The following is a 113515-nucleotide window of genomic DNA, read 5'->3' on the forward strand; positions in this document are numbered from 1 at the left end:
TTTGGGAGATATTTGCATTGTCATCTTCCCAGCCCAGCTGGCAGGGAACTGAGAGGAACTGGGCACCAACATGCAGAAATAGGCTAAAAATCACACACTTATTTGGGATGCAGAAAGGAGCTTCAGACTGTCCTAAAGGCTCCTTTGTCATTTTGATTCTCCAGGTTTCCTAACAAATTTCACTGCAGGGTGAAACGTGTGAGGAAAACCTAAACCCACCCGTTTTTATCACGTATTTATCTTCTCCTGGCCAGCAACAATCCTGGACTCCAAATGCTCCACCCCACCCCTGCTCTGGGCTATTTTAGGGAATAATTTAGTTTAAAGAGAAGGAAAATTAATGGGATTTCTCTGTAACAAAGGGAGTTCTTGCTTGATACAACAGGGAAAGCAGTGACAGAATCTGTAAAACAAGGTTTCCTATGATTTCACAGTACCCAATACAACTCAAACCACCTTCATTTTCATTTCTATCACTGTTTGCCTGGGAGTTGGTGACAAATCATCCCAGGCCATAGCAGAGAGGTCCATAGGGTTTGAAGGTCTCAGGTGTCAGGGATATTCAGTGTAGAAGGTTGCTTACCTCATATTTATTTGCACTAGAGAACGAGCCATTGGGCTCCTTTCCAAGCCTCTTAAAGAGACAAGAAAGGAGACCTTATGTATGACTTGGGAATTGACCCACTGTGGCAAGAGACTGTATTTCATCATTAACATTATAAATTCCATTTACAATACAAGAGTCATTTCATCCATCATTTATTCATGGAGGATAGAGAGACATCTTGGGGTTTTAGGACTGTGGTTCTTACCCTTGGTTCTGCTACAGGCTGTGAAGGAGCAGCCACCTCCAGCTCCACCTCCAGCAAACCCCAGCACCTCACCACACTTCAGTAACTGCAACAAAAAGTCTCCACTTTGCCAGCACTGGGGTTCCAGGTTACATTTTGGATCTCAGCTAGGACTGGGAATTTTCATCCTCACTGCTTGGTGCTTCTCCAGCACCAGTTGTACTGGGAGCTGCCTCCCAGAGCCCTGCACACCCTGCAGGCTCCCAGCTCCTCTGCTCCCTCCTTTGCCCCAGCAGCTCAGTTCCTGCACTCAGCTTACCAAGGAGCCACTTCCCTACAAACCCCCTGCAAGGGAAGGGGGAGCACAGACAAGGGACTGCCTGCAGAGCTGATGCTTTCCACACCCCTCCCCAAAGCTCCCCTGGCTCCCAGCCACACCCCAGAGGCACCACCAGCTCTCAGCATCCCTCAGCCCCATCCTCTGCCACCCTGAGTGAGGAGCAAGGTCCCTGCTGCAGGTCCAGGGGGGAGCTGATGCTCCTGCACAGGGCTGGGGTTTCCTCTGGGTGCTGAGCTGACCCCCACAGGGACAACTGCCAAAGCCCCTGTTCCTCAGCCAACAAACACCCCACAGCACAGTGCATGTGCCATGAAACAGGCAGGAAGAAAACCAGGCAGGTACCTGCTTGGATATCAGCACTGTTGATATGGCTCTGATTTGTTCTCATAGCCCCATAATTTAGAGTAATAACATGGAAAAGGAAACCTTAAAGGAAACACCAGAATTACACCCCACCTTCACTGGAAAGCCTATTTCATCCACAAAGAATTATTAAAAAAAAAACAAAACAACCCCAAAACCACAACAGAAGCAAGCAAACTTCAAAAAAAAAACATAGTCCAGCACTTAAAATGAGATTTTCCTTTCTTGATGACATCCAAGCCTGATAGCATCACTGAGGGAACCTGCACTGCACTGAGAATTAAGCTGCCAGTCTTGAAGGAAGCCCAGAAGCCTCTGTATAAAAACCTGAACACCATTTCAAGCTTCTTGGCACAGCCTCCAGTTCAAGTGTTTTACATAAAGTTGTGTTGAATGTTTCTTTCCCAATTTTTCTGACTTCAACACTTAGCAGATGAGAACAATCACTGAACAACCTCCCAGCTGTCACTGGTTCTGAGATGATATTTAATGAATACAGCAAGTCTGTGCTCAGCTTACCAACCCTGACTGTCCATCACTGCTGTTTTATAACACACCAAACTACAAAGAAGTTATGAAAATTATACTTAATCTGTTTTTTTCCCCAATGCAGATACTTTTTGTATTTGTGAGAAATGTGGCAGGTTGGTTTTCTAAGCTATTGGTGTAAAAGAGAGGGGGAAAAAGTGAATTAAAACTACAAACCTACTCTGAGTGATATGGCAAGAGAGAAAAGAATTCTACGTGCAGCAACCCAAAGATTTTATTATTAAAGAAGACACCATTAACAATACAGACTGATAGAGTAGCAATAAGCTACCACTGCAAAGACTGACTTCAGTCAGATAAATCTAGTATTGATAAGCAAAAAACTCTGAGCCACTGACCATGCCTCAAAGCTGATATATGGAAAAATACAGGTGTTCTACAGCACGACTTAGTGTACAAAATACAGTAAAATGAAACATTGGAACAAAATTCCTTCCTGCATGTGCTAAGTATAAACTCCCACTTCTGAAATGCAGATTCAGGGGAAAGAAAACTACAAGCTTCAGAGGAATGTTCTTTGGACAAAATTTGGATTTAATGGCCAGGAAAGCATTTTCTCATTCACACTGGTGCCACCTTCGTTGTATTTACATAAAGACACCTAAATGGCTTCCACAGCTGTAGGATCCTTCAGCCCTTTGCAGAGCAGCAGCCTTTTTAATGTGCTAAGTAGGAACAGCAGGCAGGTGAGCACAGCCCTGCCAAGAGGAGCCCAGAGGTTTGAAAAATGACAGTAGTTTTAAGTATTCCTATTAACATAAAAGGAGGTAACACCCAGGGCACGGACTCATGTGGGAGTGACCAACATGTTCAGTTTGTGACAGTCAAACTCATTCAAGCAGCTTTCTTTCCCACACAGGGGACACAACATCAAGGAAGAGTCACAGCAGTTTTAGGAGAGCACACACTGCTGACAAGAGGTGTTCAGGGTTCACTGAAGCAATTTAGACTGCAAAGTAACAAGGAACTTCAGCTGAACAATGCACACAGCCTGATTGCACCTCACAGCTACCTCAGATTCTGCCCTATCACCTCAAAATGCTCAGTACTACACAGCACAATGAGCTGGGCAGTCACAGACAGCAACTGAAAGCCTCCCAACACATCAGCAATGCAATGGGTACCAGTTAAAAAGCACCAGTAGAAGTTTGATCTAAGCTTGTATGAACTGGAGATGGAGGTTTTAGTGGCAGTTACAGTTTGAACCACTACCTGACATTTTATACTGTAAGGCACCTGTATTTCTTGCAATCAATGTGTCAGGACAGAAAACACAGCTCAAGATGATGGCTGAATTCTGACCAGAGAACTCTGGCAGTTCATTTGCCTCAGGAAAACCACTCCCCTCATGTTGGTGAAGCATCAGTCAGGTTAGCAAGGGACAGCAGGACACTGCCTGCTTCCCAGCAGGCTGCATTTTAAGGCAGATGCACGGAGAGCAACCTGGCCCACCCACAAGGTGCTGCACCCTCAGGCAGAACCATGCCAGACTTCTCTCCATGCAAAACTCTGCCCAGGAAATGTTGCTCTTCACCTCCTTGAGACAGACACACACTCCAGAAAAAGGAAGTGATACTGCAGAGAGACCCTTGGGGTCTTAGGAGAAATAACTTCACTTTCATTGTGAAATGCTCCCATCAGAGAAAGGCTTTCTTAAAAACTGTTTTTCCCCCCACCCCATGTTAAGTGGTTATATATTTTTCATCAACATTTCCTGTAATAACACCTAGAATGAACTACTTGCCCTTTTTATCACTGGAGGGCTCCAAAAGCTCTAGACAAAGAAATTCAGGTGTCATTATCAATAAGTGTTAACTAGATCTTTGATGAAGATTCCATTGCTATTGATCACTCCTCACATGGACTCACTGGGACCAAACAGACCTCATAGGCTTTAATCTGCAGTTTGTGTTGCCACTGCAACAAGAAAAGGATTCCATCTGATAAAGCAGCAGCTAGAGCTAAACTCAAGGCACATTTGTATAAACAAAAGTTCTTCTGTTCCTATAAAAACAGGGAGTAAAATATGCAAATTAAGTAGAACTCTCTCCATTCAACAAATGTGTATCTGCCTTCAGTCTTTCCTGAGGCACAAGTGGAGCGTGAGGGAAAGTCACTGCTACCTCATTTTCAACAATCACTCTTTCCTATCAAATAAATTAAGACTTACTAGTGCAAAGGCAAAAAGTTTCTGGACTTCTGGGAGGTTTTTGTTTCTTGTTTGGGGTTTGAGGTTGTTTGGTTTTTGCTTTGCCGTGGGTCATTAAAAAATTACATGCCTAAGAAATGAGCATTTGCAGAAGGAAACAAGAAGCTATATATTTGCCAAATTAAATCTTAAAATAATTATGTATGCTGTACAAATATACAATGTTAAACATTTACAACCTTAAACTTCCTAGATTACAAAATTCACTGCTCTTCCAAGCAATGCAGTTACCCAGCTTTTCCTTTTCAAAGCTACCAACTCTCAGGTATGAAGTTCCCTTCACAATTAGGGACAGGATGGGAAAAAGATGGATCTACTGATAGTGGTAGTATCAATACAAGGGAGTTCCAGGCATCCTAAATAATTTAAAATACAATCCCTAGCAGACAGAAAACTGGGAACAGATTTTTGGTATCGAGGTAATGCCAAAGTCAGGTCTTCCTTCTCTTGAACCCGGTTGATTCTGTGTTCTCTGGAGATTCATCTGATGTTCTCTTTGGTAGAACACGAGAGTCTTTGTTCCACACACTGCTGGTACTTTGACCTCCTTCACTGAGGGGTTTTTGGCTGCTTTCCAGCACAGGAGCTCTACAGTCACCCTCGGGCCAAGCTGCTTGAGGTGATGTGGAAGGCACCTCGCATTGTCCCATCGCCTGCTGGGGCTTCTTGAAAGTTTCTGTTCCAGAACTCTGATCCCTGGCAGCTGAGGCCCCAGCGAGGCCCCTCTGGGATGCAGATCCTGGATTGCTCTGGGCCGACTGCTCACCATCTTTTGACACCTGCTCCTTCCCTTTTGGGTCAGTCCTGCTGGCCAGCCTCGGGTCACGGAGTTTCTCTTGGGTGGGAAGTGCTGTAACCCCCCCGGGTGTGGGGGCACTGCCCCTCCTGGAGTCCACAGCCTGAGCCCCCTGTGCCTGGGGGGTCCCTCTGCTCCCCTGGGGCACTGCCTGGCCAGGGCCTGCAGCCACATCCCGGGGGCTGCTGGCCAAGCTTGGATTTGCAAGCTCAACCCTCTTGCTACTGGAAGAACCCTGCAGAACGGGACGTGGCTTTGGCCCTGCTTTGGTTGGAGGCTGCACTGTTGGCTTGAGCTTCAAAATCTTAAAAGCATCATTTCTGTAGCTTTTCTCTGATGTTCTGATAATGGCACCTCTTTTCTGAGCATCCTGAATCAATGCATTCCAGTCTTTGTTTTCCTTTAAAATAAAACAGACACACACAAAAAATAAGTTACCAGAAAGAAATCAACACAAAGGGACAGAGGTGTCAGAGGGAACAGAACCCCTTTAATCAAGATACCTGACACAACTGTCATGGAGATCACTGTTAAGTTCCTTCTGGAATGTAAGAATCTTATGTTTCACTAGTAAAACAGTAATAGGCACTCTGGCTGCTCTAACACAGGGAAGGCACTTTCAACCATCAGTGAGCTACTACTTTAAATGACAATTTCTCTATCTATGAAGACCAGAAGAGTTCTCTTAAACAGAGTGAAACAGGAACATGGATTTAATGCCCTCTAGTGTTGTAGCCAACATCCTCACCCTTGGAAGGAGAATAAAATTCAAGTACTTTCAGAGCACTACCTACACATAGAGTGGGCCTTTATACACCCCCAAACATGCAGTTCTGTTTCAAACACTCATATCAAAGAGTACAGGCAAAGAAAACACAGAACTACACAAAGCAGTGTCAAAACCAAGAATCTTGTTTGATTCTTGAAGATCAAGGGAAAGTTTTTGGGTAGTTTCTTTTGTTGGGGTTTTTCCTTGTTCAAGTATCCACTGACAACTGGAACAGTATGGATCAAGCAGGAACTGTTGTTAACATCATCCTCTCCCTACCAGTAGGGAGAAGACTTCATGCAAATTCCAAACTTGAATTGTAAAGTACTGTGTTATGATTTAGTTGCAGTGGGAGAGTCACTTCTCACTTTCCTTTTTGGAAGCAAGGCAAACAGGTTTTTTGTTTTTTAGAAAGTTTTTGTGACAGCTATAGCCAAAGCTTTCAAAGAAAGCCTGGATTGTACTAGTTTAATACACAAGAAAAGAGTCCCTTTGCACAGACTGGAGCAGTCTGAGAATGGTTTTCACCTCTCCAGCCCTGAATCGACCTAAACCAGTGGATCACAGCAGATGATTTAATTGTCACTGTACCTACCATGAGTGTTTTCAGCTTTCCAAGGATGAAGAGGCTGAATCTGGCTCGGGTAATTGTAACATTCAGACGCTGGAGACTTGCCAGAAACCTGGGTGACAAGACAAAACTCTGCTCTTAAACTTCTTCTTTGAGAAGGCTTAAGCATTACAAGAAAGAGAATTTTCAATTGCAACAAAACAAAGGTAATGGAAGAAGTTCCAAAGGAGACAGCAGTTCATGACCCATTCCCAGACCCCACTGCAGCAGCCCTGCCTTACATGAAGGGCTTTGCATGATGTGTGTTTCCCTCCTTCCCTTGCAGGGAATTCCAGTTCTTTCCAGCTCTTGCTGCTGAGGTTTCCTTTCTTAGAGCAAATCCTCTCGTAATGCCAAGCACTGCTTCCTTAAGTGCTCCTCAAAGTACAGAAGACATCAACCTCACTTCACCTATCAAGACTTTAAGCTTCTTTTTTACTTGAACTGAAATAGTTTAATAATATTTGGCATGATTAATGGGAAAAATTTCTACTGAAATACTAAATGCTGGACATGAATATTTTATTTTAAAGGTTACCTGCACTGGAGGCACAAGAAGGGAGACTTTTGCTTTGTCATGCTTCAAGAGAGAGAAGTATATTCTTGCAGAAGAAAATGTTTGTAGTGCAAGTAGCAGACTGTCCAGGCTGGTTTTGTGGGATCACAAACCAAGGTACTGAAGCCAAACACTTAGTGTGTTCCTAAAGGCTGATTTTTAGTGGGGCTTGTTAACCAAAACTAAAAAAAAAACCCCAACATTTGTGAAACATCTCTAATGAAAAAGCTCTCAAAATGCACAGCTTACTCTGTGCTAGCAAAGGTGGCAATATAAAGCCTCTGTAAAACTTAGTTTGAACAGATCCAACATCACCACCTGGAACTGTGGCCATGGCACTGACCTGCTCTGCAGCACCTACAACCCCTGCAGTAAGGCTGCAAAAGCCCCAGGAGCAACCCAGAAAAATTGGGCAGTGCAGGAAAAGCACAGAGGCAGGAAACAGACCAGGGAAATGGATCCAGCAGCACAGATATTGCAGCTCTCTATATTGTGGGGGGAAAAAAAGAAATCTTGAAAGACTACTAAATATTCCTAATAGCTTTTAGAATTCAAAACCAACAAGATTCTTTTCTCAGGAAAAAAAAAAATCTGCTGCCATTTCCCAGACAGTTTTACTCCTCCAAGTTACTTTTGAAGTAAATTTAATGCTGGACTAGAAACCTTGGAGACCAAAATACTTTGCTCAGCTGCAAGATCATAGGTAAGGGTGATGCAGACTTTCTCATCACACCTTGGCAACGAAACCTGACCCTGAAGCAGAGACATCCAAGTCATCATTTATGTACAGCTTCTAAAGCATTGCACTGCCAAACTTTTTATGCATTAACCTGGGAAGTTTTCTTCCAAAAGAACAGAGAGAGGTTATGTCTAGTGTCAGCCAAAAGCACTGGCAGGTTCTACCTGCCTTCAGCTTCCAAACTCAATCAACTCAATTAAGAAATCTCCAAAAAGCATCACTGCTGTTTACTATAGGATTTAGATTCTCTCTCTTTCCAAAGTAGCATGGATCAGCACAACAAAGGGTCCTTTCTCAAGCACTTAGAAAATTAGCAAAAGAGAAACATAGCAGCTTAGGGAAAGCTGGTATGAGGAAACCCAGATTTTTATTTCTGTGAACAGACAGAACAGTTTCCCTTAAAAGCCAATCAACTATAGGAAGGCAAATTTCCACTACCATGTTTTCAGCTGCAATGATCCATAAGTCACAGAAACAAATCAACACCTGCTGCAGCAGCCCAGGGATAAAGAGCACACCCAGTATTTAGTTCTTCTTGTTTCAGATAAGTAAAAAGCCACATGAAATCATCTGCATCCTGGAATCAAGACTTCCTGCAAATCTCTGCCCAATTCAAAAGATAAATACATTCATCCACAAATCAAAGCTCCAGCTCATCTGCATCCCACTCCCAGTGACACATATAGGCAAGGATACTTTTATACACAGAATGCTACATCGACAGGAATGCAATTGTCACAGAAAATAATTTAATTTTAAGAGCAGCATTCAGAAAGTTACAATATAGATCAAAAACCAGAAGGAAAATGATTGCTGCAGTACTGATGCAAAGAGCTAAGTTCCCAAGATCAATCCTGCCAAACAGGAACGGTGATAGGCTATGGAAATTCATCAGCATGCAATGCTGAACACACTTGGTATTTCCATGGCCTTTTTTGTTCAGAGATCTCCCAACAGTAACATTAACACATGCAGTAAGACCCCTTCAGATCCCCAAAGGGAAACGTACCCAATAGAGCCCCGGGTGCTGTTTGCCCGGACACAGGTCACTATGATGCAGTCCTTCTCCCTGCCCTGGAAGGCATCCACTGTGTCCACTTCCCCTGGGCTGCTGAAGAAAGAATGAGCAAGCTGTAAAACTGTATTAATTGAAGGAACACACTAATACAAACAGCCTAAACACTGTCCTTAATGATCAGCTGCCAAAATAACCCACGTTAAATGTCTCCTATTTCTCGCTCCTTGCAGCCTATAAAACGATTCATTAAGCTAATTGTGCTTTTCTGAGGCCAGCATCATTGTTGAAGAGTTGTTCAAGTCACATACCTTGAAATTTCAGGGTTTAATCAGCTTTACTCAGAAGAGTGATTTGATCAAAGTGTATATACAAGTGATAACTAAGAAATGGTACAAGGAGACCATGCCTATTTTAAGCAAAAAGTCTGAATACTGCCCTTGAAGGTATAACCACATAGAGATTTTGGTAGTGCAAAATGAAATTTGAGAGTTTTTGCCATCAGGAGGACAAACAAAGGACTAATATGCAAAGGCCAAGTCCCTCGTGAAACCTTGGTGCTTCTTTACCTGTTATTCTTAAACAATTTGTCCATTTGTTCTTGAATTTTCTTTTTCTGTGCACTGTAAGGGGTGATAATTCCAATACGACGCAGTCCCAGATCCTTCCTTTTTTCTTTAATTGTTCTAATTAATTCCATCACCAGCTTCACTTCCTGAGGATTACTAAAAGAGCTGAGGGAGACAGAACAGAAACATGACAAATTCATTTGACAGCTCGTTCAAATCCAACACTTTGGTCCAATTTGTAGAGGAACTGTGAGTCAGAGCTTGTCTTGAACTTTTGCTGCCTCCCTCACACAGAGACTAAAAGAGCTCCTCAGGGGTTAACAACAAGAAGGGTGCAGAGAACGACTGCACTTCCAGTTCCCTTTAAACTATGCAGCTTTGCTTTCCTTTCAGAATAGCCAAAAGGGGGGACTGAGCCTGCCACCTTCTGGCATTACCTCAGCATGCAGCTGTGAAAGGAAAACATCACAGATAAAAATTAATCAGGAAGTCAGAAACTGTTTGCTACACTTAAACTTTATGTTTAAATCCAGTTTCACATAAAATAACCAAAAATATTTAAACACATGTTTTAGTAAACTATTTTTTTGTAAAACCAAATCAAGTTGAAAATGCAGCTCTGGCTACTTAATGCACATTGGGAACCAAGAGGACAGCAGACAACTCTTCTCCAGATAATTATTAGTCTGCAAATCTAAAATCTGAGTAGAATGCAGGACTTACTCATGGTCTCGCTCCTCCTGACCATCTCCTACATCAAAAATAAGATAGGGCTGGAATGGCCAGTCTGAAGAACATCTGTTCTCTTCTGTTGCTCTGTAAAGAACATTTTATCACTAGGTAACCATACAGAAATTCTCATAACTGATACTTCATTTATTAAAACCATGGTTATCAAATACAAACAACTTTCAGCTTTTTTCCCTCCCCAGAGTCCTTAAATTCCACTAGTACCAGAAGCCTGAAAATTAACCCTCAGCACTAATTATGCTGAAGCAGTCACAGCACCAAGCCTGCCCGAGTTCAAGAGTTTGCATGGTGCTCTCAGGCTCCTGGTGTGATTCTTGGCGTGCCCTACACTGAGACAGGAGTTGGACCTGATGATCCTGATGAGTCCCTTCCAACTCAGAATATTCTATGATCTGGTTAATTTACACAGGATAACCAGCTCAAACAAGAGATGGAATTGAAGTTTTCTCCCATTAACCATTTCCTCCCTCATCCAACCTCAAGAACTTTTAGACTGAAAACCTAAATAACTTTTGTCCTGATACAAAAAGGTTTCTTGGAAACGACCCCTGCTTGGAAAGAAGAGAGAGCTACTCACTTGTCAGTCTTGAGAGCCCTGCCATAAACATAATTGGATGGGAAGAGGCAGATGTCAGGGTGCATCCTGTACTGCACAGTCAGCTGCACGACGGGCAGGCTGCGGAGAAGACTCTTCCTCACTTGCTCCTCCAGGTGCCTGTGCAGCCTGGCCATCAGGGACTGATCATAGCCATATTCCTGAGCTTTCTGCCAGGGAGAAAAGAGGACATTGACTTCTGGCAGACTCAGGTCCCAAATTAACTACAGGGATTTGGTTTTTTGGATTTCAAACTATTTGGCGTTTTCTTTTCATCTTCTGAATTGCTGATTAAATGACAACTACTTGCACTTAAGTTTTCCATGTCTTACTCATCTTATTTTACCAGAGGTCACCTGTGTAAATCTGAATTTTGTCAGTGTAGCCTTTAGCAAGACAACTTTCCCTTTGTGAGTCACAATAAAGTTTTAACATCTTCACAATAACCAAAAGCAAGATCTTCCATGTGGGAATCTGTTAAACAAGCACACAGCCTCCAGACAATTTACCCTTCTGGAGAAGCCAGTCTGTTTTTTCTTCTTTCTTTATCAGATGTTTACAACAATTCTCCTTATGGCTCTATAAAAGAAATGCTCCTACATGTTCACCCTTAGAACACATCCATAGGGTGAGGAAGTCCACACAAACAGGCAGTCATCCTCCATATTCCTCAGGGAATGTGACACTTCTATCCATCATATTCTATAGATACTGTTCTAATACTACATCCAGCATACAGCATGAAGAAACAGTCTGAGCACTTACTAGTGATTTTACAGTAGGAGGAAGCTGTTTGTGATCTCCAACAAGGACAAGTTTGCTACAGCGATGGATCAGTGGAATCAGTGTTTCAACTTCACAGGACTGCCCTGCCTTTTGTACATACAAACAGGACAAAAAGTAGAAGATTAAGAAATGGAGTGGAGGGAAGTATATTAAATTTCCTGCAACAGACCCAGAGTAACTCAGAAAGGCATTTAAAAAAAATATTTTTTTTTTTTTTTAACCCTAATTGAAACCCCAAAAGTCCAAACAGATTTTTCTTTCATTTTTAAATACACAGAGGCCTCTCCAAACAAATACAAATATAACCCAGCCATCTAGAAACCTCTGTAAGAAACAACACACTTTAGCCATGATATTTAAGTAAAAGCATTAAAAAACCATTAAAACACCAAACAAGTCAGGAAAAGAAGCAATGAGATGCTGTTTTCTCTCCTACATGGCAGGACAGGCTGGGTATCAGTTAAAAGGTTGGGTTGGAGGCATCAGCCCACAATACATTACACCAGCAGCCAAACCATCACAAGTAGCTTAAGCAGAGAAGAGGGCAGAACGTGCTGAAGTTCTAAGCAGCTTTACTGACCTCATCCACAATGACACAGCAGAAGGGACCAAATCTTTGCCGGCCTTGCCGCCCGAAAGCTGATTCCAGCAGCCCCCCTCCACTGGTGCTCAGTGTGCAGCAGATGATGTCAGACTCCAAGATGATGTCATCCTGTACCTTCTGAGCACGCCCCCGAACCTTCAAGTACAACACAACACCCTGTCTCCTCTTTCTGTTCTCTTGAACCACCTTAGAGCAATTGCTAACTGCCTGGACAGTTCTAACAAGTCACATAAAACCCAAGCATTCACCACAACTGAAGGATATTAAGTGTATAACTACATTATAAACATTTTATTGGTTTTGCTGAAGAGCTGCCCTAGAGATAAATTCCCACCTCCTTCAGCTGAGACGCGAGCTGTTGTCTCTCCTTGGAAATTCTGGCAATTTCATCATCTAACATTTGACTCTGGATTTGGGGTGGAAAAAGAAACAACACAAATACCAGGAACAATTAACACACATTTCATATATATCCTCCCTTACCCTAATTAATTTCCTTAATATTTAGACTGCCTTTTAATATCAAACATCTGAAAAAGATGATCAGTTTCTCAGACAATGGTCAATATATTTAGACTTTCCATACACAACACTACACTTCACATTTCTGTGCAACTGGGTGTTTTATCTTCAGAAATCTGTAATTTGAGCACAGGTGCCAATTTTTTAGACAAAAAGATTTAGAACCTCAAGCAAAACATATCCCAAAATCTCAGATATGGTAACTGTCTTTTTCCAGTTAAACTGAGTTTTGAACTACAAAAGTTAAATTCTTGTTTTCTCCAAATCGTTACACTGGTGATTTAACACAAATAAGGATACTGAACACTAGAGCATGAAGTGGCCTGACTGATCTGCTGAAAATTCTAGTATAAATAGACCCCAAAAATCCTGATGTAAAGTTCCTCCTTCCCTCATGTCATGCTAACCAATATTTCCATTACTTGAAAAAGCATTTGAAGAGAGTTGCTGTTCAGAAATGGCATCAAAACGATGAGTTCTCTGCTCTTTGGATGAGGTTATGAATTAAAAATAAAAAAAACACAACACATGAACAAGATTAAAAATACTATTATCTTACCACCTCCCTCTTCTGACATCTGTGCATGGCACGCTGACGAGACAGCAGGTCCAGCTGCTGATCCAGGGCTGCTTTTTTCTTCTGCATATCCTGATCACAGTCAGTTGGCTTTCTTTCTGTAATAAAACAAAGGAAAACACACAGGAGGAATTTTAAAAACTGTGTGACAACACCACTTGCTCTCAGTCACGCATCTTAAGTTTTTAAGAACAACCAAAAAAACCTCTTTTTGATGCATTTTGCCTTTTTCCATTGAGGTCTGTAAAATAAAGATCATGAGACTTGGTTCCAACTGTCATTCTCAGATGCTGTAGAGCCATATTGCTTAAAAATAACAGTTTTAACATGCATTTATTGTAATTTCTTTTACAAAAATCAAGCAACAAGTCCTTTTGGTGACTTCTTTGGTTTGGCTTGGATTTTAAGCCTTATCTAAGCTGACACTTTTCCCACTAAGACTGACAAAAACAATGCTTATGAAGCACAGTTGCAGATCTTCCAGATCTTCCTTCTTACAGGACACTTAGACCCAAGTATAAATCATCACCAAGCTCTTAAAGAAGATTGAAGAAAAGCCTGATTTCTGTGTAACTTACTCATTCTATGTTCAACTTGCTTATCCAGGCCAAATCCCCGGACTTCACTGTTGATAGTTTTTTCAGCACCAAGTCGCACTAATTTGATATCACCACAATTTCCTGTTGACAAAATTGAAATCAAAACACTTTCAGATTGCTCCAATCGTCTCTGCATTTTGGTACAAGAGGAAAAAAAAATAAATTTAAATATCATGGATATCAAAAAAAGCTTTTAGTTTTCTGCTTTTCAGGAGTTTGCAACAATTCACTTGTAATGCTCTAAATGCAGGTACAAAGAAATTCAGTAATCTCAAACTATGTGGAAAAAAAAAAGTTGCCTATGTTTCACTGGTGGCTAATAGTTAAGAAATAAGAGGATCACCTCTTATTTTCAGTCTTCTAAAACTTAGAGAGTTCCTATGCTGAGTACCAGTCATGTTCTGCAAGAGGAACTAAGAAAACAAAGTCTTACTACAGTAGCAAAAAAGTTTTACATGTAATCAACTGTTCCAGTTTCTCCTTCAGCTTTTGTCTCTCTAACATATAAACAGAAGTTTAAAATAAACCATACCCAAAGGCTCCTGTCTGTTTTGGCATTTTCCCTTAAATGAAACGATGATCTTTTTCATTAGTTCATCAACAGCAGCATTTGATGGTGCACAAACTAGAAAACGGTTTGGCTTGGTCTTGAAATTTGGTTTTTGTGTTGCTTTCTCATTTCTAGTGTTCTGTAGATTAAATAACAAAACAGGCTCTTTAGATTTTTTTAATTTGTGACTTAAAAGCCAGACTCTACACTCATCTTAACTGCACTTGGATCTCATTCTTATAATACGTCTTACATTGAGTAATAATAAGTAAAATGTATTAATACTTTTTGCATTAATTCCCTTCAACAATGAGGTATTTGATAAATCTACTGTATGCTAATATGAAAACCATTAAATGGGACAGGCCAAGGAACATTCTTTAGTACATCAAAATAATAAGGAAACAAACTTTTAATGTAACAAGTGTTTTTATTGCCAATTGTGCATGTTTTCTTTATTTTAAGTTCTGTAAAATAAGTGTAAAATCAAGATGCACAAAGTTTCCACCTTACACTCTATATAGTGTAGGTTTAATTAAGTTAGCTTAATAAATTACACTCCAAGTAATTACCAATACTACACTCCCATTTAGTTTAAACTAAATTGACTTCCATTAGGAAACCAAGGACGTGACAATCACATCATGCTCACTTACTTCTCCCAGAACACGAGACAGAAGTCCAACAATAGTTTTTGATTTCCCTGTTCCAGGTGGTCCATGGATGAGGCAGATCTTGGGAAGCTCTGGGTGTTCCTTTACCATGGCATAAGCTGTGTCAATGGCCCTCTTCTGACCTTCATTGTATCCATTCATAGCAAATGCCTTAAGGGACAGGAGGAAAATAATGCATTTCTTCAAGTTGATCAGATTTTGTATCATTTTAGGTATTTTCAGAACATTCTCAGCTTCTCTGGCTATGACTCACAAACTTAAAGGCCATGGAAGTTTTTGATTCTAGGTTTGCTCTAGATGCACACACAGCCCTGACCCAAAAACTGTAATGTAAACACCTTTATCTTGTATTATCTTTTCTGTATCTCATTTCCTGAACAGACACCCCACTTGTGTCAACAGAGCAGAAAAAAATGAGTGAATTCAGACTCCTCTCTATCCACCCAATCCATCAACTCTGAGAAACACAGCACCTCAGTGCTTCAGAAACTTGTCTGTTTGTACATGGGCATCTCAAAAAAACCCAAAACAAAAACAAGTGCATGCAAAACCAGTTTTACAAAACCCATGAGATCCAAACATCCACTCTGTCACCACCAACTCTGACTTCTAGCTGTAGGACTCACAGCACTTTCTGAAGCTGCAGGTAAACTTCTGGGACAGAAGTAGTCATAACTTGGATTTAGGATGGGTCTGATCAGGCAACTCTTGTGCAGCAGGAGCAGAGCTTTGAATGTTCGGCGTGTGGTCACCAGGGAGCCAACCACCACACACTTCACTTGCTTATTCATGCAGAAAGACAAATTGCCTCGAGTTTGCACAGAAAGATGGCAGACAGTATGCTGCTCATTTTGTCCTGTTAAAAAAGAATATCCAAATTGATAGCTGAAAGATATTCAATCAGGTCACTCGAAGTATTCACCAGGAATCAGGTGCTGCCTTTCACCAGAGAGCCAGCAACTAATTACTGCAAAAAAACCCAAGCCTCTTCTCCCACACCCAAAACCCCCTCAAAACCACGTGTTCTGTGAAACAGCTCAGAGCACTGATTTATTCAGGCAGTGTTAAAGCTGATAATTGGTAATCCTGATAATTCACAACTTCAGTTCTGGAAGGTGGTGAAAATTTTAGCCAGCAAAACCACTGATGTTCATGGCACTTCATGTATTTTAGCAACACAGTCCTGAAAATGTACACAGAGCACTTATTGTTAATTTCCATTCTTACACAGAGCATCTGTGTTGAAGGAAGTCACTAGAAAATTGCAGAGAAAGCAGGTCTGCAGCTTCAGGTCCTTGTTTTTAACCAAGATTCTAGCAACAAACAGACATGCTACAGTGCAAAACCAATCCTATTTCCTCTGGGGTAATTGGTATACTAATTACAACTATCAGCAGGCAGCTATGAAACAGCATTTCACAGTACCACAAAGAAGCCCACTTTTATTTCAGCCCTGTTTACTCACTAGCTGCACACCCAGACGCACGAGTGAATCGTTTCACAAGCCCAACGTGACGCTCTGGCTGGGGCTCCATCTCACTTTCCTCCCTGAAGGAATCTTTTTTCTTTTGGACCACCAAAAAGATTAAGTCATCCTCCTTTGGGTGAAGTTGCTTTGCCAAATCACTTTCTTTAAAATGAGCTAGGCAAAAGACATTTTCAAATTAAAATATTAGAAGGAAAATGGTTGCAATGACTCCATGACTACAGAAGTGCTATTATTAACATATTGGAGTAATACCCATCTGATAACTCTTAAAGCCATTTATTAAAAGCTATAGCAAAGGATTATGAAGAGTTCTAACTCTGTCCTGCATTCTTGAGACTGAAAATAGCACGGTATATAAATACAGCAAGTCAAGGGCTATTTTATATCCTCAAAAAAGCTGAACCAAAATCCCAAATGAGATGGAATATATTCCAGCAGCAATCAAATAACTTTTGTACTATACACCTAACACACAGATTTCTTGCAAAACACACATTTCTGTTATAAACATTCTGTAAAGTACCAAATTCAAGACCTTTTCTATATTTAAAGTGAATTTAAAAATATTTCTGCCTGTAAGTGTTAATTCATTAAAAGGCATTGTCTGCTGGAAAACTGTAAGAGGGCTTTATAAAAACAAAGAAAGAAACAAAGCAGTAACAAAACCCTCTTACCTGTAAAATTGGCTGTAAAATTTGCTGTATTCAAGTCAGAAGAGAAGTTCTCTAAGTTGAAGTAGTAACTCTTCTCTCTTACTCTCTGGTTTTCTATCCATTCTTTTGCCAGCTACATGTTGGAAAGTAAAATGTGAAAAATACAAATATATTTTGAAGTGTTCAGTGTAGTAGAGAAGGCTACAACTAAACTTGAAAGCACACAAACTGTAACTGAAGGATTGGTGCATTTAGCCACTATAAAAACTTTAAAAGAACGAAGTGGGAAAATTATTTTTGGATCAACCCACCCTCTCATGTAAGTTCTCAACACAAATTATAACTTCACATTCTTATCCTCTTTTTGCTGGTACTCTAATTGAAAAACCTCACCTTTTAAACAGAGATTTCTATTGTAAGCTTTATATGCTATGAAGAAAGAGGAACCACCTCCTTGTTGATGCTAGTGGAGAAGTGTGCCCATAAAAACAAAGCAACACTGACAGTCCCCAGTCTTATACCTGTCTAGATTGATCCCCCCCAAAACATTCCTCTATTCATATGAGTACCTAAACAGTTTCAGGAAGCAAAGAGAGGACATAAACCAGTTTTTAATCTCTTGGTAAAATTTACTGGGGTTGATGAGAACAAATTAGGAGGCATAGAGTTACTTACTGTTTCAAAGGCATTTAGCATCATCAAGGGGAATAATGTATCAAAGTAGTGTTTCTCCCCCTGAAACTGGACTGGAACAGAGCCTACTACAGACTGCAGGAGGTCACTTGGAGGTCCAAGCTCATTGGACTTGGCAAACATTTGGTAAGTCCACTTGAGGACTTCATTAACAAAAATAGTGTGGTCCCTCTGCTTGGAGTCAAGGAAGGGAGGAGGTTGCTGGGCAGCCCTCCGGGCAATGTTTGTGGTGTTGTCACTCTGCCTGTTCAGGGACTGGAGCACAGTGTTACAACTCCAGAGCTGAGGTACATTCGAGGAACTTGGGGGCTTGGATGTCTGATTTCCTGCTGGCACAGCCTTTGCACTTGCTGGCTTTGCTGTATTCTCTTTGTTTCTTGAAGCTGGTGGTGGCTTTTTAACATCCTCTAAATCCTTGCTGAAGGCTGCGTTCCGTGAAGAACTTGCTGAGCTGAAAATTTTGGTGGTGGAAGGCTTTCTTGTTTTAGAAGGTGGCAGGAGAGAGGGCTTGGCAAACAAGTTATCTGAATGTTTACTACAGTACTCCCTTGTTTTTTCCACTTTTTCCATACAGTCTTTGTGCTTACATAACATAACAGTAGAGGATTCCCTCTGCTGAAGGCTTTCAGCAGCACCCATCTCCTCAGGTTTTTTACTAGTTATAGCAGTATCTACAATACTTTCTTCCTCAGAACATATATCCATATCCACAGGATCTGACTGCGTTAAAAACAGATTATCATCATCCTCATCACTGTTTTCATTTGGTTTATATCCATTTTCTTTTGAAGCTGTTTTCCTGCACTCAGGCTGGACATTGCAACCTTTTCCAGAAGGTTCATCTTTATCATCTTGAACAAGAGCAGCAGCAGAGAGACTTGAATCCACAGGTACATGGGAAACCATCACACCATTATCCTCTGATTTTCTGTTTGAGTCTGAAGAAACAGGCATTTTAGAGAAACGTTTCTCCTCCTCCACAGGGAGGCTTTCAAATTTTCTCTCAGTGGCAAAGGCAAAAACAGTCTCCTCCCTTTTCTTCTGTCTTTGATTTTCAGCAGAAATCCCTGAATTTGCATCCCCCTTTCTAACTTTCCTGCCTCTGCTCTCAGAACCTCCTGCAGGATTTTTCCCACCTTTCTGGGGCCTCGTCTGCCTGTAATGGAGCCGGTCCTGGCAGGCTAGCAATTTTTTATTATATTTTACAGACAAATTCTGAGGAGCAATCAGTTTACTCTTCCGTTTCTGTGCCACTGCCACTCTCCCCGCAGCTCTCCCGTGGCTGCGCAGCTGCGCCACGCTCTCCAGGGAGCGCTGGGACAACTCGAAAGCTTTGCGAGGTCCCTTCTTCAGACCCAACTTTTCTGCAGTTGATTCTGGTGCAGGGCACTGCCGAACCTTCCTTGGAGGAACCACAGCAGGCACTGACCTGCCAGGTTGGGAATTTTGAAGGAGCAGGTGCTTTTTATTCTGTGCTGCTTTAAGAACAGGTCTTTTAGGACTTCTTTGAATAGTTCTTGCTACTTTGGATTTTGCTGCATTCTTCCGTGGGCTCATGATGTTTTTCTTAAGGGCCAGCTTTGAAGCTAATGACATGCTAGATGTAGATGCTCTGGGTTCAGTTGATTTGGAGTCCAGGGGAAAGTCTTCAGTAACAGGACCTTTGTCTGCACAGTACTCCAGTTGATCTCTTGCATTTCCCTTACTAACAGATTCTTGCAACACTGACTCTGCTGCTCCCTTTGTGTTATCAGCTTCTTTCAGACTAGAAGTATTGTCTATCTGCTTTTCTACCAAGTTTGCTGCTTCTTCCATGACATCATCACTTACATAATCCACATCATAACCCCATTCATTTGTGTGATCACCCAATAAGCCATCTGAATTATTACCATCAACCATTGGTGAAACATGACCTTGTTTATACTCCTGAGTTGCTTCTGTAGTATAGTCTTGAGTATCTTGCCAAACTGAAAAGACATCACCCTCTGTTTCAAATTCAAAGTACTGAGAATCACAGTCTTCAAGTGAGAAGGGAGAGTTTGGTGTCTTTGATTCAGAAAAGCCACTGGAAGTTAAAGGCTGCTTTTCAGGATGCACATTTTCATTCATCTTTTCTGCTTCCTCTTTGTAAACCACAACATTGTCTTCATCAGAAGAGTCTGAAATTACTATTATTTGATTATTATGGTCATCACAGGAGGATTTAGTCCTTTGGCCATCACTGGAAGATCTTACAGCACCTTTCACTTTCCTTTTAATATCACCTATGCTGTGCTGTACTGAGGCCTCTTGGCTGGAATCAAAGGGAAAATTGACACCTTTGGCATATGCAGCTAAAGATAATTTACTGAGGTCTCTATCAACCTGGGAGTCTGTTAGAGGATTATCTTCAGCCACTGTTTTCACAAAATTCTCCTCTTTCTTCCCCACATTGTTTTCTCTCTTGAAATATTCTGAAAATTTTAACAAACTGTCACTTGATTCACTCTTCACTGACAGTGGCCTGATCTGAGAAGTAGGGTTGGATACACCCCTCTTTCTTTCAGAGGTAGATGGGCAAAGATAATTTGCTGAAGTTTTCTCCACACAGAGTGTCTTTGAAATTTGACCTTTAGAGTAATGTTTTTTAAAAGAGGTGCTTAAATTAGGCTGTTCCTGGTCTGAAATTTCCATGTCAGGGTCTTTCTTAAATACAGACTTCAACAACGGACTTGATTTTATTTCAGTGGATTCTATTTTCAGTATGGTGTCAGTAACCTCTGAAGCAGCATCTTCATCTTTCTGTACACCAGGTTCATTTTTACAGGAGGCAGAGCAGCTTTTAAAGTCAGATGGATTTGTTGACTGTGATATTTTTGATGCTAATCCTGCTTTCTGGACCAGTTTTTTCAAATTCATAAGTCCATGTGCATCTACTTTAAACTTTGAAGAGGAACTGGAAGACACATTGCTTATGGGTCCTGCTTCACATTTGTTCCCCAGCTCCCTGCCTCTTCTCAAATCTGACAGCTGTGCACTTGGGTTTAAGCACTGATTATCTGTATTGCATTTCCCTGACACAAGATCACTGTTCCTATGTTCCTGAGCTTTCCCACATACTTTTGTTGCCAAAGAGTTCTGCGGGCAGACATATTCCTGAGTTGCCAATTCATTATGTTCCTTTTTAATATTCATCAAAATGCCTTCTGTGGACATCCAAGATGTTGAACTTTTAGATGCATCTCTACATCCCTCTTCCCAGGCACACTTGCTTCTAGAGAAGGGGTTCTCTGGACAGTCTTTATCTCTGCCTTCCTTTGGTGTGACAGCAAGTGATGAACACAAGTCATTTCTGCCATGTACATCACCACATCCACTCTTCTCCTGCTTTGAGATGTTGGGCAAAGCTGCAGAGCTTGCATTGTTCCCCATGGCCACAGAGGTATTCAATGCTCTGTCCTTTATATATCTTATGACTTGCTTTAAACACAGCTGCAATTCCTGGGTTTCCTGGATGTTCAGCTGCCAACCTAAAGATAAGTTTCCTCGCAGAAGAAGATTGAGTTTGTTCAGGTATTGCTTGCAAAGAGTCTGCTGCCCCAGCTGACAGCCCTCTTTCAGAAGGCTGCGTATCAGCTGCACACAGGCATGCTGCACAGAGTTAGAAGCTTGTGAAGATCCTCCTGAGGAACCCCTCGTGGAGTGCCCAGGGGATTTTTCAGTGCACCGGGTGAATGCTATAGCTGGCAGCTTAGCACATCTCACCACCACTTCCACCCATTCTTGAGAGCTAATCCACAGCAAATGCAGACACTTCTTGTTTCTGTGGAGTTCAATGATTGACACCAAGATCAGAAGAAAAAATTCAGAGATTTTGTCACATTGCTGGATTCTTTCATTGAGTACATCTTTGATTTCTGAGTAGAGGTAGTGAATAACCTCCACGATATAAGCTACACCCAAGTCCTTCAGATCCATAAGAGACTGAACAAAAGGGATGAACCACAGAAATGTGCTGTTATGGACACGCATATCTCTGCCAATATCAGACTGAAGCACGTTAGCCAGTGTTTGCATATCTTCATACATGTTGGGGCAGTAGTCTGGACAAATGGCAGTCTTCCAGCCAGTATCCTGAAAAATAAATTTGCCACACATTGCCCTCATTACAGAAATCTGGAGTTTAGTCTGTGCATAAAGGTTACTTTCTTTCAAATGTCTACTCCACTTTAAAACAGCAATGGTGCCATGCTGGAGCACAGTAACATTTGAAAGCATAAAGCATTATTCCATACCCAATCCATTAGTTTAGAATACCATAAAACAAAAATTAAAATACAAGAACAACTTTTTGAAAAAAAAACCAACCCAAAACTTAATGCAGAGTTTATGTTTCTTTAAATCTTGATACAAACTCTTGAGCTTTAACACCACTTCTGCTTAATTCACAAAGACATTCTTCTTTCCTTTTACAGCCTTACCAGGTAAGCAAAAAGTGACCAGACTGGCTGCTATTTAGGGCACATTATAGTGACATACATTATTTAATATTTTTTCTTTAAAATGTTACCAGTAAAAACAGAGGATTTCTCCCTCCATATTTTATAGATGGCTTAAATTAACAGTGTTATTCAGTGATCAGAGTTTGAAGAATAGAGAAATGAAATATTTGTAGTACCTTCTGAAGCTTTTCTGTGTTATAATTATATACAATCTGACTGCAAGTAATCATGTCATTGTTGTAATCCGACTCTGGTTCAGATTTTGTCCTAAAAGGAAACACAAATCCTTACAGACCCCACACAGCTAACAGCCTACAAGAAGGACAACTGGCCAAGACACAGATTTCACTTCTTAGATACTATCTGAGAACAACTACAATAAACTCACAAACTATGTCACCCATGGAGAATTCTGGCATTAACATAATTTTACCAAGAGTTTCAGATGTGACAATCTTCATCAAACTGAAGTGCAAGCTGCTTATAGTACTAAATAAGCCCTAAAAATTTAGTAGCCCTCCTGAGTCAGGAAGCTCCTGAAAAGTGTTACAGACATCACTGTAGTCAAAAAGAAGTAAGAATATAATTTTTGAAAGCAACCCAGTTTTAGGGGACCTACTTCATCTTTTTATTGCCTGAAGTTTGCAACATCTGATTTTTTGTTTTTTCCTTGCCATCTCCCTCCCCCAACACAAATTAAAGCAGCACTGACAAGAAAACCAAGACAAAGCTACTCTGCTGTTATCAAAACCCCCAAACTGTCCTAGTCTCTTAATAAAACTCACCTCTTAAAGCTACTGCGTATATTTTTTATTTCATTGTTGTAGCTCACACTGTTGATAATGGTTTGAAAGGCTTGGACAGGATCAATCAGCTGACCCCAGACTTTAGATCCGAGCTGATCCAAAATAACCATGAAGCAATGCAGTGCTGGCCAGAAGGGGTCAGTGGAATCATCTGAAACATAGCAGTAATATTGGGGAGAGTTGAAATGCAAGAGTCCTGGACATTCTTAGATTAATCTGAAGTTGAAAGTAGTTGGTTTTCATTAATTTTTCTTAAATACTAATATTTCAGTATTGTCCAAATATTGTATAATATTGGCCATCTTCCAGAAGCTACATAAACTTCAGTTAAGATCACCTCAGCTTTACACTACTACTTAAATTAAAACTTAATCTACTCAATTAAACAAAGAAGTTTGATAAAAATGAAGAAGAGGCTATGGACTATCTTAATCTCAGTGTCAAAATTAGTTACCAGCTGCTTCTTTTTCCATGGTGTGAAGTATAGACTGCATGAAATCATTTTGTTTCTCTGGTCCCAGTAACAAGGAGTCCATAGCTTGTTCCTCCAGCACTGTTAGCAGCATACAAATCCCTACACACAGAGAAAAAAAAAAAAAGAAATAAGCAACCAGTCTATATATTGGCAAAAATTTGTTCTAATTTTCACCAAATCAGGGATCATTTTCCAAATGCCATCAACACTTAACACCTGACAATAGAGATCAGCAGCAATGTGAAACTAAATCAAACACTGCCTTACTAGAGCAGTTGTGCAACATCCTATTTTCCCATTTGACATGCCCAAAATAAAACAAACAGCACTTACAAAACAGTCAAGCTCTGACTTAAAAGCAGTGTTTACAAGATGAGAGGCTAAACATACAAATTCAGTTCTGATCAAGACTCACCTAGCCAATAGTTCTTGTAGTTTGTAGTGTCATATAAATGAGATGGCAGAAGGATGAGTTTACCCTTTTCAAACATTGAAGAGTTGTAAATATCTGGACTCTCAAAAAGCCCCAACTCAATAACTTTGAACAAGCAAGTCAGCACTTCCTGCAAGTCATAGTAATCATCCCTATCAACCTTCCCTAAATTCCTTGCTGTTAGGATGGCCCATCGGCGAATCTAAGGATTAAAACAAAAGAATTTAAACCAATAAAAAGAACAAGTTAAATTAGAGCTGTAAGATTAGGAATCAGTGCTACCACAAATGGGACAAAAGTGCATTTTTACTAACGTAAGATCTAATAATCACAAGAGTTTTTCAAAAATAACCTTAGAAACAGGATTTCTATACCTACAAGATGTTGGTGACAAAATTAAAACTCAGAATATATACAAATAAAATTCCTAGGGATTCATGTGACAAAGGGATCACATTTGAGTTTGTACTTGCTTTATATTGTTTAAACAGTTCTGACTCATTTACAACCTAGATGTTTGTACACTGTAACAACAGGTGTGAACCGGGTGGACGTTGGTCTCTTTCGCCAGACGACTTTCAACAAGACAAGAGGGCAGGGTCTTAAGTTGTGCCAGGGGAAATTTAGGTTAGATATTAGAAAGAATTTCTTTCTGGAGAGGGTGATCAGGCATTGGAATGGGCTGCCCAGGGAAGTAGTGGATTCTCTGTGTCTGGAGATATTTCCAAAGAGCCTGGATGTGGCACTGAGTGCCATGGGCTGGGAACCACGGGGGGAGTGGATCAAGGGTTGGACTTGATGAGCTCTGAGGTCCCTTCCAACCCAGCCAGTTCTATGATTCTATGAAGTTGTGCTGTCAACACAGGACACTTGGCATTTCTTGCCTTGGTGGAACCATTCTTATGATTCTAAGGAAACTTCAGAATTTCAGGAAAAGGACAATAGTATATAATCTTTTATAGTTTCTTTGGATAACTCCAACACCAGTACTCCACACTGGTGTTTCATTAAACCAGCTTGGAAAAGGTGTGGTAATGACAAAAGTCAGTGGCAGTTACAGGGCATTTCAGAAGAACACTGCTTGCATCTAACTACACTGTTTATACTTTTTCAGTCTTCAGGGTTGTGAACATCACTAAAATGTGAGAGCTGGTAAGGATCAAGAAAAAACAGAGAAGGAGAAGGGGATTAATACATTAAATTACAAATCCTGTCAGACTTGAGAAGAATTCCATTTGGGAGTATAGCATACAAACATCTGTAAGTTACATCTGAACATCTGTACCTTCTGCTGACTAAATGCAAGTGATTCTAGTAGTTACTGAAAAAGAAGAATCTTCTCTCCTTCAGCAAGAGTAACTGTATTTCTACTGGAATTTTTTTTATAGATATATTAAGAAAAATGCAGAAAATCGAAGACTTATATTTCTAAACATTACTATTTTCAAATTCTTGTCATTAGAAATCAGAACCTGTTCTGATATTGTTTTAAACTAAGTTTAAAGTAACTTACCACTTCATTTGGGTGTACCAAAAAGAGATAAATTCCTGGATATTTCTCAAAGACCTGAAAGGAACTGTGATTTTGCTCCATTCTACAGAGCACTTCTACACACAGTTCACCTAGAAAAACAAACACAGTTATAGTAAGGACTAATTTATTTGCTGCCAAAACAATGAACCATTTAGTGTCAAAATAAATACATATATACACACACACACAGGTGCTTTGGTTTAACCAGGTGATATTTGCAGCTTCTTCAGCAGAAACAAATTCCCTTCCAGCTGTATACAGTAAGATACTTACTGACTTTCTTGTGCAGCAGCAGATATGGATATTTCAGTATCTCTAGAAGAGGCACTCTCAGGTTATTCTCAAAATCTGGCCCCACATCATCAGACAGCTGTGTCTCTCCATTCTCATTCACTATAAACAACTCATCATCTTCTCCAGAGTCTTCTTGGATGGATTTCTCAATGTGGGCAACAAGACGGGAGGTTTCCAACTCCCACAAGATCTACTCAGCAGGGAACAAAAAAACTACTCAAATCTGTGAAGGGAGTTATTAAGGCTGTTTTATCATCACGTCCATAAACCTTAACTTGCAATTCAAAAACTTGCAATTTCATGTTTAACAAGTTTCTTTCCAAATGCTGTGTGATGCAACGTTTTGGCATGGCATTCAGACTGTGCAAAACTCTCACTTCAGAGTTAAGATTGTCAAGGAGCATTAAGAATGGCATTTGAAGCAGAAACATTTTTATAATTCTGTTAAATATTAGCAAACTCCTTTAATAGTTTAGGCTTTAGGTCAGTCATGAAACTTTGTTCTGCATAAAGAAGTGCAAAATATGAGGAAAAAAAAATCTTGCTTTCTCATGTATTTTGCCAGACTGATCAACTTGCTGAATATTTGTAGATTTGGTCCACTTAACATTACACATCTAAAGTGACTGCTCCAAACCTCTATTAGAAAGCAAGGTTATTCCATAGAGTAAAGAGACAGAACACACCTTTCAGCAGCCCTGTTGCTCCATTTATCTCCAATCTATATTTGGATGGGATTGCCCTCCAGAGCAATCCAACTGACTGTGGTGGTGCAATCACCCCCCCCCCAGTTCTTGGGCAACCTTGCACTTGGTGCAAGTCGCCCTCCCTGGGCCACTGACCAACCTGAAAAAAGTCAGGTATGGATGATGAAAGGCAGAGTCCAGGGTTAAGGCTCCTCCTTCATGCACCTGGCTCCTGATTCCCCTGTTCTTTGCAGACAAGTGACACTCAGTCACCTCCTGACAACCTAACACACCTAAAACCAGACTGTAAGCAATGGACCAAAGCCCCCTCCATGCACCTGGTTCCTGCCACCCCCTTTCATTGCCTGGGAACAGTTTTGCCAATCAGTCACCTCCTGACAGCCCAATACACCTGCACTTGGGGCAAGGCCACAGGTGGGCAATGCTAGAACTTACCAGAACCCCAAAACCCAGCAAATTCTGGGCCTGCACACCTGGCAGAAAATACAATATTACACAGTCTGAGTTGGGCCAAAACAGAAAAGTACCTGACAAAACTCTACTATTAGAGGCTCCAGTGGACCTTACAAGTAACAATTCTAAGTGAGACCTTTTGAGCCCTTCTGCAAGGCAGAAAGCCATGGCCAGAATCTCCTCCTGGCTTGGATGTTCCTCAGGCACAAAGCCCTCAAGGACCAAGCTGACAAGGGCCAGAGCAAGTCACCCTCCTCCAGTCTCAATTACTGCCCCTGAGGAATACCAGGGCATTGTGTTTTCTCCCTGTTCAAAGAGGAGCATTTTAACTACAGGCTAACCTCCTCCATCCACCTCTCTACATATCTCTGTGTTTAAATACACACATCTGCATTCACCAGAGAGGGTGTCTGTATGTATTTCACTGAGCTGAAATATCTGTATTTGTGTCTGTGTGTGTGCAGGATTTATAAATATATAAAGCATTGCAAAAACCAAACCTTTTGTTCCACCTCAAAACCATTAATAAGTTTTGCACTGCTGCTAAGTCATAACCATGTCAGAACATTTCAACCACAGAACTAACTGTTAGAGAAGCCTTTTAGCCATCTGTACTATGACCTATTAGCTACAGATATTCACTTTACAAGCACGTCCACATAAGGGAAAATAAGCTTTCCAAAAATACAAAATTGGATACTAATGAGGGATAATTGTAAGAGGCTTATATTAGAACTAAGAGGTTTTAAACATTTTTTACTGTTTTTAATCAGTCTCACAAGATCAGATCTCCAAAATTGAAGCATAGGAAAAAACTATAAATGAGAAATGAAAGCAAAAGAAGAACAAACCCAAACCTGAAGTGAAGCCAGAAGGAGGAAGAACATACATTAAAGAAAGAGCTGTTAGTCTGTTTCACAGGTGTTATTTTTTTCATGTGTCAAACCATCCCAGCATGACTTACATCCAGGCTATAACACTCAGGCAGCAACTTCCCTCTACTGTTTTAGTTCTCACTAATTTGAACACATGCAAAACATGAGGGTCCTCTTGCTTTACAGTTGGCTCTTTACAACTCAGTACAAAAAAAGCAGCTAAAAAGCAACATATCCTACTCCCAAAACCCAACCAAACACAAATACTCCACAAAATTCTCCCTTGCTCTGAGGCTGACCACAGAAGCCTCTTCTGAAGTTTCCCTTCAGTCTGAGTCCTCCTCAAAGCCAAATCTCTTGATTACCTCATGCAACTTTGGCAGCTCTTCCCGTGCTTTGTGGTATTCAACCACACACTCCAGGCAGTAACAGAGATCTTCATTGGATCCCTTAAGATCTTCCAAGGACAACTCTTTAACAGCATAGCTTTTCAGGAACTCAGTGGTGTCAGAACCACTTGGTGTACACCATCGACATGTGCTCATTCTTTGGATGGAGAAAAGGAGGAATTAACACAAGTTCAAAGACTGCAAGGAGCAAAATATTTCTTTTCAGTGACAAAAGTACTTAGTTTTCAAGGGTGAAGAGTTTTCAGATTTATATCACTCACTTGCAGCAGACATACATATTTTTGGGTGTTCTTTTAGCAAACAGGCACTTGCAATTAAGCAAAAAAATACAGATTAAAGGATTAAATTAACATTGCAGAAAATGAGTGCTGACTAACCAACATTAAAAGCAAAGTACTGCAAGGGAGACAAGCTACATACTTTGCAAACTGTGAAACAACATGTGAAAATTCACTGTATGTACAATCAACCTTCACACTTTAGACACACCTCCCAGAACTACAATGCTAAAGCTCATTACAGTTTTTTTTACTGGTACCTGTGGAATCTAGGTCTAACACACACAAAAATTAATTTGCTTTTTTTCTTAAAGGCTTGCTTAAAATTGTAGGTCAACAAGTCCCCACTGTCAGAAGTAAAAGATATTCAAGCAGAACTTCCCTGTCTTATTACTCCTATTTAGCAAGCATCATAAAATTCTCACCACACATCGCAGCCTCTAAAAAAAAACAAAAGCTCTTCACTAAACAACAGAACAGTCACCTCAGAGCCTGCTGGCCCGCAAAGCTCCACTGAACACTGGGAAAACAGGAACACTGTTCCTGTTCCTAAGGAAAGGCTGTAACAGTTTCGGGAAGGAAAGTGAAACTCCTGGTGGCAGGCAGGGCCGGTGCTCACCTTCGGGGAGGTGTTGGCCGTGCGGGTGTCTGCGGTCACATGGCGGGAAGGGGCCCGGAGCTGCCCCGCAGCATGGGGAGGGGGCTGGGACCCCCTGCCCTCCCTCTTCACAGCCCTGCGCTCAGCGATCCATCCCCTGGGGAGCGGGCCTGGAGAGGCTGCTGGAGATCTGGGACAAGGACAAGCGAGGGCTCAGTGAGGAGAACTGCTCTGATATCCCGATGAACGCCCAGGCACCAGGGAACGCGTGTTTACTGAAGTGATGAACGCGACTCAGCGACCCCTTTCACGCAAACACAACACTTACCTCACCTTTTCCTGAAAAAAGAAATAAAAATAAAAGGTGCAAAACTTTACCTACGCGCAACCAAGCACTGAAACCGCTCCAACAAGCGCCCAGGGACCCACAAACCTCAGCTGCAGCAGCACCCCAGCCCCGGCAGCTTTAACGATGGGCTGAGCAGCACCAACACCCGCGCCCGATCTGCCCGGGCCGACACCGCCGCTCTCCTCCGGATGGAAGCCGCCCCCCGCTCACCCGCTCCCCATTTTCCCCCGCAGAACCCCGGGCACCCACCCGCAGCTCCGCCGGGAGAGCCCCGGGCAGCCGCCCCAAAGCCCAGCGGCTCCGCTCGAGCCTTTCCCGCTCAGCCGCCCCGGCCCCGCGGGACAGCGCCTGCCCTGAGGCGGCCCTGAGGGAGCGGAACCGAAACAAAAGGACCGGGAAAGGCGAGAAGGGCCTGGGCGGGCCGGGGGGGTTGGCGGGAGGACCCAGCGCGGCCCCGTTCCCTCTCCACTCACCTCCCGCCGCCGCTCTCGGTCACCAGCCTCACGGTCCGGTCCGGTCCGCCCGTCTCTCGCTCTCTCTCTCCCGCCCTTCCGGTCGCTCGGCGGAAGGCTGGGAAGGATCCGACCCCCGCCTGTTACCGGGCCCCGCCTCTTAAAGGGCCGGAGGGGAGGGGGCGGCCGCCCGGGAAACTGAGGCACGGAGAGATGGGGGAGCGGGAATAGCACAAACGTACCAAGTGTCAGAACCCTCAGGACACAGCTACTTAAGTCCTGAAAGAATAAAAACCCTCCCCAGCCCCGGCATCAAGCCCAGCGCTGGGTGACCCGCACCACTCACGACCTCCCCGGGGATGCAGCCCCCTCCCGCAACCCCTCCCGCACCCCCGCACCCCCGCAGAAGGTTTCGAGGCTCCTCCTCAGGCGAGCTCTGAAACCACTTGACTGGAGGCTTCTGTCCCTGCTTCAACATCTGCTCCCCAGGTGACAAGGACGATGCTGTCCCCGGGGCTGGGGGACTCTGAGGAAGCACTCGGGGACTCTTTGCCTTTCTTCAGTCCCCCCCACACCCACGTCCCTTATTCAGGACTTCATGGGAGAAGAGGGTGAAAAAGGCAAATCACACTTTGATCTGCAGCTGCTGCCACAGTAACACGCCTCAGCTTTGAAACGTTCTCTGCTGCTAACACAGCTCTTGTAACCCAGCTGCCTCCACCTTTGATAACGCCACACAGCCGAGAATCTCTCCCCAGAACCCCAGCCAGGCCATTACCACGCCAGGAAAAACGCTTGAAGCGACAAATCTGTTTTAATCACCGAAGTTTTTAGGGGGCTTGCAGTGCTTTGAGACTTGAAGTGATCTGTCATGCTCTTCTTTATGATGCAGCCTGATGCACAAAGCTTTGTCAATGTTACTTCCCTCATCGTTCTGCAGAGCCTGTTAGGTTTTTTAAAAGGCCTGCACAGTTTTCTCTGCTTTCAGTAATATTCAAATACCCACATGAAACAACTGCCTCCCCCACCTGCACTCCCAAGAGCCTTTTTAAGATGATGCCAAAGGGAGCACCTGCTTCCTTATGCCCTCTGAAGTGCCATTATTCAGCAGATAGGAAATGATCTACAAGCACTCTCCTTCTCCAAACTATAATTTGTTGATTTGCAGAGAGATTGCAAACACCAAATTACCAAAGGAGATCCAGGTAAGGATTTTTTTCTCAGGACAAGAGGAGGATGGACACTGTCTCCCATTTCACCAGTGAGGTGGAGGTCAGGCTTAGAGTTCCTGCTCTGTCTTATGAGTAAGAGGTTTCTCTGTAAAATTAATGTATCAGTATACGTCCTCCTTTAGAAATCTCCTCTTGAAGTATAAAATAAATCCTGTTACACAGGCAGAAGTTTATTTCCATGAAATCCAGTCTTCAAAACTCTACAATGACACAATTGTTTGTGCTCTGGCCTGCAGAAACTCAGAGGATCTCATTTTTCCAGGAAAAAAAAAAACCCAACAAAACTTGAAAACCACAAACCACTTAAAAAACTCAAGTTCTTCAGCTTTTAACCTTCAAATCCATGCAGCAACAGAAGCAAGTCAAGGACCTAAGTGCAAGAGAGCTGGAATGTTTCCCCCCCCTTGCCTCTATTTCAACCTCTTGGCTGGAAAACTTACCCTTGTACCAGTCCTGATCCCATGGGGTGCCCTGCCTGCCCCACTGCTTTCTGTCTTCAGAGAGAATAAACCAGACTACAGTTATAGAAGGAAAATTCTCATTTTACATCCTTTTCTACAAGTCACAATCCAGAGGAACCTCCAAAGAAGGCCTTTATTTCACGCCACTGAAAAGTTTGCATTTTCAATGACAGTTATTACAAATAAAGAAGGAAATGCTCACTTATCAAAATGTCCATCAAAAAGCAGTATGTCAGAGACCAAGTCTTCTTGCATCCTTTTCTCTCACAGCATATAGGAAATATAAACAAGCCATACAAATACTTTACATGCACAGTATCCTTTCTTTTTACATTCACTTGGTCAATTTACAAATAATCCCTGTAGGCAGATAGTTAAAAATATCATACAACCACATGAGTACAAGCTTCACTTTATCCCTCAACTTTCTTATGGAGATGTAGAAATTCTCCATGGCACAATAGAAATGTATATATGTCTATAATCACACTGTCCAGTTCATCTAAATATAATAAAAGCATTTAAATGCACTGTTCTGGTTAGAATAAAATGACAATTTATGAATCACGAGGGACAAAAAGTTGGATAAAAGTAAAACTGTACATAAAAATTACAATCAGATTTTAAGAAGATTCATTAAACAAACCCCAACCCAATGTTGTGCTCTTTCCATCATGAAATGTTTTTAGATTTATTACAGAGATTTCAGAGTAAATTGAAAATGTTTTTCCAGTTCCATGAATTTGTTCTTTTAAAATAAAAAAATCATTTTTAAAAACTTCTAAAAATCAAGTTCAAACACAAAGGGTAAAAAGCAGCTTTCAGAGCAAAGCAGTGGAGAAAATACTGGTTTTGAGACATTCAGAAAGCAACCTGGGTGCTTGAAAAGACTTTTAAAACTACTGCAAAATTAAGATAACAAAAGGTGGGACAAAAAATGTATTTACCTCATTCTTCAATATGAAACCATAAAAATCAGATATGCATATCTTTAGTTTTCCCATTCTTATCCTGTGTACCTGCAGTTGTTGATGTGAGCTCACTTTCAACCAGGTCCATTTTGCAGTTAAATTTGAAGACCACAAATTGTTTTTAAGGCAGTCAATTAATCACTCTCCTCACTGGAGTCAAAAATGTCACTGAGATGGAAAGCTTTTTTCTGCTTCTTGGCTGTTGAACTGTCAGAGCTAAGCTTTTTCTGTTTCCTTTTTTTTAAGTCTTCTTCAAATTCTGGCAGTTTCTTTTCAAAAAGATAATCAATAATTTCTTTGAAAAAAAGAGAGAAAAAAAAAAAAGAGGAGTCTTAATTGGATCTGTAGGAGAACTGGATGCCATGGGGAATTGGGATCTCCCAGACAGCAATTATTTTGTTAGTGTTAGCTAAAAAAAAAAAAATAAAATCTCACTATTTTGTAGTAATCACAGTGCCTGCAGGGTAGATCAGACACATGTACAAGCAAAGATTAACTCCAACAGCATAGCCAGAAAGAAAACTTATTTAAGAGGATGATAGAATCATAGAATCATAGAATCCTAGGGGTTGGAAGGGACCTCGAAAGATCATCTAGTCCAACCCCCCCTGCCAGAGCAGGGCCACCTAGAGTACATCACATAGGAACGTGTCCAAGCGGGTTTTGAATGTCTCCAGTGAAGGAGACTCCACGACCCCCCTGGGCAGCCTGTTCCAGGGCTCTGTCACCCTTACAGGAAAAAAATGTTTCTGGATATTCAACTTGAACCTCCTGTGCTCCAATTTACACCCATTACCCCTTGTCCTATCACTGGTCACCACTGAGAAAAGCCTAACTCCATCTCCCTGACACTCACCCCTTACATATTTGAAAACATTGATGAGGTCACCCCTCAGTCTCCTTTTCTCCAAACTAAAGAGACCCAGCTCCCTCAGCCTTTCCTCATAAGGGAGATGTTCCACTCCCTTCATCATCTTAGTAGCTCTGCGCTGGACTCTTTCAAGCACTTCCCTGTCCTTCTTGAACTGAGGGGCCCAGAACTGGACACAATACTCCAGGTGCGGCCTCACCAATGCAGAATAGAGGGGGAGGAGAACCTCTCTTGACCTACTAACCACACCCTTTCTAATGCACCCCAGGATGCCATTGGCCTTCTTGGCCACAAGGGCACATTGCTGGCTCATGGTCATCCTCTTGTCTACCAGGACCCCCAGGTCTCTTTCACCTACACTGCTCCCCAGCAGGTCAGCCCCCAACCTATACTGGGACATTGTGTTGTTCTTCCCCAAATGCAAGACTCTACACTTCCCCTTGTTGAACTTCATCATGTTTCTCCCTGCCCAACTCTCCAGCCTGTCTAAGTCTCTCTGAATGGCAGCACGGCCTTCCGGTGTGTCAGCCACTCCTCCCAGCTTAGTGTCATCAGCAAACTTGCTGAGGGTACTGCATGAGGATGCCATTGAAAGTAAACTTATTTTAAAAAGCATTTAGTAAAATAAGTGTAAGTCTTGATATTTTAGCCAACTTACTTCTGGGAAAGCTAACTAAGAAAGCATTGAACTGGAATATATATCCTCTTACATTCAAACAAAACCCTTCAGAAGTATATGGGATACTGACCAGAAAAAGTCTTTTTCTGCCAAAAAGGAACACAGGTGACTTTCAGCTTGTAAAATTTTGCTTGAACATACTCCCTGGGGACATCTCTGAAAAGAGAACAGTTCACAGAATTAGTAGTGCAAGGAACCACTACAAGTTTAGTCACTGCTGAGTTATCCATTCATGAGAGTGCCAAACAATGTCAAAGCTTTAGGTAGAAAGGGTGGATTCAAATCCTAATCAGAAGTTTTCTCTACGTGTTGATTAACACTTGAAAAAGCCTTTTACCTAAGGATGTAGCACAGGCTACATAACAGGGTTAGTACCCAAAGTGTGCTGGGAATACAACAAGAGTTTCCTGCAGCAGTTAAAATCAAATTTCAGAGATTTTAGGCATGGTTTATTGCTCAGTGCTATGCAGGGTTATAAAACTCTACATTACCAAACTAAATGGCTTTATCTGCAGAAATCCAAGAACTCTGATGCCTTTCTTGAGTTCTTAAGACTCCGCTTCAAATATCATTTGAAGATAAAAAGATGAAGGAAAAAAAAAGTTTACCCAATAGTGTTACTGAGTTCTTCCCAGTTTACTTCATTAGCATCCTCCACTCCCATTTCATACAATCTGTGAATACAATACAGAAGCAGTTTGCAGGCAGAATCCACGAAATCATTCAGTAATGCTCAGAGCTCTCCCTCAGCCAAAACTCACAGGACATTTTATCCCAAGAACAAGTGGTTGCAAAATCTGTAGGAAACCACAGGCATGTTCTTACCCACAGACTTTTATAAACACAACTCAGAAGAGAAAGAGATACAAGAGCATTCCAGTACCTCTGAACTTTACCTTTTAATAAGATTGATCTTGGCTTGTAGTGCTTTTGTCCCCCTGTATAACTGCTGCCCTTTGGTCATCTTGTTTCTCAAAATTGTATTCCTTTGGAAATACCAAAAAAGAGATTTCTATCATTCCAAGCATCAAAAAGAAGAGTCTTCCAGGTGCTACTTCTGCCACAGAGAAGCAGCAATAAGGTCTCACTGTCACAGCAAGAAGATGACTTAATACAGTGAGCAAAGAGTTATTTATTTGTCTCAGACACATCTGAAACACCTGATGAGTACTCTGCAATCCACTTGTTACCTCTTTCACCAAACAATCATTGTGGCACAAACACTTCTGCAAACTGGAGTTAAATACTCCCCAGAACATGTTTTACCATCTCAATTTAGTGCAGCTCAGCATAGGAACCTTACCATTTCTGTTTACATTGCCTCCAGTATCGAGTTCCCACTTTAGCTTCAATCTCAGTCCATGGAAACTTCTGGAACAGCTTCTCACGGTCAATCAAGAGATCTCTGCTGGATTTTCCTGATGATGTAAGGGGATTTGTATCTTCCAGTCTTTTCCTGATCACCTCCTCCATTGCATTCATTAACTTCTGAATCTCCTCCTTTGACCAAGGACCATAATTAATGGCTGCAATTAAAAAATAAGGTTAAGTATAGTATATACATGGGTATATATATATATAAGTATAATGTAAAGTGTAATTATATGTATAATGTATCATTAAAGATTAGGGGGAAAAGAGGAAAAGGGAAAATTGCACTGTTGTTATTTACAGGCCCAGCTTTTAACATGCTTCTCAAAAACTCTTCCACATGCCAGATTGGAGAGAAGAGTTCAGGCTTATACCTAAAGGACAGCACTGACTCCTGGGTTCCATCTTCTAAAACCTGGTTGCCAAATTCCTCCTGCCCTCCCCCCAAAACATCTATTTAGATGCCAGTTCCATTTAATAAAGACTTGCATTGGTTCCACTTCTTGTCCCTTTTCTACCAAGGACTGTTCTTACCTCTTCCATGTGAAAATGCAATCAGTGGTCTGGAAAAAAGAACCTCCACCACAAGTTAGTTTTGCAAAAAAAGAAAAAAAATCCACTCCAAGGATTTTTTCCTACAGTTTAGGGCACACACAACACACAGATAAAGTAACTTGCATTCCACAGAATGAATTGTTTTCCTGAAGATTACATACCTGACTTGATTTCAGAGTATTTCATAGCAACTGAGAGGTTAGAACGGGACATCATCCCAGCAATCTTCTTCCAATCATTGCCATACAGAGCATGATACTTCTTTAACTTTTCTTTTTCTTCCCTACTGTACCTGGTTGAGTAAATGGGCAGAGCTGTGAAGTCCAACCATTCCAGTATTTGTAATCTTTACACTCCATGTCACTCAGCAGTACCATTTCAAGCAATGTTTTAGAGCAGAGGTATTGATAAAGCCCCTCAGAAAAATGAGCTGTCTGATCAGTCACAGCAACAGGCACAAATGGGAGAGATTGTACCAACTGAAATCCATTTCTCACATACAAACAAACACCAGAGACTGGCATTAGCATTCAGAAACTCTTTCATATTATTTCCTTACCTCCCTTTATAATTATTTGGGTCAAACATCTTCCTTGCTCTATAATATATCAGCCTCCAGGGTCGTGGTATCCCCTCAGCTAGGAGGAAAATGATTCATTATTTAGAAACATTTCTTCCACTGGTGAGGCCACTTTAAAAAAGGCCAAAACAAACCCAAAACCCAACAGCATACATTTTTACAACCATGCTGTCAATGATACACTCTCTCCATTCATAAAATGTACTCTACAACATCACAGTAACTGCACAGGAATTAATCTGAACAGAAACCTCTCAGGATCTTAAAAAAATGGAATTATTATCACTGTGGTAAGACTGTGAATGCTGACAGCTGGTAAATAACTGTGTGGGACATTGGATCAAGATGATATTTTAGTCTCTAAATGCTTCATACCCAAGATAATAAAAAGGTTGTGCCGTACAGGTTATCAGCTACATGCTCTCAGTGTGTCCTGTCCTGTCCCTTCCATGTCCTTCCATGTCCTTCCATGTCCTTCCATGTCCCCACAACGTTAGTGCTTCTCAGTAAAAAAATATTCTAGAAAATACACTGTGATACCAACAGGTTGTGGAACACAACACTCAACTTGAAAGAGAACTTAAGAACTTACAAATTTTTTCACAGAACAGATGCTCTGCTTTCAAGCGACTGATGGTTCCTTTTTCTTCAGGATACCTCGAGGTGAAGAGGAGTTTTTCAGCACTGTCTATCCCAGTAATTGCCAAGAACTCCTCAACATTTTTCCGGATTTGATTGTTTTCCTTCTGGGAAAATCTGCCAAACTTGACAGCAATACCTAAAATATACAGAAGTTTTATTAAAACAAACAAAAAAAAGAAGGCAGTCTCTGGACTGTGACACTTCAGCTTTCAGCAGAAGTTTAAGGTAAGATCAGTTGAGTCTAAAGGCAAAAAAAGAAAACTGAAATAAGTCAAAACAAGAGCTGGGAGCAAGGAATTTGTGCATAAGCTTTGGGCTGCAAACGCTCTGGGAAGCAGATGCTACAAAGCAGAGAAACAGAAAATTACAGGCACTGGAATGGAGTGAGCCCCACACGACAGAGAACCAAACACCAGCACAGCCACAGACTCTTTCCTCACTGCAACAACAGTTTGAGAGCTCACCTTGTCTTTTGAATTGTTTAAACCTTGTTAAGTCTCTTCCAGCCATCTTCCTGATTGAACTGTCTGCTATATTCCTCACATGAGGAATAAACTCTTCCAACTCTTGTTTTGCAGTGTCCAAATCCACAGCTGAAGACACAGTGGAGTTCAGGGTCTCTTCATTATCCAGATTAAGCTCATCAGAGGCTGCCATTTCAGTAAAGGAATTATTCCTGTCCTTCTTTCTTGATGCCTTCTTTCTTGATGCCCAGGGGCCTGGTGTCCTGATATTAGAAAAAAGATTAAGATAAAATACACTGCTAGAGCTCCAAAGCAGAGACTTTATCAGTATCTCTACCATTAAGGGAACAAACATGGTCACTGAATAAAGAATAAGGAATGTTTTGCAAATCCACCTCCTCCTATTTTTATAAAATAACACACAAACCAGACTGAAATAAAGACTGGGACCCAAATAATGTGACTGAAACACATCTGGTGGTGGAAAAAAAAATAAACAAAAGCTCAACTTACATTGTCTCAGACTCTGAAGAGCTTTCTTCTATGACAAAAACCCTGCTTTTCTTTTTTTTTCTGGCACACCCTGGAGCTTTCCTTTGGGATGCTTTAGTGCCCTTGGAAAAATGTGCAGACAAATCCCTGGGATCTTCCCTCCAGCCAGGAGAGGAGTCACTGGCAGCATCTTCATCCAGTGGCTGCAGCATGGACACAGCTCCCTCCCTGGTAGGTGATGGCAAGGGGGTGTCTGCCTCCTGCCTGTGCTGCTCTGGGGGTGTCAGGGGCTCCTCCTGCACAGCTGGGGTCCTGCTGCCTCTTTTCTTCTTTGCCTTCTTTTTTGGCCTTTTACACTCATTTTTATCCCCTGTGTCTGAGGCTGCCAGCTCACCCTCCTCATCCTCTCCTGATACCTTATGTTTTCTTTTCTTCTTACTGGTTTGTTTTGGCTCTGGGTGAGCAGCAGTGCTCTCTGGGCAGCTGTCAGAGCTTTGCTGCTTCCATGGGTCACCACTCCTCTCCCTCTCATCCTCTGGGCTCTCGCTGTGCTTCAGCTTCTTTTTTTTCTTTTTTTTCTTTTTCTTCTGGGAAGCAGCTCCTTCAGTGACCTCACTGCTATTGTTTTCCCCTCCTAGACAGGAATTATCTAACAAGAAGTGCTGCTCCTGCCTCTGGCTTTTGTGTTTTTTCTTCTTTTTACGTCTTTCACCTCTCTGTGCTGCTTCAAACAGCAGTGGAGAAGCTGGGCCCAGCTCTGTGGTTTCTGCCCTTCCCCTTTCACCATTTTCACATTCCTGGTTGTATTCTCTTTGCTTTCTCTTCTTCCTTTTCTTGAGGAAATGGAAACCTTGAGCTTGTAAATCATCTGCAGTTGATTCTCCTTTCATGTTTTTTCTTACCTTAAACGAAACACAGGAGTTTTATTCAAGTGCTGCAATCCAGGTACCATTACACAGAAAAGAAATAAATAAACCCCCCACAAAAACCACAGCATCAGAGAATGGCAGGGGCAGGAAGGGACCTCTGGGGCTCATCTAGTCCAACCCCAACTACACAACTACTCAGTATTTCATTAGAGCAGACAATAACAGCACTTACTTTTTAATACAGCTAATGTTGGAAGGTGACTGTGAAAGAGTGGCCCCCTCTTCATCAAACAGATGTGCATCCCAGCTGTGTTCAGCCTTTCAGTTGCCTTCCTGTAACAAAGATAACACTTCAGTAATCACACCTTTACCTGGCTTTTGAACACCCGTGCAATGGCAGACTGCTGGATTCAACTCCATCTTCTGCAGGAAAAAGCAACAAGACAAAAGTAATTAAGAAATATTCAACTATCCCATGCTAAAGACAAGTTTTCTAATTAGAAACTTCTGATTGGCTTTGCCCAGGCCCAGCCAGGACCTGCCAGCTCCCATGAACTCTGTAACCTGAATTAATCTGTTCCTCAGGGATAGTTACAGCAGGAAGGACTTTTTTTTTTTTTTTAAGCACATTTTCTACAGCCAGCACATGAAAACCACCTGAGAAACAACATCCTGTCACCTCAAAAGCACAAGACCTTGAATGTCCCATGCCCAACACTCTCTGGCACCCACCTCTACCAGGCAGCACCTGGGGACAGTCCCGAACCGCCCAGCACCCACAGCCAGCCCGAGGGCCACAAACCCCAGAGCAGGCCATGGGGCAGAGCCCCGCGGCTCCCTCTCCCCCGCAGCTCATCCCCGCCCCCCGTTACCCTCCGCCTCCCTCCCAGGGCGGCACCCAGAGCAACCCCGAGGCCTCTGGGGAGCAGCGGGCTGGGCCGAGCCGGGGGAAACCGCAGCCCCCTCGGCAACCTGGGGCCGTCCCCGCCGGGTTCTCCCCGGCCCACCTCCGACCGGGCCCCCCCAGGCTGCCGGGGTCCCCCCAGGGTTCCGCCGCTCCCTGAGGGACCCGCAGCCCCGCACCTCCTCCCGCACCTCCACGCCGCGCTGCGCTCCTCCGGCGGCAACACTGTCCCCCCCGGCAACCCGCTACCGGCCTCTGCGTTCCTCCTCAGCGGAAGCGGCTCCAGCCGGAGCCACCAACGCGGCGGACCAACGGCGTGAGGGGCGGTTGCTAGGAGACGGGGCGCCGCCATCACCCCCACCCCTGCCCAAAGCGGATCCGCAGCCCCCCGGACCGACCCTCCCGGTCCCCTCGGCGGCACAGCGAGCACACGGGCAGAGCGACGCCGCCCCCTCACCCCCAAGCGCCGGCTCTTCCCTCGTGGTGCAGCCAGGACGGCGACATGGCGGGCGACAGCACGGCCCCCCCGCGGCGGCCGCTGTGCTTGGCCGAGGTGGAGCCGGGCACCGAGAACGAGCGGCTGGGGGTGGCCCGGGACAGCATGTTGCGCAACCCGCTCATCCTCAAGGTGAGCCCCGGCGACACCGGTCCGTTCCTGCCCTCCCCCCGCTCCCCATCCCAGGGCCCCCCGAGGGACGGGGCCGTCCCGGTCCCCCCGGGCAGCACCCGCAGTCACACAGGGGATGAATTCCCCGTTAAAACGCCTGGAGAGCCACAGCGGTTGAAAAACAAGTTGCTCTCCCCCGCCCCGTTAGTTGTTGTAAAAAGAAGGGGAAAAAACGTTTCCTCGCTACTCCTTTGTGTTTTATCACCGTTCCATGCCCGGTGCCCCGGCACGGCGAGGGGCTGCTCGGGGATGTCCTGGGGCTGCTCTCTGCCACCCCTACAGCAAGAGAGGTCCTGGGGGGTGACAAACTGCCCGCTTAAAGGAGGATTTTAGATGGGCTGCGAAGGTTCCGATCACTTCACAGAACTCCTGACACTTCTCACTTTGCCAATCCCATTTGTGTTCCCGTCCTGCGAAGAAGCTGAGCTCCGGGGGGAGGTGGGGGGCGGCTCTGGAAAGCTTCAGGCTTCAGGCCCCCTGCCAAACAACATCCCCAAACACAGAAAGTGAAGCTTTAGACCCCCAACTTCCCTGGAGTCCCCCGGGGCAGCACCCGAAGTGCAGCTCCCGTCCCCTGGGTGGCACTCACAGAGCAGCTCCCTCTCCCAACCTTCCCTGTCCCCATCCCAGGGGGACACACACAGACCCCCCCTCCCCGGGATCGTTGTTCTGAGGGTGCAGAGGGAGAGGAACAGCGGGTCCCTCCCCGCCCTGGGCCGGCTGCACTTTTCCTCTTCTCCTGGTGAGGGCAGCCGGTTCTGCTCAAAACTCTGGGGTTCCATTCAGACAGCAGCAGCAGGCTCGGGAGTCAGCCCTAAATTTTTTTTTTTAATTTGGAATACGACCGAAAATTTGAGTCTTGCAACACTGTACAGATGTGTATATGTGTGCGTATGTCAAAACTTTATGAATCGATTTGGGAATTACATTAGGAAGGCAAAGGGGAAAAGTTGATATTTGTGCCATCACTCAAAAGCAGCTTTACTTTTTCAAATCCTAAACTTCTGCTTGGTTTCTTTTCTCTGGATCCGGTAAGTTTGGTAGGAGTGGAGGTATTTTTGCTTAGAAGTGGAATCTGAGTGAGGTTTCCTCTCCACCTGCCTCTCACCAGTATGGGCAGAGGCAGACAGGGTAAATCCCCCTGGGATGGAAGCAGCCTTCCCCCATCCCTCCAAATTGTTTCTGCCTTTCTTTAAAAAAAAATGTTATAGAAAATAGATTTTTTAGGGGATGCATAAATATGAGTCTGAAGAACAGGCAGTTCTGTGGTGACTGAAGTATCATTTCAGGCATTGGATTGATCCTACTTATTTTCACATTGCATTTACACTCCTTAAATTAAAATAAGTATAAACCACCTGTCAGCACCATAAATCCCAGGTCTGTGATGGTAACACAGGGGTGATCCTACAAAGAGCAGCTCCTCTCCTGCAGCGTGTATATTGCAGGTAAATCATGGGTGGTCATTAGGATTATGTTGATTTAAGTGGCAGTTTTTGCCTCTCTGGATGGGGGATTTGGCCAAGAGCTCACTTGATGTCTTCCCCCCTCTTGGGTCCAACAGTTTACTCAGCCTCAGCATTTGAGTTTGAGTTTTTTCCTTATCTTAACTCTTGCAGTTATCCTGGCAGTGGGATTTTTGAGCATTTCTGAGTCATGGGATATTTTAATAAGACTTAAACTGGATTTTGGCTGTCTCACTTAGTGAAACTAAAATTTGAGCAAGTTTTCAGGAAAGTAGTGTTCAGTCTTAGTGTTCTGGATAATTATTCTCTCAGGGCTTGCTTGCAGGAGGTTTCTCCCTCACTGCCAGCCAGCTGGTAGGGATGTAAAGAGATCTGCACCCACCTGATGCAATCTTTAGCATGATGTAACTGAGCTACAGGATGCTTTTACTCTTGGAGTAAGCAGTAATTTTACCCCATGGTAATTTGTTGTCAAGTGTCTTCAGTAAACTGCTGACCCCCTGCCAACCACCTCCCCACATTTTCCTGGTGCCCATGGAATGCTGAATGTTCCAGGGTGTCCTTGGCTTCCAGGAGGTGACAGGGACAGGTGGCACTTGGCCAGTCCCACTCACAGCAGCAGCAGCCCTCAGCCACATCTCCCCTCCATGCTTCCAGCTGCAGCCTGGGATCTCTTCCCCTCCAGGAGAGCCTTGGGGACCTGGAATTTTGGGGAGATCTGCTGCAGGGGATGCCCAGCAGCCCCCACCTCCCGTGCTGTGCAGTGCCACCTGAAAACACCAGAATAGTTCAGAGGAAAGGGACAAAAGGGTTTGAGGTACAAGTGCTGCTGGGACAAGTGCTTCTTGCAGCCGTGGGAGGGCACCAAGGAATGCTCAGCTCCAACAGGGACAGCAAAGAACCAGGAACCTGAGGCCCAGTACTGAGGGATGGGGCTCTTAGTCCTTGGTAGTCCTCCAAGTAGCTCTCAGTCCCCAAAAAGCACAGACCTACTGTGACAGACCTGCTCACACAGGACAGACCTAACAAGAGGAGCCCCTGCTTTCTCTCTTCTAAAAAAAGGCATCTCACATCCAAAAGGAAAGCACTGCACAGGCAGCTGCTGTGTTTCTGACTCCATCTCCTGTCTCAGCTCTGCCCAGCCTCATCCTGCTCCCAGGATGTGTCTGCACACTCTGGCTGTTGCAGAGTAAAAGCATCACCTTTTCATATAAAGATTTCCAGGGGATGAATGCTGCAGTTTTTGCTGGTAGAATGCATGATGAGCTTTAATGAATCAAAGAATTAATTTAGTTTATCAATAGATATTTGCTGGCAGCATAAAACTGAGGAAAGTATTTAATCTACTGATGCCAGGAAAAAATCTGAGCAAAGCATTTTTGGTTTGTTTGTTTTTACCAGTAAAAGCCTGAGCCAAGCACTTTCCTCAGCAGAAACTTACTGAGAACAACTGTGTTACAAAAATCAGCCAGCTCAGAGCAGGAACCAAGACTTCTCCACACTTAACCCCCAGCACGCCTGAAGAAGTGGCTCACACCAGTTGGGTTACAGTTAGATGAACATCTTCTGGATAATAGGCCATAATTAACTCAACATATCACTGCCAAAATCTTTGTGTCACCAGCCTGGCATGGGACATATCCCTGGTGTGCAAAGGTAAAGAGAAACTCACAGCTGCCTGACCCCCATGCCAAAGCAGCCCCTTACCTGGCCAAGTGAGGCCAAGGGACATGGAATAAGTGGGGAACCTCTCTCTAATAAATTCCTTCAGATCCCAGAGGACTCCACCTCATCCACAGAGCCCCAGCCACTGCTCCCAGCATTAAAAATTGTTTCAGAATCAGTGGTTTGGAGGAGAATGGTGCCGGTGCTGTGGAGGATGGGACAGGCTGATGCCAGTTCTCAATCCCAGTTCACCAGGCTGCTGAAGAGACAGATTTAGCAGAAGTTTTCAGCACTACTTGAATGTGCAACATTTGTTTTAAGAGCTTCTTATTTACATGACAACTGCTTCCAGGCTCTTTTTAGTGCTCTGAATGCCTGGCCTTTTAGGGTTTATTTTCCTAAGCTTTTCTCTCCAGCCCAAAGGGCTGGATTTTTATTTTTTTTTTTTTTTCCCTAAATCAGACTGAATACAAAAGCTACAGGACTTGGGCAGTAAAATTTCAGCAGCCACAGTCTACAGGTGAAAAATACATCATCAAAAACCTCATAAAGCCACAGGAACTGGCACACTGATCACTTCAGTTTTAGCAGACCCAGCAGGGGAAGGATGAACCGGGCCAGGGGGGCTGAGCTGCCCTTTTCCCTGGAGGAAGGGGACACGGGTGGGCTCAGCCAGGAGCCCTCTCCATGCCCAGGGGAGCAGCTGGGTGCAGGGGATGGCAGGGCACAAGCCTTGGGACTCAACTCATTTTGTAAATACCAAGACAGAAATCACTCACCACATTTTCCTTTTTCCTTTCGTGCCCATGGAACCTTACTCACTGGGAAGTCTTTCTGAGCAGTCTGACTTGTCACAGACCAAACTTTTTTTTTTTTTTTTTTCCACTTGTTGCAAACTCCTTTTGGTTTGGGGAGCAACCCATGGGAAAAACCAGAAAGCTAAGAGAAGGAACAACGGACATTGTATCAAATTAGAATTGTGTCACATGAAATAAAAGTAAAAGCTCTCATCATGCAAGAGACAAAGATGGACAAACATGGCGTGAGAGAGGATATTGCAGCTTTGAGTTGTAACTGCTTCGAAAACATCTCTTGAGCAGTAATTACCAAACGAGCAGCTTTTCCATCACTCCCGAGGTGAAGCTTTTGTAACTAGACCTGCATTGTGGCCACAGCAGAGCTTTTACACCTGAATGTAGTGCTCAGCTTGTGAGCCTTTAACCCTCACCTTCCGATTTGGGGGGGATTTTGTTTGTTTCACCTCTACAAATCCACTCATCTTTACCTGTCCTGGCTCCTGCACAGCGAGGAGCCAAGGTGAACCTGGAGGATGCTCCCAGCTCACCGAGCCCTTTCTCAGGGACTCTTTTCTTTCAGAGCCAGGAAGCATCGCTCACCTTTGCAATCCTTGTCCCCCTTAGCGCCAGGACCGCCAACCTGCGCGGAACGGAAATCACGGCTTAAAACCACACCTGGGAGCGGCTGCGGGAGCCAGCAGGAACCGTGCGTTAGGAGCAGAAGCTGCATTAGGGCTGGGGCTGGCAGAGCAAAACCATTCCCTGTCCCCAGAGCAGCTCCCGGGAGCCTGGGGAGGCAGCGCAGATCCCGCGGTGCCCCGCGCACCTCTGCGCTCCCCGGCGCTTCCTCCGCAGCCGCCTCCGCGTTCACCGGGAGCTCCGGAGGTGGCGGGGGCTGCGGGCACCATCACGGCCCCTCTGAGCATCTCCTGCCCGGGCACCTTCCTTCCCTCAGGGCTCGGCTGCTTTAAATACCTCTGCCTCTCCTCATTCCTGCTCCCGGCTGATCGGGATCCATTGAAAATCAGTTCGGAGTCTGCTGAAAACTTTGTCGGGGAGCAGGTTTTGGGTTTCCTGTCCCAGTGAGTGACCCCGGGAAGGCAGCAGAGGAGGCAGAAGTGCTGGGAGCCGTGGCTGCAATAAGGTGGCCTTTTATTTGCTGTTAATTACACTCCTTACCTCCGACCACTCCATGTGCTGAGGATCCCTGCCTTCTGTGCTTGCTGCTTGGGGACGCTGCGGATTAATTAGTGTTTATGCAGCATTTTGTGTGCTTATTACTATTATTATTATATCACTACCACTATTATATTTTTGCAATCCAGTGTTGTGCTTTTAAAAATGCATTCTGCAGGATCCACACAGTGCAGCTCAATAATTCATTAGAGAAATAAGCTAATGAAGGGCTGGTTAGTCAAATAATCATTAGGTTTGGTTCCGAGCTTTTGTCTTTCCAATGCTCCGATTTCCAAGGGTTTTCTTCTCAGCATGAACCCATTTAAGATTTTAAATGAATTATTTGGTACACTAAAAATTAAACTCCTCGTGAGCTTTAGTACCCCCCTCCCCCCGTATTTTGCACAGACACCACTGAAATAAATAAGGCATTTCCAAGAGGCAAGCAAACATTCTGCATGAATGAGGGTAGTGGGGTTTTCTCCTGGTTATTTGAAGACAGGACTTGGGCAGCAAAGTGCCAGCTGTGATTCAGTGGGCAGAGGGATGGGAGCAGCAGCACCGGGCAGTGGAAGCTGCTCCCTCCCGGGAGCTGCAGGCAGGATGTCAAAGCAAGCAAAAGGGCATTTTGATCCTTGATGTGAACAAAACAATGCAAATTGGTGAGACTAATAAGCCCAGAAACATTACAAGGTGAATGCCTTTTATGTTCCTGGAAATCTCCTATGTTTATTTGTCTAATACAATGGAAATAGAGCTTCAAAGGCCCTTTGATTTAGAAGTGCATTACTGAAGTCAGCCAGCACAATAATAACCATTAGACCGAATTGTTGCATTATGACCCTAAAACAGTGTTGTCATAGCAGAGAATATCTGAACAGCCTCTTGCCTGAGTTGTTGGGGATGTAAAAGCAGAAGTTGAGCTAAAAGGAAGAAAATTGTAGGCAGAAGACAAAAAAAAAACGTACGAAGTCACAAATGGTTCCACACACTTGCAGTCCACGCAGAGCTGCAGCAGGCTATAGGTTTTTATGCTGAACTTGAAACTCAGGCTTTATCATCTAAAAGATTTAAGAAATCTTTTTATCATCTTAAAAAAGATTTAAGAATCTTTTTATCATCTAAAAGATTTAAGAAACTTCATGCCAGTTCATGGCACTGGTCCCAAACCACATTAAGCCAAGAGATGATTTTCAGGCTAATTCAAGTCCAAGACACCATGCAGAAATTGAAGGATATTCCAGATCCCAATTCCAAAATCCTAGCTCAAAATTGTGCCCTTACTCACAAACCCCTCTCTGAGGACACAGGACCCAGCAGCAGCACCAGAGTTTGTAGGAGCACAGGAACATCCAAGCCCTCACCACCCTCAGCTTCCCACCCTACCAACAATAAATATCCCTCCTTCTCTTGGAAGAGACACAGGGAAATCTACAGAGCACAGAGGAAAAGCTGGCCAAGGCTCTGCAAGGACCATCCTGGACAGGAGGGCACTGGGCAGGCAAGCAGTGGGCAGCTGCCCAAATCAAAGGTGAAAAGCTCTTAATTTTTCAACCTTTGCCACAATGATTTCCCCCTCTTTTTGAGGGCTGCTTGGCAGAATACAGAGCAAACAAAGCACGTTCGTGGCTATCACAGGGACCAATATTTTCAGTTCTACATTTTTGCAAGTTTTTAGCCACACTTTCCCCAAGGATGGATTGCTTTCCATGCAAATTCTTAGAGATGCTCTTATGCTTAATTATTGAATTTGAAAAGCCTCTGTCATCTTGCAGGGAATGTTTTGTTCTTGCTTGGCTGCTCACATTGTACAGATTAGACAGAACCTGCATTTTGAGGATATTTTTTTTTTTAACCGTTTGTTATTTATAAACCAAATTACATTGGCTTTTCTACTCACATTTATTTGAACTAACATAGATAAATGAAAGTGGGACCCAATTACTAGTTTTGCAGCACCAGCCTTTAAGAAAACTTCAGTATCAGGGGAAACATCTCAAGTTTGATTATTTATTTTTTTTTTTAAGCAAACAAATGTGCTTTTTTTTTTTTATTTTTAATGCCTGAAAATCTTACAAGTGAAATTTGATTAAAAAGCATCATGCAATTCCCAGGCTGGAGAGGATGGGCGAATCAGAACAGCAAACACAGCAACCCGGGTATTGCTTGGTGAGTAGCAAACTGGCTGGCAAAATAAAGAGGGGTTTTAATCACCAGCTTCGGGTCCCTCCCCCAGGTAGAGATCCCCTTTGTTTGCCACACGCTTTCCAACTTCTCTTTACATTTCCTCTCTCCATCACCCTCCTGCTCGCTGCCCAGCCCCTACAGTGGTTCCCGGGGGATCCCAATCAGCTGGGCAGAAGGACTGTAACTACACTAATTACCGTGTATTACAGTAACTACACTAATTACCCTGTATTACAGTGTGTTAAAGCTCTAACAGACAGGGAAACCGAGTTCTGCCCCCGGGCAGGGCTGCAGCCATGGGGGTGCTCAGCCCCCTGAGCTGTGCCCTGGATCCAGGGAGCTGCACTGGGATCCCATTATTCCCAGCACTGAAAAGCACAGTCCCAGCTCACACTCCCAGTTAGTTAGCATTTAGATAGGCTGGGACGGGGGGCTGTACAATAGGCATCAAAGCTGAACTCTTGGTGCAGTGAGAGGGATTAATTTCTTTAACCAACATGCCTGCTCTGGCCTATCTCATTACCCTGCCTTGTCAGTGGCCATGTTAGATTTGATTGAAGATTATACCATTTAGGCCTTTCCCCTGTTTGCCACAGAAATCGGGTCCATTGAATTGCACATTCTTCCATGGGCCCCTGTCAATACTCAGTGGCCTGAGCCTCTAATTCTGCTTCATTTAAACTTCATCAACTTTTCCAATCAAGTGGAAGGATCTGAAATAGGCTCCGTAAGCAGAAAGGGCCTTTTTTCCTTTTGTCAGATAATTTATTCCGTTTTCTCTTTCTCTCCCCCTCGCTTCCCCACCTCTTTCTCTTCTTCTTCTTTTCGCTCCCTTTCCCTGATGCTGAAAATGAGATTACAGTATTTAAATGACTATGATAATCAATCGGGGGACCTTGAGCCGAGATTGAGGTTAATTTTTCTTAGCAGAACAAAGAAGCGTGATGCCATCAGGGATTTGAAGGTGCAATCTGTGTTTCATGCTTGTATTCCTTTCCCCCCCCAACCAGAAACTGTGGTTTTAGGAGTCTTTTCTTGTTCCTAACTAGGCAGTTGTTGTGATTTTTAACAGAAGCAACTCCTAGGAGATAAGAAATGTAATTTTGGGCTGATAAATAGCTAACTGCCTTCAATCAACAATTTTAATAGGGAAAAAAATATTCAGTTCCACAGTGTGACTGCAGATCTAATGAAAGTACTATCCTTACCTTATTTATTTTTAAATATACTTGGAATCATTTTCATTAGAGCAATTTCAGTGCTCAAAGTAGTCCTTACAACCTGCACAGGAGAGTTGTGAACTTTTAACTGAATAGCCCTTTAATCCACCCACTCTCTCTGCTTACCAGCTTTCTTGGCTGCCTGGAAGAAAGTCAAAACTTCTGCCATGATTTTACTAATCTGAAATGGAATCACTTATGTTTGTCTTAAAGCCTGCATTGAAGTAGCTTGTTAAGTCTTTAGATGATGTATTTTTGGCTGTAACATGCCAGCATTCACTCACCTGGATCTTTCCCTTACCCTCCTCAGAAAGGCAGAAAGAGAAAAATATGCATTTCTTTGCTTCCATCCTAGCTGTCTTGTCAGTGCTGTTTTACATGCTGCCACCCAATGTTATCTTTTATTTGTGTCAGGAGAGAGGATTTGACAAGTTCAGTATACAATGTTCATTTGGCAAGGCAAATTTTTCATACCAATTTTGAGTAGAAAATGAAACCATCTTTCAACACAACGAGCAACATCATTTTTGGACAGACTTATTATGAGAAGAAGAATTGCAAAACTTTATTTCCCTGCACTATCCAAAAAAAACCCAAACCAAAACAAAAAAACAAAACCCAAAACAACCCTGGAAATGAGACATTTAAACACAAAAAGAAATGCACGTATGAATGTTTGAGGCCATCAGTTTGTTTTAGAAATAAAAAATAACCACCAGCTGCTGTCAGGTAGCTGTGGCCTCCTTTTTGTTAATCAGATGCTGCTGAAATTGGTTGCATCATAATGCAGCTTTGTTTCAAATCTTTTAAGCTGTCAGAAGCTGGGGATAGGCAGACTGACTTCAGAAGTTTGTCAGCATTTGCCAAGCAAAACATCCATTAGCCAACCACAGGCAGGCTGAGGTTTGTACAGATGCCCCAGGCCTGAGCAAGAGAGGGATGGGGGGGATTTGAAAGAGCTCTGGGTGCCTCCCCTGCCTCCAGAATCCCAAATGTAACTCCTGGCATTGCTAAATACTCTGAACAATCCAATTAATGAGGGAAAAAAAATAAATCTTGTTGCAAATTCTGCTGCCCTGTGGGTGTATGAGTTACATGGGTACAGCAGATTCCTCAGGGATGAGATTTTGGGGTTTGGCAGCCCCACACCACAACGGGCTGCTGGGCCACAAGGTGCAGCTGCTTAGTGAGGACCCAGCACAGTTAAATAACCACTGTCTAACAGGCACTGGGAAAAGGCCAAACCTCCACTGGGTGACAAGTTCATTGGAGCACCCAGGACCCCTGGAATGTTTGGGAAGTGCAGCCTGAGAGCCATGTAGGACTGCACATCCTCTGTGTTCTGCAAGGCATCAGGAAACCCCAGCCAGCAGTGGGATTTGGGATGCTCTTTGATGCCCCAGCTATGACCTTCTGTGGGTTTTACCCCCAAGAAGAGAAGCCCCCACGTGCCTGTTCAGCCCCACAGACTTGTAAAAAGCTGTGTGTGTGTCTCAGGCAGTGGTTTGCCCTGATAAACTTTTCTCTTTAAGCAAATGTTGACTCACCATGGGGAAATTAAAACTCCATTAGACATTGGCACATTGTAGAGCAGACCCCATTACGGCAGTCGAGTTGCAATTAATTGGTTCCCTCAGATATTACTTAATTCTGGGAAGGTACAGATAGATGGGAAGGACAAGGCTGATCTAAACAATAATTTCCTAAAATAATCTAAATAAACTAATGAAGTGATTACATAGTTATTAATCTAAATATAAAGAACAGTCAAAAAGAAAATATTGGGTATATAATAACTTAGAAAAAAAGAGCAGAGTTAATACCATTCTGGTCAGACTCATCACAAGGCAATCAGCATTTTGTGTTTAAAGATGGGTGCTGGTTTAGCAGCTTCATTATATTTCATGCAAATACTTGTCATTTCAAAATCTCCTGCTTTCTTTTGGTCTGTTGTTCACACTACTTTACTTTTCAGCACACAGGTGGATGGGGCTACTGAAGGTTTGGAGGTGGTTTGGGTTTTTTTAACTAAAGTTGATGTTGGGTCAGGAAATACAGAGCGAAACAACCAGAAAAAGAAACTCCCTTGCCTACAGCTGGAATAATTAATAACTTGGAAACATTCTAGCCCAGGGAGGGACCTCCACAAGCAAGTCCCTCTGCAGAGAGGCAGCAGGGATTGGGGCACCCACTGCATCAGTTCCTTGGGTGCTCTGGGGAGCTGTGCAGCCTCCCCACAGCCTCCTGCCCAGGCAGGGAGCAGATCCAACATCTCCCATGTAGCTTTTCAGTGCAAAGCTCATTTGTTTGCATTATCAGGGCAAGAAAATATTTGGCTTCAGGAGAATAAATAACTAGGCCTTATAAGTCATTAAAAATGTATTATAAGAAAAATACAGTGCAGCTATAAATAGAAAACAGAACAAATCCTATATAAACTTTCACAATTACTGTTACTCAGACTATTCCTCACTCTCTGGCTTTAAGGGAGTTCAGAATCCCTGATCTCCAGGGACTGATACCCCTTGGAGCTGCAGCTTTCCTTCTCAGGCACTGGCACTGCAGTGACCCCTGTTTGGAAGATGAACATTTAAGGACAGTAACTGCAGTCTGTGACCAGAAAGGAGCTGAGAGGGGGTCCAGCAAACTCGAACTTTGCTGGTTCCCACACACACACACCTTTTTTTTTTTTTTTTTAAGTGGAAATATTTTACTTATTTCCAATTCACTTCTATTTGTTGCTGTTGCTTCCATAAAAGACATCCCTTTTCCCTGCAAACCTCCATGGATACAGATCTTGACTTAACATGAGATGGACTCTGTGTAGCAATACATTAATCTTTCAGTAATATATCATTACAATCCTCCTTTCTGTTATTACTTAAGCAGTAGTTCATACTTACACCTACTCATTTTTAAAGCTTTCTTGAAGAACATGCACATCTTTTGAAGAAGCCAATATTATCTCCACCTTCTGCTCAGTGCTCCAGCTGAAGCCAGGGTGAGTTTGCTCCACCAGCCTCTCCCAGTTGGGGTCTCATTGCTCACCTCCCTCCTGCAAGGCTCCTTGGTGTGCAGCAGTCCCTTTAATTTGGGAATTTAACAAGTAATTCTAAATTGGGATGCTGGAAAATCTGTGATCCTATCTACCATGTCTATCCGATCAGCTGTGGTTCTGTGCTTTCACTGCCTTGAAAACAAAAGGGAAAAGTTGAACACATGGTATCCTCAGCTAGAAAGGGCTTTGCTGTAAGAGGATATTGAGTTGTTTTATAAAGCCCAATATTACGCTTGAATTATGCCTGAATAAGGAGAAAGGACATTGTTAAAGAGCCCTAAACATTGACTGTAGTGGATCTTCTTTCTTCCAAACCTTTCAGGGGTGTTGTTTTTGGCTCTTAATGATTTGGTATTGTATTTATAAGCCAGCAGGGTAATCCAGAGAGCAGCAGGAGGGGCAGTTGCCTTAAATAAAGCTTTACAATGCTGCTAATTAAAATGATCCTTCCTCTCCCTGTGATGACTAATGAGACAGAAAGGAGAGTCGGGGAGGGTTAATGAAAATGCTGCCACGAGATTGCCTACTTTTAATTGGTCTTTTTAATGTTTTAATCTCCTTTAGGGTGTGGGGATGGAGATGGAGAAATTGTCTTTCAACCTTTCTTCTACCATGCCAAATAGGCTTGTAATGCATGGCATGTGAAACATGCATTTCCAGCTATATAACAAGGGTCTGGAACTGAAAATCAGAGACCAAGCACAGCCACGAGATGGAAGAAGCAATTTTGGACTTAACTGAGAAGGGAAACAAGAAATGCAAAACCTATTTTTTAAACTCAAGCTTCCAAAACTCCAAGGGAGCATCCACACCCCAAGGACTGAGGCTAAGATCTATTGTGAAGGATTGGCACTGATGGTCAATAGTATTTAGAGCTTTAGGTCATGATGCTCTGTTAAATGCAATATTTATCCCCTGAGCATGTCACAGTTCGCCTCAGATGTCAAGAATTCAATTAATATTCTGTTTAATAGAACACACCATGACCTAACCTTTTAATACTCTTAGTACATCTCAGACTTCCTTATTAGTGTCACTCTCTAACTTTCCTTCTCAGCTGATGCATCTAACCAACTGGGATGGGCAAATTGGGAGCAAGGACAGAGGGAAAGAGATTTAAATTACTTTTGGACCTCACTGTGAGGATTCAGCAGCTTTATCCTCTGTAAAACCTGGTTCACGGGGGGTTAGCACACCTCACTTTTCCCATTTTTATGGAGTTGACATCTTGCAAGTTTCAAATTTCTATTGTCTCAAAACCACCAAAGACACCATCAACATTCTCATGGTTGGAGCCCTGCCCCACACCACGTTACCAAACCGAGGGGCAGGGGAAACAAGTCAGTGGGTAACATCTGCAGGGTGGAATCTTTGCCTTGAAATGTTGTCTGTTGACTGTGATGGTGTTTAAAGTACTCAGAGATTTTGGAACTGGCACTGCAGACGTTTCCCTGCATTGCAGCTGAAAATTGGCTCTGAAAGAGAGATCCCTCGACTGCATCAGGGATTTTTCAGATCAGACTAGAAAATCCCAGGTCTCCTCCTGGCCTCAAGTCTATGAGCACACAGGGCTGGCAGCCTTCTGTCCCCTGTCACAGGCAGCAATGCCACAGCAGCCCAGCTACACCAGTTTGCTGCTGAAATCAGAGGTGCAGAGCCAGGCTTTGCCATCTTTGTGTCGCCTCTACTGGGCTAGGGGGACAAAGCCATAGAAAACACCCTGAACTGTGCAATTTGGGTCATATGAAGCACGACACAGGCTTAGGAATCTGACAGTTTGGATATCTAGCTTTTTTTAAAGAGCAGAATTAATTTTTCAAACTCCTAATTGGGATCTGCTTCAGCCCCAGTACCTTCCCCTGTGCAAGAGCACGTTAGAAATGGGAAGCAATGGAAAATGAGTGTTTTAAATTATTCCCTATCATGTGGCCTTTAGAGCTGGAGAAGTACTAAATAGCAAAAGGGGTGGTTTTTTTGTTGGTTTCTTTGTTTGGTTGGGTTTTGGTTTTTTGTTTTGGTTTGGTTTTTGGAGGCAGCATTTGCCTGAGCTGAGGCAGGATGGGGTTAGCAGAGCTGAGAGCACCTGCCTGGGGCTGGCAGGAGGCCACCCTGTTACCACACCTCTGATTCCTGCAAGATTTGTTGGGAAGATCAACCAATAAATACAGAGGCTATACTGCAGCTCCTTAGAGTGAGAGGAAGAACAAATGTCGTGCCAGGTATTTTCATGCAACTATATTCATTATTTATGCAGAAGAAGAGATATTTCAGGAAAACAGAGCTGAACCATGAGTGACAAGGTATCTTTCCAGAGCGTAGGGTGCAGGAAAATTGCACTGAGGTTGACAGCTTTTTAATGTAGAGTCTCTATTTCACTGAATTACTGCATGTTGGCATTTCGAAAGTACAAGATGACCTATTTATTAGCTGTGAATCAAACAGAAATTACATGCTAGAAAAATAAAAAAGTTGTATGTTTCTTCCAGCTGGTACAATGCTTATCCTACAGAAATAATATATACACAAAAGCAAACCTGCAAACAAAGGATCATCAATCACAAGGCACTAAATTTAATGTCAGAGGACCTATATTAATCTTGTAATATTGTGATCATATGTGCTTGCTCCCTTACATGTGATGTAATATTAAATGTATGTGTGCCATAATACTTTTAAATTTCACTATCCTTGTTCCACTTAGGCTCCTATCATCCTCTTCCCTTTTGAAGAGGAAATACTGGCTTGGAAACAGCTTCAAGAGGAACATATGTCTTGTTCCTCTTTGGTTTGAGTCACTGAGCTCAACCTTTCCCCATTCCCAGCTGACCTCTTCAGCCCTCCCCATCCATAGCCAAGGGTCAGAGATGTCCCCAGTTTGGGGGTGCCAGGCTGTCATGTCCTGCCTCTCAGTACACAGAGCACTTCTTTTAGCTCTCAAAAATCCTAGCCAAGCTTGGACAAGAGCTCCCCAACATCACCTCTCATGCAGAAAGCAGCAAGGAGTGAAAATATAATTGCTGTGACCAGCACCAACAGACAATATATATATATATATATGTGTGTGTATTATACACAAGATAAAGTATCTATCTTTTTATGCCACACCCAGAGGAAATACTCTTACAAAGCACAGCTTGTAGAATTTGGAGAGTGAAAATTCAGCTTTCCCTGGGAGCTTTGGTGTCTAACATCTGAACAAAGGCACAGAAAGAAAACACTAAAATTGCTGGATTTGGCACGTGACATTCAAATGAAGGTGGAACAAGTTCTTGCCTTCCTTTCCCTCATGTCCTTACATAAACAATTTCAGAGATACACTGGAGGAGCAAATGTCCAAGGCTAAACCTGAAGCAATGTTAAATGCAGCTTTATGAGTGTACTTCCCATACCTATTAGCCCAGAAAGTAAATAATTTTATTTACTTTCCATTTTCTCACTCCAAATACCACAACCATCAACATGAAGTTAATCCACACACACTAAAAGACCAAGACATGGAATAAAAAAAGGGTGCAGAGAATCATTCCAGAGAGAATACAGAGACACACACACAGAGTTGCCACATGTATGCAGGAGTGTGGAAGTAAAAATCAGATGTGGAGACTGAGTCAGGCCCCCAGCAGCCTGCAGAGGGGAAAATGTGCAGTGTGACAGTGAGGAGGTGGCCTCATTTCCTCCCTTTCACAATCTCTCTGCTTCCCCCACCCTCTGCAGCATGAGCACAAAGTCTCAGTGTCTCACAGCATGGCCTGGATCTTGTTTTCCCAACCAGAGCAGCAGCTTTGTGGAAAAGATGAAATGATTGCTGACTCTTTTCTTCTCATTAAGTTTGTTTGCTTTGTGGACCGTTGAGGTTTCCCTGGCTTTGTGTCTCATGTACTCTGCTTTGAGCAGCCCCAGCATTCATAAAAGTGAAGCCAACTAAACCTCCACAACTCTTACATTGCTCAGAGAAGTCCAGTATGAACTTTTACCACATATGCATCCTTTTTTAAAAAAAAAAAGTAAAGCTAAACCCCCCAAATTGGTAGCGTAGAAAGAAGATTGCTGCTAGGTTTATCCTTAGAGCTGGGAGTTATTGTACCCAAACTCATTTTGGTCCAGCATCCTTCAGAATCAGGGCTCCATTACAGCCCAGTCACCATGGCCAAGAGCACCAAACTCATCCTGACTTTGCAATAACCAAACAAGCAGTAACACCCCAGTACAATTATCATTTCTGCTAATCCATCCATGTGGAAGAGAAGGGCAGGGCAGCATTCAAAACTGCTGGTCTAGCTAAGCACCCCAGAAGGAAAAGAGGAGGAAAAATACTACAAAATTCCTGTTTACTTCCCTGAAACCCATTAGCAGAGGCATGTGGGTGAAACTTTATAACTGCACTTCTGGCTCTGCCAACTTTGCCCTTCTGGGACTGCAGAGCAGTGTCTGTCACCAACCTGAAATTCAGATCAGCTTTGCAATTAATCAGCACCACTTGGGGATGTATGGCTATATATATATATATATTCTATCAGTATAATTTTCAGGCTTCACAGTATCGTGCTTACCTCCTCCCAACAGCTGGGTAAAGAGTATTTTTAAATAGATGCAGATCCAAAAGCATTTACAATAGAAGCAAAGCAGTTATTTCAGTATCACATATTCATTCCAAGTTAACAGATAGGATCTTCAGGGGAGGAAAAAGATCTATACATTAGAAATATTTAATTGACCACTTGCTATTATGCCAGTCCCTCTGTGTTGGATCCTGAATGGTAAAACTTAACACGACTTTTTTTGCTTGAATTATCCTCCTGCTCTTGCATATATACAAGCTACGTGCTGTAATGCAAGACTCATACATTTGTCTTAGTAATTTATCTCATTTCCTTTGGAATGGTGTCCCTCAGTGGCTCAGAGAAAGTGGAGCGGTTGTTTTAATAGATTTGAGTTTTATCTGCCTCTCTATTTGCAGCAGGGCATAATAATAATAAATTATGATACTAATAAGTAGGTTGTGCAGAACGGACTACAGTGGTACCACTTCCCTCCCCCTCCAAAAAAGTAATTTATGGGTACATTCTTGTGACTTTAGGGGTGTAATAAATTATCAGGGTTCATTTTTCCATCCAATTTGAGGCAGTGCAGCTGTGTTTTGCAAGCAATAAACTCTCTTGTTGTATTTCTTAGCTAAGCACTGAAAAACACACTGTGATTTTTTTTTCCCTCCCTTCCCAATTATTGTTGCAATGCCTGGTAGCTTCTCTGTAGTTAAGGGTTTGCCAGTGTTCCTATTATAATCCTCAAGTTTCAGGGGCCTATAACTTCCCTCTTTTAAACCATAGAGGGCTAGAACTTGATGTAGATTTCTGTCAGTCAAGATGCTTTTTTAACTGAGAAAAAAAAAACACAGTTTTTTTTAAGGAGTCCAAAGCTCCCAAATGGGAGCCTTGTGTGGAAGTCAGACACATGGATGCAGGCAGCTGGTAATGCTTGCATACCTCTCCAGCTCCTGGAAAGCCTACAAGTCCCTCTTACTTTGGACACATCTGGGGGCAGTCTTTGGATCTTAATTATATTTTTGACACCGTGGGCAGGAAGGGCAGCACCATGTCCCACTTTACTGCTGGAGGTTTGGGGATCAAGCCTGAGCCAGCCCTTTGCAGGTGCTCCCTCCATCCAGGTGATGCATCCAGAGTGCTCAAAACACAGAAGGAACAGGCAGCAATTCCCCTTCCCAAGCTCCAGCTTCCAGCTTCAGTCAACCCCATGGACCAAAATACTGTCACAGGGTCTCTGAACCCAAGGAGAGGTTGAGAGCTTCAGGAGAAGCTTTTCTTTTTCCCATTTCCAACCCCTGCCCTCTCTTCATTCAGCCTGACACGAGCAAGGGTCAGAGAAGGAAGGAAAGAAGGAAAAGGAGAAGGTAGAATAACAACACTAGAATTGCACAATCTCTACAGCAACCTTGGAGACCTCAGGATGAGCAGCACAGGAGATATTCAGCTCAGAAAGTGGTGTGTTCCTTCCCATCTGCAAAACTTATTGAACAGGGGAAAAAAAAAATCCACCTGGTTTTCTAATACTCCCTGGTGCAGCACAGTTACCTCCTGCTTGTACTGCACAGGAACCTCTCTGCAGAGGGCACCAAATACTTCCCAGCACAAGGGAGGAAACCAGGAGTGGGGTAAAAATGACTCTGGGTTTCCAGGGTTCTCTTGGGGGGAGCATCAGGGCAGGGAAGGAGCAGGTCCCAGCCCCTCTGTGCAGGCAGCTATTCCAGCAGCTAAAGCTAAAGCAGCTTTCTACCTGAACAGCAATTAAGCTGTGAAGTCAGCCCCTTAATATTATGTTAACATAGTTCAGTATATTAAATGTAAAACAAGTCATAATTTTTAAAGGTACCTCGGCTTACCGAGTTTAAATGAAGGCAGCAGTAGGACTATCACAGCCATATGCAAATCACCTGCATTTTAAAGCTAACAATAGATTTTGCTTTATTGTTTTGGCATTTAACAAGTGGGAAAATAATAAATTAAGCCACATGGGGAATCCCTAGTGCTTTTACAAACTGAAGCAGTGCCCATTTGGAGCAAGAACATTCCCCATTTTTCTTCCTAGCTGCATTTCTCTTAACCCACCACCTTATTAAAGCTTATAGGACAAAATTCTCCTCTCATATTCCTCTGGCAACTCTTAGTCCACATTCAGCTCTCCCTGCCTTCCTAGCTGTCTTTCATCCTGTGAGCTCTCTCTACAGATGGGAAACAGAGGAAGAGTTAAGACTGCCTGGGCCACAGGGAGTCAGAAGAAAGATGTTGTCATAGTTTTAGGAGGGTTAAAATAGCTATTAGAGCATGGACAGCTTTTTCTGCCTGTTTTAATAAGGGATGCAGTCAGCAGCTACCAATGCAAGGGGTGTGCAAGAAGCACCTGCTTGTGGTCAGCAGAATCCATGCAGGGGAAATCACAGGAGCTCTGTGACAGCTGCCTGGAGTGCCACTGGGCCAGGAACCAGCCTTGACACCAGCTCCAGATTCATGACTCACAGAGCTGTGTTTGCTCAGGGAGGGATGAAGATCACCTGCAAGATCACCTCTGGCATGAAGCATTTCCAAAGAGGGTGTTAGACTGCATCACATAGGCCACAGGCAAAATAAAATGGTATTTTCATTTTAACTCACTCAGCTCCTACCAGGCAGAGCCCTGAGCTTTAAACCAGGCTGGGCTGGGAGGATGTTGGTGAGCTCAGGCTGAATGGGCAGGTGTTGATCTTGCAAATGGCAACGTTTAGCTCACTTATCAGTGGTTATGAAACATAATTGAAAGCAGATCACATTAGGGATGTTCCCTCCTGAAAGCCAACCCAGACACATCTTGTCCAGGCCATGTTGTATGCAAGGCACCAAAAGAAAAATTCCCTGCTCCAGTGCCCAGCCTGCTCCTGGCCATGGACAAGCACAGACATTCCTTGTGCAGAGCAGGTACAGGAAGAGCACATCCAACACATGCTCCCTTCCTGCATTATCTGTGAGAAGTATCAATTATACATGGCCATGAATATCTCCCTGCACCTGCATTCCCTCAGGAACACTCTTTTACCAACACCAAAGGATGCAACAGGAATCAGGAACCAAGGTAAAGCAGCCAGCCTGAAGTTAACACGATGCTGCAGCGTTCACTGGCAGCAGAGAGAGTGAAAATCTAAACAAGACAAACAACAGGAATGTAGGGAGAATACTTTGAATGGAAACCTGCAAACCTCAGACAAGTTTGGAACATGCCTAGGGATAATTCATCAGCTTCCATCTCATGGCTCTGTACAGTCTCTTAGAAAAGCCCCCGCAGTCTTGCCACAGATGACTGTTTTCCACCAAATCTGCTGTTTGTCCTGTTTGATGCATTTAATCTGTTGTGTGTAACGTTTGCACTCACATCTGCACCGGGTGGGGAAATTGTAGATAGAGGGAAGGTTTGTGCAGCCTGCTGAATATAAGAAGTACTGCAAGAGGATTATGGTTATTTTCCTAATAATTCTCCTACGCTTGAAGTCAGGGATGTCTGGTGGCTGAAGCAGACAAGCAGAACACACGCAAGAGCCCAATTAGCTGCTTGTCTCCAAAGCTCTTACAAACACTAATGCATTAATCAGCGTAAAACTAAGAGATGAGCATTCGTCTCTGCTCCCGGCTCACTTCTGTCAGGGGGTAACTTGACTGACACTGAGCTTTATGTGACAAATCTTGTCCACTCATCCTCGCCGGGCAGGAAAGGAAACAGAAACAAAGGCAGAGCACCTCAGTGGCCACCTCCAAGCACCTCGGTGGCCACCCTGAGCACCTTGGTGGCCACTCTGAGCATGTCAGTGGCCACCCTGAGTACCTCAGTGGCCATTCTGAGCACCTTGGTGGCTACTCTGAGCACCTCAGTGGCCACTCTGAGCACCTCAGTGGCCACTCCAAGCACGTCAGTGGCCATTCTGAGCACCTTGGTGGCCACCCTGAGCACCTCAGTGGCCACTCTGCTCTCAGCCCAAGATGTCCCTTTGTAAAACGTGACCAAGTCCCAGCACAGGAGCAAGCACATTCCAGGCTCAGGTCCAGCTGAGCATCAATCCTCCATGTGGTGCTTTCTGCTGCTCTGTTAGAAAATCCAGATGCTGCTTAAAACATGGAAAGCCTAAATGTGACACAGGAATAGACAGGAAAGGACTAAACAGCAAAATAAGTGTTTGTTTCTCTAAGAGTTCCACAAACACACAAAAGCAAGCTAGCTCTGGGAAGAGCTTCTCAGATTACTCGAATGTTGCTTTAAAAAAAAATGGATTAAAATACAGATTCCCCTTATTATTTTTCAGTAACAGAAGTGCAGCACAGAACAACTCACTAGTGCCACAAAACTACTTTTTCATTTCTGTTTTTTCTTTCATGCTTCAATATCTTCTTCCAGCTGCTCATGTCTCCTTTCCCTTCTCTTCCCTTTGATCTATTAGTTTTCCCCAGAAATGGGGTTTATAAATCATTGTAATGCAGCCCTGGGAAAGACGGTGCTTAGTGCAGGGAGAAATACATTGCAGCTAACAGCCACGGCAGGGAGGAAAACTCTCACCTCCTCGCAGGGCTTTGGGACAGGTTACTGATGGGGCTGGGTTATTTTATGTCTGCATCGGTGCCATCGGGGGCAGGGCCTTGGGGAGCGCTGCCTCTACCCCCTCTGCAATATTTCAACCTTCCTTCTGCCGGCAAAAAACCCCAACTGCTCGGGGGGCTGGCAAGGGAAAGCAAGGGGGAGGAAAAATTGCTGTAAGAAGGGGAGGGGAGGCGGTGGGGATGGATCACTTAGCGCCTTGCTTTGGCACCATCGCGATCTTCTGCTAAAGAGGAGTTCGGCTCTGCCGCACCCTGAAAAAATGCAAATTTCACTCGGGCACCACCCATTGGCAGCACCCGGCTCCATTTCCACCCCTTTGTGCCGGAGCTTTTGTGTTCCCGTTTTGCACTGGGGTGACTTAGCTGAATGCTGGGGGTCAGGGCTGACCCCGGGGTATCAGCTCGTTTGCCCCCCCCCCCCCCCCCCAGCCCTCGGGGAGATCCATTAATGAATTAATCAGCATAACACTGAGAGATGGGCATTTGTCTCTCCTCCTGGCTCAGGTCTGTCAGAGCTTAGCTGACACAGAAGTTTGATATTTGAAATCTAATGGTTTGGCTCAATTTTCCTTTGAAAGTTTCAAAAGTTGGCTACGGCTAATTAAAAATATTCCCTAAAATACAGAGGTGGGAGCAGGGTAAGGTTGGTCACCAGGTCACCAGGCACTCTCAAAGGAGCCTTTCCAGGCCAGGCTGGTGGAGGGGTTACTGCTGTGGCATCCGTGGCACCACACCGTGGCCACAACAGGGAAACCTATTGCCAACCCTATTTAATTAGGGAGGAAATCTTCATAACTTCCTAAGAGCAGCAAAACTCTACATGAGCTACAGGCTCCTTTAAGCACTTGCAGTGGGTTTAGGATCACCAGCTCCTAATAAGCCCACCCCAGGCAGACACACCATCCTTTAGTTTGGAAAGCACACAAAAGAGACACCATGCTGGAATCTTACCTCTATCTTTAACAAAGCATTACCCCCTCCTCACCCTCTTCCCCATAATTGCCTTGTTATTGTCATTGGTGCCATTGTTCATTGGCTGGGCCTTAGAGAGGCCCTAGGGAGCAGTTCTGCCTTAGCTAAACCAATATCTCCTGCAATAACCCCCTGCAGTTTCCCCTTTGCTATCCCATGTTGAATAAATCCTCCATCTCTGTTTGCTGAATGATCATAAAGATATGATTGAAGTTTCAGATTTATGGTTTCCTTCAAATCGAGGAGCAACTCCAATAATGCCAGTGCCTGTTTGCTGACTGCTTCTGACAGGATATATGTAAAGGGAGATTTGTAAGAGCAGGAACAGGACTGCAAAGATTAAAGTAAGGCATTTTCTAGACAGGCAGTGCACACACGTGCATGCACAGGTAGGGCTCAGTTCACACACACACACACTTGCAGAGCATCCTCTGTGCAAGGAGGGCTCCCAAACACCCTGCCAGGCAGGGCTGGTGCACAGTATTTTATTCTAACAGTGCATCTGTCTTGAGTAACCACTCAAGGGACCCACAAGAATTGGTTGCCTAGTAAAGGAGGATCCTAACTACAGATCTCACACAGCTGTACTGAAAGTTACCCTACAGACACTGCTCTGCAGACACCATGAGTTCCCTCTGGACTGTGTTAGCGCAGTCTCTGGGTGACCAGGGTACTCTTGGGGAGTGCAGAGAAACCTCCTGCAGGAGAGCATCCCAGTGCTTCCTCTGATGAAGCACCAACACCCAAAAAACCCACCAAAGGGGCATTATTCTCTCAGGCTAAATCAGGTGTCTCCTGAGGACACCCAGCATCACATCTTCAAGGCAACAGCCTCCAGTATCAGCCCCAGGGGATCTGGTGCATGGTTGGGAACTTCAAGCAGGGGGTGGTCACCACCTTCCCCAGTGCTGTTCTCTTGGCCTGGGTGTCACAGCTCCCCTTTCCCATACCCCATCCCAGCAGGATTCAGTGAGGCATCTCCATCACACAGCTGCACATCATGGGCAACACTGATGTTCAGCTTCAGGTCAATATTATGAATAAACCACCACAAAGCTGCAGAGAAATCAAAGTTCATTACTTTGGTGCCAAAACCAGAACAAAGTATCTGAAATACATTCTCTCCAGCCCCATGGCCACAGCACATTTGCTTTTCCCCTATTCACAGGCATTTATGCTCATTCTCATTTCAACAAAACCCTATAAAACTCTTCCAGCACGATGCAGTCCTAAATTAAATGCACTTTAACATCCCCATATAACAAGGGAGTCTTTGCTCTTTTAAATTAATGCAGATAGCTGAGAAGGGGACCTTTCTTGAAAAATTTATTCCACTTTATTTGGAGACAGAAAAATCCCACCTTGTTCCACCTTCTCTGAGAGCAAAGATTATTTTGTGTGTTATAATGAGGAATTTGTAATAACGAGAGATTGTGTGTGAGACCAGCTATGAAGAACAACAGAAATGAAGATTTCTGTGAACTGCAGTGTGTGTGTGATGTATGGTAATATTTTTCCTCAGTGCATTACAAAAGAAAAAGCAAGATAAAAATATCTTCCATTTTCTCCCTAATTTGTAGTTTTCTGGTGTTAGCAAGGCTTATAAGACACATGCTCCCAATTAGCTGCTCCTCTTAATTTAAATGCTTCATAAATTATCTCCTGCGCTTGTGGATTATCACTTCATAATGCGAGTTAGCATTTAAATAAATAGCTGTGATGTAGGAAATTAGAGAGGTTTACAGTCTGAGGCAGCAGCATAATGAAGGAAAATACCACAGCAGCTGAACAGGGGTTGGGAGAGATGTGATGAGACAGAGTTTTTTTGGGGTTTGTTTTTTTTTTGCCTTTACCTTTTAGCATCCAAATTTGGACTGCAGCAGGGAAAATATGGGTCAGAAACTCCAGCAGAGTAGGAGCCTTTTGTAATGGCTGAGCACCAAGGGAACATAGAGAATTCTTAAGCGTGCAAAACATCTGATTTAGCAAATTTGATGCAATTATGAAGTGACTTTTCCAAGCCAACTCTTGCTTGCCTCACAAGGTTGCCCCTTTGAAAGCAATTGGGCTGCTTGTGTATGTCACCTGAGCAGTGTTGGACCCCTTGTGTTCCAGCCTTTCAAAAAAATACAGGACTGGAGAGAAAAACAATGGAACAAAGCAGAGGCAAAATTGTATCCAGAAGATTTGGTGGCAAAAGCAGCGAGAGAGTCAGACACAGGTTTATGGGGAATTTAAGAAATATATATATATATATACATCTTGCAAAGATAATGAGCATTAATTTATAAGCCAGGTAACTTTTGCCATGTTTTTAGCACCATTAATACAACCAGCCCATAGGCAATGATCATTTTTAGCCATTGGCAGTGACTTCCCAGTGCTTTTTCCATCCAGTTCCACAATTATGGTCATAAATAGAAAACCAGGCAGGAAGGGCAGGGAAAAACCTCATGACAGCTCCTTGTGGGACCAAGGCTCTCTCCAGTGTCTTAGCTGTGGTGTCACTGCTTTTCCTGCCACAGGAGAAAACTCTGGGCAAGGTCCTGCCAGGACTCAATCACATTTGGCTACTGCTGAGTTCATGTGGGCTCAGGATCCTTTGGTGTTTGCTGAGCAGAGAGCTCAGGGTTGAGCACTGCAGCTCAGGAGGAGGTTCAGCTATTAGAGCTCCCTGCTCACAAGTCCCAACGTGTCAAAATCATGGATATTTTTTTTTCAAAAGCACATGAAAATCATAGAAGCCTTGACAGCCTTGACCAAAGTCCAGCCCTAGGCAGGAGTAAAGTTATTAGTTCCCTGATTTCCCAGGTAAGTCTGACACATTAGGATTTCACAGTAAGTGGCTGTGAGTGTAATGGGCAGGGTGTGATTTTGCTCACTGGGTTTTGCAGTTAAATTTCACCATGTTGAATACATTTTGCTGTAGGACAGAGCAAATGATTCAGGCAGATTCTTCCATTAGCACAAGAACCTCTGTGCTTAATGGGAGTTCTGTCTAACTGACAGCACAATTTGGGTCTTCACTGTATTTAATCTACTAAAGGAGAGGGGGTCAATTTGTCTCATCATTTACATCCCTACAACCCTGCTAATCCCAGGAGAACTGCAGAATGGAGGCTCAGGACAACTTGTAACTGACTCAGTTTTCTCTGCTCAGCACCTTCCAGTTAATTTTTCTAGCAGTGTGCCCTAAAATGCTCTTGGTTACAATCCCAGGTCAGTAGGACTGAACATGTCAGATGTTGGGAGGAAATTCCTGCCTGGAGCCCTCAGAACACTGTGGTAGAGTCTGAAGCTGTTTCTTGGCTTCACTCCAGAGAGCAGGAAGAGGAGCCCCATTTCATCCTAGTTTTCTGTTCCAATAAGTAATGTTTAGAAAGTGAAAAAGAGGTTCACCTCACTCCAACCAACTTCTGAAAGGTTACAGGAGCTCTGCATCCCTCCCAATTTCCAAGCAGTAAAAGAAAGGTTCTGTGGGTCAAACCCTGGCTGTGCTCACAGCTCTGATGGCTCTGCCCCCTCTGCCATCTCTGTTACCATCACTGTGTCTTCTGCTTCAAGCAAGGAACAGACACCAGTGCTGCTGGGCTGCTTCTGTCAGACCCTGCTCAACCCCTGTTTTCCTGGAGTATGGGGACACCAAACCCAACTCCTCTGTCCCAGGACTCTTCATATCTAAGGAGAACCTGGTGTTGGGTGCTGGATGCAGGAGCTCTGGTGCAGGGAACCCTGGGACTAGATTCCTTCAGGAGATGGTGCCACTTCTACAGAATTACCTTTTCTTCTAAAAGGGCATTTTAAATAATAAAATTGGAAGCTGCAGCATATATCTTTCCAACTGATCTACTAATCATATTTCTTCAAATTTTATATCCCTGACCCTTGTAAAAGGATTGCAAGGAAGGCGTTTTTTAAGCTGCATTTTAATAAGTCAATATGAAAGCTCAAAATTATTTAAAGCTTCTTAAATAGGATTATATTTGATTTCTTGTGGGAATAGTGGGGGATAGTCTAGTAAAGACATTCTGTCCTGCTGAGGTTTTATTACATTAAAGAAACAGCATCCTTTTTTAAAAGCAAAAACTTTTATCTGTTCTCTAATGAAAATGGAGATTACTCTGTACATGAGGTGACTGAAGTTGGTAGGTTCTTTCATCTCTGCTCAGAGATTATTTTTCCTTGAATAAAAGCCAAGAGATTCCTGAACCAGAGGTGTGCCCAAATTTAACGAGTTGCCTGTTAGTCTGAAATACTTGAATATTTTGTTCTAGTAGGTACCACAGGGGTACTGACTTCAGGCAAATTCTGCTCTGAAGCAGCAAGACAGCCAAGCCAGCATCTCATTTGCAGCCAGGGACTGAGTCTGACCCTAGGATACCAGAGGTCTGTGCCACCAGGGAACTATGGTGCTATTCAGGGAATGTGGTCATATCCAGTCTGCTCAAAAAGGCCCAGAGTCAAATTCTCACTTGCATTCAACTCCTTTGGTGCCATTGTGGATGCTTGGCTGGCAGCATTTAGTCCAGGATGTTCTGCAGAACAACACATACTATAACACCCAAAGAACTTCAGGAGAAAACCATGAAAATAACCTCTATGGAGCTGAAGGGCCAGCAGCAAGTTACATGGTGTAAACAGCAGCTTTGCTAGGTTGAGTTGTGCTGGACATAATCTGGGACAACATCTGGCTTTAGGAACATAAGGGGATTTTTCTTGGAGTAGCAGATGGGGAGGTTTATGGAACAGATATTACTAAGGACGAAGCACAGAGAAAAGGTCATAACTGCTGGAAGGGGACAAACTCTTTCAAAAAAAACAACCATTACCTCATCTTTTTAACATTCAAATAGCATTCTCTCCCAGTCATCAAGTTACCCACATCCTGCTCTCAGCTCAGCCTCAGTGCTCCCACTGCAGCCAGCAGACGCTGAGCAAAAGCATCCCCTGGCAGAATAGGACCTTAAGGGCTGCAACCTAGCACGTGTCTCCAAGGCTGGGATTCTCTGGGAAATGAGACCACCACTACACTTTCTCCAGCCCCTTTCTGAAGGTCCCACATCTCTCTGGAGGGTCAAATGCAAAGATGGTTAAATGTTGGGCATTTTTTTGCTAATGTGTTACACACTATTCTGCCCTCATTCTCCCCCAAAATCCCAGAACTGCTGCTACATTGCAGATAGAATTATTCCACTGATTTTTCCACCCTGATCTGTCCACACACCCCTCCATTTTCCCTCTGATGTTGCTTATAGGGAGAGCAAGAACTCAGAGTTGTCTCTCCATTCAGCTGCTCCAGGGCTACCACGGGCTGCTCCCAACCTTTCTGTCCTCAAATCTCTCCCAGGTTTGTTCCACCTTCTAGAGATGTGTGATCCTTGCAGCTCAAGTAAGAACTCAGTCTAGTGGTAGCAGTGAACTGCATCCATCTCCATTTAGCCCAAATAACCCATCCTTTCTGCCAGAGACTTTGGCTTATGCCTCCAGACCATGCTGCTCCTCCAGGGCTTGTGAGCAAGCAGAGGCTGCTCTGAACTTCACAAGCTGTGACACCAACCCCAGGAACACGGAGGCTTCTTTGACCTTCAATGCTGGCACGAAACCTTACACAGACACAAATTTATCTTCAAGTCAGGGACAGATTTAATAGAGCAGGAGAAGATTGTTTTCAATATTTCCATCTCAATTACAGTCAAACACCTCGGTGAGTTTCAGCCTTTGGGGCTGTACCTGGGCTGCCTGCTCCCAGCCCTGAGACTGTCAGCAGAATCAGCAGAAATAGCACAACTGGGCAAGGTGTTGGTGATTTATCAATGCTGAAGTAATTCATACTGACACAGAGGCACTGAGGAGGAGCTCAGCTGCCCCCAAAGACCCAGGAGTTATATGGTGCCACACACCAAAAGCAGCAGACCTGGGATCTGGCTCTCTAGCAAGGAGCAATTTTTTTCCCCAAAAACCATTTTCAAACAGCAGAAAGAAGCTGCCCTGTTATGGAGAAAGACAATTTTAACTGTTGCAATACCCTACTGCTAAAATGGTCCCTCTAATTGTACCTCAGTAAAGAGCAACTAGTATCCAGAGCCCTAGAATTTGGGGGAGAACAGGATTTTTCAACAGAAAACTAGAAGGTGAAAATAGCCTTGCAGCCAAATCAAAGTATTGTGTACGCAAATACTTTCATATCTATCTAGCCCTTTAAAACCAAAATGATAGAGTTCATTTGCATTTAGATCTCTTTGGCTCCCTCTTTTCATCTAAAGACAAATCCTCACAAAGGCTGCTTAATTAGACCAAATTAGATTTCCACCTAGTGGCTTGTCATTCATTAGAAAATGCTGTTCTTTTTTTCTGTTTTGGTAATTATAGGCTGGTCTCACAGTGTTCACTTCAGGCTCAAAGTATGACTTGCATTCATGATTTTGTGCAGATGAGAGGAAAATTATTCAGTCACATCAAGCTTACCCATTTTACAAGTTGGATAAAGATCATTGCTGGAGTCTTTTATGTAATGGGGTATACTCTTCCTTAAGTCCTTTAATGATTAATTGTAATAGCATATCTCATGGCAATTTTCAAGACTAAAAGCTGAGTACAAACAGTTTGTACATGAAGCTACTGTACCAGGTGGCTTTCCTTAGAAATGGGGACCCTCCTGCCTCACCCTTGGTTGTTGGTGTTCTGAGCAGAGAAGATGGGAAGGGGCAGGCTGGGCCCTGGAGTGGGCAAATCCCTCATCTAAGTGAGGGGAACAGCCATGTCCCACCCATCCCCTTATGCAAAATGTGGCTTCCAGAGGGGAAAATCTTTCTGATTTAGACCTAACACTCAAAGGTTTCGAGTTAGTAAGCCCAAAGCTCCAGCATGGGTCAGTCAGGAGCTCAGGTCAGTGCAGACCACCAGGCAATGCTGGGTCAATGTCTTCAGGGCCCTGTCTGAAGGATTTGTAATGAAAGGAGGTAAATAAATCATAGAATCATAGAATCATAGAATTGGCTGGGTTGGAAGGGACCTCAGAGATCATCAAGTCCAACCCTTTTACCACCGTTGCGGTTGCTAGACCATGGCACTGAGTGCCACATCCAGTCTCTTTTTAAATATCTCCAGACACAGAGAATCCACTACTTCCCTGGGCAGCCCATTCCAATGCCTGATCACCCTCTCCAGAAAGAAATTCTTTCTAATCTCCAACCTAAACCTCCCCTGGCACAACTTGAGACCCTGCCCTCTTGTCTTGCTGAGAGTTGCCTGGGAAAAGAGCCCAACCCCCCCCTGGCTCCAACCTCCTTCCAGGGAGTTGTAGAGAGTGATGAGGTATCCTCTGAGCCTCCTCTTCTCCAGGCTGAACACCCCCAGCTCCCTCAGCCTCTCCTCATAGGGTCTGTGCTCGAGTCCCTTCACCAGCCTGGTTGCCCTCCTTTGGACCTGCTCCAGGACCTCGATATCCTTCCTGAACTGAGGTCGTGAGACCCCTGAGTTTTGCTGATTCCTGGAGTTCCTGACTCCAAGAGCAGCAGTTCACCCAACCATCACCCTTTTCCCTGGGAGACTCTGGCACTGCTCTGGGTCACTCTCAGAATTTGGTCCCCCACCCCGAACACAGAGTACCAGGAACAGTCCCCAACCCAAACTCCATTCCTTTTGCTGTCCTGCATGAGCACAGAAGCTCCCTGCCTCAGTTTCCCCACTACTGCAGCAGGATTAAAGGTCAGTGGTATGTTTTGAAGCTTAAAAAATCAGGGAGAGATTTTGTAGTCCTTCATCACACAACACTTCCTTTGACCTTTCATGTTTATGAAAATCTTTGAAGATAACTGCCAGCTTATTAATCATAATCTTGGGAGTGGGAGTTACAAGCAGGTAGTGGCAGGCAGCCCAGAAGCCACCAGCATCTGCAAGGATTTCTGCTACAGTCCTGATTTCTTCTGCAATCCAGATTTCCAGGTGTGTTTTTCTATCAACATTCTTGCTTTCCTAACCATTTTTTTTTTGTGTGTGAGAAAAAAGTAAGTTGTTGTGGGGTTTTTTTTTTCCCTTCCACCTTTAAAACAAAAATCTGATCAAATTTGCCTCTCAAAACACTGAGCATTCCCTTTCTCATCTACCTAAACCTGATGTTGAGTTACTGTCCCCCAGAGGCTCTCAGTAGCTCAGTTCTGATGTATCCCTGCACTTTGTAGCTCACTGCCTTCTTAGAGTGTAATCAAACATCAAGCTAAGTAGCAAATAAATCTCCCGATCTCATAAGCTGCACAGCAAGATCATGTAAATGCAAATGAAGGGCTTGATTTCAAGCTGTCGCGGGGGGAAGGAGGGAAAAATGCTGGGGCTTGTCACTGCAATCACTTCACTCTGCAAGTGCAGTAAATCTGCAATAATAATAGTAATGGCAGTGTGACAGGAGGCTTTACTGTACAAGGGGGTGTAATGAAAAGGGGAACAGAAGGTAGGGAAGGAAGCAGGGTTTGCAGGCTGGGAATGCAGGGGAACAGGGTTTGCAGGCATCCAGGGAGGGGATGGGGCAGCCCTGGTTGGGTGGTTGGTGGGCTTGCCCAGCATCACCTCCCAGGGAAAAGCTGATGCAGGGATTAAAAATCCATTTCAGTCCCCCTCTGCACAGAGCCCCCTTCTGCAGTCTGTTTTGTCTTTAGAAAATCAATGTGAGGTGTGTTGATGGGCCATGAGTACCAGGGGATGAAACACACGTGTTGCAACAAAACCCTGAGATCCATGAAGGTTTTGAACCTCCTTACATCTTTGCAACTTCCCACCCCTTACAAACAGACCCCTCCTTGACCCTTCTTCTTCCTTTACAATAAAGTTTTTCCAACACCGCTAGACACTCAAATGCAAACCCAGGGCTGCACAAATCAAAAACCACCTGGCAGAGGCCACAGAGCTCAATGCACCCAACACTACCTGGTCTTCAGCCAACCAGGGTATCCTCAGGGATCAAACACCCCCACCACTGCACTGTAGCCAGTCTGAGTGTGGCACCCTCCACAGACACACCTGCTTCAACCCTAAAATTATCATCCTTAAAGATAGTTTGAGAGAGCAAACAAAACCTCAGCACCCATCTCTCACAGCCTGGGGAGGAGGTGATGATCTCTGCAGGATGCTCTAGGAACACTTCAGGAAAAAGTCTCCAGTTGTGATTTCTGCAGGGGCTGGGCAAAGAGTATTTAGGATGCTGGATTTTCCTCACTGAAGTCATAAAGGGAGAAAACTTGCAGAAGGTACCCAGAGAAAATTAGGACCGCCTGGGATGCGGGGAGAGGCTGTTTTAATTAGAGCCAAGAGGTGGGAAATAAGGCAGAGAAATGACATCTTAATGAGGTTTAATGAAGTTGTCTGCTGATGGGCACAGCTGTCAGACAGATCTGTATTCCAGCCAAGCAGCTTTGTGACAGCCTAAATCTGAACACAGAACACAGAGCTGGAGCTGGGGAAGGAAAAAAAAAAGGACCTTCTGCAACAGCTTTGGTTTTATCTTCCCACCCACTACTACACAGCACACTGAAACACCCCAGGACAAACAGATGAAACCAGTCCATGAGGCTGCAACAGTGATTTGCTGATTTATGAATGAGAAAAGCTGGATTACACTGAGCAAGATTCATTCCTGCAGACTCCTTCCCATTCTTAGTTTTTGTAGGTAGAAGATGTTGGCAGTCAACCAGAGTCCTCTGAGTCTGTTGATTTTCTTCAGGCACAGGTTTCTCTCTGTGTTCAACACGTTGGACCAGATATTTTTTTTTTAATTAATTAATCAGCACCTTCAGCTTTATTTATTCAGTGCAAAGTGACTGTAAAATGCCACTTGATTATAAAAAGCAGCAGCATGTGCTCATTTTGCAATGGAGCAAATACCCAACTGTTAACTTTGGGTCATCTACAAAAGGGAATCTTTAAATACTTTTTTTTTTTTTTTTTTTTTTTTTTTTTTTTTTTTTTTTTTTTCCCATTCTACAGCATTCTGCATCCAAAGGTCTGGAAGCAGCTTTGCCACAGGTTGCAAACCTCTCTCCTTTCCTGTAGCTTTTCAGCTGTTTTTTCCCACCTGCCACACCTTTGCTGTCATAGCAGCTTTCTGACCTTACTTAGCTGGTCTGCTAGCAGAACATGATCCCTGAAAAAGCTTTTTCTCACAGACCTGGGGAAAACTGCACCATCTCCCTTCTAGATCAGTGATAACTAACCTAAAAATAGCTACCACACCAGTGCCTGTAAATACAGGAGAAACAGATCAGCAAGGAAAGCTTCTGTATCATCCCTGGCAAGGCTGTGGCTGTTTTGCACGAGCACAGAACATGCAGAGCTGCGTGAGCACTGCCCAGGGGTACTGCAGTTCTGGAGCAGCAAGATCCCACTCCCTCCATCCTGCTGGACACATCTGCCAGGGACAGTCCTTCCTCTGCTGGAGGTTCAGAGGAGCCACATCATGCAGGAACTGGACCAGGTTGCTGGGTCTGCAACAAAGGGGCTGCAGCTTTGCAGAGGGCAAGGAGCCTGATGAGCTTTCAAGCCTATCAAAGGATCTCTGCAAGTCCAGAAAATTAATTTTCTGGTGAATTGGTGGTCCTGAGAATCACAGGAATACCATACCTGCTTTATAGCATCACAAGGGCATGGATTGAAAGGGACCAAGATGAAGTGCCTCCCTCTCCCAGACTTGGGAAGCACGAGCCTGGATTCACCTGGAAGCAAAGCATCAGTGTAGAGGCTTGCAGGCCAGTGAGCCCAGTGCTCCCAGCCTGGCAGAGCTGAGAGCCACCTTGCCAGGGTCTGCAAAGGAGCAGACCTGTGCTCACAATACAGTCAAATCACTCAAGCAAGTTGGCATAATCTTGCCCACACAAGCAGCTCCATTAAGCTGCATCCCTTATCAACTCCTGTACCACCTCAGCCTGCCTTAGTGGTGGCAAGCTGGTTTATTTTCAGCCTCACTCTTTTCACTCAGTCCCTTCAGAAAGGGCTGTGCTTGGTTCAGCATCTCCTGCTCCAGAAGGTTCACTCTGGAATGTGGTAAATTCATCTCGGGTCAATGATTCACCTGTGAGAAGCACCAGAGCAGGATTTCAGCACTTCTCTTCTCCTAGCACCTACAACCAGATTCCCAACAGCTTTCTCATGGAAAATAACCTGTGCCACAGTACCCACACCGTGCCTCAGGGTTCCAGGGGGGCTTGTTGCCCAGCCCTGCTCCAGCCCCCTCTAGCAGGAACACAGCCCCAGGCTCTGCCCCTTCCTCCTCCTCCACTCCCTCCCCTGGCAGCAGCAATGAGGTTTCAAGACACACACGTCCTGCAGTGACTTCACCATGGAGATGGGAAGGGGGAAACAAAGGGGTGAAGAGAGGTCACTTAATCCCACACACACCACCAGGCTGGGGCACACACGGACCAGGGAAGAGTTAATTTTAAAACTAAATAAAAATGAGGTGATGGAGCTCAAGTTCTCCTCTGTGCTATAAACCCCAGGCTCTGTTCCCTTTCATCCTCCTTATCCTTCCCCTGCAACATGCACTGAGTCTTGATTATTCCCAGGCAGAGGTGGTGATGTGATTGTACTTGGGGAGGTCTGGGGCAGTTTTCTAGGAGGGTGCACAGCTTGGAAGCTAAATAACTTGAGTTCAGACTGCCTGGAGCCCTCCTAGCAAACACCATGGCTGTGAATCCCAACCAAAGGAGAAATGAAGCACGCAAGAAGAATTCAAGTCCATATATATATATATGAGTCAGAACCCATTTTCACTCAGGCTAGGTCACTTGCTTGAGTAAAAACTTGTGTGAAATTGAGCATCCCTTCAGTTTCAGCTATGGCAAAACCTCATGGCTGCAAGATTTCCTTTAGCACTGACACACTTGTGTCTACACAGTGGGATTCAAACCCCTGCCAGCTAGAGCCAGAGCCATTCCTGACACGGTTCTGTTACAAAATAAAGCCCCTGAAAATAAAATTTTGTCAGAAAAGGCCTTCACGCTTCTCCTTTAACTTTACTTTTCTGCAGGCAGAAGTGGGGAAGCCCCCGAGAAACTGCTACACCCTGCCAGGCTTGGATTTTGCATATGGGTTGTACATCCCAAGGACAGATGGAGGAGTCCCTGAAGGTACGACAGACACCAGCACTGAAACACAAACCTGCAAGGAAGTCCTAAGGGTAGTAAAGACTCTTCTCTCCTTCCCAGTGCTCTTCAATACTTCTCATCAAGCTGGGGGTGAAGAACTCCAACATTCACCCATTTCCCACAGTATCACCCAGCCTGCTTGATGACAACTGAAGTTTCTCTGTCATACTGGAAAATTTTACAGGCTCACACAGAGAGGGGCAAGGCAAAGGGTGTCCCACCTGCCCACTTTCACCACTATGTTAGAGTTCCTACTTTGTGATCTCAGGGACAATTCCCCTGTGAAATCAGACTTGCTGAGCAAGCCGGGGTGTAGGGTAAGAAGTTACCTGCTCCAGATGGGAGATGTCCCCATCTGAGAAGTGGTGGGGTGGGATATGAAGTTCACTTCACAGTGAAGCCATGGCACAATACAGACAAGGCAGACATCAGCCTTCCCAGCCAGGAGCTACCCCAGCAGCCTCATCTGTCTCTCTTTGCCTCTCCTGTTTCTTTCCATTTCCAGCAATAGGCAACTGGAACTCAATAAAGCCTGGGACTCGTTTTGTTGAGAAAATGCCCCGAGACTTCATCACCATGAACCGGGGTGCCCTGAGGGACGGGTGTCTCACAGCCAGGGACTTCCAGCTGTACTACAAGACCAAGGACATTCGGCGCAAAAGTGACAAACCCTTCAAGACTTGTCCTCCTAAAGCACTTCCAGACATGACCTTTGGCATCCCCACACGGTAAGAAGGGAGTCTTGGGGTCCCTCTCAGAACAGGATTATCCCTTCCTACCCTCACAGCTGCATCTCCCCATCCCAGTGAGCACAGTCCCCAAAGCATCCTGAACCTGGACATGCTCCAACTGGGTCACAGCATCACTTCCATGTCTGGTTGCACCCGTGAGTCAGATAATCAGCTACCTCAATCTGCATGCCACAACACCCCCTTTTCCCTCCATGGCACTAATGCCCTGGAACTTCTTCTCAGAGGGTCAGAAAAAAGAGCAACAGCATCTCTCCCTGTTTGCACTGATAGAAATACTCTGGTGCAGTTAAGGATTAGTTCAAATTCCATATCCCACTCCTCCTGTTGTTACCTGCAATGAATTGCTCACAGGGAATTGTACAGCAGCAAGGCTACAGGGGGGAACATCAGTACCTTAGCCTGACTTCCAGGTCCTTGAGCTGCCTGTCCCCTTCACAGGAGCTCCAGCAAGGCTGGAGAGAGCAAGTGTGGGTCCAAACCAGTGCTCAAAACCTCTGGAAGGGGCTCTGAACCTACCCTGCTGCTTGAGCACAGAAGGTTTTCTTGCTCTCTGCAGGTCTGGATCAGTCATTAAGTTTTATTTTAAGAGCTGGATAATAATCACTACCAGAAAAATAACAGCTACAAATTCTAGAGAAAAGACATGATGAACAGCATCGTGTATTTTACATGATAGTAAATGGGCTTTGCATATGCAAATTGAATGGATTTTAAAATGGTATTTAATGACAATTTTCGTCGCAGACATTAACATTAATTGCATCAAAATGAAAATGTAGCATTAGCTTGCTGTTAGCTGCAAATGCCCCAGCTATAAAGCTTTATCTTTATCAGGATCAGCCCTCACCGATGTGACAAGGCTGCTCTGCAAATTGCAGGCAAAAGGGCTTTTATGTTGCAAAAGTATCCCCCAAAGTAAACCAAAATCAACATCAATTTTGCTTTATTTCTTCATAAACGGAGGTTAAATGGCTGCCTGTGAGAAGTCTAGGCACGTTTCAAAAGTTTTAAGGAAAATCTGCAGACCCCACAACAGCCGAAGTAGTGGGATAGGGCTTTTAATTTAAAGTTATTATCAAACAACTTGCCTGCTCCTTAATAGCTACCTTCTGTGCAGCCTGATTGTATTTATCCCTTCACTTTAAAAGCACGTTATAGACAAAATCAAATTACTGGGATTACCCAGGAATTGTTTCAGCCATTTCAGTAAAAGTGGGAATTTAACACACTTTTCCGTGACGGGCAAGTGAAAGAGGAGCTTTGGTGAGCATCCCCCAGCCTGATCCTGACCAGGTTCACCCAGACAATAACTTGATTATCAGTGGGTTTAAGTTGCTTCTGCTTTGGAACTCAAAGCCCTCTAGGATTGTGTTCTCTGAGCACTCACAGCTGAGATCCATGATGCCTGGGGACAGGAGCACTGTGGCTTCCAGTCTCTTTCCATGACTCCACACCCCTGTTTGCTTTTAGAAACATCCACTCTGATAATACTTCTGGAGCAATCAAGGCTTTTCAGCAACACCAGAGCCTCCATGTCCATCCCTAGCCCAAGAACAGCCCAGGCAGTACAGTGAGAAGGCCAAAGAGCACCCTGCCTGCTGACTGCCATGCTCTGGGACAGTCCCCAAAAATCTCCCAGTCCTGTTGCAGCTCTTCTGCACAACTAGAATTGCAGTCTGGAGGCTGGGCTGCCTCCCTAGGGATAGCAGCACAGGGGTTGCAAGGCTCAGACAACTCAGCAGCATCCCAGGAACATGTCTGGGGGCTTGCAGCTTCCAGTGGGCAACGTGCAGAGGAATTCTTGAGTCCTGGCAACAGAATTCCAGCCCCTCCCAGGTCCTGGGCTGTGCTGCTGAAGGCTTCTGCCTTCTAAAGACACCAAGGTCAGGAGTTCTCCCCAGGCTCACAAGTAGGTGGTCTTCAGGAGCATCACAACCAAAAATGAACACAAGTGCTGTGGTTGCTGTTAGTGCCTGATTAATCACTCCCTGGCCCTGCTGCTCCCTCTAGCACAGCAGATCTCTTATGCCTCTGCTCAAGGCAGGACACATGCTGCACGGAACATTTCACAAGACAGTGTCAGACATTGGAGTGAGCATTCTGAAGCTTTGAGACCTTGTTCCTTCCTGGGATATTTACCTTCAGAGGTCACCCACACCCCTCTATTCATTCCCCTTGGGCAACTTCCAGAGGAGAGAAGCAGCTCTGCTTTTTTTTGCCTATTCCCCTCACCCCCCTCGTTGCCTCCCTCCCTTTTCCCAGAGAGACTTTTGCTAAGAATCATGTGGCCAGCTTTGTTGTGAGAGTCATAAAAAGGACATTTTTCATCTCTCCTTTTTCCTAGCTCTCGCTCCCTTCTCTCTCTCAGTATCAGACAAAGATTTATTCCCTCCCTGATGCCTGTGGCATTTGGAGCTGGGAGGGGTCAGGGGAGGCACTTATGGGACCATAACAGATAATTCAGTGGTTCCCCTGGGACTTGTCCAGCCCCATAGCTGATCCATCAGCAGGCAGTGCTCATGCCAAGGTCAGCAGTAACGAGGATGTGGTGGGGTCCCAGCTCCCCCATGGGGCATCCTCCAGCCAGGCTCCCCCAATTCCTGGGAGCTTCTGATGTCTCCAAGAGCTGCCTCATGCAAGCCACATTTTGCTGGAGAGCACAGGCACTGGGGTAACCCCACCTTGCTGTGAATGGACACTCAGCTTCACCTGCCCCAGCCCTCATCTCCACACCATAAGCAGGTCTGTGGGTTTTTTGCCCTCAAGGAAAATTGGGAATTTCTCCCCTCCATGAGCTAAAACCATCCCCATCCAACTGCTTTGTGCACAGTGCATGACACAACTCTAAGACCTGTGCAGATTAGGGGTGCTGCCCTCCTGGACCCAAGTCCTAGGCCCTTTAATTTATAATAATCCCACAGCATGGTGTATTCAATCCCTACACTCTGTCATGAACTTGTTTTACAAGCGGAATGGTGCAGGGCAGTGGGTAGGCTGGGTTTTAATGGAACTGGACATCTTAAGTCACAGAGGCTCTGTGCAGACCTCCAGGATCTTCACTGGTATCAATACAGCTTGTGATTCAAGGAGCATTTGGAAACATTTATTCCCCTAACCACCTTTTCTGACCAAAGTTCACTGTGCTCTGACATGAACAGAGATGAAATGGTCAGTTTTGGCACTAGAAGTAAGCACAGATATGGATGCTGTCTACAGCTAGATTTTAGATGATTTTGATTTGCACAAGGTCACACAGGGAGTTCAAAGCCAAAACACACCAGTACACAGCTGGTACCTCAAACACAAGTTGTGTCCCCAGGAGTGAGCAGTGCAGAATGCATCCTCAGCACCAACACACAACCCACCATTTCCAGGGCTGCTGTTAGAGAGCAGCTTTCATTTGCCTCTAAGTAATGCAGGTTTCCCAATCCTGCTTGCTGTGTCCCATAACACATTCCTGGACACAAGGACTGCACAGACACTCTGTTCTCTGCCATCCTACACCTGTACCTCCTTCAAACCCTGCATGGCCACAACCCTGCCTCCTGTGCTGCCATCCACTTGGCAGTTGGCCTGTAGGCTGGGCTGACCTTGGGTGTGCTGGCAGGATTTCCCTGGCACTCTGTCATCCCCACATCTCCTGCCGGGTCCCCCCCACCGTCTGCCTTCACTTCAGCCATCCCTTTCCTGATTTTTGCAACCCATTTTCCTTCTCACTTCATCTCCTCCTTCAATTCCACCATTCTCTGAAACTGGTGTCAATCTTTTGGCAGCTGCTTTCCCCGTGTTCCTCCAGTAAACTCACCTGAAGCATTTGGTCACTGCAATCTCCCTCTTTCAAATTATTACCATTGGTCAAGGACAGGAGTTATCAATTGCTCCTCTTTTCTTTGTATCACTTGCAGTTGTCCTAAGGCTCTGTTGACAATTGCCTCTCTGGCCTTTAGCAGCTCAGCTGTTCCCTGGCTCTCCCTGCAGCTTCCTGGCTTAGCTGACTGCTCTGTCCTTACTCCTCACCTTCCCCAAGAAGGAAGTTTCAGTGCTTCTGCTCCCCCAAAGTGTCCCTGATGTCTGCACACAGACAGATCAAGGTCTAGAAAGCTGCACAAAAATACTGAGATATTTCCAGCATCTCTTTGGCACAGAGAGTGCACAGGTAGGATTATTTCTGAAACATTTAAAGAACATTTCAGGTCATTAATATGTGACCCTGGATGAATTAAAAAAAGCTGATTTAGTTATAGACCAGCTGCAAAGATTTGTCAAAACAACAATACTTTGAAGAGCAGAGTTTCCTAGAAAGAGCAGGGAAAGCTGGACAGGGAAGACTCAGAGAATTGTTTAGGTTGGAAAAGACCTTTCAGATCATCAAGTCCAAGGAAGAAAGGTGAATATTACAGCAAGCCCATATCTGATCTGAACTGCAGAAGGCAGACAAATAAATAGTGTAAAGCCATAAAAATCCAGAAGATTGAGGCAAACAAAACTATCTGAGCACTGACAAAACAAAATGTAGAAATGTAACATAGTGACTGGAACCACTGTCAGGCTGAAGACACCAGAAAAATGTACCCAAGTTAAAAAGCATGGAAGTCCCATCAGTTCAGATAGTTGCATATCCCATCCAGCTCTGAAAGCAAAGGCACTTTGCATCTGCCACCATCCACAGACTGATAAGATAAGAATTTCTATTTGAAGAATCATTTTCTTCTCCTGGAGATGTTCCAGGCTGGGTATGTGCTCCCAGGGCTGTGTGTACATCAGCTCCTGCAGCCTTCTGCCCAGGTGGCTGCAGCAGCTGCTTGGGCTAAGACCTGCTACCCCCTTCAGAAAGTCCTGAGTGCACCATGGAAATACTGATTCTCTTTCAGTGCAGTGATTTTGCTGCATTTGTAGCAGTCTCTGACCATGATAGGCTCCTGGATTAAGAGAAAATTAACAGCCAAATCATGGCTGGGCATAAGGCTCAGGTCCTGCACATTAGACACAGAGCTGGGGGGGGAAAAAAAAAAAAAGTTATCTAAAGAGCAGAGACAGAGATTTAGATCCCTTATTACCAACTGCATCCCACTGAATAGGAAAGTAATTTACTCTCTCACATGCACTGGGCTGTTGTCCATGGGTTTAGCTCCATTGATTACTGCTGGCTGAAAAATTCCTACCAAAACTTTTATCATCTAAGATTACTTCTTGCTACAATGGGATTTTTTTTTTTTACCCTTGCAAACTTCTGCTTTTGCAATCTATACAATGAAAACCTGGGTCAGGGGGAAATAACCACAGAACCCTATTTGTGAAAGCAAAGCTTTTCAGGCCCTCATTGACATCTTTTCCTTTCAAGTGAAGCGATGTTCCCACCCAGCCAGAGAGATTCAAGTATGGGATGGAGGTCAAGGGGAAGACCTTGCTCTTTGATTTGTTTTTCTCAGCACTGTGGGGTTTTTTTTCTTGTTATTTTTACTCATCATGATGCTTTGCATTTGCTGATGGGAGCAGACTGAGCACTGTTCACTCTCAGCCATGGGCTGAGCCCTCCAGGCAGAACAACTCCATCCTACAGACATGTCCTACTTGAGTTCCTGAGAGACTAACAGCAGATTTCCAGGCAGTAAACAAATATATTGAAGAAAAACTTAAATAATCTTCAATCAAGTCATCCAGAGAATATCTTTTAAAAAAATAATTAATTAAAATCAATGCTAATGCACACATTCCAGCTTGTGAAGCCAATATTTAGGGTGTAAGCACTGAGTTGAGACCTTCACTGCAAGACACGTGTTTCCTTGTGTGCATTTAGGACCATTCCAAGTATACATCTCACTCTGGGCCTGGGAAGGAACAGTAAAGCAAATTGGTGCTCTTGTAACCATGTGTGCTCCTAAGTACAGCTATGAGCATCTGATAAATCTTTTAAAGTGCATGTTTACAATGGATTTTATTCTTTTTACTGTTCTATACATACGAGCCCTCTGAGCAAAATAACAGATCCTCTGACACTTAGAAGCCACTGCTTTATTGGATGCCCACAGTGAGATAATTTATATTGTTATTTCTTCATTAGAATTACAAGGATTGTAAAGAAGCTTCAAAAATTCTGACTAATTAGTGTTTCAACAACACGGATCCTGCAGCTGCCATATGGGTGAAAGACCCACTATTTCAACTGAGAGTTTTGTTAGCCCAAAGACTGGAGGAGAAAAAAAAAAAAAAAAATTTGGTCCCTTCATGTTTTCTACCAATTTTTCTCTTGTTATTTTCTCCAGTGGTTAATGGAAAGTGAGGACAAGTGGAGATCATTTAAAAATTATCTTTCAGGCCTCTCCGTGGGCTTATTGCTAGGACCTATTTAGAGGACCATAAAGCTGTAAGGGACCTATAACTTTACCATATAGTCCACAAAGCTTCTTAGGAAAATGGAGAGGGTTTCATTCACACCCTGCCTGCTCTGCCACCTCCCCCCCTCCTCCCGGGGGCTGCCGGAGCCGCTAATTGAATTCACGAACGCCTGAACAAATTGTCAGTGACCTTTTAGACAAATTTCAAAGTCAAGGCTTCACCACTAACTGCGCATCCCTCTCTTCTGCCCTTCGCCGCTACGCAAAACCCACAAACAATTAAAAGAAATAAGGAAGAGCCCAGGGTCCTCTTTCCTAATTAGCTGCAGGAGGCGATGCTGGGCGGTGTGGTTTAAGTGCTTCAATTACCTTCCCCCTCCCTGCTGCCCTTGTTAGAGCAGACAGGGCCAGTGGCCAAAGGGGAACAATTAAGGGCAGGCGGTTTGCAGGGGGATGCCGGGACCAGGCACAAGGACCGGAGCTGTAATCATGCCCCAGATTCCTGCTGCGCTACACGGAGACAAATTAATGGCAGGATAGATGGGTAGCTCAGCCCATCAGCGAGCAGGGAGGCAAGGGTGCAGTACCAGGGAGCTGTAATCAGAGTTTTCCTGTGCTATCAGTCCCTTCTCGGGGCAGAGGGACCTGAGCTCCATGCCTGCCACCGCAGTGCCCCCAGGCCCTGAGCAGAATCGCAGTTTGCTGCAGATAAACTGGGATGGCTGCACCCAGGAGCCCCGCGCTCCTGAGAGGCTGGAGACCAAGTTTGTTCTCAAAAAAACCAATCTGGGCTGGTCCAGCCACAAGCTGGGGGAAGATCTTTATATGGACACTGCTGCCAAGGGACAAATCCCTCCCATCACGGAGCACACAAGAAAGGAATACAAAGGGGGGGTGTCCCTACAGCTGTCCCCCAAAGGCAGATGCTGGCTGTGCAGCTAAAGCATCTCGGTTGGAAGGACACCAGCAAAGACCCATGAAACCCCCCAAGGGTTAAAGTTTCAGGACAAGCTGTAGTGTTGCAACTGTTTGAATATTGCAACCATAAAAAAAAAAAAATTCTATATGATTTTTCTGTTGCATCAGCACCCAGGCAGGGCCAGATCTTGCTGTCACTAAGATGCAACCAGAGCAGCTGGGCAGCCACCAGGGAGTCTGTGCCCATGCATGTGTCCTCTGCTCCTTTGCTCTGCTCCCCACCAGAGCCCGTCCTGGCCAGCAGCTGGAAAAATGCTGCTGGAGCTGCCTGCACTGGCTGGAGAACCACCTGGAAAATCCAGGGCTGAAATATTTACAAGCCCCTTTGCTTTTGAATTTTACAAGGAAAGGGCAGTCACAAGTTTCACCCTTTTACAGCACAACTGAGTAATCAAATTGGTTGCACCTTTTAAGCTGGTATAAACCCCCTTTCTGAGCAAAGTCCTTGGTATCCACTTTTGCAGATTTTTTTTTTTTCCCCAGCTGATGTATAAGCCTTTGAAAATAAGTTTGAGAGGAGACTGACAACCTTGAAACCTCAAGAGGAGTGTGGCATTGACGGGTGCCGCTCCCTGAGACGAATATTATAGATGGGTTTTAATTTCATTTTAACAAAATCACTGTCTCTCATGGAAGGAGCATCAAGAGCTAAATGAGGACCCGTCTTGAGCTGAATCACATTGAACAGACCCCGGCACTGTCATTGATTTTCTGGGAAGAAAAAAACTGCCTCTGGCTACTAAACCAAATTAGTAGTCACTGATGACCAATTATTTTGCCCCACTGTGAACGGAGAGAAGTACTAAAATTCCAGTTTGTCAGACCCAAGGCTCTCTTCTCAAACACCTTTCAACAAGCAGGTACCAGGAGTCCCTCAGATGCTTCTGACGCTTCCTGTTTTCCGCAACTTCTCCTTCTCCAAAGTTTTAATGAGCTGCTGCTCCGAGGACAGCCTGCCAGAAAGGGAGCCCTTCCCCGCTCGGTGGAGCACTATTTGGCATGGCACAAATCACAGCTGTCAGAATTTATACACACATACACAAAAAAGTGTCAGCCTAATGTTTGCAAATGATAATTACCATTCCTCTTGCCCGTCCCTGGTGCCTTCGTTTTAGATAAATCCCAGTTCTGAGGTATCAGCTGCAGAGCACTGAAGGCTCATATTGAGTAGAATAGATTTAACTGGTTTGTAGCTCATAGAAGGCCTACCCTGTTTTATTTTAATATTGTTAATACTTTATTATACTTTTTAACATTGTTTTCACAGTAAAATAGCCTATTAGGAGGCTTGCAGCTTCTTTTCCGAGAGATTTCTGGCAGACTTGCATACCACATTGTACAACCAAGGTAGCAGGAGCTTGTCATTTCTGTTGAAAATAGGTCTGTACCCTGACTCTTGAAAGTAAATTAGAGAGAGTCTATTAAAGAGACAGGAACTGTTTCAGAGACAATAGTTTTGAAAATGTGCACAGGTAAATTTTAAAATATTTAGAAAACGTCAACATCAGAAGTGGCTCCAATTATTTGACTATAAAAGGAAGCAGCTGATTTTTTTTCCACAATTATAAATAATTTGTTGCATCCTATCAGAACTTCTTTCCCTTCCCTTCCTGTGGCAGTGTGCTTGTGCCAAAACAAGCAGATCTGAGTTCCTCTGAACGAGATGGATTTTAATCCACAATCAGCATTTTCAGAGGATGCTTCCCCCACAGCATCCACAGAAGAGAACAACAAAATCCTCCCAGTTCAGGAGTGACATCTGGGCAGGGTGACAAAAGGAAACAGGACATACAAGCCATTCATTCCTGCCCTTAAATAACACTCAGGCAAGAGGACATTTCCCCAAAGTCCAGCTGCAGATGACAAGTCCTGTCACACTACCAGGAACCACTGACACTGGGGCCAAAATTCCCCATCCACTCCCAGCATTTGACCTACAAAGGAAAAGCTGCCTGGCTGAAATCTCTCCAGTGACCTTAATCAAAGAAGAGTGTTACCTGATAGCCCCTGCTCTTCCCCACTTCCTCAGAATTCCTCTCAAAGGAGGCAGGAGAAGCCAGACCAAGGTTCACGTCCTACAGCCCCACCAGAGCTCATGTGTCTACCCCAGCACAGAGTCATTCCCACTGATCCAAAGAGGCAGTTCATGTGTGTAGTACTCCAGGAATGTCTCTATACTTTGCTGGATCAGGACCTAAATGTGATTAATCACACGGCGGGGAAGGATCTCTGAAGAGCATCAACCCAAATGTGTCCTTTCAAGCATTTACTTACAAGCCAGCTGTGGACTAATCAGTCACCAACTGGCTGGTCCACTGGAGATGGTAAAAGTCACCTCCAGAGAGATGTGAAAACACATTCAGCTTCCACAAAAAAACCCAAACCAAACCAAACAAACAAATCAGTAATCAAACACTGCACACAGAAGCTCCATGGTTTCCTGCATCCCTCACAGCTATTCCTGCACACCAGGAAAGCTCCTTCCCTGGAGAGCAAAGGGACAGGTCAAGGAAACAAACCCTTGTGCACAGCTCACCACATCCTCTGGCCACAGCTACCAAAAATTCACAGCTCACAGTGAGACTGGAGGCTCACCCAGACAGCAAGACCCTCAACCACAGGTTTGCCACGTGTTGTGTCCTTTGTAAATATTTTCCCCAGCTCTGCTAAGTGCAAAAAGCCAAAGAGGAAAGGAAGGAGCAGGGAGAAGAGGGGAAGACAAAGGGTAAATGTCAGTGTCCCCAGATAACAGTCTGGAGCAGCAGAGCTGATTTGTAAGTGAAGCCTTGAAAAGCCCTGCAGCATGTGATGTATGAACCAGGAGGTCTGCAGAAGGATGTCTCCTCTGATATGAAAGCCCCCGCGGGATGTATATTGCTGGATTGCACATCGAGTATCATTAGAAAACACGACCATAGATTAGGCTGTTTTGAAGCATGTGGTGTGCAATAATTAAGTAATAAAAGTCACCGCAGGGGTGAAGGAACAAGAAGCAGAAGAGTTACCATTTGCATACACACTGCAAGATTCTCCAGACCTCTCAAAGCTGCCTGCTGCCCACTTTGGATCCAAAAGCCACAAAGCAACAGCTCACTCTGTGCTAAATAGGCTTTTTCTGCAGAAAACCACCTTCTGGTTGAGCTGGTGGCCCAGAAGCAACCTAGCAGTCAGCCCAGGTCCCCGGTGTCTTGGAGTTGGTCTGGAGAGGCAGGGGAAGCTCTGTCCCCTGCAGGTGACAGGGGGAGCAGAGCCAGGGCTGATGGCTCCACACTGTCACAGGTTCTTACTGAGATGGGGACATTTCCTCTGCAGCAAGGTGTGGAAGGACAAGGACCAATAAAACTTAAAATCAAGGCCCTCCATCACCTTCAGATGTTTGCTTCTGGGAGAAAAGGAAAGCAGCAGGACTGCAGCAATAAGTGATATGCTGTCCTCAAGGCAAGGACCCTGCTGCTGCCACTGCCAGGTCTGCCTGCTGTGGTGGCTGATGAAGTTAAAGTACCCACACTTGCTCAGAGCAAGGTTCAACAATGCCAGGCTGCAGCTCTGCCACAGGCTGGGCAGGTTCATGCCATCTCTGAGCAGCTGAACAGGACACTGCCAGCAAGCAGTTGCCTTTTGTTTTTTACCATTTTTCTAGAATCCTGGTCATCTGCAGCTCCTCTCTGCTGCTGTCTCCTCCTGGCCAGGATGCTCCCTCATACCCTGGTTCAAGGGGTCAATACACCAGGGCTGTGCAGCTGAGACACCAGACCAGGGCTTAGCACCTCAGTTTCCCTTTCTGCTGCAGCCCCCCAGCCCTCTGCACCCAGTCCATTTTCATCCCTGCTCACATTCTTTGGGCAGCACTTTCTCCTCTCACCCAAACCCTCACTGCACTGTTGAGCCACAGCCCTGGTGCCCCACGGACCTTCCAGCTCAGCAGAGCTCAAGCAGAGGTCATGGTACAGATGCTACAAAAGGTTGTGTGAAGACAGAAATCATGCCCATTCTGGGAACACGTAGCACCACAGGACAAGGGTGTGCAGGCTGTGGTGTAGCCACCACAAATGAACATGGATTTGAGTCTTCCTTGAAGAAGAGAAAGCTTTTCCCAGTGCAAGGGTTTATCCATGTTCTTACCAGCCACAGGTTCCAGGAGCAGAGATATGAGTCGACACAGGGAGGTAGAGAGGTATTAACCCTGGAGGTCATATTGTTATCTTTTCAATGTTTTCCAGGTCTTCCTCTCCCTTTTATGACCTCCTCCACCACAAATACAGGGAGCAGTGGCTGGAGGAGCAGAGAGCCCTGACAGTAGCCGAGCAAATGGAAAAGAAAAAGGTGAAATGCTCCAGCAGTGCTTTCCCTGCTGTGCACAGCCCTGCTCCCTGGAATAACCCCCAGTGGATATCCCACCCCATGAGGGATGGATTTCAACCAGCTGGGAGAAGATCCTCCCTGGCCAGGCTGGCTGAAGCCCAGCAAAGATGGGCCTGGCTTCAGCTAGAGCACGTCCTGTGGGACTGTACAGCAGCACCCACAGCAGCACCCACAGCAGCTGTGAGAGTGCAGCACTGTGCTGCTAAACACACCAAGATTGTAATAGCATTTAAAAGCAGCCAATGACTGTTTTATTAGTTAATGGCTCAAAGAAGAGTCGAGCTAATATGGTAATGACCAATTTCAATGGGCTTACTGCCATCACAAACTATGCTTTATAGTTGAAGTGCCAGAATACAGTGCTCTTAATTAGCAGCTACTTTATGACTACCCGGGCCTAAGATGCTGAAAGTGCATCCCTACCTTATCTATTATGACTGATGGGTTTAATCACTGAGTTCCCTCCATCAAGTTCCCAAAGCCTGAAGCCACCAATTACTGAATTAAGCCACACAAACCTGTACCCTAAACCACAGAGCAGATCCTCCAGGGTTTCATGCAGTGGCCAAAACACTCATCAGGTACCTGCTCTGCCTTGTGCTGGGACTGTCCAGCACTGCAAACTGCAGTAGTCAGGACCCCCCCATGGTGGGGCTGAGCTATTGCTCCAGCTCAGACCATGGAGCTTCCTGCAGGGAGGAAGCATCTCACTGGGATCCCATGTAAAGCAGTCAGAGCCCTGCCAGCTGCTCATGGTTTTTTTCATCAGTATGTTTGATATGTCAGTGTTAGCTGCATGGACATGAAAAACGACCCAGATGAGGCACTTGTGACAATCACTTCAAAGTGACTGTTAGTGTAGCTCATCCCAGTGTCCTTACCTGGCACACCCCCGACCTGATGCACACATCTGGACAGCTGTTCCACTCCATCCTTGTTTACCTTTGGTTACAGAAACTCCTAGTGCGTGAAACCCGCACCACATTGCTGCGAAAACAGCCCCAGCCTGTGGTGGAGGAATCCTTCTGGCACCTGCCCCACTTGGAGAAGGTATGGAGCACCTCAGGGAAATCAGCAGAGCTTCCTCACCTTGCCCACGGGCCCTTCTAACATTTTTAGCAGACATTGACACAGGTAGACACAGGACTCTTACCCAGCCCTAGGATGGCTCCATACTGGGTGTGTTCCAACATCAGCACCTTTTGGACTGTAGGATTTTTTTTTTTTTTTTTTTTTTTTTTTTGCAGCCAGAAGCCCTGGAAGGCAAGAAGCACTTGCCAGATAGGGCTTAATTAATTATTTCCTAATTTGTGTACATATTCACCAGCTTCACAAGATGAGAAGCATCTTTTATCTCCATGTCAGTACTGGGGTGGCCTTTATTCACTGCTGGTATCCCCACAACTTGCCCAGCATGAGCAGGACAACCAAACCTGCATTTTGGTAGCCTACCCTTTTACCATAACATTCAAACTACACAAGAATTTTCAAACAGCATTCTTACCCTCAAAAATTGGAGCTTTCCAGCAAGCCTGCACTCTTGCTACCTCTCTAAACTGCCTGACTGACAAGACTCACCCTGAGACTGAGCAAGGGGTCTAAGCCAGGGTACAGATGTGTGTGACACTTCCTTTCAATGATCCAAATAAGAGTCAAGGTGAAAGTTTCTTGTTGAAGCAATGGGATCTAAACATCTCCCTGAATTCACCTGTGCATCCTGCTGTGCTCTGGGGTACTTGTTTGGATTCTGTTAGCTTTGTTTGTAATGGAAATTGCATGGAAACTTGAAGTGAAAAGCTCGGGGGCATTTCAGGAAGGAAAGGAAAAGAGATGGGCAAGAAGAACAGAAAGGAGACACCAGAAAGTCTGCAGGGAGTTCATATGGCCAAAATTACATCTGGCATTGATAGATACCACTGCAAAGAGCCTCTCAGCCCTCTGCCCTGGCGCTTGTTCTGATGGGATTTGGGGTTTTTTTGCCATGCTGTTGATTTTTAACCGCAGTTTAAAACAACAAAGCAGCCTCATGACTTCCTGAAGCTCATTTACTCATATAACTTGGAGACTTTCAACCAAGAAATGTGTTTTGCACCACCTTGATGTATTCCTCTTACATCCTGTCTAAGCCTGCCCGATTAGCATATGTCAGTAATCATTTATCCCCTCTGCCTGTCAGCACAGAGCTGCTGCTGTGGGGAGTGTCAGGCAGAGAACATGACCGATCGCTGTTAAACAGATTGTGGAAGTCACACGAGATCCTGGGGCAAGGCTCCTCTTTAGAGCTCCTCTCACCCCAGACCTTCCCATCACTATTCATTTTTCAGCCTTTTGCTTCATGCTTTCCCTTTTGTTTCATCCATGCCTGTGGCTGGGTTCCTCCCCCCGCTCTCAAACTTCTGCATCTTTGCTTTTCTCTGCCTTTCTCCTTCCTCTGCTCTTCCCTTCCTTCCTAGGAGCAGCATCCAGAGGTGGAAGGACAACTCATTTTTCACACTCTCTGCAGATTTCCTGTGCTCCTCTTTTCTCATTACATTAACCTGGCAGATTCACCCTGCCCCAGCTGCAGATCTAACAAGCAGAACCCATGTGAGAACTTGGATCAGGAGATTTGTTGCTCAGTTGAGCTTCAGTGCAGTTTCCTCCATGGAAAAATAAGTTCTCTTGAACATCCATAAATTGGTTAACCAGCTCAAAGCAGTAACAACCCAGAGAAAGTTGGTGCTTCCAAAAGATCCTTGGTAGCCTCTAAACCATGCTTGAACAAGCTCTGTAAAGTTGGGTTCTCCTTAGGTAGTGGTGGAATGGTCTTGAAGGACAAACTGGCCTAACTCTTCAACTAAACCCAAGGACTCTGGCACTACTTAGATGGCTGGAAGCCAAAGCAAGGAGCAGCAGGAAGATGAGATTTTGTTTCTTTAGAGGCATAAATTTTATTCCCATCCTGACCCTTTAAAGAAAGCTGCAGTGGATGCCACTATTGGCTCTTAGAATAGACTTTCTGTTCAGTCCCTGCAAGAGCATCTCCTGGCACCATGGTGGAGCCTGTGGGAGGAGTGGAAGAGAAGAAAACAAAGGAGCTTTTCCCTCCCCACTAATTGCCTCTGCTTGCCTTCTGCATTGCCAGGGCTGCACGACATTACATAGTCACTCAGTCAGTAAAGTATAGACAAATTGACTACATTTTCCTTTGGATTTAGGTTTCAGCCCCACTGCTTTGGAATAATGGCCCAGGTTGTTGAGCTAACTGGGTGATTTACAGGCTCTCCCACACCCATGGCTCTAGCTCAGTTTCTCACTGTGCAGGACCAACCTGGCTCCTGGGCTCTCCAGCTCAAAGAGACAACGAGGTCACAGGGAGCCAGCCAGGTCCTGATGGGCAGTTCAATAGGGAAAGTTGCTGAACTGGAGTATTTTTATTTATTTTTTTCCAAAACCAAACAGCAGTTAACTCCTTACTCATCTTGGCAAGATGCTTCTACTGCCTTCCTCTTCCTCAGTGACTCCCCAAGACAAAGCACCTCTGCTTTGCTCTGCCTGCAGTGACACAGCTCCTGGGCTCAGATTTTGTCAACATGACTGAGACTTTGCACCAAAATTTCATTTATTTGTAGGCATGGGACTGCATTCCCTGGGGACTGTACTTCAGCTACCCAGCACAGACATAACTTCTCCTGCCCACCATGAGATGTGTCCTGTCCCTGTGTCACTCATCCCTGGCATCATTCTGGCCCAGGCAGATGGCATCCTCCATACCAACCAAATTCTGGAAGGGTTCTTGCTGCCTGTGCCAGCCACCTCCATCAGAATATCTGATAGTCACATCCCAAGCCAGTAAGTCAACACTGGCCACTTCACGAGAGATTTCCCAGACTCTGTCAAGTCAATCCAGCAGGGTTTTGGTGGCAATGCCTCAGAATTCATCTCTGTGTCAGAACATCTCTGTGTGCCTCGTGCCAGTGACGCACGCCGAGGTTTTTCCTTTGCTCATTGGAGAATTCCAACTCGCAGAGCCACCCAAGGTGCCTTTCCTGGGAGATTCGTCTTGTTTACTTGACCAGGCAGTGGGAGGAAATAAAATGCAGCAACTTTGGACACCACTTTTGTCAACAGACTCTGCCTTCCCCAGCAGATGAAACGAGCTGAGCAATATGAATAAGCGATAAGCAATTGACGAGCAAGTGTTCGGGTACCTTGGCAAAAGACTTAATTTGCAACCTGGCACAAAATCAAAGGCTCTGTCAACAACTGAGCGGCTCTCCCGCATTACCTGGGAAAGCTCTGTCAGGTAAATTTCCACTGAAAGTAATTAGAGGAATCCCCACTGTATAAACTTTGCAAGAAAAAAATTCTGGGCTCCAGAATTTGATTCTCCCCAGGGATCCGATACCTGCTCACAGCCTGATCCTTCACCAGGATTAACAGTTGAGGTTTCAACGCATACACACAAAAATATTCTGCATTTTTTTTTTAATGCCGTGCCTCTCTTTTTGTCTGAAGAGCTGAACTGACAAGCACAGCTCATGTAATCTTGCAACTGTTGTTAGAAAAGCCAGAGATTCTGCTTAAATAACCTAAGCTTGATTCACACACCACACAGTGGGCTGGTTCTTCAGGTACCACGTTTATCCTCCCAGGTTTGAGAGCAGCAAAGCTTCCTGGAGGTGGAGTGCTGCAGAACTCATCTCCTGAGGCTTAGTGCTTAAAGAATAAAGCAAGGAGTTGAGCTTTCCATCACCGTGGTATCAGATCAAACCTCCCTTCAGCTGGGATTTTGGCTGACCAGTGGAAAAAGTGTCACCCTGTGGCTGTTCAGTGACCCAAGTGACATGAAGTGGTGTGTCCCAGGCAGCAGTGACAATCAGTGCTGACCTGTCCACACCAGGAACAATGCAGAAGGACAACAAAACACCCTGAAGTGATGCAAACAGACATAAGGGACCCACCTACCCTGAGCTGGATCCCTGCACCTCCCACACTGCAGCCATTCCATGGCTAAATGCAGGCTCCAGGCCCCAGTCACCACACTCCATTTTCTTGCAGACTCTGCAGCTTTTCTTGTTTTGCTTAGCAGCCAAACCTTCCAGGAATGCAATGGCCCAAATCAGAGCAAAGCATTTCCAATGTCCAGCTTTTCCCAGTGTCCTTTTTCCCATGCCCTGGACCCTCAACCTCTCCATCACACTCTGGGCTGGCCCCTGCCATGCTCAGTCATTCTTTCACCTCAGAAGACACAAAACCCCATCACTCCTCTGCTATTTTCATTGCTCTCCAGCATCTCCTGATTGGCACAGAAGATACCACCCCTCCCTGTACAGCCTGGACCATCTCCAGGGCAGGCTCTACCTGCATCCAAGTCCTTGTTTCCCAAGGCAGCACAAGCAGCCTTTGGCAATCCCTGCCCAATGCTGTTCTGGGGATATTCACCCATGAAACAACAAATCTGGGGAGCCTGCATCCTCACAGCTTGCAGTGAAATAAAACCACACAGTTTGTGTTGTGTTTCAGGTGAGCACCTGCCGTTGCCTCAGACATAAACCCACAGCAAGGACTTGAGGTTTCATTCAGGGACCAATTCTGCCTTCTGCAGAGAAGCTATTCAGCAACAGACAACTTAGTTTGAAGTACAGCCCTTGCCTGGCATGAAAATTGTCAGGATTCAAATCTCAAACACTTGAGATGAGTACAAAACTGCCAGTGCTAGTCTGACCCAGGACATCTGCCAAGGGGGCACACAGCTCCAGTGGGCTGGTTCTGCTTTATCCACACTATTGCCCAGACCAAGCCACCAGTGGACTCCAGCAAACATTTGCAGCTCCTTCAGGAAAGAAAAGAAAAAAAAAAATCCCAAATATTTGTGGAGCATTAAATACAGCAGCCAAAAACTGCTGAGCACTTCTTTTAAGCTTCCTGGGTTTGAAGCAAGAAAGAATTATTTAGCCCAGACTCTTGTCCCGTGTCTCCATACATACTGGGAATTAGAAAGGTGGGGAGGAAAAAAAAATATCAACCCCATTCATTAAACCAGTTAAGCACTTTGCTGCAAAGAGAAGCCACAGTATTTGTAACCCTAATAATCCAACAGCCACCTCTGAGAGCAGCTCAGCTTGGACAGAATAATGTCTGTTTTAAAAATACCTGCCTCTTCCTAACTTGTCATGGCATTTGTTGACAACCCTATTGAAAGCCTCTCTCAGCACAGCTGTGAAGGATCTTTCAGCACCTCTTTCTCTTTCCTAGACAGTTTTTGAAAGGGAGGGGAGGAGAGTGGGGGGCTGGAAATAAAAATAAGAAAAGCCATCAATACAGGGGGAAAAAGGCATCAGCAGCCAACACCGGCTGATGAAGCACCTCACCTGGGCCCCCAGCGCACCGCCTCCAATTAAATCAAAATGGTTTGTTTTTAATGGTCTTTTACACTGACAAGTGGGCTATCATTCCAGGCCTAGAGAGCTGTCAGGGAGCCGAGGCAAATCCTCCGTTGATAATGCCCAATGCTTCCAATTAGGAGCCGAGGCTGCTCCCGGCGCACTAACGATTCCCCAGCCTCCCCCAAGGCCCCTTTGGCGTTGGTTTTTTCCTCTTCCCTTTTCCTCCCCCACAAATTACTGACACAAAACGGAGGCACCCCCGGTGCCTCCTCCCCACGCCGGGCCCCGGCCCTGTTGGATTTAATGAGGTGATGGAAGTTTTGGTGGATCTTCCGCTAAATTCTTTTCTTGTTTGACAGCTGCTTGAGTGTTGACCTTATAAAAGATTTAGTGTTTCTCATTATTTTCTGTCAAGCTTTACAAGCGACGGCTTCGCAGAAATCATTTGCATCTCGATGCACACGCGTGGGTTTTTGGTGTTGGGTTTGGGGCTTTTTTTCTTTCTTGGTCTGGACGGGGATGCTCGGCACAGTGAGCCCTCTCTGCCTTGGGTATTTTATTCCCTCTCCCCCTCCAAGAGAAAAAACAAACAAATGCCTACGAACATGGCAACGTTGTTTTGGGGGAAAACAAACAAAACACAACCCAGAAAGGACTTGAAAAGGTTGGGATGTTTTAGACTGCTGTAAATGAGGGAGGGTTTTGAAAAAGGAATCATTTTCCTGTAAAGAAAAGCTCAAGAAAGTGTTTTGTCACCCTCTAGAAGGATTTGATCAAATGGATGATGGAAAAACTAAGCTGAGTCTAGGGGCAGCTTTGCTGTTACTGGGAAAATTCACAGGAGGCTGGGAAGCTGCCTTTGAGCAGGCAGCAGAGCCTGGCAGGAACTGGGAGAGGAGCAGGCACAGCCACAGCTCCCCACAGCCCAGTGTGGATCCTTCCAGGGCAGGGGGAGAGCCTGGCACTGCTGGTTTCTTGTCTCAGCCTTTTTCATGGGTTCCTTCTCAACTCTTCCTACAAATCCTCACAGCCCATTTAATGCAGCTGTATTCATTGAAACCATCACCCAGAAGCCAGGCTGACACCCACCCAAGGGTGCTCACAGTGCCCAGCAGCTGCAGAACATGAGCCCCAGCACCTACCTCAAAAAGCCCAACCCCAGCAGCACCCAAACAACCCTGGTCAGTCTCTGGGGTACATTCTGCTGCCAGCAGAGTTCTGCCTCCCCTGGACCAGCTCAGCCTTTCTGTACCTCGTGTGCAGTTCATTAGAGTTCTGCTAACAAAGCTGCTTCTGCTTGCAACAGACATGTGCTCCTACTAAAGCCTGACCAGTGATAATTTACATTCCTCCAATTCAAAACATTATCATAACCAAGAAGCCCAGATGAAAATAACACCCAAATACCTAATTAAGTTTTAAGAGTGATAAGTTTTTCTATTGCCCCTCTAACTCTGAAGCAAGCACTGATGTTACAGCATCCCAGCTGCAACTGTCCTGCAGTCATTTTCCTGCAACATCTGCACTGAACAACACAAAACATTGCTTCAAACCAGCAGCTGAAAACCACTGCAGCTCCACCATCCTGCAGGGAAAACCACCAAGTTTGTGCCTATGAACTCTATTCCTGCTCCAAATCCACCATCCAGACAAAACCCTGGCACAAAAGCCCAGAGATGCATCAGAGGAACAGCAAAGATCATCAGCTGGCTCTAGAGGAAGCACCTTGGAGTTCATCAATTAAAGGATGAATTAGAAGAATCAGAGATGAGGATTCATCACTGGCATTGACTTCTCAGCATCACACTGTCAGAATAAGACCTTTGACCCAAGGACACCCTTACCTTGACTCTAATTACTGTCCCTGTTTCTCATTTTTCAAAATAGCACTTTCCTCCTGTCCTACACCTGGTGCTTCCCACTTACTCATGTTGAGGACAGAAGCTGGCATCCCTCACAACTTTATCAAGGCTCTGCTAATTTTAATTCCTGTCAGCTGTGGCTCAGTGTGACATTTCTCACCTGGGAGCTTTGTACCAAGGCTGGAGTGAACAAACTGCTGTTTCCTCCCCTGCTGCTCCAACCCAATCCCAGGAAGAAATTTCCTCCTGCCCAGTTCCCAGGGGTGGGCAGGGAGTTCCATGGGGAAGGCTCAAGAGGAGCAGCTCAGCTCCCCTTATCTGCAGGCACTGGATTTTCCTAACAAACTCAGCTCTGAGGGAGAAATTCCTGCATCTTTAATGGGAGGTTGGAGTTGGCCCAGTTGAGGACTGTTCATGCCATCTCTACCCACCTTCTTCAGCAGCCCTTGCTCCTGCCTTTTCCTCCCAGAGAGGGGCTATGTCACTGCTGCTGCTGCTTGTGAGAAAGCAAAATAATACTCAGAAACACCTGTCTGAAGTTAAGCACTCAAATGCATATTTAAGTACCTGAACGCCTTCCTCCAGAGAGGGGGAATAGCTAAAGATGCTTTGTTTGTCTTGATTAATGAGATCACTAGCAAGCTTTTCAGGGCAAAGACTGCTGTGGATTTTTACATATGCAAAACCTGACACCCAGCCAGCCTGAGCAGGGTGGTGGAAGCAGGAAGGCAGCTGAAGGCATCAGCACAAAGCAGATGAGAGGCACAAGGAATTGTGCTGGGGCAGGGGAAGCCCAGGGGACCCCACAGAAAACCCACTCCCTGCATGAAGACAGACACACACACACATCCCAGGGACTCCATATCTGCTGTGTGCAATGCCCTCACTCTGAAGGGTCCTTCCTACCCCTCTGATTCTTTGTCCCAGGCATTGTCCACCCTTTCCCTACCCTGAAGGGGATTCCAGGGAGATGCTGTCTCTGTTTGTTGGGCAGGTCATGCAGGAGTCTGACCCCATCAGCAGCCTCCTTGGGAGCTCTGAGCCCATCCTGGCCCCTTGGGGAAACCCACAAGTCCTTTGTTGTAGGAAACAAGTCATATTTATTTCAGACACCACCTTAAAGCATGCTAGTATTTGAAAAACATCAGACAAGCAACACACCATAGTAAGACTAAAGAATCTTGTTATCAGAGCAGAATCTCCTGAAGTCAGTCAGAATACTAACCCTCATTTTAAACAGGTTTAAATGTTTACCTTTAGCTGGAGAAACATCTCCAGTCAAAGCCCTTGAACTAATCTGGAGCCTCTCCCCTGTTTGTGTTACAACCCACTTCCTTTGGCCGGCTGCTCGCTGTAACCAATCCTCTCTCTGCTCCTTGACTTATAGGTTGGGCCTCATCTCAGTACTTTTCCAAACCCTGAGACTCGTAAAAAGGCATTCAGTGCTTCCCGTTGAGAAGTGCCTGCAAAATGTGGTCCCCTTCTCCAGAGCATCTATGCAGTGAGGACCACAGCACTGTGTGGGCACCACAGTCCCAAACCCTGCCAAAGCTTTCCCTCTGGTTTTAAAAAGTTATGCTAATGCAGACATAGCCAAATAAACTGTTAATATAAAAAAAAATGATTCTGTCTCATCTTGCTCATTGTTTGGTGTCAGATGCACAACCCCTTTGTCTGATCACCACAGTTCTCACAAGGTCAGAGCCCTCACACCAGGAGCAGGGCAGTGTTTGCACCAGAGGCAGAGCAGAGCCCTCTCCTTCCCTGCTCTGAACAAATACATTAAATGCAACCAGACCCCAGTCAATATCAATGCTATGATGTCTCACAATCCATCAATTCTTCTCATTTCTTGGCTTCCCATCACTGTCTGATCCAGCAGATCCCTGACCTGTGTGAAGGCACCCAAACACCTGCTCTAAGTCCTCTGCCAAACTGAGGCCTCACCAGAGTGAAGCCTTCACTGAACACAGATCTAGTGGGAAGTGTCCCTGTCCATGGCAGGGGGGTTGGAATTAGATGATCTTAAATGTCCCTTCCAACCCTGAAAATTCTATGACTCTATGAACACAACCGCTGCCAGTTCCACACTTACCCAGCTGCTGGTACCTGGTGTGCCCTGGGGCTGAGCCCCTTCAAGGAGCTGCTGAACAAACTCAGACTCCATCAACTCAACATCACAGCCCCCAGGCCCCAGCCTGGTCACCAACAGGTGACAGCAGAGGCTCCGACAAGCACCAACATAGTTAAAATCCACCTCCTCCCCAGAGGACTTATCATCTTAAAAAAATACTCCTTGGCAACACCTGTGATTGCTTTAGCTGGGCATCTCCAAGATGGTTAGAGGAATAATTCATTACTTCTGTATCACCTGCTTCTTACATCTACTGGTGTATCTCAGGTTGTACCAGATAATATTTAAGTCCAATATTAGCTTTCAGGTTTTTTATTCATCATCCCCAGAAGCTCAGGGCCATATGCTGAGGGGGCAAATCTGCTGCCCTGGGCAGCTCCAACTACATCCCCAGCACTGCAGAGGGGATGGACGTGCCCAGCATGACTTTGCCTCACACCTCAGCCCCAGGGCTAGCCCACCCACCTACCATTAGCCAAGAGACTTGAAAAATCCATACTGAACACAGGGCTCATCTCCCACCACTTCTCCAGAACTTTTAAACCCAAACATTAAAGAGCAGAGTTTTTCACAACATTGCTCAACAGGAAAGACAAAGCACACTGCAAGGGCAGCTTTTTCTTACCTCTTACAGGACAAGGAAAGCTCCTCCATGGCTGCTCTGGCATTTCCCACAGTCTGTCCCTGCTGGGAGGCAGGTTGTGCCTTGATCTGCCCTTTACATGAGGAAGCAGCTGTAGGAACCTCCATCCTGTCCACACAAGGGAGAACAAGAATCACCTGCTCCACACCTGGGAAACCCTGGTATGAAGTTCCCTCTTTTTAGTGCAAGCCTTTAAATAAAACCTATCTAAAATAACTAGGAAGACAACAGTAGAGTTTGCTGTGCTGGCAGGGATGGGTTATAACCAGAAACCTCTTCAACCTCCTCAGGGAGGGAGAAAATTGGGCCCTGTCCTGCTAAAAATCACAGAGTGAGTGAGTGAGTGAGTGAGTGAGTGAGTGAGTGAGAAACCCAGGCACAAGAGTTGCCCTGCTGCCTGGTGGGAGCTCCCTCCAGCTCCTGTTCCAGCCACATCATCTGTGCCCACCTGCAGCAACTGCTCAGCTCCTGGGGACATGCACAGGGAAGGAAACATCTCCAGCACAACCTGCATGGCTGGGAAAGGGCTGGCAAAAACATGCAACCTGAGCCAAGCCCATGAGGACCTCCTGATGGAGGTCCAAGAAACCACCAGAGACCAGAAACCTAAAAAGCAGCAGCTGAGTCCAACAACGTGTGTTCAGGAGACACTGCCCCGTGGGGCTTGTAACTGATGGACTTACCCCACTACACCCCGAAATCCGGATAGGGTCACACCACCACAAATGGAGCCAATTTTATAGCCTGGATAGGCTGTCCCCTCCCTGTGCACGGACACCCCCTGCACCCCGAGTGGGGACAAAACCACCCTGCCGAGGGGTGAGGGCTGGGGCTGCTGGGTGGGCTCATCCCACACCCGAGATGCCACCTCGGACTCGTCTCTGCCGCGGTCCCCTCTCTCCCCACGGCCCCCAGCCAACCCCCCGGGGTCACAGCAAAGCCACAGCTCGGGTGTCCCCTCCGCTTCCTCACTTGCCTGCAGAGCCCGGGGCAGGGACCCGAACCCCCCTCCCCTGCAGCCCCGGCCGCTCCTTGTCCTGCAGTGACACCCACTGGTGACGGGAACAGCAACGCTGCTGCAGCTTCCCCACCCGCTCCTCCCCGCCACCGAGACCCTCCGGGTGGCTGTCCCCAGACTCCTTTTCACTGTTTCCCCCCTCTCCGAGTGCCCCTGCCCTCCCTTTCTCCCGTCACGATACCTGCGCTCCGGTACCGGAGCATCCGCCGGTGCTGCTGGGCACCCCCCTCCTGGGTGCAGAGAGAAATCCAGCACAACAGCACCCAGGGATTTTCCTGCCTCAGCCAGACCCTTTCAGGATACCGGTCTGTGCACCACCCGACAGACTCTTGCTACAGCCATCACTACAGCCCAGCCCCCTGTCCTCCGTTCACCTGCGGAGGTGTCAGCCCCATCAGGGCTCTCCCCACAGCCCAAACCTCCAGGAGTGCTTGGGGTCAGCCCTGCCCCAGGGTCAGACCCGAGCTGCTGACTGCCTGACCCTGTCTGGGGAGGTGGGATGCACAGCACATCCCCAGGAGTCCTCAAGGCAACCCTGGGGTGCGAGCAGGGAATGTGTGGAAGCACCTGGAAACACTGAGATCTCCTCATCTGGTGCAGGCCTGGGAACTTGTGACCAGGAACAGCCTGGGAAGTGGGGGGTGAGGGCAGACACAGCAGTGCACACTGTTTGATGTCCTACCTGCAATGGGGGCTGCAGAAAAAACATTTGGACCCCACTTGTCCAGTGACTTAGGGGGGGACCACCATGTATGGGCAGAACAGGGCACATTTCTGCCTTGGGGAGTCTAGTTCTGAAACCATTGTTATAATTATTGTTACTCTTATTATTTAAGATGTTATTATCATTATCATTGTTATTCAGTACCTTCCGTTAGATGATGAGGAGCAAATGTATCTGTAGCTGCTGGGAACTGCAAGTGTGGCCTAAAACTTATAGTCTCTGTCCCTAGGGCCTCGTCTTGAGATGGCACAGTGTAACATCTGCTCAGAGATGAGGATTGGAGCCCTTGTACACACATCCTACCCTCAAAATCTTGCACAGCATCAGAGTGGGTCTGATCTGGAAATTTCCTGATGGTTGTTTGAAGGCAAGTGTTTCATTCCAAAGAAGAAAAACCAGCAGCAGACCCACCAGCCCAAACCTGTCCCTGCATGGCTGATCCAAACCCTGATTCCAAATCAGAGCCCAGCCCATTCCCTCATCCTATTCCTGACCCTAAACACAACCTCAGTGCCGGTCTCTGCCCCATTTCTCACTGGGACCAGTTCCTACTCATCTGTTGCTCTGGTCCAGCCTAACACCACACTTGTCCCGCTTGGGGAAGTGGATGCTGCAAAACCGAGCCCAGGCAGACCACGACCCCTCAGCCTGGCCCCCAGTCCCTGGCACTGGGTCAGCATCTCTGTGCTGGGAAGGGGACAGGGCAGAGCAGCAGAAGGGATCTTTCACCCAGCACCGGGCATGTGACATCTCCAGGATGGGGACAGGCTGGGATAGGGGCTGACGCTGATTTTGTCCCTGAACTTCTCCTCCTCTAAAGTTCTTTTGTTCCTCTGCCCCGATCCCACCCGGCCCGGAGCCTGCAGGGCCGAGGGCAGGGGGTGCGGGGGCCCTGCCTGTGCCGCTGCCCGACAGCTGGCAGCCGGGCTTCCCCGGGGGGGAAGGAGGGAGGAAGGGAGGGAGGGGAGCTCTCCCCTCGCTGATCGCCTCCAAGCTGCCGGCCAAGGGCGGTTTTGGAAGAGGGACAAGATGCAGCTGCCTGGCCGAGAAGGTGGAGAACAGAGAAAATCGAGTATTTGAGAAATACCCAGCGACATCGCTCTAAAGTGGCTCAGCTTCACGCACCCGGGGGTGGACATTTTCCTCATCTCCGCGGCGAAGGGTCTAACCCCAAGAAAAAAACCCTAAATAAACCCTGGAGGAGGCAGGAGCCAGACTGACCGGGAGGAAGGTGGGAGTCCTGCGTGAGGTGGTCCCTCTCCAACCTTGGAGATCGACAGCAGAGAAAACCCCGACGGGGCTGGAGGGAGGAAATTTGGTGTCTCCCAGGCAGGGAGCGGGCAAGGAGCGGGCAGGGCGGGCATCACGGGCTGGAGCCATCGGGGTTTGATTTAAAATGGGACTTAAACGGCAGGAAAAATCCGCCCTGAGCTCGATTCCTTCCCAGCTGCACCAGTAGGTCCTGCTGCTGAGCACTGGGAGAGCTGGCGGGGGGATGCCCGGTCCCGCTTGATGCCCGATGGCTCCGCGTTCGGTCGCTCTAAAAGATCTTTCGGCTCGGTCATAACCGATTTCGAAGGGATTCAACGAAATTCGCAGCTCCGACGCTCACCTCGGGTTCCGAGCGACCGCCTCCGCTCTGGGGCTTTGGGGAGGGTTTCGGGTTTTTTCCTTTTTCTTTTTATCTTTTTTTAATTTTATTTATTTATAACGCCCAGAAAAACTTTCCTGGCAGATCGGCAAATTGCGGGGGGAGGCGAGCAGAAAGCAGCAACCCCTTGACACTCCCCCCCCCCCGCCACCTCCCTCCCCACATCGCAGCTAATCACCCCATTACGAGCCCCATCAGCGGTATAATGACAGCAAAAGAGGGAGGAAACTGCCCGGAAAGCGAGGGGATCCGGACGGCAATTAATTCCCGTTAATCAAGCTGCAAGGTGTCGCCGCCGGGGAGTGACATCCCCCAAAACGCCTCACGGCCAATGGGCGCGTTCACACGGAGGGGGAAGGAAAGGGGGGTACAGGGGTCCCCGAGCTGGAGTGGCACAAATTCCTCTTTTTTCCCCCATTTCCCCCCCCCCCCTTCCCGGAGGGAGAGGCGTTCTCGCCTCTGTCCGAGGTGCTGAAGGATTCCGGAGTGACTCCGACGTTGGGGTGCTGTCCGAGGTGCTGAATGAGCATTTTCGCTCCGGAGTGACTCCGGTTTCCCGCCCCTCCCGGCGCTGTCCGAGGAGCTGGTGGGGAAAGGGGGGCGCCGCGGCGGCCCGACGGCTGGCCACCCCCTCCGCCCTCCCCTCGCCCTTCCCCATTGATTTCTGGATCATTAAGTGGTTAAGGCGCTGCGACGCTTCACTATCGATCGCTACCTCCCCACCTCCGGCTGGGAGCCCCCGGGCTGCCCCCCAGCCCCACGCCACCTCCTCTCCGGGAAAGGGTGGGGTGGCCGGGTAGAGGGCCAAGACCCCGGCTGAGGTTGGGGTTCGTCCCCCCACCCCTTGGCGGCCAAAGTTTGACTCTGCCTCCCTCCCCCCCCCTCTTCTGTCTGTCTGTCTGTGAGTGCAGCTGGGCGCGATGCTGAAGACGGAGCAGCCCTGGATCTAACGCGCGGCGCCTCGAAGAGCCTTGCAGCGATTGTTGCCCCGATCCCGGGCTGAACTTTGCTTTTTTTTAGTATTTTTTTTTCCATTTTAATATTTTTTTCCTTTTTTTTTTTTTTTTTTTTTTTCACCCTTCTGTTATTGTTAATTATCATTTAACCGCTTCCGCCGCTCCCTCCCCGCCAATGCCCGTGTGAGCGCCGGCACCTCGCGGGGGCCATGGAGGGCTCCACCGGGTTTGGGATCGACTCCATCCTCTCCCACCGAGCCGGCAGCCCGGCCGTGCCCAAAGGGGACCCTCTGGTGGGGGACAGCCGATCCCCGCTGGAGCTGAGCCCCCGCTCCGAGGGCAGCAGCGGGTGCCCCTCGCCCCGCTCACCGGGCCGCGAGTGCCTGGAGGCGGCGGTACCGCGGCCGGGCCTGGATGCCCACCTCCAGCCGGGACAGGTCTCGGCTCCCTCCCAGTCCCGGACCGTCACCTCCTCCTTCCTCATCAGAGACATCCTGGCCGACTGCAAGCCCCTGGCAGCCTGCGCTCCTTACTCCAGCACCAATGGACCTCACGGCGCTCAAGAGCCGGCGGGTAGAATTCCCACCAAGCTCGGCGAGGATTTTAGGGAGAAAATTGAAAAAAACACCAGCAGCCCCTCTTCGGACTCGGAATACAAAGGTAAGAGCCTCTTACCCCAGGGCGGTCTGGACCCAAAGCCTCTGGCAGTCCCGAAGCCTCCTGGTACGCCGGGAACTCGCTACGGAACCGGCACCGGCGAGACGCAGTGATGGGTGGGGGGAGGTCGCGGGACTGGTCGTCCCCCACGGCTCAGCACCAACTTGGAGAAACTTGGGGGGGCTCGGCCCGGTGGAGGGGTTGGGGCGATCGGTGCTTCCCCAAACGCACTCGGGGGATCCTCCGGGCTGTTTCCGCGGGGAAAGATTCGGCTGTTTCGTTCTTACCCGCGGGGAAAGGAGAGAGGAGAACCAGGGCGGATTTCTGCCTCGGGATAAAAAAATAAATAAAAAGAAAACAATAATAAAATTATCACGGATTTGCCGGGTATTTCCCCTGCTTCGGTGAGAAACGAACATGAAAGTCGGTGGGATTTGATTCGATTTGTATTATTTGTATTATTATTCTGGAGATGGTTTAAAACCGAGCACGGCAGCTGGGGCGAGATGCGGAAACTGCTCGCCCCGTACCGGGGGCTTCGGCCTCCCGGGCCCCTCGCAGCCCCTTCCCGGCCTCCCCCTGCGGCAGCCGGGGCAGAGGGAAGCACGGTAACAACAAAGAGGGAAAGGGTTAAAGGTTTTGGGGTCGGTCCTCGCACCCCCGGAGCAGTTTAGCCTTCGCTCATTTTCCCCCCTTCCATATCACCCCTGCAAAAAACTTTCACCAGGAAAAAATTGTTTGCCTGGTGTTTGAGAGGGGAAGACGAGGGAACTCGGCTGTGGTGAGAAAGGAGAGACGATGACACCTTATGGGGCAGCTGGGCTTTAGGGGAGGCTGGCAGGAAAAGTTGGGGGAAGGGCCGAGCCTCAACCCGCTTGCAAATGTACCCTCAGCCATCCGGAGCTGCTGAGCTGACACCCACTTCACGGAGAAAAAAAAAAACCAACAAAATTCGCCTTTAAAAAAAGAGCCTCTAAAGGCTGCGGGAGCCCCCGGGCATCGCGGGGGCATTTTCGCAAAGAACGAGGGACGGAGCCCGAGGACGGTGCCGGGTTGGGAAGTGACCCGAGAGAACGAGTTTTGCGGGGTTGGGATCGAAAAGAGTCTTCTACACCCAGCCCCCATCCAAATTCCTTCAGCTTTCCTCCCCTTCCCCCAGCTCGCCCAGACGCGAAACAAGGTAGGGAAGAGGAGGAGAGGAAAAGCGGGTTATCCGAACCCAAAAAAACCGGTCGAGCCCAGGCTGAAGGGCAACAGTGGGGTTGTTACCTCGTCCCCACTCGGGGTAACTGAGTGGGGCAGCCACAGTTAAAACACGGTTCAAACTGAGGGGAAAAATGAAAAAAAGAATAGGAAAAAAAAAGAAAAAAAAAAAGAAAAAAAAAAAAAGAAAAAAAAAAAAAAAAAAAAAAAAAAAAAAAAAAAAAGAAAGAAAAAGAAAAGAAAAAAACCAAACCAACCACCACCACATCTCTTAAATCGAGGAGAGGAAAACCGCTAAAATAGGAAAAAAACCCCCACCACAGTCTAAATGGGGGAAAACCAGCCTTTAAATCGGAGGGTGGGTGATGGTGGAGCCTTAAATGGGTGAAAAACAGAACTTCCATTAAGAGAAAAGCAACGCTTAAGTAGCGGGAAAACACAGCCTAAATGGGAAGGAAACCACCCCTTAAATGAGGGTAAAAACGGGGTTTCAGCGAAGTAGCGGGTGAAAGTCCCAGCACCCAACGAAATGCATGGTTTTTGCTGCTTTGGAAATGGCCTTTCCCGGGGCAGAAAAACCCAACTGATTTACCTGCGCCGGCAGCAGAATTTGCCCCACGCCGGAAAAAAAGCCACATAATATTTAGTTTTATATTTGCATTATTAATAATATAATTTTTTAAAGCTACGAATAGCCGGGGGAGAGAGCCGGAGCCGAGCGCAGCCCTTTGGCGAGCAGAACTTTTTAGGAGCCGAGGACCAGCCCGGGGTGGATTTCCCTTCACGGGGTGCAGGAGGCCGGAGCCTTGTTTTTCTCCGCGGAAAAACTCCGCACAAACTTTGGGGCCCTTTCTAGAATAAAGCGGGACCAGGACCCCCGGCCGAATCTGGATCCGGCCCCTCCGCTGCCGCTTTCCCTGGGAACCGGAGCCCGGTTTCCCTTTTTTAAGGTTCGTCCCCGGCTCGGGTAGAGCCGGGATTTCTGGTTGAAGGATTTCACTCCCCGGTGGCTCAATTAACCGGATTATTGTCTTCCTACAGAGACAAATCAGCTCGCGTTCGGCTCCAGCCCTGTCCCTGCTAACCCCCGCCGCCAGCAAATTTAACATAAACCAGTAAAAAAACAAAACAAAACAAAACCAAAACCCAAAGCAAATGCCTCCGAATTGTATAAACTGAGTCTTTTTGCCACATAATCTCTTCCAGAATGGTAGGAAAGGCGGGCATAACAACGATTTCATTTCACCCTCGCGCTTTTTTTTGGTTTTTTGCTTGGGTTTTTTTCCCTTTTTCTACTTCGGTATTTTCCCTTCACCTACTAATGTTTCGCAGCGTAAATTCCCGCGTCGCTCCGCCGGTGCGTATGTACGGACCACCCCAACGAGCCGCCACCAGCCCGGCTCATTCGGTAATTTCTGAGATAAATAACGAGAGGGACAGTGGCTTGCGGGGCCCCTTCCCCAGGATTTCGTTGTACGCCCTGGAGAGGGGAAGTTTGTTCCGTGCCCCGGCAGCATCCCCGGGAGGATGGAGGCTTCTCCGCGGTGGATGAGAAGCAGCACCGTCCCCGGGACTTTCCCTCTCCAAAAATGTTGGCTTAGAATTTTATTTTTCGGTTGGTTTTGTTTTGCGATTTATTAAAAAAAAAAAAAATATTAGAGAGATTAAAAAAAAAGGGGGGAGGAGAAGGAAAAAAAATAAAGCACAAAAAAGACTGTTGGGGTCTGAGGAATGAGCCCAGGGTAGGGTCCTGCCCCCTGAGAAAGGGGGGTGAGGGGGATGCGGGGGTGGGGGGGCCGGGCAGGAGCGTGGCGGGGCCGGGCCGGGCCCCCCGCAGCTCAGCCTGAAGCTCCGGCTCCTCTCCCGGGTCCTTGAGATGGGGAAAGGCCAGGCCCGGCTCGGGGACCCCCCGAGTGCCCTGTGGGTGAAAATTCCCGGGGCTGGGGAGCAAAAGCACCGTGAGCCCGACTCCGTCTGAGCCCAGCTCCTGCGGCTGACGGCTGCACTGGGTCACTCCTCTTTTCTGAGGGTATTTCCCTTCCCTTGTTGCCCTGACCTGGCTTTTCTTCCTCTCTCCCGGCCCAGTAAAAGAAGAAGGAGACCGAGAGATCTCCAGCTCCCGGGACAGCCCTCCGGTGCGGCTCAAAAAGCCGCGCAAAGCCCGCACCGCCTTCACCGACCATCAGCTGGCCCAGCTGGAGCGCAGCTTCGAGAGGCAAAAGTACCTGAGCGTGCAGGACAGGATGGAGCTGGCGGCCTCCCTCAACCTCACCGACACGCAGGTGAAAACGTGGTACCAGAACAGAAGGTAAAAAAATTGCACCCTTCCCTCCCGCCCACAGCGCCAGGGTCCCCATCCTGCCCCTCTCCCCAGCCCCACACCCCCAAACCAGGCAGGGCTTTTGCACCCCACGGCCACCCCGTCCCTCCTAGCACCAGAAGACGCGCGGTCCCCTCCATTCTTCCCCATCCCGGGGACCTTTTACCCCAAAGTAAAGGAGATAAAAGTGATGCCGAGATTTGGGGCGGGGGGGGGACGGGACAATCCATGCCCCCAGCCCCAGAAAGCCGTGGAAGCAAGACCGGGCTTGCAGCTAAACACAACTGCCTAACACATCGGCCCATTAATAATAGATAGCAATTACTGCTTTGGACATCAATAATTAACATCCTTACAGTAATTACACAATTATTATTATTATGAATAATTTACTGCTGGAAATAGGTTTAGCTCTTCAGCGACAAATCTGTAAAAGGGTTGGTGTGATGGCTTCAGTGGATTCATCCGGACATCCTCGTCGGCGCTTACCCAGCCCCGATCATTGCCACGGCCACGAAACGAGAGACCCCCGGCTGCAGCCCCCACCCCCGTCCCCTCGTTCCCCTCCTCCCCGGTTTTAACCGTCCCTCCCCCTATTTCCATAGCCATATGTAAAGATTCCCGAGTTATCCTAGCGGCGGGGGGTAGAGAGCTTTTTAGGGGTGGCGGGGGCTGTGTGCTCACCCCCTCCTGGCAGCCTTTCCTCAATTCCATCCTGCAAGGACACGCTGGACCCGGACCGGTGTCCCCAGCCCCCTCCCCAACCACCCAGACCCCCCGGTGGCCCCAGCGTGGGCCAGATCCCGGAGCTGGGGGTTTCTCCGTGAGACTTGACACACACATAGCTGTGCACACAGCAGTATATGCATGTATTTATGCACATACATAAAAATATAAATGGCTCTCTATAAATATCTAAATATATACCTATATATAGAGATAGATATGCACACATATCTGACGCAAACGAAAGGCCCGGGTCGCGGCCACAGCCGCCCGGTCTGGCCACAGCAGCCCCAGCCTGGGGTTGGTTTGGGGGGAGGGTCCCGAAGCGGGGCCGCGGTGATGGAAGCGTCACCGGAGCTGGTGGGGATAGGATCCCCCGTGTCACACACGAGATGCCACAGGCATTGTATAATTTGTAATCTCGAATTTACACCCTCTGAAGGGACTGAAACGTTGGTCGCGATTGATACCGCAATATTTTCCACACTGACAGAGGATCCCAGCCCAGTTGTGGCTCCGGGAATGCTCCGTGGGCGCTCACGCCGGGCTGCCACGGTGGGGAACAGCGGGGAGGAAAGACCCTTCGCCCGGTTAATAGGGGTTCTATGTCCCCCACACTGGGTTGGTCCTCCCCTTAAGACCCCATTACACCCCATGGTATCATATCATATCATATCATATCATATCATATCATATCGTATCGTATCGTATCATATCGTGTCACATCAGTTCCCAATTGTACAGAAGGGGACCGGCCCCGGGAGCCGGCGGGGGAAGAGAGGATGCAGAATGGGAGCAGAGCCCAGGGAAAGGGGATATGCAGAGTAAAAATAACCCGGGAGAGGGTTTTGGAGCATCCCTCCCTCCTTGACCCCTTCTTTCGACTTGTCTTCTCTACAGGACCAAGTGGAAAAGGCAGACCGCGGTGGGCCTGGAGCTTCTGGCCGAAGCTGGCAACTACTCAGCCCTCCAGAGGATGTTCCCCTCGCCCTACTTCTACCCGCAGAGTTTGGTCTCCAACTTGGATCCCGGCGCCGCTCTCTACCTGTACCGCGGTCCCAGCGCCCCCCCGCCCGCCCTACAGAGACCCTTGGTGCCCCGCATCCTCATCCACGGACTTCAGGGCGGCAGCGAGCCCCCACCGCCCCTGCCCCCGCTGCCCGGCGTCCTGCCCCGGGCCGCGCAGCCCCGGTGAGCACCGGCACCACCGATACCACCCAGCCCGCTCCGACCGGGAGGGGGCCACCCCAACGCTGGGGCCGTGAACAAGCGACAGACTCCCGTTTATCCCTAAATATATATATATATATAAATGAGACCTCACCCTCCTTCCTTTTTTAAAAATATATATAAAGAACGCAAGAAGCCAGGGAGGGTTTGGCAGGACGGAGAGTCGGCAGAACTGCCCCCCCTCCCCGCCTCACATCCCTCCCCCCTTGGGGCACACGCCGCCGAAGGGCAGCGGGGTGGCTGCCGTGTCCCCCCCCGGCTTGGGACGGTGCCGGGAGCACGGGCAGTGGGTGGCTGCTCCCGGGGGGGACACACGACTTCGCTTCTCTGTCCCCTCCCCACGAACTGCCAGAGGGGACCGAGCCACCCCTCCCACGGAAAGCTCCGGGGAGCCCCCTCCTCACCTTCCCCGGCTCCCCGACCCCGCCACCGGGAAGAACTGTTCGGGGGGGTGCAGGATCGCTGGCCCCCGCCCGCCGCAGCAAGACTTTGGGATGTCCATAACTAAAACAACACATAAGCAAACAAAAACAAAAAACCACCAAAACCCAACACAACAACAGCAAAAAAGCGCGGCGAAATGTAAATACGGTGCGCAAAATGTATATGAATTATTTATTTGTGAACCCTGAGGGCGTATTTGTGTAAGTGATTCTTGTCAGTCTGTATCCCGGGGCCGGCCCGGCCGGGGCGGGAGGAGGGGTGGGGGGCTTGGGGCATCGCTCCCGCTCCCCATCCCTCCCTCTCCCCTTTTTTAAATGTGGAAATAAAACTTCTTTACAAACAAACGGGTCTCGCCTCCGCCGGCCCTTTCTTCTCCTCCTGCTTGTTTGCTCTGCCGGATCAGCCGCCACCGGGAGAAAGGGAAAAGCAAAGAGTTTTCCCACCTCTCATGGAAGGGAGCCCCCCACCCCCGGGACCGACTCCCTCCCCCGGGAGCCGGAACCCCCCCCCGGTCCCGGTCCCAGTGCCGGCATGCGGTACCGACTGTTCGGCCGCTGGGCCGGGGTCGGCGGGGAGAGAAGCAGCGGGGGACGGGGCGATGCTGGCCGGTGCGATGATAGCCGCGGCGCCGGTGAATTATTAACGTTAATCTTAAGTGTATAATTGCCTAAGTGCTTTAAATGATCGCTTTGGAAAATGGATTGTTTCCACCTTTGAAAAGTGTCGCTCATCTGGCCTCGGCCAGCGAGCCCGGCAGCTGGTCCCCGGGACAGCCGGGCAGCGGATCGCCGGCTCGGGGAGCCGACAGATGGGCTGCGGGCTCAACCCAACCCCCCCGGACCACCACAGCCCAACCCCCCCGCCCCTCCACCGCCACCCCGGGCCCTTCCGTAACTCCCTTTCCGCCAGCACCCAAAGGTCCCCCCTTCACCGGGGCCGGGTTCCAGGCCGGTACCCTTGTCCCGGCCAGACCCGGGGGGTTTGCCCCGGTACCCCCGAGCCCGGCCGGGTGGGTTATTGTCGGCTCGGTCAAATGCACAACCACGCCTTGGGGAGAGAGCCCCCGGGCTTTGTGGACTGGGCTGGTCCTTTGCATGTGAATGGGAGAGTTTGGTAAATCCCCCGGCCCGGGCTGGGGCGAGGAGGAGGAGGAAGGGGGGGCGAGGGGGTCGGTCCCAGCTCGGGGTTAATGAAGTGGGAAAGGAGTCTTTCAGAGAGGCCTGCAAACAACCCCCCCCTCCCCGGGCCACAAACCCCCGTCCCAAATCCTACATGGATTGACTTAAACCCAGGGGATAAGTGCTTTAAATTAATCTCATTGAATAAGAATGAGGCCAAACAAAACTCTTTAAAATCATATTAAAAATCTATCAAAGGACAACTTGCAGTGGGTGTGCTTTTCATTTCGTGAGCGCAAAGGCAAGGAGCATACAGCAACCTGCCTCCCATTTACACAGCAGGAATGTGAATCAAAGACATTCTCTAATATTTAATTGTCCTTGTAGCCGTAGCAGATTCCTCCTCTTACATTAATGAAGTACAAGGCTTGGTTACAAGTTAGTAATTGCAATATTTAAATTTGCCATCTCACATCTGGAAGAAGCTGGAAACTCCCCTGTAACAGCAGGTATGAGCCAGGGCTGAAAGGCAGCAAACAGGTCCAGTTTGTGTTACAAGGAGGGGAAGGTGAGAGCAGGGCAGAACCCTGGAGAAACCTCCACTCTGGGAAGGAGGAAGAGATCCTGCTGGATCTGTCTGGGAAAGAAAGCAGAGGAGAAGTGAGGCCTGGAAATACTCTCCTCCAGGGAGACCTCAAGCAAGGCAAGCTTCAAAATAAATAGGTTTAGGGAAGACACCAGACAGTGTTGGCTGCTCTCTGACTTGCCACATGAACAGCATCTTATGCAGGAGGATCTCAGCAGCCTTAAAGGCTGAAGGAGCAGCCTCACCTCCAGCTTGTGTGCAGGGACTGAGATGGGACCCTGCTGTCCAACAGCAGAACCCACCAGCACTGGGCCTGCACCCTCACTGGGCTGGAAACTCATTTCCAGAGGCTGGTGCCAGGCAGGCATGATCCTGGCAAGTCCTGAGGGGTGGGACAGGTTGTGCTGGGTTGAAATCAGATGAAGCAGTAAAAATGGCACAGTGGAGAAGAAGCACCAGTCCCATTAAGGAAACCTTTGGGATATTGCACCAGTTCTGCTCCACCAGTTTCTCCTGGGGTACAGAGACTCCAACAGCCAGGCTGCTGGTGGTTGGTTTGTGTCAGCTCCAGGCTCCACATCCAAGACACAAACCAGTTAGTGCAGTGGGGCTGCCAGGACCCAACACAATCCTGGCTCCCAAGCTCCATCTGGGCTTTCACCCAGCTTGAGGGGCATCCTCCTCCCAGCTTTAACCAGGACCAGCACCCTGGGAGCAGACAAAGAAGCAAAGCTGCTGCTCTGAACACGCCAACACACACACTCAATGAAACCAGCAGAATTGTTTCTAGATGAGGTATTCTGCAGTTTCATCTGAACACCAAACAAAATCTTGCCAGAATGGAAAGCCCAGAGCACTTGGTGCTTTTCCTCATCCTCTTCCCAGGTTTATGGAGAAACCATTGTAAAGAGGGAACTTTGGTTGCTTTCTATCCTGCTTAGTTACGAGTGGGTCTCCATGGCAGCCCACCAGTGCTAAGGTGTCTTGTGTTTGACCTGGACACTGAAAGCCTTGGACCACGGTGACCTCCTAACTTTTTCCTATCCCAAAGCCTCCAAGTGTAAACTCAAGATGCTCCAGAGGAGGATCTGGGCTCCCATCACTGGCAACAGTGGGAGAGAAGAGGGCTGAGAAAAGGCACAAGAGCATCTCCCGGGAGAGGCAGAACTGGAGCAGGGAGCAGCAAGGCAGGCAAACCCCAACCAGGTCCAGATCTGACTTGCAGGAAACTTCACATAAGAGCTCCCCAGTGACATTATTTCCAGACCAAGCACAGAAAGCTGAAACTGCAGGGCATCAACCACACATTACAGCCAAGACAAGAGAGCAAACCTGACCAAAGCCAACACCAGTGCAGCCAAACAAAGCTGCAGTTTCACTAAACACTGCCAAGAGTCCCTCTCCCACCCAGCTAAGCCCCCACAGCTTGAGCCACCTACCTCAGAGCAGCAGAGGACAAGTTCAGGAGTAGTTCAGGGTGATGTCCACCTGTTCCATAGCAGAGGAGTGCCAAGGGAAGACACTGGGACCCCCAACATCTCCTCCCTCCATCATTCAGGTGCTTGGAGGATCCTCAGCACCCACAACCCTTTGTTCCTGCAGCAGGAACCACACTTTGCCCTGCCCTGATGAAGATGCTTTGAGTTGAGTGCTAATTAACTCCACACCTATCAGGTTCTTCCTGAACCAAGTGATGCAGAAGGAGCTCAGAGCTGCCAAAGTGTAAATAAGGGCAGAATTTGGTGCCTGCTGACCCAGCTACAATTCAAACACATTTTGCACATCAGCCTTCAAGTTTATTAAGAGAAAACTGGGCTTAGCTTCAGGTGTGTGAGCATTTGCCACTTCCCCTTTCTTGTTAACAATCTCCTCCTTTCCCCAAGCACACAAGTAGCCCAGCACTGCCTGCTGGAAGGCATTTTTTTTCCTCTTTTAAAAATAATATTATTCATCGTAACTGTTTCTAATGTGCCCAGTTAATACAGACAGCAATGAGATTTCTGATGTGTCTCACTTAAAAACTTTTGGCCTTTATTCCTACTGTCATGAATTTGCCAATAGTCCCATTAATTCCTACGTGGCAGTCAGCTAGGAGGAGGTCATGTATTTTCCCCTCATGAGCAAGATCAGTTCATCCCAAACTTAAACTCCCTGCATCACTCTCTCCAAGTCATTTTCATCCTCAGGGGTTTCATACTGTTGAAGCTGACATTTGCCTTAAACCTGATTGCTCTTTCAAACAGGACTCATAAGAAAACCAGGTTATCTTTGTTGTTATTTTATCTTAATCTAATTGATTCATTCTTGTTGCAAAAAACATGGTTAATTTTATACCAGAGCCTTTTTAACATCTTTCTGAAGTGCCTAAAAAAGCATGGCAGTAAAATCAGCTTGTTTGGTAATTGTCTGGGAGGAAAAGAAAAACAAAATTTTGGTTCTCAAAAGTTGACTTCAGAAATTAAACACTTTGGGGCTGATTGCTTCCCTCCCACAGTCCTTAGGATGACTCACTGCAGCCCAAAGTAGGTGCCCTCAATTCTGCCTTCACAAAGCAGGTATCATTTTCATCTGGTTACACTCCCTCTGTGGTCCTTTCTACCTTCTGACACCTCAATTTGCAACTCGATTTGAGCACTTTTTTGGTCCTGCATCAACCACCACACCCAGCTTGGGTCATGGGGGGGCTGCTCTTCCTCATCTCCTTACTCAAGGAGGACACATGCAGCCAAGTTGTATTTTGCAAGGGTTCACACTGGTTTTAAATGTGTGCTTTAAATGAGTGCTTGTGCTGAAGGAGGTGCTGGAAGAAGGAGAGGAAGGAAGACAGGGTGAGGGAGCTGGGTGCTCACCTATAGGTCCTGGGAGACTTTGTGGGTCTCCCTCAGGCCTTGGGGAGCACCCAGGGAGTTTTATCATGGGCTTCACTAGAGCTCAGGGTCCA

The 113515-nt window shown here is 46.1% G+C and overlaps 4 protein-coding genes across 7 annotated transcripts; 2 read left to right on the forward strand and 2 right to left on the reverse strand.

The window, feature by feature from the left end:
* Window positions 1–3504: 3504 nt before the first annotated feature.
* Window positions 3505–30044, reverse strand: SETX (senataxin). 2 transcript variants are annotated; one of them, XM_030461071.1, is made up of 27 exons: window positions 29968–30005; window positions 29474–29484; window positions 29167–29335; window positions 28225–28405; window positions 25804–26014; window positions 25510–25619; window positions 23979–24198; window positions 23543–23662; window positions 23068–23239; window positions 22459–22549; window positions 17781–21914; window positions 17127–17238; window positions 16429–16605; window positions 15590–15819; window positions 14946–15113; window positions 14272–14428; window positions 13719–13820; window positions 13123–13238; window positions 12376–12447; window positions 12018–12176; window positions 11417–11524; window positions 10634–10821; window positions 10030–10122; window positions 9307–9471; window positions 8732–8833; window positions 6413–6500; window positions 3505–5448 (listed from the first exon to the last, which is right to left on the reverse strand). In XM_030461071.1, exons 4-27 carry the CDS (start codon window positions 28402–28404, stop codon window positions 4684–4686), a joined length of 8040 nt encoding a protein of 2679 aa, XP_030316931.1. In that variant the 5' UTR covers window position 28405; window positions 29167–29335; window positions 29474–29484; window positions 29968–30005; the 3' UTR covers window positions 3505–4683. The 2 variants fall into 2 exon arrangements, with proteins under 2 accessions (XP_030316931.1, XP_030316930.1); XM_030461070.1 differs by lacking the exon at window positions 29474–29484 and having other exon boundaries at window positions 29968–30044.
* A 1714-nt stretch (window positions 30045–31758) lies between these two features.
* Window positions 31759–40258, reverse strand: TTF1 (transcription termination factor 1). Of its 3 annotated transcripts, none has more exons than XM_030461072.1 (12): window positions 40229–40258; window positions 39366–39466; window positions 38286–39166; window positions 37773–38035; window positions 37259–37444; window positions 36646–36724; window positions 36248–36378; window positions 35464–35686; window positions 35057–35146; window positions 34769–34834; window positions 34231–34316; window positions 31759–32905 (listed from the first exon to the last, which is right to left on the reverse strand). In XM_030461072.1, exons 3-12 carry the CDS (start codon window positions 39152–39154, stop codon window positions 32745–32747), a joined length of 2154 nt encoding a protein of 717 aa, XP_030316932.1. In that variant the 5' UTR covers window positions 39155–39166; window positions 39366–39466; window positions 40229–40258; the 3' UTR covers window positions 31759–32744. The 3 variants fall into 3 exon arrangements, with proteins under 3 accessions (XP_030316932.1, XP_030316934.1, XP_030316933.1); XM_030461074.1 differs by having other exon boundaries at window positions 40217–40258; XM_030461073.1 differs by lacking the exon at window positions 40229–40258 and adding an exon at window positions 40141–40220.
* Window positions 40259–40398: 140 nt separating this feature from the next.
* CFAP77 (cilia and flagella associated protein 77) lies at window positions 40399–96710 on the forward strand. The gene is made up of 6 exons (XM_030461392.1): window positions 40399–40665; window positions 74390–74489; window positions 75013–75235; window positions 86793–86911; window positions 87899–87984; window positions 96552–96710. Exons 1-6 carry the CDS (start codon window positions 40540–40542, stop codon window positions 96618–96620), a joined length of 723 nt encoding a protein of 240 aa, XP_030317252.1. The 5' UTR covers window positions 40399–40539; the 3' UTR covers window positions 96621–96710.
* A 5789-nt stretch (window positions 96711–102499) lies between these two features.
* Window positions 102500–108391, forward strand: BARHL1 (BarH like homeobox 1). The gene is made up of 3 exons (XM_008491599.2): window positions 102500–102950; window positions 106236–106458; window positions 108097–108391. The coding sequence occupies exons 1-3, from the start codon at window positions 102500–102502 to the stop codon at window positions 108389–108391; spliced, it is 969 nt and encodes a 322-aa protein (XP_008489821.2).
* Window positions 108392–113515: the final 5124 nt, after the last annotated feature.

The sequence above is a fragment of the Calypte anna genome, chromosome 17, assembly GCF_003957555.1.
Source record: "Calypte anna isolate BGI_N300 chromosome 17, bCalAnn1_v1.p, whole genome shotgun sequence".
NCBI classification, from domain to species: Eukaryota; Metazoa; Chordata; class Aves; order Apodiformes; family Trochilidae; genus Calypte; species Calypte anna.

Coding starts and splice junctions, on each gene's coding strand:
- SETX (XM_030461070.1), bottom strand. CDS start 28,404: ATGAGCACATGTCGATGGTGTACACCAAGTGGTTCTGACACCACTGAG. Junction 26,015..28,224: donor AGCTGCCAAAGTTGCATGAG/GTAATCAAGAGA, acceptor CCTGCTGAGTAG/ATCTTGTGGGAGTTGGAAAC. Junction 22,550..23,067: donor ATACGCAGTAGCTTTAAGAG/GTGAGTTTTATT, acceptor GTTTCCTTTTAG/GACAAAATCTGAACCAGAGT.
- TTF1 (XM_030461072.1), bottom strand. CDS start 39,154: ATGAAAGGAGAATCAACTGCAGATGATTTACAAGCTCAAGGTTTCCAT. Junction 36,725..37,258: donor TCTGTTCTGTGAAAAAATTT/GTAAGTTCTTAA, acceptor TTTTCCTCCTAG/CTGAGGGGATACCACGACCC. Junction 32,906..34,230: donor GCAGAAAAAGACTTTTTCTG/GTCAGTATCCCA, acceptor TTTTTTTCAAAG/AAATTATTGATTATCTTTTT.
- CFAP77 (XM_030461392.1), top strand. CDS start 40,540: ATGGCGGGCGACAGCACGGCCCCCCCGCGGCGGCCGCTGTGCTTGGCC. Junction 75,236..86,792: donor ACCTTTGGCATCCCCACACG/GTAAGAAGGGAG, acceptor AATGTTTTCCAG/GTCTTCCTCTCCCTTTTATG. Junction 87,985..96,551: donor ACCTGCCCCACTTGGAGAAG/GTATGGAGCACC, acceptor CTTGACTTATAG/GTTGGGCCTCATCTCAGTAC.
- BARHL1 (XM_008491599.2), top strand. CDS start 102,500: ATGGAGGGCTCCACCGGGTTTGGGATCGACTCCATCCTCTCCCACCGA. Junction 102,951..106,235: donor TTCGGACTCGGAATACAAAG/GTAAGAGCCTCT, acceptor CTCCCGGCCCAG/TAAAAGAAGAAGGAGACCGA. Junction 106,459..108,096: donor ACGTGGTACCAGAACAGAAG/GTAAAAAAATTG, acceptor TCTTCTCTACAG/GACCAAGTGGAAAAGGCAGA.